Here is a 144179-nt window from a genome sequence, read left to right as displayed (position 1 = left end):
TAAGTCCTCCAAAGCTCTCTTAAATTCTGATTCTAACTAGATCCCCTATCTCTTCTAAATCGACTCCCATGGTTTCTTCGCAGTTACCTCCTTTGTACCTATGTTTCTCTTTCCATCTTCTGTGATTGCTCTTTTTAGAGATGTCTATTTCTCTTCAACTGTACTACCTACTGTGCTATTCCTCAAGGCAGAATCTAATAGCCTTAGAGAACTTCAAGCATATCTCGCCATTCCTTAGTACTACCGTATTCCATTTCTTTGCGTATTGAGTCTTCCTGACTAATCTCATAAACTTCAACCTACATCTCGTTACTACTACATTGTGATCTGAGTCTATATCTGCTACTGGGTACGCCTTACAATCCAGTATCTGATTTCGGATTCTCTGTCTGACCATGATGTAATCAAACTGAATTCTTCCTGTAACACCCGGCCTTTTCCAAGTATACCTTCTCCTCTTGTGATTCTTGAACAGAGTATTCGCTATTACTAGCTGACATTTATTACAGAAATCAATTAGTCTCTTTCCTCTCTCATTCCTTGTCCCAAGCCCCTATTGTCCTGTAACCGTATCTTCTACTCCTTCCCCAACAACTGCATTCCAGTCCCCCATGACTATTAAATTTTTTATCTCCCTTTACATACTATATTACCCTTTCAGTATCCTTATATACTTTCTCTATCTACTCATCTTCAGTTTGCGACGTCGGCATGTATACCTGAACTATCGTTGTCGGTGTTGGTTTGCTGTTGACTCTGACAAGAGCACTGAACTGCTCACAGTAACACCCCCCTCCCCCCCCCCCTCTGCCGTACCTCCCTATTTATAACGAATCCTAATCCCGTTTGCTGACATTACTCTATACTGATCTGGCCAGAAATCCTTCTGTTCTTTCCATTTCATTTCACTGCCCGCTTTATATCTAGATTGAGTCTTTGCATTTCCCTTTTCAGATTTTCTAGCTTCCCTGCCACATTGAAGCTTCTAACATTCCACGCCCAGACTCGTAGCACGTTATCCTTTCTCTGGTTAATCAGTCTTTTTCTCATGGTCACCTCCCACTTGGCAGTCCCCTCCCGGAGATCCGAATGGGGGACTATTCCGGAATCTTTGCCAATGAAGAGATCATCATGGCACTTTTTCAATAAGAGGGCACATCTCCTGCGAATAGACGTTACGTGTCTTTAATGCTGTGGTTTCCATTGCCTTGTGAACCCTCATGCCTTTGTTCATTGCTGATTTTCCCCCATTTAGGAGCAGTTTCCCACTACAGCGACAACACAGTGTCCTGAACCTCTGCCAATACCTCCGCCCTCTTTGACAAGGCCGTTGGCAGGATGAGGTTGACTTCTTATACCGGAGTCTTCGCCACCAATGCTAATTATAAATCGACACTCAGGAGGTGGCGGGTTTCGTTCCCGGGAGCGAGGACGTTTTCATTAGTAATCACAGACGCTATACGTAGACCACGAGAAGTACCCTTCGGAATATCGTGCCAAATTCTGCACCCCTTGCGCCTTAGATCACCAAAATCCAGATCTGGTCTGAGGGCCCTTTGCATAATGCACCAAACGTTCCCATTTGAAAACTTTGCAGGCCAAGGTGGGATTTGGCAAGCACGAAGACAGGCATTAGAACCTCTTGCCGTTTGGGAGTGGGCATTATCTTGCTGAATTGTAAGCCCAGGATGGTTTGTCGTGAAGGGCAAGAAAACGGCGGGGAATATCGTTTATGTATCACTGTACTGTAAGGGTCCTGCTACGAAAAGAAATGACATCCCAGATCATGACTCTCGACTGTCGGGCCACACGGACGGAGAGAGTAAGGCTGGTATCCCACCTCTGTGCGGAGTGACTCCAGAAACGAATTCGCTGGTCATCGAGGCTCAGTTAGAAGTGGGACTCATAACTGACGACAATTGTAGTCCATTTACTGGGATTCCAGGCCAAATACATGTCCAGAGACGCCCTGGACAGCGGTGGTATACCACTGGACTGTCGGCCGGCACACGGCACGGCCTTCAGGAGTGATGGTCTGAGGTGCCATTCCTTTTCGTAGCAGGTTGTTATCGGCGGTACCCTTGCTGCACAGCGGTACGTCGAGGCCTGTTTTGTTGCCCTTCATGGCAAGCCATTCTGAGCTTACATTTCAGCAATACTGTATAATGCCCTCCTGCACACGACGACAGTTTCTACTGTTTATATTCGTGCTTGACAAACCCAACCTTGGCCAGCAAGGTCGCTGGATCTCACCCCAACTGAGAACGTTCGGAGTAGTATGGGTAGGCAGAAAGATGTGTGAGTGGGATATGAGGGATTCCTCTCAATGCAATTAGTTAATGCAGAAACTATATTTTTCAGTTTACTAATACAGTTTCATGTTTTCATGCTCGTGGTCAAGTGATTTTTGGTTCAACAGTGCTTAACAGGAGCATGTTGATACTTTCAAAAACTAATCATTTAATCGTTCATGCTCTCTCAGTTGTACACGAAATGAACTGAAATAGGCTTTTGATTTATTTAACCATAGACATTCACATTTGTGTTTGATGATTAAAAATCTACTGAGTACCGGCATTGTCTCACGTCTTGCACAGTTACTTGATCTGAAGTATTTATTGCGTGATTTATTTAATATGGATTACTTAATAGCGTTTTTAGCAAATGCTACATGATTTATTTGAGAACAACGTGCAGCATTAGAAGTATGGTGCCAGAGCAAAGCTGAGATTTGTTATCTTTATTGAGCAGATAGTAATTAATATCACAGTCATGACAAAACATTACCCCGAGTAGTACATTTTAACATTCGACCAGGTAACAGCGTAACGAATTCTGGAACACTGTACTTACTGATCTTTCTGCACACACTTTTACAAGCGCTGTAATTACTTTGTATTTGGTGTACTGCCCTTATTTTCTACTCTGTGGGTCATCTGGTTCACTCGCTATTGGAATTCAGCTTATCAGTTTCAGGCCGCTCCTCAAAAATACAAAATGAAAATTTTTTATATGATTATGGGAAATGGCGTTCGCTTTAATCCATCACGTGCTGCCTTTGTACACGACAGGTATTTGCGTTTTGTTGCTCTTTTTAAATCCAGGGCACGTACTAAAACGATATTAACACGATAACCAGAATGCAGGGTGTTTCGAAAAGATCCATAAGACTATATCTTCTATATCAGTGCTTCCCAACTGGGGATAATTACCTTGTGAGGGGCCAAAATAAAGTCGATTCGATGAAGACTTATTAACCCCTTCAAATTATAAATTTTTTAACATAACCACTATTACGACTATTAAATTAGACATTAATATACAATAGATCGTCATCTGCCATTTGACATCTGCTGATGAGGAAAGGTTTGCTCTAGGTATTTCCAAGCACTGTGATCTTCAATGATACGAATGTCAGCTAGCTACCTTAGACAAGTCTGTCTTCTCAATGTTTTCATATTTATTCGAACCCAGAAAAAACTTGCCTTGGCCATCTACCATCCACATTCCTGGCTAGTCCCCAGTCTAACAATACTTTTTTCCAGCACTATCATAGTTATGTCTTCCATTCTAGTCTGTCCTCTAACCAATTTATTAACATTACTGTATATCCCAGTAATCTGTGACATGTATCTCTCCACTGGTCACTGAACCACCCCAAATTTTGGATGGTATTTGTGCTAAAAGACCATGTCTTACAGTCAAGAGTAAAAAGTAGTCATAAGATCTGTTTGTAAATGTTCAGTTTTACACAAATTCAAGACTCCACTATTTTTACTCTCCTATTTTTTTTTCTTTATTTTTTTTTTTTGGTTTTCGTGTGTTGGTGGAACTTATCCGTCATTGGTAAAAAGCTGTAAAAGTAGTTCTTTTTCTGATTTGGAAAATGGCTCGGGAGTATGTGGGTTCAAAGAATTGTTCCGTGAATGAAGGAATGTTTTGAAGTAGACAAATTCGAGCAGAAGTACAGTTCCTTTCTCCACGACAATTCAACAAACTATAAATAGATTTGCATGAAATAGAATTGGCATTAATTTAGTGAAGCGTCTGTGGTCAGTAGGTTTTACTATTGGAAGAACTGTTAAGAACACGGATTTCATTCGCCACAACTCAGGGGTGTGAAAAGAGATCATCGAGTAGGATAGCAATGAAAACAAGAGGGCAAAACTGAAGGATCTTGGAGCACGACTTATGATGAGGCTTTGCGGGCATCATACCTAGTACAAAAAAGGTTTGTCAGAAATAAACAGAACCTGAAACCGAGCAGTATCTTTATTTTCTGATTCATTAAAAAAAGTGTACAATACGTGTAAGTTTCACTCGTTTGAAGGTTAAATAAGCATTATAAATGATTTGCCACTGTAAAACTAGAAGTGTTAATTATTTAAAATCTAGTATTTAACTAGGTCCCAAACATTGTTCAGGATATTGGATGACATATGATCCTGTTCAGGGGCAGTGATCCCCAGAAGGTTGGGAAACAGTGAACTACATGAATGAAGACAGAAACCTGGACTGAATTTTGGCTCACGTACTGAAGCAAAAAATTTGGCTCGCACCACTTGTATGTTCGTGGTTCATATAGTTGTCGGTAGGGCCTCTCCTCGCTCGCTTGGTCACTAGCAAGAGGGCGTTAAGACACGAGGGCGAAAACAAAGCAACAGAAGTCTCTGTATGCCCATCTTTATACATATGATTGGGTACCTCTGCTATTCATTATAGAAAGTCGAATCTAAACACCTTTCAGCTGTCTAAATTCCAAATTGTTATTTTATTGAGCAAGCAGTTACAACGATATATTACGCCATCTTCAGGCCCCCTGACCGACGTGTAGGAAGATTCCAATCTATGGTCCAGTCAAGATAGGGGCCAGCATTCAGTGACTGGTATCCGTAGATTTTCGACACAGCGATTTCTCTGTTAATGATCTGATAACAGCAGTTCGCATAGAACATCACAACCATGGTGTTCCTCATGGACGTCTATACAAACTAAACCAGATTTTAGATAAAAATAAAAAGTATTTACAGTTAGAATGAAAATATATGTCTAAGTAATTGGAACTTGTGCGAAACTCTTTTCTTTACAGTCATATATATAAAAGCACACACTAAGCGCATTTTACGTCGTACCGTCCGATGCAGACGATACTCTTTGCGTCTTTCTCTGAAGCGGTGGACTTCTATTTTTTTTTGTCTTAGGCGCTGTTGCTAAGAAAGATTAATAATTGGTTTACATCATCTTGTTTTTATTTTGCCGCGCAGGATTAGCCGAGCGGTCTACGGCGCTGCAGTCATGGACTGTGCGACTGGTCCCGGCGGAGGTTCGATTCCTCCCTCGGGCATGGTTGTGTGTGCTTGTCCTTAGGATGATTTAGGTTAAGTAGTGTGTAAGCTTAGGGACTGATGGCCTTAGCCGCTAAGTCCCATACGGCTTCACACACATTTGCACATTGCCATTTGTTTTTATGTTCTTTCAGAAGCATCATTATAAAACCATTCAGGGGAAAGAAGTTTATGGCATAGCTTTGTAGTGTTTCCCCTTGAAAACTTTCCTTTTCCAATCGAGGATTGAGACGTTCCTTGTTAAATCATTGGCGGGAAAACTGTTGTCAGTACCCATGATTTTGTGTAAAGAACTTACTAACTTTGTACCATGAGAAAAAGGACGATAGAATTACTCCCTACGAAATTTTCGAGCGTGCTTTTATGAAACGTTTATCAATAACTTCTGGAACATTTCCTATCCGATAGCAATATTATTGCTTAGCGTCAATTTATAATTTGATGTCTTGATCTCGGAAAATATATTAGTACAGTCTGAAATTTTTTAAATAACATTATCTGTTGAACGCATTATCACTTCGTGTCACATATTTCTTCATGTTACTAAACACCGAACAAAACTTCATCATTATGATTATTTAGAAACAACTGTACTGAAAATACTGCATTTAATAAAAAATTAACGTTTATTCTAAGCAGTATTCATCTGTCAGCTGACCAAAATTGCAATTTCAAAATAATAGCCTAATGCGATGTCTCTCTCATATATGGTCTACGTTGTGATCAGACTACAGCCAGGATATTAATGTAGATTGAAGGGGATATTAACGCTACAAAACAAAACGATAATAATTGTCCTCAAGTAAAGCACTTTGCTGATGACTATTGTGGTACCGTACGTATGTGGATAAACAAGGTGATGTATTCGCATAACATTTCCTATAAATTTCTAAATCTATTCACGACTGGCATTAATAATGAGCTCCCACTATTGGCGTGCTAAAGAAATATTTAGCGGTTTTATATCTCACCGAGTTCTGTACGTCTCCATGTGCACCGCTGCTTCCTAAACTGTCTGTGACATTTATCTTTTATGGACTTCTTAAGTGACTGCATTGTTAGACACTAAGTGCGTTATATTCTGCACATGGAGAAACAGAAGGTGAGCGTGGTGCGTACAGTTGCAATTACGGGAAATTGTGTCGACGATCTGCGATCTAGATCCGGAGAAAAGTGCTACACTGAGCACGTGACCACGGTCGGCAGAACGTGATCGTTGTGACTGTGATAACGGGTAAAGAGGCGAATGTGTAGCGTTTACCTCAAAGCTGCATGGGTAGATGGCGAAATATTATCATCTGTTCCAGTCAGGTCGTATTCTTGCTATGTAATACGAAAGCCACTCTCGTACATGAAACTCTGCGAAATGTACAACCAAGACGTAGACCTTGTCACAGGTACAGGAGCAGAATCAATGAACACTCCAGTAACAAGAGGAAGTCTTATGAGCTGTTGACACTCAACAGTGATAGGGTACGTGAGCGTCGAAAAGTAAATAAGCGATGGACTACTTTCGCAAGCAGGGAAAAGAAACATGAGATGAAATAGAATCTGTTTTACATCTGCCATTGTCCGCAACACGCGAGAATGCGTACGTTCCAAGAAGATTCGGGTGATTGCTTCCCACATACGATTCGTGAAATGACCATGACGAAAAAATCTCAGACAATAGAGCTCAGATGGGGGTTTATCGACAGCTGTTCTTCCTACAGACTACTCGTGTATGAAACAGGGGAGGGGGAATCAGAAAGAGGTACCAGAGGTACTCTGTTCACCTTAATGTGGCCTATAGAGTGTAGATGTAGATGTAAGTCAGTTGCTCGTATATCTGTTTGTTGCCTCCTGCATCTGTTGCAGAGCTTAGTAGTCGGCAAGAGAGTTGGGTGTTGAATCGCTCTCTAAAACTACAGAAGTCGATATACATTGACGTTTAAAAATTCAAGCAGCAAGAAGTAATTTATATAAAGTAATGAAATTTCAGGAATACATCAGTGCAGGTAACGTATTTAAGCGAATAAAGTTCCAGGATCAGAGGTTAATGTAAGCGCGAAAAAAGGTATAGCAAATGTGAAACGCCGGTATGTTAATAACCGGTGTAGCAGCCAGAATGTTGAATGCAGACACGGATTATGTCGTACAGTTACCGGATGTCAGTTTGTGGGTGGAGTTCCCTGCCAGTTGCACTCGATCGGTCTATACAGGGACGATTAATGCTGGTTATGGATGAAGCTGAAGCTGTCGTCTGTTGATGCCCCACATGTGCTCGACTGGAGACAGATCTGGTGATCGAGTAGGACAAGGCACCACGTCCGCAATCAAATGTAAAATTTTAAAAACTTTCTATTAAACATTTTAAATCTGTCGAAATTTGTAAAGGCTTTTTTAAGTTACCGCTACCAGTCACATACTTTGTCAACTGTTGTATTACTCGTTTATTTAGCGACATGTTTCGAGGTAAACCCCATCTTCAGGCTAAATGGCATTACGAAAAAAACTTTAAAATAAGGCCATACTGATGGTACATATTCTTTTCGTAAATGCTGTAGTCATCCTTTGGAAGAAGAGAAAGTAAGGGGTAATGTCACTTTGGAAGCTGCACAGATGTTTGCAGGAAAATGTTTTGTAACGGTCACTCACTTTCTTCTTCTGGCGTGGCAGCCTCGTAGTGATGCGCTGGGGTGCCTCCATTTCCGTGCCTCACCTGGTCACTGTTCATAAATTGTCACTAAAATGGCAGTAACTTGGAAACATGATCACAAACAGTTCTGTAGTGCAGTGGACAAGATGGCGGTCGAAATACAGCTGGTTTCGATGTGACTATCGATTTGACGATCTATGTGGTGTCAGATGTTTACATGTCTTCTTCACGTCTTGTTATCGTATTGCAGATGCAGGTTGACGAAATACATTACAAACTGAGCACCTGTTACAATATTATGTATGTAGAAAATCGTCACCAGTTAAGAATAAGAAAGATGAAATTTGATATTGTTAAACGCGATTGAGACAATATATAGAAAAATATGACTGTTTTAGAAAGTTTAAAGAATTTTTTTATCGGCTTATAAACGCTTTCTCCAATTCTGACAATGTCAGACACATTCAACAAGTCGTCACTTTCTAGAGAATGTTGGGTTACAACGGCAGTATGTGGGCGAGCGTTATCCTGTTAGCAAATACGCACTGGAACACTGTTCATGCGTGACAGCACAACAAATCGAATCACTTGACTGATGTACTAATTTGCAGTCAGAGTGTGTGGAATAATCACGAGAGTGCTTCTGCTTTCATACGAAATCGCTCCCCAGACCGTAATTCCAGATGTAGGTCAGTGTGTCTAGGGCGCAGGCAGATAGATTGCAGGCGCTCACTTGGCCTCCTTCTAAACAACACATGGTCATACGACAGTCTTCCCTCTAGGTAGAGCCACGTGGCCGCCCGAAGCCCGGTCCTCTTGCGACTTTACCGTTTCGTGACCGCCGCTCACCGCTCCCAGCAATCACTTACATTCCTGCCAACCCTTCTGCTATTCCGCGGAAGGAACATCCAGCTTTTCGTACACAGTTCAAACTCAGTAAGCCGTTGATAATGGCGTCTTTGTCGGCTTGATGGCATTCTTGACGTCCAATCTCAAAGGTAACTAATGCTCACGACCGTTACAGCGTACATTTAAAGGAAACCTGATTTGCATCCTCATAGTGGCGCTACTAGCGCCAGTCTTATGCGAATAGGGTGAAATTTTAATAGACGCAGTGTTTCCGATGTAGAAACACGCCTACCAACTTTCGTTTATATCACACTAGTCCTTGGTGCTGGGATTTTTTTTCGTCAGTATATGGTACTCTGCAGAGCAGTGTTTGTGTTATGAAACTTGTGCCAAATCAAGTACCATACCATGATTTTTAACTTTCTGTAAACAACCCACAAATTCTGACTGAACCATTCTCCGCTACATCCCGCTTTCGAGATTTGGATTGTTTCTTTGAAAAGGGGGTAGCTGAACTATCAGCTAACCTAGTCCAAACCGATCTTGTATTCCGTCTGTAATGACATCATCAATGGGATGTTAAACCTTAATCGTCCTTTTTTCTTAAACCTTTAACTGCTCTGGACGTCTTAATGCGCGCACCTTTGTACCTGTCCCTGTGTGCTCTGAGCGTGTTTACGCGTGCCACCAGTCCTACCTGATACTCTGAACGTGTCTACGCGTAGAACGTTCAGTGGCTCCACAACACACCTAATGTTGGAGCTCCCGATAACTGGTAAATCTCTGCCCCCCTGTGCCTACTCGGATCCTGCTGAAGATATGGCAACATATCCACTCACAGGTAGAAAAGGGGAGGCCAGACGACCAGATCGTCCCTCCACTGCCAGAATCTTGACGATTATCTACAAAGAAACACTAGTATACGATGAATTAATAGCGGTGGTGTCCAGAGCATAATCAAGAAACAGTGAGTTACAGTGGAGGTGCGAACAGTATAGTAGACAGTGACTGTTAAGTGATATTTGAGTTATTGAAAGCAGACTTGGAACAATGCAGCGTGTGTTAAAATCATCTATTGTGAGGGCCACAGCATACGTTGATGTAAAAGAGGAAGTTTAAAGTAAATTGAGGACATGACATTCCAATAAATGTTTGCGCCAGCTTCTATTGTAGAAACCAGAAAACTCTGTGTTCATAATATAATCCAGAGGATTCCTAACTCTACATCTCACTTGAAATTATTTACTATCTTTGTGTCATAAAATTGTCTTTGAGGCAAATATTGGAAGGGAACCTGTATTTTCATACAAAATTTTCAAATTTTGAATGAAAGGTTCATCGCAACTTTGCAGCTTCTGTGGACGCCGGAACAGCTGCAGCTTCGCTACCAGCAACACCACTGCATTCACAGGTGAGCGAGGAAAACAAATTACACTTCTTTGGAGGCAACCATTATCGTAACAGGCCAACAAGTGGTTATAGAGTAATTGTAAAATACGGTATGGATAGTACTTCGGCGTAGACAAAAGCAAAGAACATTAAAATAATATCAGTTGTTCAGAAAATAGTAATAAAACTAAATACATTCTGTTCTCCAGTGAAATACAGACTGTTTCTCGCAGTCGGATTTTGCTTTCTCTTTTGTTACAGGCCAACTAAGGACCGCGTCAGGGTAACTGCCTATTTATTTTTTCCTTTATTCTCGCTGAAACGCTCAATTTCTCAGAATGAGCTCTTTTATACTGATCTGGCCATCTGACACCCGCTGTTTCTGGTTGTTATAGTTGCTTGAAAACATTTGAATTGATTGACATCTAATCTGGATGTGTCTCTCCTCAGTAAGTTCACCTATCCAGTTTGTAATCCTTCTAAAACCTTTCTTTGTGTTGGCTCTCCACACATTCTATTTGTTTACCTGTTTTGGAATAATGAGTGGATATTCTTTCTTAGCTGTCTACCTTTATTCTCTCTATGTGTCCATACACCGTAACACGTCTTTTCCTGATGTACAACCGTTATTTTATGGCAGAATGGTTGTATTTCCTCATTTCATGTCAAAACCAGAGTGATAATATTTCCTTATTTTGTTTTAAAGCCGAACTGCCTCCTTGCTATTTATAGGATCTAATACTTTTCGCAGGATACTTCTTTCTATCTCTTAAAAATTTTCTAATACCGTTTTGCATGCAGGTAATAGTAGTGTCTAAGACAATAGAGGACTTCCTGTTTTTGAACCGTACTATATTGTCTTAGTTCCATATCTAGGAAATATTTTTGTTGTGCAGATTTCTCACTTTCATATATACTCTTTTCATTTTTTCAATTATAATTTTAAATTCTTCTTTTCACTTTTTCGTGTTTATATTTTCACTCAGATACTTAAAGTTTACGTTTTCTTCATGTTTTCCTACTTGATTCGTGGAGCTTTCTTTCATTGGTCATGTATTCTGTGTTTTCAAACAATATTTGTAGATCTGCCTTCTGAGTTATTTCATTCCGAAGTTCTAGTCTTTTCTTTGTATTCTCTGAGGTTGCGCCTATTATTTACGACGTCGTCTGCAGAGACCAAGCAATTTATTGCTTATTTCGGTCTATCCTAGTTACTGCAGTTATTAACTTTTCGTTTTCCTTCCTCTATGTAATTAAAAGTTCTTTTTTCTTTTTTTAAGCTTGTGTAAATCGTGATATTGTGTCAATATAGTAATCAAAGACTTCCCCGAACATATATGATTGTGTACACACCATTAACGACGTTTTAAAGGCATTTTACAGAACGGTTTCAATTCAGTTTACAACATTTTACGCGCAAATTTTCCGGTTAACTCTAATAAATTCCCAGAAAGTGAAGCAGCCAAACTTTTATGTAGGGATATTTACAGTAGCAACATCAACACACAGTAACTCTATCTGCACCAAGATGTAGCTCATTTTGGTTAATAACACACTAAACCTTACTGTTATATTAGTATCTGAGTGGTTAAGAGTGGTTAGGGGTGATTAAGAGTGAGTGCGAACTCTGGTCTGCAGTTGTGTTGCATTAGTACAATACTCGTAGTCTTTCGTGCAGTTCCGATTTCTTTTGACAAAACAGTAGCGAGTGTGTAGATAGTGATTCAAATGATATAGTAACAGCAGTTCCATCATACATACAAAGTGACATCAGTATTTTGGCATTAGATAGGAAAATCGCTCGTTTTATTGCCCTCTGTTATCCCCTTCATGTCATATCATGAAAGAAAATGTACTAATATGTGCAGGGGGTAAAATAAAAATGAAAATTACGGGCTTTTAACATAATGCGTTGTTCAGAATAAGTAAAATCTAGCAAACCAGCAAATCTCACCCTTGATTCCTTGAAGAATCGAACTGCCATGTATAAAACGTGATATTTCTCAAACTATGTTCATTGAATAGTATAATTTTGTAGGTACATTGAGTGTTATGTGTGGATATTGCCTGCAAAATGTGTTGCGGGCAGAGATAGTTTAAAGAAGTAATAAATGCAGTTTTACTGCAAGGGCAACGAAAATATAGTAAGCGATAAATATTCTTCCATTAATTATTTTAGCCAGCCGCTGTGGCCGAGCGGTTCCAGGCGCTTAAGTCCGGAACTGCGCTGCTGCTACGGTCGCACATTCGAATCATGCCTCGGGCATGGATGTGTGATAGTTAGGTTTAAATAGTTCTAAGTCTAGGGGACTGATGACCTCAGATGTTAAGTCACATAGTGCTTAGAGCCATTTGAACCATTTGAATTAATTATTTTTTGAATGATGCCAGCGAGATAAATTTTTTAAGGTTTGAAATTATGTGTAACGTTCGTTACAAGTCGCTATGAGCTCTCATTATGCAATACTGGATGAATATATTCTGGGTATTTGTGCGCAGTGAGTTACACTGCCTAAAGATACGAGGGCTGATCAACGAAGACTGAGTTTTCCTGTAGCTTCCGTAATAGTTTCCTATCTATACCATGAGTAGATGGAAAGAGTGGGTTTTAATATATAATATCTATAAGCAATAGCAATCTTGTATCTATAGGTTGGTAATAGTGCTCTATTTTGTAAACGCTCTTTGCCTCTCGCATACAAAACAATTGAGGTGATGGAGGTGACGCGAGAGGAGCAGAACAGCGCAATAAAATTCTTTATTTGTTTAAAACATGCAGCCACTGAAACGTACGAAAAGACGCAGCAAGGGTACGATGAAGGTGCACTACCGAGTGGAACAATGTTTAGGCGGTTCAAGGACTTCAAAGGAGGCCGAATTGTCTGTGTTAAGCAACGTGGACCTGGTGTTTCAGTTTCTGCTGTGATCGAAGTAAAAATTGACACTGTTGCTGTGATTGTCCGTAGGATCGTTGGAAAACATGATGTAACCCCAGTGAAGTTGACAATTTCATGTGGCAGTGTCTTTACGATTATGCGTGATCATCTCCATATGACCCGTGTTTCTGCCCGTTGGGTGCCAAGTCCGTTGCCTTCTGAACATAAGGCTGTACAAATGGAGACAAATTGTTAGGTGCTGCGTCTCTTTACTGATGGAAGGGATGCGATTGTGGAATCGATTATATCCGGTGGTGAGTCATGGCTCCATCATTTTTTAGTGAACCTGAAGGAAAATAAATCAGCACAGTGCGCAAATAGTCAGGTTCTCCAACACTAGAAAAGGCGAAAGTTGTTTCATCCGCAGGGCAAAACTCTCTGGGACTGTGTGGCGACTTCATCATGACAATGTGCGGCCTCACGTCACAAATCGTCCAGTTTGTAGCTCAATTCAACATTACCTGTGTACCGCATCGTCCGTGTAGCCCCAATACTGAACCCTGCGATTTTTTTACTCCCACCACTAAAGGTAAAGCTTTGAGGAATTCGATTAGACAACTCTGAAACAGTGCTCAAGAAAAGTGAGGGGATTCTCGAGGACTGACAAAGAATGGCCTGCACCACGTGTTCAAGGACTGACAGAGTCGCTATAACAAGTGCATTCATGTTAGAGGGGAGTACTTTGAAAAAGATCATAAAACACTGAAATGAAGCAAGAAAATCTACGAAAAATGTCAGTCTCAGTATTTGTTGATAAGCCTTTGTATATAAACAGTTTCTAACTGTAATAGTTGTTTTATTGTGTTAAACATTTAACATGAGAATATAACTCTTGCTTACTAGATTATGACAGGAATTTAAATTTTTAATTCGGTTAATAACTGTTTGAAATATTGAAAATAAAATTTTTATTGCTCCTGAAAGCCATTGCATAGGCAACCTGCACTTGAACGTATGACCTGGGGTAGCCGTTTAGTAATACAGATTATTTACGTTTCTTTTTTATGTCTTCGTCTGTTACCGGCTGCCTCGTTGTCTGCATCTGACGATCCACTGAGTCGCACTTTTGATTGGTAGGAATTGGCCTCGTATTCGAGGGGCAGCGGTTCAATTCCCCGTCCATTCATCCAGATTCAGGTTTTCCGAAATTTCCTTAAGTCATGGAAGATGAATGCCGGGATGGTTCCTTTGAAAGAGCACGGCCGATTTTCTTACCCCTTATTACCCATTGCCAGGCTGAGCTTCATTTCTATTGGCCACATCATCGACTGCACGTTGACCTTAATCTTCCTTCCTTCTTTCCTTCCTTCCTTCTCAATTGTTCAGTTTCACATCAAGTTAACCCTTCGTAGCGCAACAGCCTGCACGCAATCCTCTAGAGTTCCTTTGTAGTGCTGTATTGGCTCTACTTTGAATGCTAATCATTGTTCGCGTAGTACTTGGATGCTGATTCACCATGTCAAGCTGCATCACGGTTCAGATTCCCAGTTATACTGTGTTCGCCTATAACTGGCTGGATGGGCCAATTCGAAGGGGAAGAAAACTGGATATTGCCTCTAAGAGAACTACGCGTAGTAAAGCACTGAAGTGTCCAAACAGTTTTTGGGTTTAAGACTGGTTTATATTTTATACCGGTTATGACTGGTGCTTAGTAGTGTAAAAACACTTCCCCCAGCTACTTGGTGTTAAATGAATGTCGTTGAAATGAAAAAAATACTTAAGTTGTATGTGACATGTGACTTCACGTAATTAATCTTTACAAGGAATCTTGACTACTGCATTTTTTTTCTTTTAAAATATCAGCTTTCTCGATTCTACTGAATTGATCTTCTCGATCACCCACACGAAAAAAAGAAAAAAAAGTGATATATAAATATACTTTTTTTGAAAAGATTGTTGGAGGACATTGAAATTAATTATAAAATAAGACAAATTTATTAAAAGGTGAGCGGTTGCGATCATGACATGTTCATCTTCACACCTTCAGTCATATTGATGGGCAGTGGCTCTACATGGAGCGGGAACCGCTGAATAGAAAAGTTGACTATCGTCATTCAGCGGTTCCTGCTCCATGCACGGCCACTGTTAATCAATATGACTGAAGGTCTGAAGATGATCATGTGATGTTTGAAAGCGGTCTCATTTTAGTAAACATGCCTTGCAATCTAGACTACTTCATAATTAATTTCAAATACGGGTACTGTGTTTGTAAACATGATTAGCAGACTAACTTCGCCAATTTATTTTCTAAAATAACGCATGTATAAGATTTCTCCCATACGCATTCAGTTCGAACACCCTCTTGCACCTGTTTATCTGTTTATCTTAGAATGCATTTAACGTCGCACATAGTTTTACGTAGAATTTATGACGTCATACCATCAGTTCACAAGCAAAATGTTTCACAGCGAACTTTGACCTGTTGCACTTCTCAGGCCTCATATTACGCAGACTGTCTCTTCAAAAATTCTATAGCTTTTTCAATCTTTTCTACTTTCCTTCGTTAGTAAGACGTATATAAGCAATATTCTTCTAATTTTAATCGTGTTTATTCATTTCTTCTTACCGTTTTTTCATAACTGAGACGACGTTAGTTCTTGATTACAACTTATTCATTCTCCAAAGATGTTGGATTGCAGCTTTCTATTTGGGAATATCTTGTCCAGTGTTTAATACAGAAATTCGTTAGCTGGCCGGAGTGGCCGAGCGGTTCTAGGCGCTACAGTCAGGAGCCGCGCGACCGCTACGGTCGCAGGTTCGAATCCTGCCTCGGCCATGGATGTGTGTGATGTCCTTAGGTTAGTTAGGTTTAAGTAGTTCTAAGTTCTAGGGCACTGATGACCTTGGATGTTAAGTCCTATAGTGCTCAGAGGCATTTGAAGAAATTCGTTACATTTACATACAGTTCAAGCACTCTTCACTGGAATAGTACAGTCTCAGCAAATATACAGTACTGGCCATTAAAATTGCTACACCACGAAGATGACGTGCTGCAGACGCGAAATTTAACTGACAGGAAGAAGATGCTGTGATATGCAAATGATTAGCTTTTCAGAGCATTCTCAGAGGGTGGCGCCGGTGGCGACACCTACAACGTGCTGACATGAGGAAAGTTTCCAACCGATTTCTCATACACAAACAACAGTTGACTGGCGTTGCCTGGTGAAACGTTGTTGCGATGCCTCGTGTAAGGAGGAGAAATGCGTACCATCAAGTTTCCGACTTTGATAAAGGTCGGATTGCAGTTTATCGTATCGCGACATCGCAGCTCGCGTTGGTCGAGATCCAATGACTGTTAGCAGAATATGGAATCGGTGGGTTCAGGAGGGTAATACGGAACGTCGTGCTGGATCCCAACGGCTTCGTATCACTAGCAGTCGAGATGACAGGCATCTTATCCGCATGGCTGTAACGGATCGTGCAGCCACTGAGTCAACAGATGGGGACGTTTGCAAGAAAACAACCATCTGCACGAACAGTTCGACGACGTTTGCAGCTGCATGGACTCTCAGCTCGGAGACCATGGCTGCAGTTACCCTTGACGCTGCATCACAGACAGGAGAGCCTGCGATGGTGTACTCAACGACGAACCTGGGTGCACGAATGGCAAAACGTCATTTTTTCGGATGAATCCAGGTTCTGTTTACAACATCATGATGGCCGCATCCGCGTTTGGCGACATCGCGGTGAACGCACATTGGAAGCGTGTAATCGTCATCGCCATACTGGCGTATCACCCGGCTTGATGGTATGGGGTTCCAATGGTTATAAGTCTCGGTCACCTCTTGTTCGCACTGACGGCACTTTGAACAGTGGACGTTACATTTAAGAAGTGTTACGACCCGTGGCTCTACTCTTCATTCGATCCCTGCGAAACCCTACATTTCAGAAGGATAATGCACGACCGCATGTTGCAGGTGCTGTACGGGCCTTTCTGGATGCAGAAAATGTTCGACTGCTGCCCTGTCCAGCACATTCTCCAGATCTCTCACCAATTGAAAACGTCTGGTCAATGGTGGCCGAGCAACTGGCTCGTCACAATACGCCAGTCACTACTCTTGATGAACTGTGGTATCGTGTTGAAGCTGCATGGGCAGCTGTACACGCCATCCAAGCTCTGTTTGACTCAATGCCCAGGCGTGTGAAGGTCGTTATTACGGCCAGAGGTGGTTGTTCTGGATACTGATTTCTCAGGATCTATGTACCCAAATTGCGTGAAAATGTAAACACATGTCAGTTCTAGTATATTATATTTGTCCAATGAATACCCGTTTATCATCTGCATTTCTTCTTTGAGTAGCAATTTTAATGGCCAGTAGTGTAAGTTAACAGATCGTCATAATTCAATTCCTGCCAAGGTTTTCCAGACATTTTCGTTGGACTGAAGGAAATTCCGGAATTGAACTCCCACATTGTCCAGGAATCGTTTTCCCTTTTTTCGAGTTTCAACAAATTTATTATCTAGCCGAAATGAACCAAAATTTGTACGATGGGCCTATCTGGTCACTTGGAATTCGGAATGAAACGTATAAAAAATAAATTTGTGGAAGAAACATCACATTTAGTTTGAATCACATCGCATGTCACTCCGTAACACAGACAGACGCGCGTAAGCGTAATAGGATTTCTCATTTATTTACGGATGACATTACACCAGTTATAAAAAGTAATTCTGATTTACACTTTCAGTAAAATAATTAAAATCTTCATATTTTGGTTGGAAGGATACAGACTGTGTGAAAAGCACGTGCAGTGCGAGTACTGCTACTTTACACTGGATAAGGTCACTCACATTCCTTAAGCGGGCGGACTTTTGTGATTTCGCAGAGCTACTGAGCTGTGCGTCTCATCCAGGTCTAACCGGAATACGAAGAAGTGAAGGCACAGGAACAAGAAATATTTACTCACAGCGAAGATTTTGATTCTCAACTTAAAAACATGTATTCGCAGTAACGCAGCTGTTAACCAACCATTCGTCATCGGAATCTGTAAATTCTGTAGTGCGTAATGCCTTCACTCATTGACAAACAAGTGAGCGAAGGGGGCAGCTTTAAAACTTTTAGAGGCATATTAATTATGTGCGGATGCCGTAAGGTAATGTCATAAATTATAAACGAAGGAGAACGCTGTTGCCATAGGTCCGGGGTTATCAGGAAAACTGTCGGAAAACGATAATAGCCGTCATTGGAGGCTATTAGAGAATAGATATTGATGAAGAAACAGTTAAATAAAAAACTGAAATTAAAATTCACAGGAAAGGGCTGCATCAAGTATATGCATCCGAAGACGCTGACCGCTGTTGAAGAGTTGCAGCCTTAGCAAATTTTTCGGGCACATTCTCGAAGTGTAAGAAACGTGGTAAGCTCTTTCCATTTTTCATCGTATGTCGTTGACACAAGTAGTTCATACATTGCTTTATGCCAGGCAAGATATAAGAATTTGGGTGAGAAATTAGCTGCTTAAAACTGAAGAATGATTTTGAAAAACATACTTACATCTTAATGCTCTTAAGCATTCCCACCTGTCGAGAGGAGTTACTTTGTTTCCATTGTCTTTTGTGTGGATCATTAGTTCGATGTACCATCATGGTATAGAACAAAGAAAAATATAAGCTATTTTACAAAATACGTCTTGAACAACGAGGAAATGTTGAATTATTCACGGATTAATATATAAATGGTAGTAAAATGTTTGGTTTTATTACAGAAAAAAGTACCTTCAGCTACAAATCTTGGTCTGAAAATCCGGTCATCTCGAATCTATTTTCACTATGTTCAACAACATGCGATCTCCTCATAAACGTATATCGTAATAAAAATCTGGATTATTAGTGAAGCCAAATACTCAGGTTAACGTAATAGATTTAGTTACAGAACCGGTTTCGGCTCCAGAGCGCATGAAGTGTTTATATCGAAGACTGCCCGATTTTATAATGTCAGTATACAAAAATGTCCCGACTGACTGATCAATCATCGCACAGCCCAAATCGCTAAGGCTAGACACCTGATATTTGGAAAGATGTCGATCCGGTACTGTAGCCATCGCTTAAGAAGGGATTTTTTGAAATTCCACCCCTAAGGGAATGAAACGGGGATGAAAAGTTTTTTGAAAATAGGTCGTCATAAAGGCAATTTTGAACCTAGAACTACGAAAATTGGTATTTTGTTTCTCGGTCAGAAATAAAAAATACGTGTTTCAGCATTTCTGGAAATTCAACCCCTAAGAATGTAAAGTAATGGGTGAAATTTCTTTTAAAAAATAAATCGGTAATAAATAACTGCTATAGAAATTTTAAAGGCACAGCTGTAAAAATTGATATTGGACTTTTCGGTTGGAAAGAAAAAGTATACGTGTCTGAGTGTTTTTCGTAATTCACCCTCTTTGGACGTTAAATACGGGATGAAAAGTTTTATGAAAATATTTCCTATGAAAGCATATTTAAAGCTGGGTAGCTCAGATGGCAGAGCACTTGCCAGCGAAAGGCAAAGGTCCCGAGTTCGAGTCTCGGTCCGGCACACAGTTTTAATCTGCCAGGAAGTTTAATATCAGCGCACACTCCGCTGCAGAGTGAAAATCTCATTCTCGAAACATCCCCCACACCTTGGCTAAGCCACGTCTCCGCAATATTCTTTCTTCCAGGAGTGCTAGTTCTGCAAGGTTCGCAGGAGAGCTTCTGTGAAGTTTGGAAAATAGGAGGTACTGGTGGAAGTAAAGGTGTGGGGACGGGGCTTGAGTCGTGCTTGGGTAGCTCAGATGGTAGAGCACTTGCCAGCGAAAGGCAAAGGTCCGGCATACAGTTTTAATCTGACAGGAAGTTTTAAATCTATGAAAGTCTGTATTTTGCAATTTGGTTAGAAAACAAATACGTGTTTCAGTGTTTTAGGAAATTCAACCCCTACAGGGGTGAAATAGGGGATGAAAGTTTTAATGACAATATTTCGTTACGTTAAAAATTTTGTAAAGCTAAATCTATTTAAAAAATGGCATTTCACTTTTCGTTAGGAATAGTGGATGAATGTGTCTCAGGAAATAACACCAGAAGAAGTAGGATTACCAAAGACCTCCGACTCCAGTTACGAGACCGGTTTTTGGTCAGTAGCATATTCAGAAAAGACCGTACTTCTGTGGCCTTAATGAGAGTGAAAAGTCTAGAAAGTGTTGCAATTTGTGAACTAAGTCTAAGACAGCAATTTAACTATGACAATTCGGCTTTGTCACAGTTCTATAGAAAAAGAAACGGATCTTTAATGTATTAATTTTTCAGTAGGCCTAATGTATACTTATAAAATATTTTTGTTGTAATTATTAAGCAAGCCAATCATTACTGATGACATCTTACATACCATGTTTAAATGCGATTGCATTCATAGGTAAATTAGTTTGAGATGGCCATGTACACTGTTTCTAGATCGTTGATTTGTACATGAGCAATGTATGTAAGAATATACAAATTCAATTAAAATTTTCAAAAAAGGTTCAAATCTTATACGAAGAATTCCTTTATTAAATTTTAATACTCTGTCTGCAGCTTAGTTTGCCTAGACTAGATACACTGTTTGCACAATATGTGCACTTACACATGAGCAATGGGCGTAACAACATACAAATTCGATAAAAAAAATGTGCAGACCTTACAGTCTAGGCGAGCGAAGCAGCTAGCCCTAAGCTAGTAAAACATGTAAGTTACCATTGGCAGTCGTTATCATTTGCTGCTAAATTGTCTAACTTTTAGTCCAGCTATCAACGAATTATGTAGCAAAATAGTTCTTCGCCTGCATGCAGCTTAAGGGATTGCTTCTGCAGTATGATGATCAGCCAGTCATCTTTGTTTTGAGGAGAACTGTGAATTACGCCATACATCTCCTTCACCTTAATTCAAATGGTTCAAATGGCTCTGAGCACTATGGGACTTAACATCTTAGGTCATGAGTCCCCTAGAACTTAGAACTACTTAAACCTAACTAACCTAAGGACATCACACACATCCATGCCCGAGGCAGGATTCGAACCTGCGACCGTAGCAGTCCCGCGGTTCCGGACTGCAGCGCCTAGAACCGCACGGCCACCGCGGCCGGCTCCTTCACCTTAACTTGTGAGATTTTTCCACTGTTTTTCAGAGACATCGATAACTCTCCATCTTATTTTACAAAGATATATGTATGTTTGAGTGATCTTAACAAAGATTTTCCAGTAACCGGGATATGTGCTACATGTGAGGCCAGAATAATGCTGCACAACCTCTATTTACGGGCAAACATCGAAAAACAAGTAGACTTCGAAATCATAGCTAGTATATTGCAAGAACGTTCCCTTTCATATATGTTCGCTATAAATGCTGCTTGTGCACACTATACAAATAATGACGACGAGGCCCCATACTCCGAGGAGCTTAGGGGACGATGCGGGAGACCCACACCGCTGTACGAGGCAATTTCCTAGTGGCGGTGGTTTGCTATTTCCGAGCATAATGGAAATGAATGATGATGATGATGACGACACAACAACACCCAGTCATCTCGAGGCATGAAAAATTCCTGACCCCGCCGGGAATCGAACCCGGGACCCCGCGCGCGGGAACAGAGAACGCAAACTTCAACAGCACAAGCTACGGACTGCAAAAATAGAGTACATGGTTAATGCTTTTGCGAAAGGAAAGTAAGAAGACGAATTCATTAGATATGTGGTACAAGCCCGGATTTGATAGGTATGCGGAAAGAAATCAGCTTTGTGGTTTCCAAAGTTACCGCCCTGGCATTTAACTTACACAGGGAATACACGGAGAATTTAAATATGAGTGGAACTGTGGTCACCTCGCTACCATTCGGCGGCGCGTCAAATGCCACTACTGAAAAACATTTTCAGTATTTTTGCTGTACGGGTTATTTAACTTTAATTAACGCTTTAAAGGAACGTGGCTAACTTCACAATGTGCTACTGACTGTTGACTTTCGCAGCTTGAAGAAGAGCTAACCTACATTAGCACATTTACAGATTTAAAGAAACCTTTTTGCATTGTTAACTGGAGAACACTCTATGAAATTCTGAGATAGCAGGGAATACAATGGATCGAAAGATTATCTACAATTTGTACATTAGGAATCAGATTGCAGCTATAACATTCGACGGACTTGAAACGGTTGCAGTAGTTGAGAAGAGACTAAGACAGGGTTATAGCCTATTGCCGGGGTTATTGAATCTATACATTCAGGGTTGTATCCTATTGCTGGTGTTATTGAATCTATACATTGAGGGACCTGTGGAGGTAATCAAAGAATCACTTGAGAAGAGAAAGTTCAGGGAGAAGAAATAAAGACTGAAGGAAGGAAGGAAGATTGGGTTTAACGCCACGTCGGAATCGAGGTAATTAGATACAGAGCACAAGCTCGGATGGTTTCAAGGATGAGGAAGGAAATTGGCAGTGTGCTTTTAAAGGAACCATTCCGGCATTTGACTGGAGCGATTTAGGGAGATCACGGAAAACGTAAATCTGAATGGCCGGACGGGGGTAAGAAATAGACTGTGAATTTTCCTGATGATATTGTAATTCTGTCAGAGACGGTAAAGAACTTTGGAGAATAGTTAAACAGGATTGATAGCATCTTCAAAAGAGATTATAAGATGAACGTCAACAACATTAAAAAACAAGGGTAATAGAATGAAAAAAATGTAAGGTCTGTAGCGCAAACCCCATTACTGGACAACACCGTGATTGCAGGTAGGGTGCAGCCCTTCTATTGACAGCAGGCTGAGTGGACCTGGGCCTGTCCTAAAATCCCCCCCCCCCTCCCCATCCCTCACCACCCAATCCACGTCAGAACTCTGGACGTCCACTGCCTGAAACTAGTACTTCCCCTGCCACCGTAATACGCTCTAAAAAAAAAACGCACGGCGAAGGAATTACCCGAATGGGACAGAAATCTACAGATGTAATGCAGAAGTACACATTTTCAGAAAAAACTGTATGATTTATTCAAGACAAACAGCTTCACAACTTGAGCAAATCACTCACGCGTTGGTCCACCTCTGGCCCTTATTTAAGCAGTTATTCAGCTTGTCACTGGTTGATTTATTTGATGGATGTCCAATTGACGCGTTAGCTTGTCAAAACCCAGAGCTGGTTGGAGGACCCTGACCATAATGCTCTAAATCATCCCAAATGGGACCTTGCTGGTCAGATTAGGGTTTGATAAGTATGGAGATAAACAGTAGAAAAAATCTCGCCGATTGCGACGAGGAATTATCCCCTGAAATATAAGCCTAGGATGGCTTGCCATTAAGGACAACAAAAATGATGCGTAGAATATCGTTGACGTAGAGCTGTGCTGTAAGGGTGCTGCAGATGACAACCAACGGCGTCCTGCTTTGAAATGAAATGGCACCCCAGACCATCACTCCCATCCGTCGGGCAACAACATGGTGGGTGACAGGCTGGAACCCCACTCCCGCCTGGGGTGTCTCCAGACAAGTCTCTGCTGGCCATTGGGGCTCATTTCGGAGCAGGGCTTATCACTGAAGACAATTCCACGCCAGTCAATGAGAGTTCAGGCCCCGAGTCCAGTGTGCCAACCACTGCACCACCTTGCTCGGTTTTAAACTCTCTAGTGAGCTTGCTGAAGAAAGGTGAGCGCAGTTTAACGTTCGGCATCTTGTTTACTGATACAAACATATCATCATCATCATCATCATCATCCATCATCATCATCAACCACTTGATAACCATTGGTGAATGAAGGCCTCCTATACACTTTACATGCTATATGGACTTCAGTTATAGCCCATCCATGTTGCTCGTGCGTGTTTACTTCGTATTAAGTCGTCGTCGTCTTTATTATATCTTGGAATGTAGCAAAGAACTTCGTTGTTCCATCTGCTCACCATTTGCCTGGCTACATGTCCCATCTACGCACATCAAAAAAAGTTTTGCAACACCCCAGTTCCCAGAACTCCTGAAGATAGACGTTGACTGTGGATATTGTATCACAGACACATCTCTAGGACTGTTCAGAGAAGTCACTAAATCCGCCCAAAGATGTAAACAACCATGCATGAGCAGCGCCTATTAGACGGAGGGGGTCCGACAGCCGATCAGTTCCAGTCATTCCACCAGGAAGGAGGTACACGGTTCGTGTTGGCGGTAGTTCAACTATGCCTAGACGGTCAGCACCGAGATTCGATCGCGTCCGCTTTGTTACTTTGTGCCAGGAAGGGCTCTCAACAAGTGTACAGGCGTCTCGGAGTGAACCAAAGCGATGTTGTTCGGACATAGAGGAGATACAGAGAGACAGGAACTGTCGATGACATGCCTCGCTCAGGCCGCCCGAGGGCTACTAGTACAATGGGTGACCACTGCCTATGAATTACGGCTCGGAGGAACCCTGATGGCAACGCCACCATGTTGAGTGATGCTTTTCGAGCAGCCACAGGACGTCGTGTTACGACTCAAACTGTGTGCAATAGGCTGCATGATGCGCAACTTCACACCCGACATCCATGGCGAGATCCACCTTTGCAATCACGACACTATGCAGCACGGTGCAGATGGGCCCAACAACATACCGAATGGACCGCTCAGGATTGGTATCACGTTCTCTTCACCGGTGAGCGTCGCATGTGGCTTCAACGAGACAATCGTCGGAGACATGTTTGGAGGCAACCCGGTGAGGCTGAACGCCTTAGACACACTGTCCAGCGAGTGCAGCAAGGTGGAGGTTCCCTGCTGTTTTGGGGTGGCATTATGTGGGGCGGGATTGCGCCGCTGGTGGTAATGAAAGGCTCCGTGACGGCTGTACGGTACGTGAATGCCATCCTCCGATCGACGATAGTGAAACCATATCGGCAGCATATTGGCGAGGCATTCGTCATGGACGACAATTCGCGCCCTTATCGTGCACATCTTGTGAATGACTTGCTTTAGGATGGCGACATGGACCGACTAGAGTGGCCAGCATGTTCTACGGACGTCAACCCTATCGAAGATGCCTGGGACAGATTGAAAAGGGCTGTTTAAGGATGATGTGACCCACCAACCATTCTGAGGGATACACGCCGAATAGCCGTTGAAGAGTGGGAAAATCTGGACCAACAGTGCCTTGATGAACTTGTGGATAGTGTGGCACGACGAATACAGGCGTGCTTCATTGCAAGAGGATGTGTTACTGGGTATTAGAGGTATCGGTGTGTACAGCAATCTGGACCACCACATCTGGAGGTCTTGCTGTTTTGTGGTATAACATGCAAAGTGTGGTTTTCGTGAGCAATTAAAATGGCGGAAATGACGTTTATGTTCATGTTTTCTGTACAGGTTCCGGTACTCTCGGAACCGAGGTGATGCAAAACTTTTTTTAATGTGAGTGCTTTAACAACAATATTATTATAACTTACCAGTAAAGTACTTGGGCTCGAGCAAACAGATCTGTATGAACGTTTGGTTACAGGACCATCATGTACCTCTGAATGTGCTGGTGGGTGTGGTTTTTCTGCAAAACTCTGCAGTCATGCTCTAGATATCACTGTAGATGTAATTGTAGGCGCCATACAGAATGCAGCAATCTTAACCATAAATGTAAACGCGGAATGTCAATAAAATGCTCCGAGCAATACGAATGACTGCAAAACGCACAGTGAAGAAATGCAGCCAGCCGGAGTGGCCGAGCGGTTCTAGGCGCTACAGTCTGGAACCGCGCGACCGCTATGGTCGCAGGTTCGAATCCTGCCTTTGGCATCGATGTGTGTGATGTCCTTAGATTAGTTAGGTTGAAGTAGTTCTAAGTACTAGGGGACTTATGATCTCAGCAGTTGAGTCCCATAGTGCTCAGAGCCATTTTTGAAGAAATGCAAGTTGATCGCATGGCGTATTTTCACATTCTATAATATCAGTGTTGAACGCCACGTCAATGACACTTTTCAAGTTGTTCACCAATATCGTAGCCAGCGTTCTGCCACGCGTAACGAAGCATTGGTCTGTACTCCCGCAGATAACTGATTGTAAATGACAGAATGCATATTCATGAAAAAGAATCTGTCGTGCAGTTTCGGCTGCATATTACTGGGACGTAGTTTAATGAAGTCTGTTACTCTCTTGGCATATATTTTATACTGCCTGAAGAAATACACATCCAGAGGTTGTGCATATTTTGTGGTTTTAGGCGGAATGATTTTTAAATCTACATGTTTTCCTTCCAGTAGTACTCGTTCATCCTTATGTCCAGACCAGAAGACACAAAGTACTAATGACTTTCTCGACAAATGTGGATTCAAAACTGACAGAAAAACCGTCTTCAGATGTTGTTTCGTCATCTTCCCACTCACACTTGCATCGACGACGACATTTGGAGGGCAGCGCGTTTCTATTTCCCTTGACACGCGGGGTCCAAACTTTCCACTGTATTCTTGGAAGCAAATGTAGAGTTTGTCTGCCAATCGTCCGTCCATTGATATAGCAACATCGATCGTGTAACTATGTGTTGCACAGTTAACTAATTGCAATACAGTGTTTCTCTCCCCTTTCATGGATAGTGTTCTGTCACAAGAAAGTTCATAGTTGAACTGACTCTGATCACAGTTCCATACAGAACTAATATCGATGTTTTCTCTCGTGATTTGCTCATTGACGTCAGCAACAAACGTTTGAGCTCTTTCAATCAGCTCTTCTTCGTCATCCTTATCTTTTCGTGCTTGGGGCATAGTGGTACGGCGTGATGTTATCCTAAACTCCTTTTTCAAATTAGTAATAAATCCTAGTGAAGCTGTAACATTTTCCCCCCTAGATTTCTGGCTACGTCCAATGCCCAATGTTGCAAATACCAATAATGAACGGCGGAACCGCACTCTCGCGCTTCATCGAATTTCGCCATTACACGCTCCTTGATGGTCTTGAACAGCAGTTCAAATGGCTCTGAGCCCTATGGGACTTATCATCTAAGGTCATCAGTCCCCTAGAACTTAGAACTACTTAAACCTAACTAACCTAAGGACATCACACACATCCATGCCCGAGGCAGGATTCGAACCTGCGACCGTAGCAGTCCCACGGTGAACAGCAGTGTAAGATTTCCTTTGAAAACTGTATTTCCTTCGCTTTTCTTTGCCACGTAATCCAGTATGTTTTTAATATTGCTTTTAGACTTCAGTTTAGGGTATCTTTTCAGAAGCTTGTCGTATGTGTCGAAACCTCTTACATAATAATAATCGTACATATTCTCCAGTGTGTTGTCATCAAACGCCGTGATGATACTTGCAACTTTAACCTTCTTCTTGGGAGACGGTTGGCATTTACTGTCACTGCTTCGATCGCCTCTTCCCACACTTGCCGTAGCACTACCGTTTGCAGTGAGTTGTCCGTCATTATCATCCCTATCATCATCATTATGTGTTAGTGTTACAACAGTATCTGTTTCTAACTTATGCTCACATTTCTGCACAATAATAGATACCAGATAGTATGCGAATGATTCGTGTTCTACACCAATACCATCTTCACGAAGAAGGGTTCTTCGTAGCTTCATCTCAGCCAATCGCAATACATTAGCAGGATTGATTACCAATCGCCGAGCCATCTGACGCTTCAATACACAAATAATGTCACAAAACGCAACTTCAGAGGCACACTGCACCGTCCCTACTGGTCCCGACTGTCGTACCGGCAGTTCAGTGTGCAATGCGGTATACTATACGCAGAGGCCTCGAACGGACGACAGCAGAGATTTGCAGATGCGGGAGTATCACTAATGCAATAAGAGACCTTTACATTATTTCTCACACGATTTTTGTGTATTTGTGTTTGTGCGAGCCCAAGTACTTTCCTGGTTTAGAATGCCTTGTTCTAAAGTTTGCTCGCCTCTGCTTTGGTGCATTGTTTCGTAAGTATTTAGTCAGTGTCGACATGCTGGGTGCCGCATCTGATGAGGTGGCTGCTGCCACGCCAGGATGGAGGCGACCGCCGGCCTTGCAGAGGCGGGCAGCAGCAGCAGCAGCAGCGAGCTGGAGCTGCTCCAGTGGCTGCTGCACTGGTCCGGCACGATGCGGTACCCGCGGGCCGGTCCCTGGGCGGGTCGCGCCTTCTACCTGCTGAACGCGGCCGCGTCGGCGGCCATCGTGCTCTTCCTCTGCTCGCAGGGAGTCGCCATCTGGAGGGAGGGCACGCGCGACCTGGACCGCTTCACACTCATGCTCTCCACCTTCAACACCATCGCCACGTGGCTCTTCCGTCTCGGCCACATAGCCGTCCACGAGCACCAATTCCACTACCTCTCTCTCCAAGTATGTATCCAGTTTCACTGGGAATACAATGCACATATGTGAAGAGTGTCCGCATCCTCACGTGCGTTATCTGCAAGTTGACAGTGAAGAGATTTTTAAACACTGCCTTTTCGCCAGAGCTCGATTTTTACTGCAGAGTTGTTTGACCTTTATCAGGCCGCCCTGTATATCCAGCGACACGGAATTTCTGATTCCATCACATGTTATGTTATGTGTGGTGTGCGTACTGTAAGACCTTCGGTACACACACCATCAGATTATTTGACTTGTCGCTCTAACGAAGTAGGCGAGTGTCAGCAATATGTCTCGTAGTCTTATCGTGGCGTGTTTATCTTCTGCCGTTAGGGCAGACGATAGAAATGCCACTCGAACACTTAGAGTAGCAGATTGAGAGTGATCAACTTTAAACAGAACTTGATTAATTTTCACACACATTTATTAAAATAATAAAAAGTATAGACATTATGTAACTTGATTCTGGATGCTGTTTACAATTGACAATCTGAAGTTCCTTTGGTCTTGGTAAGTTAATCTTATTCTCACATATCTCTGATACTCGACAAAGTGTCTATACATTTATCATGGTGGCTATGCACAGGAATATGGTAATCTTATTAGGCGCAGACTGAAACTTGACTATAGACTGGTACAGACAAATGTAGAACTAGTACAGACTGGTACAGACTAATGCAGACTGGTACAGACTGGTGCAGACAAATGCAGACTGACTAATCAGAGGTCTGTACACTCATTATAATACCTCACGCGTCCATGTATCACTGCGCGAGTGTGATCCGTGAGTAGAAAAGGTTCTATGTAAGCAGCAATCTCATTGGCTGCGCTACATTTTAATACGCGGATCGGCGGAATCAGAATTTGGTCCGTCTCTAAGGCAGCGCCATCTTGTAGTGCGGAGACAGATGAGCGCTGCGCCTGCGCTGTTGCGCTTAGCGGGGTGCGCTCTAGTGGGAAAGTTGTGTGCACTCTGACTACGCGGAACTATGTACACAACATTATGTTAACCGGGGACCTAGAAACGACAGATGGGCTCCGTCCCAGCCACAGTGGTCCACAACCCCACGACGACTACCACAGTCCACCCCTACGCCGCCCCACACTGAACCCAGGGTTATTGTGCGGTTCGGACCCCGGTGGATCCCCCACGGAACGTCTCACACCAGACGAGTATAACCCCTATGTTTGCGTGGTAGAGTAATGGTGGTGCACGCGTACGTGGAGAATTTGTTTGCGCAGCAATCGCCGACATAGTGTAGCTGAGGCGGAATAAGGGGAACCAGCCCGCATTTGCTGAGGCAGATGGAAAACCGCCTAAAAACCATCCACAGACTAGCCGGCTCACCGTACCTCGACATAAATCCGCCAGGCGGATTCGTGCCGGGGACCGGCGCTCCTTCCCACCCGGAAAGCCGAGCGTTACACCGCACGGCCAACCGGGCGGGCAATCAATCACATGCTATTACTCCCTCAGTATTCTCCAGAGCCTCTGTGCTACGTAGGATGGTGGTTTGACAAGTCTGCTAAAATAACAAGAAAAAGTGTTTGTTTCATCAACAACTTACTTCTGAACTTAGTTTCCTTTTGAGGGTTATACACTTGGTCCAGTGATCCTCCAGCTTTTTCATCTCGTCAGAAAAATAGAGCCTGCCAAACTCTGAAAAACACTCATTGACTGGAACTGTAAGTTCGTCATCTGATGAAAATTTCTTCCCAGCAAGCCAAAGTTTCAAGTTGGCGAACAGGAAGAAGTCACTGGTCGTTAAGTGTGCTGAATAGTGAGGATGAGGAACCAATTCAAATCCCGTTTCATGCACTTTCTCTATGGTTACCACTGCTGTGTTGGATGGTCCATTATCTTGGTGAAAGAGTAGTTTTATATGTGCCAACCTTCGTCTTTTTTCAGCCAACACGAGCTTGAGATAATTCCTTGGGAATAATAATAAAAAAAAAAAAGACAGTGGCCATTCCATCTCCTTATAAGCTGACAAAAGTGTTCTTTTGGATGCACTTTCTCCAGCCTTTGTTCATAGTTTTGACTGTCGTTTTGGCTCTGTTGGGTAGTGATGGATGGTTTGATTAACAGTCACAAAACGGTGCAAAAAGTCTTACAGGCTGTGATTAACCATCGACAGCGCTCAGTTGAGATGCCCACTGTCTCAACCGACGAATTTTTATTCAGCGGTCTTGCATTACCATATGACGCATTTTGTCAACCGTTTCCTTTGTGGTGACCTCAACTGGATGGCCGTAGCGCTCTTGGTGTTCGGTGCCCGTCCGATCATGTTTAAATTCATTAATCCAAAAGTAAATGGCGTTCAATGATAGTTTACAGATCGAGTGAATTTCATTCAATTCTTTTTTGATCTGAGCGGCATTCCAGTCCTTCAAATGAAAATATTTTCAACACTGCAGGAGTCGCAGCTGTGTGCGGCCAGCCAGAACGTGGGAGATCGGACAGCGTTACGGGACCTCGGTGCAGTGATGATAGACGCCTCTCTCACCGACTCAACGTACTTTTATTAACTGCCAAGTCTTCGCAAGCATTCTGCAATCGCCTGGTTTTCCGCCAGAGGAAGGAACGCAACTCCATTACGTACACCATTTTCAAGGCCACGTATTGCACCATCACCTACTGGAACTTCATGAAACGATAGGGGCTGAGCCGGGAATATTCCACGATGTTCTACAAAAAAATCAGTATTTTTCAACCGAAACTGACCGAAAAAAAATGTGTTACATTAATTATTGAACGCCCCTCGTAATAGTGGATCTTAAATAACTGTAATTATTCTTGTTACTCGCTTGTAACGCAAGAAATCCAAAAGCGTAATACTCTGCCAATTACTTTTGACCACAAGTTATGATAGTGGATATCCACATACACACTAGTGATTAGTGCCATTAGGGCATTGGTTTGTCTGCAAAGCAGTTATTACTGATTTGATATAAATCCGTCAATACCCGCATGCACGCAGACCTCTATTCCTGACACAATTACACAATTCTGGATCAGGCCCCATCTTATTCTGCTACACTGTTTCTACGGGTTTTATACTTTCTTCCTCCGTACCCACATCCGATGGTGCATAAGGACTGAGGATGACACGGCGGTCGGATGGTTTCGTTGGGCCTTCAGAGTCTGTTCGGAAGGTTTTTTTCCCTTTTTTTTGTCGTACTGTCCACCGTCTCTTCCTATCTAGTACTGACCTTTTTATCACTGATTTAGTACTACACATAATGCGATACGATTTTGTGATGCCAGGTGGAGATACAGGGAAGCAAGCTCTTCGCCGGACAATGATTCCCCAAGTGAGACTCACCAAGTCATTGCCCATTGTGTCAGAGATTTCCCCGTATCCCTTGGTCAAAACAGTGCATTGTATATGAGAGTATTTGTACATGAAAATATGTATCCAGTGAATCTGCAAGTGCATCATCGTACCATACGCACATCTTGCGGAGCATATCAGGAGTTACGCTTCACAAATCTTTCTCAGCACTTTTCTGCAATTCATCACGAGTCTACATGTTGGTTGATTACTCCCCATAATGAGTTGATTACCGTGGTGGCCATTTCAGTGAGGCTGGAGCGGCCTCGCAATTATTCATCAAGGAACTGATGCACTTAAATAATGTGCTAGAGCTCCATCCTGCTGTAAACCACATGAGCCATGATTTTTTGTGTTGATGTACTAACCACATTTGCAACATGTCCAAATAAGAACTTCCAATCACATTCTCAAAAAAAGTGGTCCAATAGGTATCACGACATTAAAACGTAATGGGGATTTTCCTTTGAACAGGATGTAAATGTGTGTTATGTTGGTAAGTTTTTTCACATCGAATGCTACCGTCACCATTTTATAAAAGACAAATTCATTAGCACACATTGAATCCTATACAGTCATTGTCATTTATATCACAAGATCAGCTAACGTTGGCGATAATATTATTTTAAATACGCAACTGGCCATTAAAATTGCTACACCACGAAGACAACGTGCTACAGACGCAAAATTTAACCGACAGGAAGAAGATGCTGTGATATGCAAATGATTAGCTTTTCATTCACACAAGGTTGGCACCCTTGGCAACACCTACAAAGTGCTGACATAAGGAGAGTTTCCAACCGATTTCTCACACACAAACAACAGTTGACCGGTGTTGCCTGGTGAAACGTTGTTGTGATGCCTCGTGTAAGGAGGAGAAATGCGTACCATCACGTTTCCGACTTTGATAAAGGTCGGATTGTAGCCTATCGCGATTGCGGTTTATCGTATCGCGACATTGCTGCTCGCGTTGGTCGAGATCCAATGACTGTTCGCAGAATGTCGAGATGACAGGCATCTTATCCGCATCGCTGTAACGGATAGTGCAGCCACGTCTCGATCCCTGAGTCAACAGATGGGGACGTTTGCAGGACAACAACCATCTGCACGAACAGTTCGACGACGTTTGCAGCAGCATGGACTATCAGCTCGGAGACGATGGCTGCGGTTATCTTTGACGCTGCATCATAGACAGGAGCGTCTGTGATGGTGTACTCAACGACGAACCTGGGTTGAAGTGGACTGCTTCCCTGTCTAGCACATTCTCTAGATCTCTCGCCAATTGAAAACGTCTGGTCAATGGTGGCCGAGCAACTAGATCGTCACAATACGCCAGTCACTACTCTTGATGAACTGTGGTATCGTGTTGAAGCTGCATGGGCAGCTGTACACGCCATCCAAGCTCTGTTTGACTCAATGCCCAGGCGTGTGAAGGTCGTTATTACGGCCAGAGGTGGTTGTTCTGGGTACTGATTTGTCAGAATCTATGAACCCAAATTGCGTGAAAAAGTAATCACATGTCAGTTATAGTGTAATATATTTGTCCATTGAATACCCATTTATCATCTGCATTTCTTCTTGGTGTAGCAATTTTAATGGCCAGTAGTGCAGTTGACGAGTAAGGAACGTTGTTTTCATTCGAGTCCAGTAAGACTGACAAAACCAGTGAAGCACCCGGAAGGCGTGGTCGAAGATCAGTGTAACTTCGTACGCTTACACACCGTCGGCGGGCATGTAAATAAATTACAGCGGCAGTTCTTGTGACAATGAAACGACCAGCGAAGTGCATTAGTGTTTGTCATGTTTCGTGTTGCTGTCATGCCTGGTAGAGAGTATGAGTAAGTTTCGCGAACATTGATAGATGTTGAGTGATTACTGTGAAGGATCTGGAGATCCGCACACTCGTGTGACACATCGTTATCAGCACCTGATAGTGAGTGCAAGGGACTTCACTGTGGATCCGCATTTGGCCGACTGGCCGAATCGTGCCGTATACAGTTTTGTGGGGCATTCCGATGCGACAGTGGCCCAATGTTGAACTGCATGGGAATGTGACGGCAGTTATACTCGTTAAGGTTCCGCTCGACCACGCCTACTCACCACCACATAGTGCACGAAGCAAATTCTAACTCCTTCACTGTGCGCTTTGCCATTCAAGAACAAACAACGGTCTCCCTGCAATATTCTGAGACGTGCCGCACCACTGATTGGAGAGTAGCGGCTGATAGAAAATTATCATTCCCTGTGTAACCTCCCACTGACACCGCAAAATAAAACGTTGCGTTTGGAGTGATGCCATAGATTTCTGTCGAATGGCGTCCCACTGCGTTCAGCGATGAATCGTGCTTCTTTTTACCCCAGATGACCATCATTGGTGAACATGGTGCAACCCAGGGAGAGGTCCCGTTCTTTTAATGTTTAGGAGAGACAGCGATATTAATCCTGACGTTACATTGGGAGTGGGGTGGGGGGAGGGAGAGGAGGCATCAGGTATAGGATCAGGTCACAGCTGGTAGTGACTGACGGACGTCTGACAACACAACGGTACGTCACACACACAGCCTGCGTCCTCGAGTATTACCTCTCACGCTACAGAATCAAAGTGCCATTTTTCAACAGGACAATGCTCATCCATACCTGTGTAATGTGGGTGCTTTTTCTAGGATTGAGAACAAATGTGTAAGTTGATATGACATGTTTAATGTCGCAAATTTTAGCACAAAAAGTACAGCTTTTACACAGTTTTCAATTTGACGGCATAAAAACAGCGTAATGGATAACGCATCTCGCCGACATCAAAAAATGAAATAATCCTATATACACTCCGTCTTCAGGCCATGAGTGGCCTACCGGGACCATCCGACCGCCGTGTCATCCTCAGTGGAGGATGCAGATAGGAGGGCCGTGGGGTCAGCACACCGCTCTCCCGGTCGTAATGATGGTATTCTTGACCGAAGCCGCTACTATTCGGTCGAGTAGCTCCTCTATTGGCATCACGAGGCTGAGTGCACCCCGAAAAAAAAAAACAGCGCATGGCGGCCTGGATGGTCACCCATCCAAGAACTGACCACGCCCGACAGCGCTTAACTTCGGTGATCTCACGGGAACCGGTGTATTCACTGCGGCAAGGCCGTTGCCCAAGCCTATATACAACACTATTAAATATGAACTCCATGAAAGAACAATAATCATAAGCACAATAACATGAAAAATGGTTCAAATGGCTCTGAGCACTAAGGGACTTAACATCTGAGATCATCAGTCCCCTACAACTTCCAACTACTTAAACCTAGCTAACCTAAGGACACCACACACATCCATGTCCGAGGCAATATGTGTGATATATCTAACACAGCATGATTCGGGACGACGTGATCCCATTATGAAGTTCTTAAAATTATAAACGCCATTAGGCACAGACATCGTAATTCCCGCTGGACCTTAACTCTCTCTCGAACCATTATGTACTAGAGTAAATAGAGCTCTGTAGGAGTGTTAAGGACCACTGGTAATTACAAAATTGCACAACGATATGTATAATGGAGAGTCTTATATGTGACGCTCAGGCGCCTAGTCTCATCAAGGCCATCATCTATGATACTGCTCTTGCGTCTCCAGCTAAAACATACACTATAAAATCTCGCCAGCAATTGTCTCCTATCCTCGAAACCCACATTATGACGATCTCTCGCCTAGTGTTCTTCAGTTCTCCTCTCTTCCCACTCCCTCTCTCTCTCTCTCTCTCTCTCTCTCTCTCTCTCTCTGGGCATGGCCATGAATGAGTTTGGTCAGCTCATGTACTTCTTCTGCCCAATGAAATTATTTTTCAACATCTTCCTTAACTTTTGTGTGCCGCCAACAATCCCCATGGATGAAAGACCACTCACAACTGCCGAAACAGAGATAACTAAAAAGCATACCTGGCTTGGAGAGTTATGTGTCTTCAATCAAGTGTTGACATACCATTCTGAGTCGAATGGATGTGTCCGTTGATCGTCCCCGCCTTGAAAAGCTCCTATACGTCTGCGAAGGTTTGCTTTCACTCCAGCTTAGCTGTTGTGTTCACGAAATGCAAATTGTGTCAAGTATATAAATATAGCAGGAAGAGAACCGCTATATAAGTTTGTCAAACATGGTTAGCAATAGCTATGGCAAAAATTAGTGGTAATACAGATTAGTAACAATTCACAATGATTTATTAAGATAAACTTTACACTATGGAACCTTATTGAATGGAAATAATTATGAAAAATCCGCCTCGACTGCACAAACTACCTGGTGTTTACCTAGGTTTCAGCGTTGGTAACCACGCCTCCTTCAGAACAAATATAAAACAGCTTGCCTAAATAGGCATAGTCAAAGGCTAAAATCAACACCTACAGCGGCAAGACCCCATAAAATTTTTTTTACAAGTACACGGTACATTTGTACCAAGTCAATAATATTACCTATCTCAATCCTGTGTGTGCCGTCTCGCCTCAGCCAACATACGATGGTCACAGGGTCTCCACCGAACTGAAGCACCGCAGGCTGCTCACATGTGCGGCTATCGAAATCACTGCGCATGCGCGCGGCCAGGAAACCCTCTTCTTATGCATGGGAGCGGGATTACTAAGTTAACACGGATCGGTACCTAACTGATTGCCAAAAGTTGTCGCACAAATAGCAAATTGAGCAAATGATAAAAGGGATGATGCGTGAATTAAGACGTATTTAATGGCAGCGCACGGAAGGTATATCAGCCACAAGCTAATATGGAGGCCCTAGAGTTAGGTAGAAATTACAACTCAACTAAAAAGATAGCTATGTTAAGGACGTTATTGTTAACGTATAAAAAGGCACTAACAATATCTGCAGCAGAAACAACCACAGTCGCTACATCGCCATAATACGAAAATACCAAGCGGCCGACCAGGCCGTAATCAGAAGACGTTAAAGATTTATAACATACCTTGAATCCATGACCTTATAATTACACAGAAGCCAACGAAGATACATAAAATACCTCCTAAAAGCGCGCAGAAATAGGAAAACGCAAATGGTGTTCTTCTTGGCTAACCAAACCCTCAACACAGTAGGAGGGAAAACGTACCAAAATGGGGAAGGGGGGGGGGGAGGTTTCGTCACCATCATTGAACAATCAACATCGTGCCCGTGCATCAACCAGCTTCCACGTCATGTAACTTAACGTGAAGAATTAAGTAAGGGATCGAAACCTTCAAAGAAATTTCTGTTTTTTAATTGGATCTGACCGCTAAGGACATCGTCTTTGGCATACTGCAGGTGTTTAAAAATCTGCGTTTCCTCTAAGATGTCCAATTTTAACCCTTAACTTCAGCATGAAGCAACTCAATATTAGACGGAGGACTCGGCGCATGAGCCACTTGTATAAGGTGTTCTGCATAAGTGGAACCCCTCGTGGCATCACCGCTTCTACTGGGGAAGTGCTCTTTATATCTAGTCATGACAGCTCGGCCTGTCTGACCTATATAAAATTTCGGACAGTCACCGTAAGCTATTTTATACACTCCAGACTGAGACAGTTTATCATCTGTGATCTGCAACGAGTGGATTAAATTCTTCTGCAGATTATTGTTGGTGGAAAAGGCTACTCTAAAGTTACAGGATTTGTAACTAACATTACCTACAAAAGGGATAGATACTGTTACCATCGGTTTGTCATTTACTAGATCTCCTAATGTGGAAGCCGTACCATTATTTTTATTTATTTTCTTATTGTAAAAACGTCTTACCATTTGCGAACTATAGCCATTATTTCTAGCGATAGTTTCCAGTGTGACCAATTCGGTTTCTAGCGCCTCCGGTGACAGGGGGATGGATAGCTGTAGCTCGATATATACTCGAATGGAAAAAGGCCATCTTATGGGCATGCGGATGCGCCGAATCTACAGAAATGATATTATCAGAGTATGTGTCTTTCCGTTATATATTAAACTCAATACGGCTATCCACCACCGTCAACGAGAGATCCAAATAGTTCAAGGACCTTGTCAAGGATTCCTTCACAAGTGTAAAACTGATGTTATCATGAAACTCATTGAAGATAGAAAAAATGAGATCTACATCATTTTGAGTACCGTTAACGACAAACAAAATGTCGTCAATGTACCTAATATAAAATTCTATTTTACTCAAAATCTCTCTACCACTGGCAAAGAGATAAAATCCCAGCAAGGGAGCTTCCCTAAACCAATCCAAACGGTTGCGAATACATTCTATCATTAAAGGTAAAATAATTATATTTCAGGAAAATCCGTAGCAACATCATTAACTCATCAATTTCTTTATGCGATAGTCTCTTATAATGACGTAAATTACCCTCTAGTATCTGGAGGGTCTAGTCAACCGGTACGTTCGTATACAGACTTGTTGTATCGAAAGAGACAAGTTTAGATTCTTCAGAACAGGTTACATTCCCCAAAAGCGTGGCTAATTCAATAGAATTTTTGACTGTATAGCTTTTACTAAAAACAAAATTATCTTTAATTTTACTATGCAAGCATTTAGCCAATTTATGATAGGCGCTCCCTGTGCTGTCGACAATTGGGCGGATTGGGTGATTTAATTTATGGACCTTGAACAGCTTCTCAAAAATGCTGGCTTAGGGTTCATGTTGATAAGTCCCCTTTTTTCGAAATTCATGTATTAAATTTTTGGTATTTTGAAGTCCGTTTCGAATTTCTTTTTGAAGTGTAGCGGTGGGGTCGTTTTCGAGTATGATTATCCCGTTCTCATTGAAAAAGGCTTCCGTTTTTCCTATATACTCTTTCTTTGTAGCTATAACTATAGAGTTCCCCTTATCAGATTTAGTAATACGTAAGTATAGAGTTCCCCTTATCAGATTTAGTAATACGTAACTATAGAGTTCCCCTTATCAGATTTAGTAATAACAGCATCATTCTGTATTAGTTTTTGGTTTATATTTTTTAAAAACTTCCGAGTGTTATCTTTTTGACTGTGATGTGAAACTTTACTCATAATTTTACAAGCCTCCTAAGCCAAACGAGTTTGTTTATTTTTAGGCGTTTTAGCATATTATAAACCGAGTTTCAAATCCACTATTACATTTTCTAACGCAAACTTACGATTGCTGACGTGCTGCAATGCTGAAAGTTCTTATTGAATGGAATGAACATTCTAATGAGTATAGAATATGAATTGAGAGTAAATCGAAGAAAAACGACAGTAATGAGAAGTAGCAGAAATGAGAACAGCGAGAAACTTAATATCATAACTGGTGATCATGAGGTAGATGAAGTTAAGGAATTCTTCCTCCTAGACAGCAAAAGAACTCATGACGGACAGAGCAAAGAGGACATAAAAAGGAGACTAGCACTGGCAAAAAGGGCATCCCCGGCCAAGAGAAGTCTATTAGTATCAAACATAAGTCTTAACTCTAGGAAGAAATTTCTGAAAATGCACGTTTGCAGCACAGCATTTTATGAGAGTGAGACATGGACTGTGGGAAAAACGAAAGAGAATAGAAGCATTTGAGATATGATGTTACAGAAGAATGATGAAAATTAGGTGGACTGATGAGGGAAGAAATGAGGGGGTTCTGCGAAGAATCGTAAAGGGATATGTGGAAAACACTGAAGAGAAGAAGGGACAGGATGATATGACATCTGTTGTGAGATCAAGAAATAATTTCCATGGTACTAGAGGGAGCTGCAGAGGGTGAAAACTGTAGAGGAAGACAGTAATTTGGGAGCAACCAGTAGATAACTGACGACGTATGTTGTTAGTGCTACTGTGAGATGTCGAGGTTGGCACAGGAGAGGAGGTTGTGGCAGGCTGCATCAAACGAGTCACGAGAATGATGACTCAAAAAGAAAAGTCGTGAATGACGACTATCGTTATTTATACAAATTCCCGTTTAGCTCTTCTTGGCGGCGACTGTAGGTTAGACGTAAGCCACTCACGGAAACCTGGTCCTATGGAACTCTAGTATTCTTGAAGTACCGAATGACTAGAGGTTTGAGGGTAGGTGGAAGCGTAACATAGTTCCCACTGTGTGTGCCGTCTCTGGGTGGCGAATTTAACTATGTTACGCCTGAGTCGCAGACGCCTCAGCGCTTTTGTATGTAGGGTGCGTCCCATATGTTCTGGAGGACACAGCACTACCAGTATAGGTCTGGGTCGACTACCAGTCCGTTATCGCTGCGGACATACAATACATGGTGTGGGAAGGGAAGCGCCCTGTTGCTTTCCTCAGCTCCAAACTGCTCAGGTGTTCACCAGTTCCGGTGCTGGATTGGGCTATCGTGTCTAGGCAGCAGGCTAAACATCTTATCTGGCAGATCTGCTGCATCTTTTATCCACGGCTATTTCTTGTAGCAGATCTTTATTTTTGGCTTCATTTGCCCGATTAAGTTTTAATCCTGCTCATTAGAACACAGTTAAAATAACTACAGAATTTTTATTTTCTGGCTTTTCAGGGATAATTCCAGGGAGGATCGGAAAGTAGGCACAATAATTTTATTTCATCCCCTGTTATTGTAGCTGGAATGTTGAAATTTCACGACGATATAGTTTGTTGTGCTGCAGAGGGTATTTTGTTTTCTCTGCAGCTCTAGCGAGATAAGCGTGAATTACAGAACAAACATGACGCGCATGTTACTGTCGTCAGCTTGTGAAGAGCAGCGAAGTACGGTTCGATACTTGTGAGTAAAAGGGCGTAGAATGAGTGAAATTCAGAGGGACTTGTGGGAACAGCTGTGTGGAGGGTAGCTATGTCCCCAGTAGTGTGTATTCTTCCAAGAGTGTCGTGTAAACCTTAATGACACCCCACGCTCCACGCGGCTGGCACTAGATGCAAGCATGCAGAATGTCGGAGCCATTGAGGCAGCAATTTTGAACGACCGGCGTGTCCAGCTGCGAACTTTATCGTAACAGTTCAGCATTTTCTATGGTGCGGTGTCTGATACTGATCGTGACATGTTGAAACTCGTGAAGTTAGTGCTCACTGGGCGCCCAAGGTCCCGACAGACAATCACAAGGGCCAACGTATGATGAAAGCTTGGATCACTTACCATGTTACGCCGCAGAATGGTACGACTTTCTGAATGGAATCGTCACTGGTGATGGGTTGTGGGTGTATCACTATACTCCCGAAACCAAGCAGGGCCCTGTGAAGTGGAAACATGCTGGTTCCTCAGGAAGTGCTGGATATATGTTTTATTTGTATTTGTGTACAATCAGTCTGCTATGAAAGTGCTTTTCACAGTGTTCCGGGAAATGCATGGTTTGTTTTTGGTGGGCTTTGGTGAACATGGGACACTGTGCTTGCTGCAGCCTACATTAAACTTTGGTTAAGTTGCGTTATGTTCTTCGTGACATTTGCTCAAATGGTTCAAATGGCTCTAAGCAGTATGGGACTTAACATATGAGGACATCAGTCCCTTAGACTTAGAACTACTTAAACCTAACTAACCTAAGGACATTGCACATGCCCGAGGCAGGATTCGAACGTGCGACTGTAGCAGCCGCGTGGTTCCGGACTGAAGCGCCTAGAACCGCTCGGTGACGTTTGTCACAAATGTCACAACATTATTGCTCATGAAGTCAAACTTCTTCGTCACAATGCTCCTTTTCATGAGAAAATCACCGAATTCGGGTGAGAGGTGCTCCAGCGTCCACCATACAGTCCAGACCTCGCAAAGTTGGACTTTCACCTGTTTGGTCCCATGAAGAAATTCCTGGCTGGCCAATACTTTGCGACAGATGCGAAAGTGAAATCACCCAGTCTGCAGACGGCTCTACTCCAACCAAAAGGACTTTTACGAACAGGACGTATTAAACTGGTACCACAATGGGAGAAATGTGTTGAGAACGTTGGTAACTATGTAGAAAAGTAGGTAAAACATGTAAGTTTATCTGTGATTTTGTTACCTATTAACCTTTTTGGTAGTGAAATTATTGTGCGCTACTTCCTGATCTTCTCTTGTATTTCACTTCCCCCTAATACTATTCTTCATAAGTTAAATTTAAGCACCATTACTTGCAATAGCAAACGTTTTCAGATTTCAGCACCGCTGTCTCTTTGCAGAAGGCATTATGCAGCTCGGAAATAGGTATCGCATTTCATTTAACAGGCTTCCTCAATTTTGGCTACGGGCGCTAAATCATGCATCACACTTTTGTTTCTGGTTAAAACTTTGCTACACGCCATTAATTACTTCTGCGACTGTCAAGCTGAAAGGTAATGGTAATGAATGATAACGCTAATTGAAGGAATTATGGGTGATATACAAACGATGATTTTACTCTTTCTTGGCCTATCTGTGCGTCGAAGAACAGAAGCACTGGTTTGGAAGAGAACATAATATGTGAAGTGTTGAACTTAATAATAGGCGCAACAGAAGGAAAGAAGTCGTTTAACACGGAAGATGTGCTCAGATTGGACAAAAACATAGCAGGGATGCAGCTGTGATATTTTTGAAAGTCTCTGTCAGAGCTCTCTCTTGATTTTAGGAGATTCTGATTAGTCTAAATTAGGATGGCTAGACGGGTATTGAACCTCGCTCATTCCGCATGACAGTTCACTGTCTTCAACAGTGCAATATCCCTCTCAATAAAAATATTGCTCCATAGTCATCTTGTAGAATAATAGAGGATCGCCCGCATCTCGTGGTCGTGCGGTAGCGTTCTCGCTTCCCACGCCCGGGTTCCCGGGTTCGATTCCCGGCGGGGTCAGGGATTTTCTCTGCCTCGTGGTGGCTGGGTGTTGTGTGCTGTCCTTAGGTTAGTTAGGTTTAAGTAGTTCTAAGTTCTAGGGGACTTATGACCACAGCAGTTGAGTCCCATAGTGCTCAGAGCCATTTGAATAGAGGATCGTTGGCATCATTAATGGAGGGAGTGCTGGATATAAGTTTTATTTGTATTCGTGTACAATCAGTAGGTTACTTGCAGTTAGTGGACAGAATTTAAATTTTGCGACATTAGGTGTTGGAATATGCCAGACAATACGAAACAAATGTCATGAAGCAAGCCTCATGTTCAATATATATGGAGGGATATATGGTGGGCAGTCCATTACTGAGGAGAACCTGGGCGCCTGGCGTAATTGCCAAAACTGTGACCCATCCCTTATCAATTGGAGGACCATTCTTTATTTTTTTCTATACATATTTAACATATTTTAATTGTGTAAATAACTATAACATAAATGAAGCGCAACGAAACTGACTGAGATTTGATACAAGAATTGTATGGGTTAAACTGTGATCAGCAAAGAATGTTTAAGATTTTCATTGCTTTATAACATTTGTCAGATTTTCATTCGCACAAGAGGAAAACAAAATACCTAATGCATAAGTAAGCCCTACTCTCAGTGGTATTATGACATTAGATGCCCAAGCAGTGTGGCCTATGACCATTTGCAGAACATGTGTTTGTTACACACGGGTTCCCAGGTAGATGCCGTGTTTCTTGACTTCCGCAAGGCGTTCGACACAGTTCCCCACAGTCGTTTAATGAACAAAACAAGAGCATATGGACTATCAGACGAATTGTGTGATTGGATTGAAGAGTTCCTAGATAACAGAACGCAGCATGTCATTCTCAATGGAGAGAAGTCTTCCAAAGTAAGAGTGATTTCAGGTGTGTCGCAGGGAAGTGTCGTAGGACCGCTGCTATTCACAACATACATAAATGACCTTGTGGATAACATCGGAAGTTCACTGAGGCTTTTTGCGGATGATGCTGTGGTGTATCGAGAGGTTGTAACAATGGAAAATTGTACTGAAATGCAGGAGGATTTGCAACGAATTGACGCATGGTGCAGGGAATGGCAATTGAATCTCAATGTAGACAATTGTAAAGTGCTGCGAATACACAGAAAGGATTCTTTATCATTTAGCTACAATATAGCAGGTCAACAACTGGAAGCAGTTAATTCCATAAATTATCTGGGAGTACGCATTAGGAGTGATTTAAAATGGAATGATTATATAAAGTTGATCGTTGGTAAAGCAGATACCAGACTGAGATTCATTGGAAGAATCCTAAGGAAACGCAATCCGAAAACGGAGGAAGTAGGTTACAGTACTCTTGTCCGCCCACTGCTTGAATATTGCTCACCAGTGTGGGATCCGTACCAGATAGGGTTGATAGAAGAGATAGAGAAGATCCAGCGGAGAGCAGAGCGCTTCATTACGGGATGATTTAGTAATCGCGAAAGCGTTCCGGAGATGATAGAAAAACTCCAGTGGAAGACTCTGCAGGAGAGACGCTCAGTAGCTCGGTACGGGCTTTTGTTGAAGTTTCGAGAACATACCTTCACCGAGGAGTCAAGCAGTATATTACTCCCTCCTACGTATATCTCGCGAAGAGACCATGAGGATAAAATCAGAGAGATTAGAGCCCACACAGAGGAATACCGACAATCCTTCCTTCCACGAACAATACGAGACTGGAATAGAAGGGAGAACCGATAGAGGTACCCAAAGTACCTTCCGCCACAAACCGTCAGGTGGCTTGCGGAATATGGATGTAGATGTAGAAGTGTTCAACATAGATGAGCAGTACATGATTGTCTATAACCACAACGACTAACGACTCCCCCAATATTATTAATCACTCACAGAAGGATTACTCTTGAATCCTTTTTTCTGTACACATCAGATTTCCCCAACTGAAACGTGGGAGCTGACAGAGGACTGGCTTATGGGGCGAGTGAAATGCACATGCCTTCCACCTCTTTTTCGTATTTGCTCCAGAGTCGTGTCGCGTTCAGTCATCAGACAGCATAAATTGGCACAATCAGAAGCCTTCGGACAAGTTTCCTGTCTGCTTCAGTACCCGCTCGCCAACCTGTGACATTATATGGGTGCGCACAAAAGGGTTGCAGGTTTCCTCTGTAGTGGAAAACAGCGTGAGGCAGCTTGAACCAGCGTGGATAATATCCCTTTGTTGTCAAATGAGGCCGCACACAATGGCAGCTGGTTGGCAGCTCAGACTGGCGCAGGCCTCTTGCCTGCTGAGGAGCCAGAATGTACGAGACATTCTTTGCCACTTTCGGCGCGCCCGTTAACGACGTGCTGTGTTGACAGAAGCGGGTCGCATGCCCTGCAATTTTTCTCCAATGATTTTACAGGAACTATTCGGTAAAAATTTAAAATTTACGTTACTTTTAGTTCTATATGTCAGCTTCTTGGTGAAGTTCCCAACATCTCAATAAGGGTCATACTCATTGTGATATTTGCATTTCAGTAAGACATTGAGCAAAATTCGAGAAGTTTGCAATAAAAAAAGAAGTCGCTGTGATTATTCGTCTGGTACATATTACACTATATGTTTCTGCATAAGAAATGTAGCTATCATACTGGATTTTATTTGGACAATGGAGGAGATCTCCATTTACCTCCAATCTCTAGAAAATGGATTTTCTGTAGCGCCTTCACTTCCGATCGCAAACGCGAAAGAATGAAGTATTCATAACATTCCTCATATATCCTAAACTGGTCGAGATATCGAAACGAGATTCCAGCAAATGACAGCACAAAGGAGAGGGTATTTTGCCAAATGGTTAGCAAACAGAACTTTCTTATCTACCCTGATATTCCAAAAGCTATAGCTGTTCTTTATTTATTTGTTTTAATTATTTTTTCCAATACAGTACTGTGATTTATTAAGAGTCGTCGATAGCTAGCGAAAATTGAATTGGCTTATATTACTCCAAACCGACACAAAGAGCTTTACATAAGCCATTGACATCTCTGGTCGCCAACTGCTTGTTTAATACAACACTGTTTCAGGATTGTGTCGTAATAGCTACTGCTAGGTGAGTCGGTGAAAATTGTTCTGTTTCGGCAAAAGAAGCAAAATTAAAGCTGTAGACAACAGAAATGTGCCGTTATTGATAAATGAGAGATGTAAAGATAAATGAGAAAAAGTTAACAGTTCAGACAAAAGTAAATCGCCAATTCTGCTGCAGTTTTGGTGGAATCCCATAACCCATAACCCATCGTATTTTTAATATTGAACGACTCGAATGGAAACTTACCAAAGAAATTCGTCTTGTTATTCATCTAAGAAACACGAATACACTTTGCAGCAAATAGTGAACCATATTCTTGTTCCCATCACCATTCAGAAAGAAGTGGTGAACATCTTCACTTTAATTATCTTTTGAAGTGTTGTATCTATTTGTAATCTATTTTAACCTTAATGAGAAGTGTCAAGCGGTTCACTAAGTAATGTCGATCGTGTTTCCCTAACCTTATTATCCACAGATAAACAGGCATCAAATTTGTTATTTCAATAAAACACTGCTGCATTTTTGCTGCACCGAGGAACTGATTCATAAAATTCTTTTGTAACCCTGAAGCTGTGCACACACTGTCTTGCAGAACCGTTGTGAACTGTTCGTCAAAGTCAGTGTCACTGATGAATTTAAAGATATTTGTAGTACGAAGATACCCTCGCTCATTGTGTTCACAGATAGGAACGGAAAGATGTTATGCTGTTTGCTGTCTTTTTTCATATATCAAAGATTACTGAAGTTAGTCGCCCATGGCGCAGGGGTAGCGTCTTTGATTAGTAACGCAAAAAGTCCTCGGTCTTGGGTTTGACCCAGCCGCTGCTTACATTTTGAATAAAAATTACCAGCTATGACGGCCGAAGAATTCCGGCACATGGAATCACCCTTCTTCCGTCAACGGCCTCGTCAAAGAAAGCGGAGGACGATCAGAGTTTCAGGGCACTCTCTTCGGTGTGGGAAACTGGCCTTAAAAGGCGGAAGAATCAGCAATGATCAATGGTATGAAGATGCAGAAGGCAATAGAAACCACTGCGTTAAGGACACGTAACATGTAACCACAGGACAAGTGTCCTGTAATTGAAAACTATTGCGATGATTTCTATGTTACAAGGTTGTTGACTAGTCCCCCATTCGATTATTGTGCGTTCCTTTTCGGTCCTCTCTCGTATTATCCCTGGAAAGGCAGAAACGAAACATTGCTCTAATGGCTAGTATTGAAACTTAAATCGGCAGATGAGGCCAAAAATAAAGATCTGCTATAAGAAATAGCCGTGGACAAGAGTTGTAGTAAGTGGGCCAGGTGAGACGCTTAGCCTGCTGCGTAGACATGATAGGCCCACTTAAGACTGGAAACGGAAAACACCTGAGCAGTTTGGACCCGAGGAAATGAGCAGAGCACTTCCACCATCCTTATCTATTGTACACTCCTGGAAATGGAAAAAAGAACACATTGACACCGGTGTGTCAGACCCACCATACTTGCTCCGGACACTGCGAGAGGGCTGTACAAGCAATGATCACACGCACGGCACAGCGGACACACCAGGAACCGCGGTGTTGGCCGTCGAATGGCGCTAGCTGCGCAGCATTTGTGCACCGCCGCCGTCAGTGTCAGCCAGTTTGCCGTGGCATACGGAGCTCCATCGCAGTCTTTAACACTGGTAGCATGCCGCGACAGCGTGGACGTGAACCGTATGTGCAGTTGACGGACTTTGAGCGAGGGCGTATAGTGGGCATGCGGGAGGCCGGGTGGACGTACCGCCGAATTGCTCAACACGTGGGGCGTGAGGTCTCCACAGTACATCGATGTTGTCGCCAGTGGTCGGCGGAAGGTGCACGTGCCCGTCGACCTGGGACCGGACCGCAGCGACGCACGGATGCACGCCAAGACCGTAGGATCCTACGCAGTGCCGTAGGGGACCGCACCGCCACTTCCCAGCAAATTAGGGACACTGTTGCTCCTGGGGTATCGGCGAGGACCATTCGCAACCGTCTCCATGAAGCTGGGCTACGGTCCCGCACACCGTTAGGCCGTCTTCCGCCCACGCCCCAACATCGTGCAGCCCGCCTCCAGTGGTGTCGCGACAGGCGTGAATGGAGGGACGAATGGAGACGTGTCGTCTTCAGCGATGAGAGTCGCTTCTGCCTTGGTGCCAATGATGGTCGTATGCGTGTTTGGCGCCGTGCAGGTGAGCGCCACAATCAGGACTGCATACGACCGAGGCACACAGGGCCAACACCCGGCATCATGGTGTGGGGAGCGATCTCCTACACTGGCCGTACACCACTGGTGATCGTGTAGGGGACACTGAATAGTGCGCGGTACATCCAAACCGTCATCGAACCCATCGTTCTACCATTCCTAGACCGGCAAGGGAACTTGCTGTTCCAACAGGACAATGCACGTCCGCATGTATCCCGTGCCACCCAACGTGCTCCAGAAGGTGTAAGTCAACTACCCTGGCCAGCAAGATCTCCGGATCTGTCCCCCATTGAGCATGTTTGGGACTGGATGAAGCGTCGTCTCACGCGGTCTGCACGTCCAGCACGAACGCTGGTCCAACTGAGGCGCCAGGTGGAAATGGCATGGCAAGCCGTTCCACAGGACTACATCCAGCATCTCTACGATCGTCTCCATGGGAGAATAGCAGCCTGCATTGCTGCGAAAGGTGGATATACACTGTACTAGTGCCGCCATTGTGCATGCTCTGTTGCCTGTGTCTATGTGCCTGTGGTTCTGTCAGTGTGATCATGTGATGTATCTGACCCCAGGAATGTGTCAATAAAGTTTCCCCTTCCTGGGACAATGAATTCACGGTGTTCTTATTTCAATTTCCGGGAGTGTATTTATCTCACACAAACAGCTCCTAATTGGACATCCACCTGCCAAACGTGGATCTCTGGGAGTGGACTGTCAAGGGGGATGTGACCACGGGAAAAAGATGGAATAACCAACGAAAGGATGAAGTGCTGCGAACTTTCCTTGACAGGATTGTTCTCAGATTCGACAACTAACGAACGACATGAAAAATAGTTCAGGTATATGCGCCGATGTCAGAAGCAGAAGATGAACAGATAGAGGAAGTATTCGAGGAAAGGGTAATTCACCATATAATAAAAACCTCGCCCGAACAGGCCTTGAAGACCTAACGTTACCGACTGGCCGCCGTTTCATCCTCAGCCCACAGGTGTCACTGAAAGTGGATATGGAGGAGCATGTGGTCAGCACACCGCTCTCCCGGCCGTTTACCTTACGAGGCCGGAGCCGCTACTTCTCAGTCAAGTAGCTCCTCAGTTTGCCTCACAAGGGCAATTCAGCATATAATGGGAGATGAAAACCAATACTAATGGCGGATTAGAATGTGGTTGTAGGGGAGGGAATAGAAGAAAGGGTTATGAGAGAATATGGGCTTCTTAGGAGGACTGTAGTAGTATAAACGCTAATAGAGTTCTGCTGTAAATTTTTGAGATGGTAATACTTTGTTCAAGAATCACAAGAGGAGGTATACACGCAAAAGTCCCGGAGATACTGGAAGGTTCGAGTTGGGTTTCATCGTGGTCGGTCGGATAGAGATTGTGAAATCAGATATTACAGGAGCAGATATAGAGTTAGATCACAAGATGAAGAGTAGCCTGATGTTAAAGAGAATTATCTGGAAGAGCTAGTGTGGAGAGAAGAGGGCTACCGGAGTACTGAGGAATAACGAGAAGAGTCTGAAAGACGTTAAACATGTGGATACTGCTATAAGAAATGCTACAGTAGACAGTTCACTTGAAGTCCGCCCCCGGTAGATGAGTGGTCAGCGCGACAGAATGTCAATCCTAAGGGCCCAGGTTCGATTCCCGGCTGGGTCGGAGATTTTCTCCGCTCAGGGAATGGGTGTTGTGTTGTCCTAATCATTATCATTTCATCCCCATCGACGCGCAAGTCGCCGAATTGGCGTTCATATCGAAAGACTTGCACCCGGCGAGCGGTCTACCCGACGGGAGGCCTTAGTCACACGACATTTTATTTAGTTCAGTTGAAGAGGAATGGACATTATAAAAACGACAGTTACAGATTCTGAACATACGTATAAGGAAGGTAATTACGAAGAAACCTTTGGGTAATGGAAGAAATTCCGCAACTGATCGATCAAAGAAAGAAGTACCAAAATGCTCAGGGAAGTACAGGAATTCAGCAACATAAATCACTTAGGAATGAAATAAATAGGAAGTGCACGCAAGCCAGGGCTAAATGATTGCAGAAAAATGTGAACTCGAAAAAGAAATGACCGTCGGAAGGACTGATTCGACATACAGAAAAGTTAAACAAGTATTGGAGAAATGAAAATCAGGATAGTAATAGATTGCAATAGGAATTCCACTGTTAAATGAAGACAAGGGAGCGATAGGTGAAAAGAGCATACTGAAGGCCCCTATGAGGTAGACTACTTGTCTGACGACGGGATAGAAGAAGAAAGTGGAGTTGATTTGGCAGATATAGGGGATCCAGTATTGGAGTCATAATTCGAAAGAGATTTCGATGACTTGAGATCAAATAAGGCAGGAGGGACAGGTAACATTCCCGACTGATAAAATTACAATTAGTGTGTAGAATATATAACACAGACGAAGTACCATGAGACTTTCGGAAAAACTTCATTCACACAATTCCGAACGCTGCAAGGGCCGAAAAGTACGAGAATTGCAATATTGTGGTACAACCAGCTTAATAGCTAATGCATCCACGCAACTGACAGCAGAAGAATCAAAAGCAGATTGAAGATCTGTTAGATGAAGATCAGTTAGCCTTTACGAAAGGCAGAGGCACCTGAGAGACGGTTCTGACGTTGCGTTTGATAATGGAAGCAAGACTGAAGAGAAATCGACACGTTCAGATAATTCTACGACCTAGAAAAAGCGTTCGACAATGTAAAATGGAGCAAGATGTCCAAAATTCTGAGAGAATAGAAAAAGACCAGTGATATATATTATGTACAGTAACCAACAAGGAACAATAAGACTGGGTGACCAACAACGAAGTGGTCGGATTGAGAAGAGTGTAATACAGGGATGCTACGTTTCGTCTCTACTGTTCAGTCTACACATCGAAGAAGCTATGATGGAAATAAGAAAAAAGATTCAAATGGCTCTGAGCACTATGGGACTTGACATCTGAAGTCATCAGTGCCCTAGACTTAGAACTACTTAAACCTAACTAATCTAATGACATCACACACATCCATGCACGAGGCAGGATTCGAACCTGCAACCGTAGCAGCAGCGCGGTTCCAGACTGAAGCGCCTAGGCCTAGAACCGCTCGCCCACAACGGCCGGCAGAAAGAGTCAAGTGTGGGATTAAAATTCGGGGTGAAACGATATCAATGATAACATCTGTTGAACGGAATGAGCAATCTTATGAGTATGGAATATGGAAGAGTAAACAGGGAAAAGATCAAAATAATCAGAAGCAGCAGAAATGAGAGTAGCGACAAATTTAACATGAGAATTGGTGATCAAGAAGTAGACGAAGATTCAGCTACCTTGCAAGAGAAATGACACTTGATGGACGAAGCAAGGGAAAATAAAAACAGACTAGTATAGGAAAAATTTGCATTCTTGGTGAAAAGAAGTCTATCAGTATCAAACATAGATCTTAATTCGAGGAAGAAATTTCTGAGAATGTACATTGAATTGTATGGAAATGAATCATGGATATTGGGAAAATCGGAACAGAAGAGAATCGAAGTGTTTGAAATGTGGTGCTACAGAAGAATGTTGAATAAGGAGGTTCTCCCCAGAATCGCTGAATAAAAGAACATGTGGAAAACAGGGAAAAGAAGAAGGGTCAGTATGATAGCACATTTGTCAAGAGATCGGGGAGTAACCTCTATGCTACTACAGGGAGGTGTATATGGCAAGAACTGTAGCAGAGAATGCATTACATCCAGCAAATAATTGACATGGGGTGCAAGTGCTACCCTGAGGTGAAGGTATTGGCTCAGGAGGGGAACAGCAATTTGTGGCGGGCCGCATCAAACCAGTGAGACTACTGATGACCCAAACAAAAAAACAGTACGAGTCCCAGCCGTTCCTTATTGAAGATATACTGGGCTACACTATTTCCTTGGAACTGTAACAGAATTGGCAATTAATTTTCATCCAACTTTTGACACTTATTTTCTCCACAGAAGTGTCATCAGTGGTGAGTTCTGAGTAATACATACGGTACATTTATCTAGATCTCACGTTAAATTTTTATTATTTTGCCGAAGCACAATATAAATTGAACACAGAGATAACTATCAAAACAAAGGCGTGAACCCATTGTGGTCGCAGGTGAAGCGCGCAAACAGTGCCGGAAATCCACGATCGGACTAATGTGCGAAAGGCAGATGCGTGGGTAAGGACTACCGCTCAACCTTGTTCTTCCAATTTTAGAAAAACAGTTTGGTAAAAAATATTTGTATCCTCGCTGCGAACCGTGATAATAATCTATCTCCCCGTTTACGAAATGTGTGTGTGAATTCCTAAGGGACCAAACTACTTAGGTCATCGGTCCCTAGACTTACACCCTACTTAAACTAACTTATGCTAAAAACAACACACACACACACACACACATGCCCGAAGGAGGACTCGAACCTCCGGCGGAAGGGGCCGCGCAGTCCGTGACAGGACGCCTGAAACCGCGCGGCCACTCCGCTCGGCTTTCCGTTTACGCCTATAATCAATAACCTTCTTCAATTTCTGTTGTAGTTTACCAAAAGAAGCAACATTTAACATGGTAACTAGAAAAATGTATCGTATGCGATACGCAATGTTGGTGAAACTTCCCTGAAGAAAAGTCAAATAAAAATTAATCGTCAGTACTGTTACAATTCGATGGGAATCCTGTAACACAGTGTAACTTTAATAATGAACAGCTGTGCCTGGAAGTTACCAAAGGATTTTTTCTCTACACTTCAGTTACCTTTGACATGTGAAGGACAGCAAATAGCGTATCATGTTTCCATTTCTATGCTTGGACAGATTTTTAAATTCGTCAGTGATACTGACATTTCCGAACAGCTCGCAAACTTTTGCAAATCGTCAGTATGTTTATAGCTTGGGTGTTATGGAAGAGTTTTGTTAGGTCTAATCTGCAGTAAAAATTCGGCATTGTTCAGTCTGAAATAACAAATCTGATGCCTGTTTATCTGTGGATAACAAGGTTACGGAAACATGACTGACATTACTTTACGAGCCACTTGAGACTACTCATTAAGATTAAAATAGATTATAATTGTGTATAATCTATATTTACCATTTCACTACTTTATTATGAATGCGGATAGGAACAAAAATTTGGTACACTCGTTATTGCGAGTTGTATTCGTATTTCTTACATGAATAACAGGGAGAAATTCCTTTGGTAAGTTTCGATTCGAGTCATTCGGCATTAACAATATGATGGGTATTGGATTCCAGCATAATTGAAACAGAATTGGCGATTTATTTTTGTCTGAATTGTTAATCTTTCTTCATTTGAAATAGCATGATCATTTATAAGTGACTGCTACATTTCTCTTGTTGACAGCTTTAATATTGTTTCTTTTGCTAAAACGCACTATAATTTGCACAAACTCACGTTGCAGTTGCTATTACGAGAGAATCCTGACACACAATGTTTTATTAAACAAGCTGTTGGCGTCCAGAGAGGTGAAAGATTAAGGGCAATAGACGTCCAGCTGTAGCAATAATTAGTTCTCTGCTGATGAATAATTAAACCTATTTGTTAAATTTTAATGTTACTCTATAGTAGTATTGTTCTTCACAATAATCAGAAAACACAAAAAATTCTTTAATTGTCTAAAATGTTATTGGATGACAGATATAATTGCTTTGCAGATTTTCATGGACGTTATATTGCTTGCGTTTGCTGACATAACAGCACTAAGCGGCTCTCAAATGACCTTCCTGTCGCCAGCAATTGCAGTTGCTCGTGACCTTTTTTCAACTGAAATTTCCACTCTAATTACCACTTTTTCCTTCTCTATTTCGTCCTATGTCAGCATTAATAATTCTTCATAAGCTGCAAGAGATACGTATTTCAGGAAGAAATTTAACGTGGGGTAATTTTTCTCAGCCATTCAAGTATCCAATTAATTCCTCATGGCCAGTATTCAGTCACGTCGAATTTTTTAAAGGATATCATATTCACCCCTTGCGGGTTTGGGGGTAAGAATAGGCCCGTGGTATTCCTGCCTGTCGTAAGAGGCGACCAAAAGTAGTCTCAAACGTTTCAGCCCTTATGTAATGGTCCCCTCTTGGGTTTGACCTCCATATTTCAAAATTATTCCGAAGAGCGAGCCAATTTGGGAAGGGCGCCTAACTTGGTGCATTGTGTCCATCGTGCATTGAGACCTTTAGCCAGTTTATTCGTCGATGCATTGCAGTCCCGCTCAATCTCCATCTCTTGGGCGAGGATACACTCCTGGGTGCGATTTCCTCCATGCACTCTGCAGTGTCGCTTTCTGCTCTGACGACGACCATGGACGACTTGCCACCTAATATCCAGCACGGTAGCCAGTCTGTTGTGGTGGAACCGCCACGTACCCTGTTGGTTGTAGCCCCCTGACAGCACAGGGATCGCTCTACTGATGCCTGCGCCGTTAACTCCCCACGTATGCGAAGATGCCTATCCCCCTGAGGCAACGTGACTCCTAGAAATGGCCGTCCTGCCAGGTGGCCCTTCCTTTGGCTGGGTGGCGCCCATGGGGAGGGCCCTTGGTCGGAGTAGCTGGCGTCAGGGTGGACGACACACAATGAAGCGTGGCACATCTTCTCTTACTGGTGGCCAACCATCAGCAGTCTCTAAGCGTTCGAGGGCTCACTTTAATACGAACATGTATGACCCCAAATCGTTCCCCTCCTTGGCCACACCATGGGAGGAACGAAAGGCTATGAACGACAGCGAGGCGTATTCGCCCTGGTGTCATAGTCTGTACGAGAGCTGATGGGAAATCCTTCGTATCCATGAAGCCTCAGTTCTTTGTAAAGGATTTAGAGGACAAGTTCGGGGAGGTGGAGGGCTCGTCAAAAATGCGGTCTGGGTCAGTCTTGATAAAAACAGCATCCCGTAACACAGTCAAGGGGCATTACTCGCTGGTAAGAAGCTGGGGGATGTTTCTGTTACTATCAAGCCCCATAAAACCTTAAATATGGTCCACGGACCTTCTTTTACAGTCCGATGAAGAACTGCACGCCAACTTAGAGCGACGAGGTGTCCATTTCGTTCGGCGCGTCACCGGGGTCCGAAGGATAATCAGGTTGCCACCGGTGCCTTCATCTTGGCCTTCGAGGGTGACACATTACCTCAGAAGGTGAAGGTGATGTCAAGCCATATGTCAAACCATATATCCCTCCCCCGATGCGGTGCTTCAGGTGTAGGAAGTTCGGCCATATGTCTTCCGCTGTGCTTCCAGCCTCATATGTCGTGATTGTGGTTGTCCATCCCATCCTGATACTCCATGTTCCTTGTCTCCCATCTGTGTCAACTGCGGAGAGCACCATGCCCCTTGCTTGCTGGACTGTAAGATTGTACAGAAGGAACGGAAAATAATGGAATACAAGACTCTGGACCTAAATGGAAATTTGAACGGCTTCATCCTGTGTGCATGACGTCATCTTATGCCGCCACTGTCACTCCTGTTACAGCTCCATCCGTTGAACCACATACGGTCAGCACTCAGAGCCGAAGGACCACACCTGCCTCTTGATGGTGGGGGGGCACTTCTCTCCCTGTTGCTCCTGCACCACCTACCTCGGAGGCAGCACCAACAATCGGGAACACCAGTCCCCACTTCTAAGCTGGAGAAGCATTAATAGTCATCGGCTTCTCTCGCTAGGAAGGGATCCCTTGGGTCACTCCCTTCCCAGGTTCCTAACAGTGGCAAACCAGATACCTGCCAGGGGCCAAGGAAGCCCCAGGTAGCTGGTCATAGGGATTCGTGGTCCTCTTCAGTCCTGGAGACAGAATCAAAGAAGCCCTGCGAATTACCCACTGGCCTTCCACTCCCTGAAAGAGCGGTTGGAACATTGGAGCCTTTCATTTCAGATGCGCCACCCTGAATCGTACAATGCTCAGTTCAGTGAGTGGGAATTCCCAAGTGCCCTAGCTGCTTGCCCTGATACGGCTCCTGGGCCAGATTGCATCCACTGTCAGATGCTCAAACACCTCTAGGTGGACTGCCGGCAACGCTTCCTAGGCCTTTTCAACTATATTGGGTCGAGGGTGAGTTCCCGTCGCAATGGCGGGAATGCATGGTAATCCCCATGTTGAAACCTGCTGAGAGCCCACTGAAGGTGGACAGCTACCACCCCATTAGCCTCACCAACGTTCTTTGCAAGTTGCTCGAACGTATGGTGAGCTGGAGGTTTAGTTGTCTGCTTGAGTCTTGGGGCCTTCTGGCTCCGTCTCAGGGTGGGTTCCGTAAGGGCCGCTCTGCCACCGATAATCTGTTGTTCCTGGAGCCTGCCATCTGAAAGGGCCTTTGCCCGCCGTCAGCATCTGGTCGCCGTCTTTTTTGACATGTGGAAGGCATATTATATGACATGGCGACATCACATCCTCTCTATGCTTCATGGTTGGGATCTTCGGGGTCCGCTCCCGATTTTCAAATAAAATTTTCTGTCGCTTCGTTCCTTCTTCCTGCAAGTTGTGGCCTCCCATAGTTCCTCCCGAGTTCAGGAGAATGGGATACTGCAAGGATCTGCCTTAAGTGTCTGCCTCTTTTTAATTGCAATTAATGGGCTCGCTGCAGCGGTGGGAACGCCTGTCTCAGCTTCCTTGTATGCTGACGACTTCTGCCTATACTTTAGCTACACTGGTATTGCAGCTGCTGAACGGCAGCTGCAGGGCGCCATCCGCAAGGTGCAGTCTTCGGCTGTATCACGTGACTTCCAGTTTTCGGCTGCTAAGACCTGCATTATGCATTTCTGCCAGCAACGCACTGTTCACCCTGAGCCACGGCTTTTTCTTGACGGCAAACCTCTTGCTGTAGTGGAGACTCAACATTTTTGGGATTAACGCTTATCGTTGCTTGAGTCATACCAGCTGGGGTGCCGATCGGTCTACCCTTCTACGGCTGTACCAGACGTTAATTCAGTCCCACCTACATTATGGGAGCCTGGCTTATGGTTTGGCATCCCCTTCCACATTGTGGTTGCTGGACCCCATCCTACACAGCAGGATCCGACTCGCCACTGGAGCTTTCTGGACAAGCCCTGTCAATAGCATACCTGTGGAGGCAGGTGTCCCCCCATTACGGTTCCGGCGCCAACGATTGCTGGCCACTTATGCTACACATGTTTGTAGCTTACCCGGGCATCCCAATTATCGCCTCCCGTTCCCTCAGCCAGTCGTCCATATTCCGGAACGGGTGAACGATTGCGGTTCGCATCAGAGCTCTTCTCTCTGGGCTTGATGTTTTCCCTCTTCCACCTCTTTTCCGGGCCCCTCTGCATATATCCCCATGGCGTGTGCCCCGCCCATGCCTTTGGCTTGATTTGGCACAGGGCACTCAGTTCCTCCTGAGGCCCTCTGCCACTTCTTTCAATCCTTGTCACATTTCAAGACTCTGACGTTGTCTATACTGACGCTTCGATGGCTGCTGGTAGTGGCGGTTATGCTCTTACTTTAGGCGATCATTATGTACAACACTCATTGCCGGCTGGCTGCAGTGTTTTCACTGCCGAAGTGGTCGCCATCTCTCGCTCCCTAGAGTATTATCTGCTCCTGCTCAGCGGAGTCCTTCGTTATCTGAGCGGTTTATGAGTTAACAACCAGTGTTTCCCTCGCTCTCATCTGGTGATGGCTATCCAGGAGTCCCTCCATACTCTTGCCCATTGCAGCCACTCTGTGGTCCTTGTGTGACCCCAGGTCATGCTGGCATCCAGGGAAATGAGCGTGTTGACACGCTGGCCAAACATGCTGTCGGTGCACCAGCCTTGGAGATTGGTCCTTCGGACAGTGACCTCAGGTCAGTTTTGTGGCAGAAGGTACTTCGCACCTGGGGTGAAGAATGGCGCACCCTTCATTCACCCAACAAAATTCGGGCCATCAAGGAGGCTACCAGTGTGTGGCGCCCCTCCTTGTGGGTCTCTCGCAAGGAGTCTGTTTTCCTCTGCCAGTTCCCCGGTTCGATTCCCGGCGGGGTCAGGGATTTTCTCTGCCTCGTGATGACTGGGTGTTGTGTGATGTCCTTAGGTTAGTTAGGTTTAACTAGTTCTAAGTTCTAGGGGACTGATGACCATAGATGTTAAGTCCCATAGTGCTCAGAGCCATTTGAACCATTTTTCTTTCCTCTGACAGCTGCTCATTGGCCACATTTTTATGACACACAGCTATTTATTGCGCCGCGAGGACCCACCTTTATATCGCTGCAGGTTGTTCGGTGGTCCACATCTAGTTGGACTGCCCGCTTTTAACTCCGCTCAGGCAGACGTTTGTGCTGCCTGATACATTTCCTGTTCTTTTATCAGATGATGTTGCAATGGCAGATACGACCCTGGTCGGTCCCTCTAACGGAAGGGAGACGAAAATCAAGCAATCAGTTGTGTAGTAAAGGAAACATCTTTTTCAGATCGATAAAATAAAGAGCTACGATTAAAATTTTTTCGGATGTTGTACCTCATTATACACTCACGCTCATAAATTAAGGATAATTGCAGAATGTGGTTCCACGCAACGTGACACTACACAAAACTGGAGCTAATAGCATAGGCATGTAGGGAACACACATGACACAGATCTGCAAGTCCACGGTATTGGTGATAAGTTGAGAAAACCGTCCCGAAACACATGTGCTACAAAACGCCAATGTTTCCTGCGCATGTACCCCGTCATCACTATGGGATATGTTCACCATGCACATGTATGCAGGCCGCACAATGGGTTGCCATACTCTGGATCATGTGGTCGAGCAGCTACTGGGGTATAGCCTCCCATCCTTGCACCAGTGCCTATCGGAGCTCCTGAAGTGACCTTGGGTTGTGAAGACGTGCATCGATACGTCGACCGAGGGCAGGCCAGATGTGTTCGATGGGGTTTAGGTCCGGAGAACAGGCAGGCCACTCCATTCGCCTGACATCTTCTATTTCAAGGTACTCCTCCATGATGGCAGCTCGGTGGGGCCGTGTGTTATCATCCATCAGGAGGTAGGTGGGACCCACTGTACCCCTGGAAAGGCGGACATATAGGTGCAAAATAACGTCCCAATACACCTGACCTGTTACAGTTCCTCCGTCAAAAACATGCAGGGGTGTATGTGCACCAATCGTAATCCCACCCGACACCATCAAACCACGGTCTCCATACAGGTCCCTTTTAAGGACATTAAGGGGTTGGTATCTGGTTTCTCTATAACCCGTGGTCCAGGGGTAGCGTCTTTGATTCATAATCAAAACGTCTTCGGTCCCGGGTTCGATCCCCGCCACTGCCTAAATTTTGATAAATAATCAGCATTGGCGGCCGAAGACTTCCGGCATAAGGAGTCAGCCTCATTCTGCCAACGGCCTTGTCAAAAAGGGCGGAGGAGCGGATATAGGTTCAGGGCACTCTCTTGTCCTAGAGGTGGGAAATTGCCCCTAAAGGCGGAAGAATCAGCAATGATCAACGACATGAGGATGCAGAAGGCAATGGAAACCACTGTATTAAAGACACGTAACGTGTATCCACAGGACATGTGGCCTGTAATTGAAGAAGTGTCATGATGATCTCTCCATTGGCAAAAGATTCCGGAATAGTCCCCCATTCGGATCTCCGGGAGGGGACTGCCAAGTGGGAGGTTACCACGAGAAAAAGATTGAATAATCAACGAAAGGATAACGTTCTACGAGTCGGGGCGTGGAATGTCAGAAGCTTGAACGTGGTACGGAAACTAGAAAATCTGAAAAGGGAAATGCAAAGGCTCAATCTAGATATACACTCCTGGAAATTGAAATAAGAACACCGTGAATTCATTGTCCCAGGAAGGGGAAACTTTATTGACACATTCCTGGGGTCAGATACATCACATGATCACACTGACAGAACCACAGGCACATAGACACAGGCAACAGAGCATGCACAATGGCGGCACTAGTACAGTGTATATCCACCTTTCGCAGCAATGCAGGCTGCTATTCTCCCATGGAGACGATCGTAGAGATGCTGGATGTAGTCCTGTGGAACGGCTTGCCATGCCATTTCCACCTGGCGCCTCAGTTGGACCAGCGTTCGTGCTGGACGTGCAGACCGCGTGAGACGACGCTTCATCCAGTCCCAAACATGCTCAATGGGGGACAGATCCGGAGATCTTGCTGGCCAGGGTAGTTGACTTACACCTTCTAGAGCACGTTGGGTGGCACGGGATACATGCGGACGTGCATTGTCCTGTTGGAACAGCAAGTTCCCTTGCCGGTCTAGGAATGGTAGAACGATGGGTTCGATGACGGTTTGGATGTACCGTGCACTATTCAGTGTCCCCTCGACGATCACCAGTGATGTACGGTCAGTGTAGGAGATCGCTCCCCACACCATGATGCCGGGTGTTGGCCCTGTGTGCCTCGGTCGTATGCAGTCCTGATTGTGGCGCTCATCTGCACGGCGCCAAACACGCATACGACCATAATTGGCACCAAGGCAGAAGCGACTCTCATCGCTGAAGACGACACGTCTCCATTCGTCCCTCCATTCACGCCTGTCGCGACACCACTGGAGGCGGGCTGCACGATGTTGGGGCGTGAGCGGAAGACGGCCTAACGGTGTGCGGGACCGTAGCCCAGCTTCATGGAGACGGTTGCAAATGGTCCTCGCCGATACCCCAGGAGCAACAGTGTCCCTAATTTGCTGGGAAATGGCGGTGCGGTCCCCTACAGCACTGCGTAGGATCCTACGGTCTTGGCGTGCATCCGTGCGTCGCTGCGGTCCGGTCCCAGGTCGACGGGCACGTGCACCTTCCGCCGACCACTGGCGACAACATCGATGTACTGTGGAGACCTCACGCCCCACGTGTTGAGCAATTCGGCGGTACGTCCACCCGGCCTCCCGCATTCCCACTATACGCCCTCGCTCAAAGTCCGTCAACTGCACATACGGTTCACGTCCACGCTGTCGCGGCATGCTACCAGTGTTAAAGACTGCGATGGAGCTCCGTATGCCACGGCAAACTGGCTGACACTGACGGCGGCGGTGCACAAATGCTGCGCAGCTAGCGCCATTCGACGGCCAACACCGCGGTTCCTGGTGTGTCCGCTGTGCCGTGCGTGTGATCATTGCTTGTACAGCCCTCTCGCAGTGTCCGGAGCAAGTATGGTGGGTCTGACACACCGGTGTCAATGTGTTCTTTTTTCCATTTCCAGGAGTGTAGTAGGGGTCAGTGAAGTGAAGTGGAAGGAAGACAAGGATTTCTGGTCAGATGAGTATCGGGTAATATCAACAGCAGCAGAAAATGGTATAACAGGTGTAGGATTCGTTATGAATAGGAAGGTAGGGCAGAGGGTGAACAGTTCAGTGACCGGGTTGTTCTAATCAGAATCGACAGCAGACCAATACCGACAACGATAGTTCAGGTATACATGCCGACGTCGCAAGCTGAAGATGAATAGATAGAGAAAGTGTATAAGGATATTGAAAGGGTAATGCAGTATGTAAAGGGGGACGAAAATCTAATAGTCATGGGCGACTGGAATGCAGTTGTAGGGGAAGGAGTAGAAGAAAAGGTTACAGAAGAATATGGGCTTGGGACGAGGAATGAAAGAGGAGAAAGACTAATTGAGTTCTGTAACAAGTTTCAGCTAGTAATAGCGAATACCCTGTTCAAGAATCACAAGAGGAGGAGGTATACTTGGAAAAGGCCTCGAGATACGGGAAGATTTCAGCTAGGTTACATCATGGTCAGACAGAGATTCCGAAATCAGATACTGGATTGTAAGGCGTACCCAGGAGCAGATATAGACTCAGATCACAATATAGTAGTGATGAAGAGTAGGCTGAAGTTCAAGACATTAGTCAGGAAGAATCAATACGCAAAGAAGTGGGATACGGAAGTACTAAGGAATGACGAGATACGTTTTAAGCTCTCTAACGCTATAGATACAGCAATAAGGAATAGCGCAGTAGGCAGTACAGTTAAAGAGGAATGGGCATCTCTAAAAAGGGCCATCACAGAATTTGGGAAGGAAAACATAGGTACAGAGAAGGTAGCTGCGAAGAAACCTTGGGTAACAGAAGAAACACTTCAGTTGATTGATGAAAGGAGGAAGTACAAACACGTTCCGGGAAAATCAGGAATACAGAAATACAAGTCGCTGAGGAATGAAATAAATAGGAAGTGCAGGGAAGCTAAGACGAAATGGCTGCAGGAAAAATGTGAAGACATCGAAAAAGATATGATTGTCGGAAGGACAGACTCAGCATACAGGAAAGTCAAAACAACCTTTGGTGACATTAAAAGCAACGGTGGTAACATTAAGAGTGCAACCGGAATTCCACTGTTAAATGCAGAGGAGAGAGCAGATAGGTGGAAAGAATACATTGAAAGCCTCTATGAGGGTGAAGATTTGTCTGATGTGATAGAAGAAGAAACAGGAGTCGATTTAGAAGAGATAGGGGATCCAGTATTAGAATCGGAATTTAAAAGAGCTTTGGAGGACTTACGGTCAAATAAGGCAGAAGGGATAGATAACATTCCATCAGAATTTCTAAAATCATTGGGGGAAGTGGCAACAAAACGACTATTCACGTTGGTGTGTAGAATATATGAGTCTGGCGACATACCATCTGACTTTCGGAAAAGCATCATCCACACAATTCCGAAGACGGCAAGAGCTGACAAGTGCGAGAATTATCGCACAATCAGCTTAACAGCTCATGCATCGAAGCTGCTTACAAGAATAATATACAGAAGAATGGAAAAGAAAATTGAGAATGCGCTAGGTGACGATCAGTTTGGCTTTAGGAAAAGTAAAGGGACGAGAGAGGCAATTCTGACGTTACGGCTAATAATGGAAGCAAGGCTAAAGAAAAATCAAGACACTTTCATAGGATTTGTCGACCTGGAAAAAGCGTTCGACAATATAAAATGGTGCAAGCTTTCGAGATTCTGAAAAAAGTAGGGGTAAGCTATAGGGAGAGACGGGTCATATACAATATGTACAACAACCAAGAGGGAATAATAAGAGTGGACGATCAAGAACGAAGTGCTCGTATTGAGAAGGGTCTAAGACAAGGCTGTAGCCTTTCGCCCCTACTCTTCAATCCGTACATCGAGGAAGCAATGATGGAAATAAAAGAAAGGTTCAGGAGTGGAATTAAAATACAAGGTGAAAGGATATCAATGATACGATTCGCTGATGACGTTGCTACCCTGAGTGAAAGTGAAGAAGAATTAAATGATCTGCTGAACGGAATGAACAGTCTAATGAGTACACAGTATGGTTTGAGAGTAAATCGGAGAAAGACGAAGGTAATGAGAAGTATTAGAAATGAGAACAGCGAGAAACTTAACATCAGGATTGATGGTCACGAAGTCAATGAAGTTAAGGAATTCTGCTACCTAGGCAGTAAAATAACCAATGACGGACGGAGCAAGGCGGACATCAAAAGCAGACTCGCTATGGCAAAAAAAAGCATTCATGGCCAAGAGAAGTCAACTAATATCAAATACCGGCCTTAATTTGAGGAAGAAATTTCTGAGGATGTACGTCTGGAGTACAGCATTGTATGGTAGTGGAACATGGACTGTGGGAAAACCGGAACAGAAGAGAATCGAAGCATTTGAGATGTGGTGCTATAGACGAATGTTGAAAATTAGGTGGACTGATAAGGTAAGGAATGAGGAGGTTCTACGCAGAATCGGAGAGGAAAGGAATATGTGGAAAACACTGGTAAGGAGAAGGGACAGGATGATAGGACATCTGCTAAGACATGAGGGAATGACTTCCATGGTACTAGAGGGAGCTGTAGAGGGCAAAAACTGTAGAGGAAGACCGAGATTGGAATACGTCAAGCAAATAATTGAGGACGTAGGTTGCAAGTGCTACTCTGAGATGAAAAGGTTAGCACAGGAAAGGAATTCGTGGCGGTCCGCATCAAACCAGTCAGTAGACTGACGACCAAAAAAAAATCTGGTTTCTGGTTCACACCAAATGAAAACCCGGCGAGAATCGCTGTTCAAACTCTACCTGGACTCGTACATGAACATAACATGTTCCAGTGACCATGTACTGTGTTGTTGACACCAGGCTTTAAGGGCTCTCCTGTGACCAGGGGTCACTGGAATTCACCTTGCAGGTGTCCTGGCGAATAAACCATGTCTGTTCAGTCGTTTGTAGACTGTGTGTCTGGAGACAACTGATCAAGTGGCTGTGGTAAGGTCCCGAGCAAAGATACCTGCAGTACTCCATGGCCGTCTGCGGGCACTGATGGTGAGATATCGGTCTTCTTGTGGTGTTGTACACCGTGGACGTCCCGTACTGTAGCGCCTGGACACGTTTCCTGTCTGCTGAAATCATTGCCATAATCTTGAGATCACACTTTATGGCACACAGAGGGCCCATGCTACGATCTGCTGTGTTTGACCAGCCTCTAGTCCCCCTAGCATTCTACCCCTCATAACGGCATCAATATGTGTTCTATGAGTCATTTTCAACACACAGTCACCATTAGCACGTCTGAAAACGTCTGCACTCTTACTCGCTGCACCGTACTCTGACGTGCACCAACACACCTCTGCATATGTGGACTGCTGCCAGCGCCACCGTGCGACGACCGCAGATCAAATGCACCGCATGGTCATACCCCGAGGTGATTTAAACCCACAAACCGCCCACCAGGGCGTTGTTTCACCATGTATCAGCGTTATCCCTAATTTATGAGCATGAGTGTAGTATAATACACACTTATGTTAAAAAAAAACCAGAACACCTTGAACGACTAGGAGTAGGACGTTCATATTCACATGTACATTATTATGTTCTGCAGAAATGATTAGCGTTTCAGTCACCTCGGTTCAGCATGTGTCCTGCTGCGTACTAGGCGCAAGGTCAGCTATGGGCGCTGATAACTTGCTGCATACGTGGTAGCATTGACACATAGGGGAGTGAATGGCGCCCTGTAATATAGCCATTCATGCTGCATTCACCTGGTTCCAAAATTCATCTTTGGTGTTTGGTATTGGGTCACAGCGCTGCACCTGTAGTTCCACCATATCCCACAAATTTTCGATTGGCGACAAGTCTGGCGGTCTGGCGGGTCAGGGTAAAAGGCTGACATCCTGTGACACCTAGAACGCACGTGTTCGTGCAGCAACATGTGGTCGTGCGTTGCCTTGCTGAAAAATGGCGACTGGGTGTTGACAGAAAGGGTATGGCAACAGGTCGCAGGATGTCATTCACTCAAGTCACACTGGTCACAGTGCCCTGGATATGCACCAACTGTGATTTGTGGTCGTATCGAATAGCACCTCGCACCGTAAGGCCTTAAGGTAGCGCTGTATGTCTTGTACGAATGCAGTCACTGTGATGCCGCTCACCCTGTCTGCGGTGAACCAAAATGCGGACATCCGAAAACTTTGTCTGATGCCTCCAGTGAAGTCGTTCTGCACATTCATCAAAGGGAGGCGGAGAAGTGGACGACGTGCACGTAATCCACGCCGCAATAAAGGGACACAGACTACCACCGGTGATAGTGTACCATGCGTGCACTGTTCCACAGTTGCGCCAGGGCTGAAGAGGTCACAGATCTGTCCAGTAATGCCTTTCGGATGAGGTGTCGAACCTCGATAGGTGGACTTGGTGGCGCGACCTGATCCATCTCGTCGTGTTCTACGGCCTTCCGTGAACCAATCGGCATAAATCCGGCGCATGCGAACAGTGCGTCCTTTTTCAAGCTCACTGATCTGATACTACGGTTCGCGCATTCGTCTGCTAGGCCTTTGTTTATAGCAACAGCGAGAGAAGCAGGCACATTTTACTGGCCGATGGTGCTGCGCCGCCATATCGTTGTTGACTTTGAACCAGCGGGACAACGTGGTTCGAATGCCAATCATTTCTGCAGAACATAGTGATGTACGAGGGTTGTTTTTTAAGTAAGGGCCGTTCGCGCGTATAGTCCCGTAGTTCGCGAGGACGCCGCAACAAGCCACCGCGCCACTTGCCGGCATCCTTCCCGTTCACACTGATGCAAGTTGCAGCTCTGTAGCTGACGTGTACGCATCGCTGTGCTACTTTATAATGTTTACGATTATTGAATCGCCCGCCGCGTGTGAGATACGGTCAGTGATACGTTTTTTGACCGCGAGAGGCCTATCAGCTGCAGAAATTCATCGTCAGTTAACAGACGTTTATGGCTTGAATGCAGTGAGTGAAGGTAAAGTGCGTCGGTGGGTTAGAGAGTTTAAAAATGGCTGTCAAAACGTCCATGATGAAGAACGCTCAGGCCGGCCCTCTGTGATCACTGATGATTTGGTGGCTGCAGTCGAAACAAAGATTCGTGAGGACAGAAGGTTCACAATTTCCACTCTTTCTTTGGAATTTCCACAAGTTTCAAGATCGGTTTTGTACAAAATTGTGTCTGAAAACCTAAACTTTAAGAAACTGTGTTCTCGGTGGGTACCGAGACTCCTCATAGAGGACCACAAAGGGAAGAGATTTGCCACTTCATTGGACTTTTTGATTCGTTACGAGGAAGAAGGGGATGACATGTTGAGTTAAATTGTCACTGGAGATGAAACATGGGTATCCCATATCACTCCCGAAAGCAAGCGACAATCGACGGAATGGCGACACACAACCTCACCCGTCAAGGTCAAAGCCAAACAGACGCTGTCAAAGCGCAAGATTATGGCAATTGTGTTCTGGTACCGGCGCGGTGTTTTGCTAGTGGACTTTATGCCACGAGGAACGACAATCATCTCAGATGCTTACTGTGCAACTCTAAAGAAGCTCCGCAGAGCAATTCAAAACAAAAGGCGCGGCATGCTGACAAAAGGATTTTTGCTCCTGCACGATAACGCTAGGCCTCACACCTCTCAAAAGACTCGGCATTGGATTGATTCTTTTGGCTGGGAAGTTTTGGACCATGCACCATACAGCCCCGACCTCGCTCCTAGCGATTTTCACCTTTTCCGGTACCTGAAATACCATCTTGGCGGGCAGCGCTTCAATGACGACGATGAAGTGAAAGCGGCCGTGAACTCTCGGCTGTCGGAGCAGGCGGCCGAATTCTTTGAAGAGGGAATTAAAAACTTTGTTGTACAGTATGACAAGTGCTTAAATAAACAAGGCAACTATGTAGAAAAATAGGTAAAAGTGTGTAGAATCAGAAAATAGAAGTTTTTTTACAAAAGTATTTGCATCTTTTTTAAAAAATAAAAACGGCCCTTACTTAAAAAACAACCCTCGTATATGTGCGGTGAATATAAATGTCCTGTCGCTAGTCGTTATAGGTGTTGTGTTTTTTTCTGAACATGAGTGTACTTTCATTATAAACTTAAAAGCAACGTCTCGACGGTATTGCAGCGGCTTTCTTCAGGGCAAGTCTTGCTGCGCAAGCCTACGTAGTTAACAAGTATCTGATTTATCAGCGTCGGTGACTGCTATGGAGATAAAGTGTTGTTTGTTAACGATGAATTAGCAAGTCGAATCTTGCTTCTCGTCAAGAAAAGATAGTTCTTATTAACTCATTATCGATGTTGTTTCCATGCTTCTAGTGACATGCCAAACATATTATAGAGGACGCCGGATAAAGTGGTTGTGAAAAGAAGAGTTGCACGAAGGAGGACACTATGGGGGCCAACAATAGAGTTAAAATAATATAGAAAGCTGTTGCCTATGAGTTGGTGATCTGATCTCTAAGCAGTCCAAGCGTGTACTTACTCGAGATTTACGGCCAATATTTCATAGTAATAGTAATGACGAAGTAAGCTTTAGATTTAAAAGTTCTTGAAGTAGTCAACTAACGCTACCGACATTAAAATTAGAAACTAGCACAGTACTCGAGAGTAGAGTGCGCAAAGGAAGTATGTATAAAAATGGCAGTAGAGGTTCTCATTGCTTTGTGATATACATGGATCTGTAATCTACACCAGTTATTTATAAGAATCTTGCGTCACTTCATGTAACACTACCAGTTTTGTAAATGGAAGGAACCGCACAACAGTTGTTTAATCAATAATATTTCTAATGTTTACAAGGCCGGTTTCAGAACACTATAGTTCCATCATCTCGTGTAAACTGCAAGGATCTTAAGAATGTGTCAGAAAATCAGATCAAGTAGTTCTGAAAAAAAAAGTGAAATATGTAACGGATAAGCAACTATGCAAAGTCGAAAACTCATAACTGAATCAACAAAATACGAGACGGGACTTTACTCACATAAAAAAATTAGCCGACTTATGTCATATTGCACCCCAATGCTGTCGTGGAATACAAGTTCAGCATATGAAGTATAAAAGGCGGAACCTAGGCAATTAGCAAAATTACATTAGAACGAGGAGACAAGAGTCAACTAAACCACGGAAGATGAAAGGTGCGCTAAATTAAGGAAAAGGGACACATTATGCAGAATCACTTACATAAATTCCGTGAGCAGTTCTCGTCCTGTTTAACCGAGTTCGCAAATGCGAAAACCGTGAACGGTAACTGGTTGCCAGTTTTTTATATTTTTAAAGGTTTGCTTTCTGTAGTTTTAGAACATATTCTTTTAATCCTTGTAGTTTACACTAGATGATGGAATTTTAGTATTCTGAAACCGGTCGTGTAGGCAATAAAAATATTGTTGATTCAGTGCAGTTCCTTCAGTTTATGGAATGGACTTGTACAGCCCGACAAGGAGAACTATTTGTAACGTACTAAACAAGTTAAAAGGTCTTGCCCAGTTGATTCACTGCTAGATAGGCTGATAAATTACTGTATTTTTCTGTTGCTGTTGGTAACGCCTACCTTTTGTTAGTGCACACTGGCTGCGTGAACCGCATCCTTGTGTGGTCTTGAATTGTGACCATATGACGGTTGTTATTTAGACACTACTTATTCTTATGAAATCAAAAACCTGAAGTTACAACATGTTGCCAAATGTTCTTAAATTTTGTCAGTCTTTTACTGATTGTTCCCTTAAAGTCTTCCATATAACATACGGTAGAAAACCAGAAAAGTGGGATGTAAAGTGAGTTAGGAGTTTTTTTTATGGTTTAGGGATGCCGGTTCTTTGATTTATTCCATGCCAATGATGATTTCCTTCCATGTCACTATTTCAAAATTATCACTAGAGTAGGAAGATTGTGTGGCAACATTTCCTAATTTTTAATTTTTTTGTTTTTGTAACGTCATAGGGGGGAAGTTCTAACCACAGTAGCGTAAATCACTTCATTACTTGTGACAAGAGTTGGTCTTCCTAATTTGGCGCTGTTGGTTTCGTGTGTTATTAGTAATATTCAAGAAATTGTTATGTTCGGAACAGTCTTTCGTTGGTTTTTCGGGAAAACAACGTCACAAGAAGAATAACTTTGACGCCAGCGTATAGAGGACGTAGTTTGCTGGGAAGTCAACGATAAGCTGATAATTTCTGATACTCTGTTATCTGACTGGTCAAAAATTGGAGAGTTTGACGCAACAGAAAGATATATACTGAAAAGACGTTTCAGTATTATTATATTTCTCTCAGGACAGTAGTAATTAATATGTAAATTTGTCCATATAGTAGAATGACACAATACTAAAAACCACAACTGCTCAAATGTTTACAGATGGAACGGGACTTCAGAGAGTTCTTGAGCCTGCGTGACTTCCCTCTGGTACAGTCACGCTGCCGAGCCCACCGCCATTTTGTCCTCTCCTACCTGTGGTTTGGCGTTGTGTTGTGCATGGTTTGGACACTCTTTCCTGTGGTGGCCTTTGGAGTAGGGCCTGAGGGCCTGCCGTTCATCATGACGCTGCCTTACGACGTATCGTACATGCACACCTTCATCCCCACCTGGATATTTGGCGCTTTCATCACAGTGCATGTCACAATGATGACCATTATCTCGGACACCTTCAACGTCAGCCTAATAGCACAACTGCGTTTCCAACTCGTTATACTCAATGGAAATCTCAAATCACTCACTACAGATATTGAGAGCACAAGGTCTCCATACACCAAAGAGGATTACATGACAACTATGAGTTCATATGAGCATCTCAAACACACAAACATTCACCATCGCCTGAGACAAAACGTTCTTCACCATCAGGTTATTATTAGGTAAGAATTAGGTCAAACTTTACATCACAGTACAAAGATCTACTTACTGTGTTATTAACTGTTCAAACTTCACTTACATAACTGAAAAATAGTGTTGTTATGATCAGTGTTGAATGAACAACTGAAATAAAATAACTGTTTTTAAATATAACTATGAGAAAAAACAACACAAATTTAAGTTATTTCCTCAAATCTATGAGTTATTTATCTGTTTCAGGGTTTTGATTACGGATTATTCCGAGAACAGTGTATATTTCTTACAAAAAATATTTAATGTGTCTTATGAATCATGATTATTCAAAAATATATCATAACATGCTTCAACATATATAAAACTTATTCAGATTTACGGCGATTATATTAAGCTAAAGGTAGATTTTTATAAAATAATATGATATGTAAACCATGTTCACTAAACAGATCTGCTGAGCAATAAAGTCTGAATACATTGGCAAGTGTTCATTAGACTTAAGTTATTGTGAGAACACAAGTAATTCCACCGAGCGAGGTGGCGCAGTGGTTAGCACACTTGACTCGCATTCGGGAGGACGACGGTTCAATCCCACGTCCGGCCATCCTGATTTAGGTTTTCGGTGATTTCCCTAAATCGCTCCAGGGAAATGCCGGGATGGATCCTCTGAAAGGGCACGGCCGATTTCCTTCCCCGTCCTTCCCTGATCCGACGAGACCGATGACCTCGCAGTTTGGTCTCTTCCCACAAACAACCCAACCCAACCCAACACAAGTAATTCCATGTTATCAAGTCAAATAGGGTTACTAAACTGCAGTGTTTGAAGTCATTAAGATGTTTTAGGGGTTATTTGTGTCACCACATAAAAGAACATGGTAAAATGGAATGGATGTAAACAACAAACTTCATCAACAAAACTTACATCTCTTCAATTCTGTCCTTAATCTCTTCTGAAAGGTACAATATAGCCTGTACTTCATGTTGTCGCAGAAGGCACATTTTTGCTGTTTGGGCACATCATAAATTTCCAAACAATATGGTTATTTCTTGATATACATACCTTTAATTTCATATGATATTACTTGCATAAGAAATGTGTTGGCAACAGCAAAATATATAAGGTTGTTATGAAACTGTGGATGATCAGAGAGTTTTTTCCTCTCATAACAATGTGATTGCTTTTAAGAGATTACATTAAAATTCTATAGTGCATGTAAAATCCCAGTCTCTTGAATGCTCCATAGTAGTGTGACTGAGCTAGTGAGAACACATTATAACATGTCATGTAAGTACATCAGTTACACTATCTGTAATGACATAATTGATGACATCATAGCGAAGAGGAGTGGGAGGTGGGTATACCAGATGTCCTATCATTAAATTGGTAGAAAATTCAAAATAATGGAAGGAAATCTAAAAATAACCCAGTTGTGCTAAGTGTAAAATCCAAGATGGCAAGCCTGGGCCTATAGTTACAGTCCAAACGCCATGTTACTCCACGAAACCAAGATGGCAGACAGGAGAATATCAGCACGGTTTTGAGATTGTCTAACCAGCATCACGTAAATGCACGCTGGCCGACATGGGAGGTTGGCACAGCCTAAAGTGTTGTATAAGCCTGAGAAGTGAAGGTGGCTGACCTGGAGATACAAACATAGCCTTTACGATGTCAGAATCCCAGATGGTGATTCAGTATGGTGGTTCTAAGGATACGAGCGCAATTCTGAGATCATCAACGACAATGTTGCTTAAATCCTAGATGGTGGACCTCATCACAGACTTTATGTATATTGTATCATGTTCTCTATTTAGAAAATGGCTACTGAATGTTCCTAACATCACATGCTACTTGTGTTAAGTTTAAGTCCAGCTGTCTTAAGGTTAAACAATTTCTCTAACCCCTCTGACGTCAGAGGTTAAAAATATTCTCCATCTCCCTTACCCTAAGTTTACATTCATTTGTGCTGTGCTCATATTTGATATTTAAACAATTTCTGCTGCATATGTCGTAGGAAATGGATGTTTATGTATTTATTTTAAAAAATTAAGGAGGGTGCCTCCATTGATCCACATGTCAAGTCTTCCTCAAGATGTATTCATAAGTGCAAGCTCCCTGCTATTGGCGCCACACTGGGCTAGGCTTCTGCACCAACCGGGAAGGGCAAGAACACCATTACATCAGCTGCCAAGTAACCATGCCATATGTCATGAAACATATGTGAAGGAAGCAACACTTTGCACTAGAATGGGCCAATAGTCACTGCAGGCTGTCATCACTCATGCTAAAGAGACCCCCCCCCCCCCCTCCCGATGCCTCACTACAATGGTGACTGGACACTCCAAAGGCTGGGTTTCCAACTGCACGCTAAAGATGCCTGTCATGAAGCTTGGTCCTGTCTCTGTTCGTGGATTGACACTTTCACCCCTGCCCGTTATAGCCCTCAGAATACCTATGATGAACCACATGTTGGCCGGTCTTGTCATCCAGCATGAAATGTATCATGATCCTGGCCACAGTGCTAATTGCACCCAACTGACAGTCGGCACACTGGACCTCTTGAGTTGGCGCATTCCTTTACCATGACATGTTGTAGCTGCTACTGTACTCTGTGCTCCACATGACTTGATATGGCGTCCACATACCTCCCATCCTCCTTCCATCCGTGTCCATCGGAGCCAGCAATATATTTTGCTATAATACCTCATCAGCTAGAAATGTGGACAGTTGTCAGTCGGTTATTACCCAATAAGGACACTGCCAGATACACGATTTCATGTTTAACCCTGCTCTAGTTTTAGAATGGGGTGTGACCCATTGTGCTAGAGGGGTGTAATTTCCCAGCGAAGTCTCTGCAACATTTGTGAGAGCTATTTTAAGTCGTCATCTGGAATGCATCGCTGTACACATTACAATATAGGTACTTTATTTGCAGCGTCTGATACAGTATCACCTCAGAAGGTTTTTCTATATAGTGCTCAATGCACTTTGGTCACAAACTATAAAGGGCTAAGACTCCAGCATGCTAATCGCAAAGCGATTGCAGTGACTATTGACTTCAGGATATATGGTCGCCATGTCCACCAACTTTTTGTTGCATGTAGTGTTTTGGTGCGAAATAAATTTCTCAGTGCTCGCATTTGAGGAAGGTGCTAAAGTGCGCGTCATTTATGTTGGCGGCCGAGTTTAGGTTCGTTCGGCGCATCTGACGTCACAAAATACAGTCAGCCAATGAACAGAGAACGACGTTGCCAGATCTCGACTGCAGAGCAGAGCACGGACGAGTGTCTTCAGTTTTAGAAACGTTCAGTCATAAATAAAGTAATAGAACAAAAGCAATGTCTTGATAGCAGACTTTGTTTTATAGAAAGTTTGGAAAAACCGTTCTTTATACCAATTGCTTCATATTGTATTAATTAATTAAACCAAACAAGCAATAAGACTCCTAATTCAGGCGATAGCAAGGAAAAGTGTTTGTATCAATTTCACGAATCGCTTTTTCGCAGTAAAGAACAGCGGTTATTGTTTATTTCCTATTGTACTTCGTCGAAGTGCGAGTAATTCATAGGCATACCAACAGTGTTTGTCAGAATTCTACGTGACCTGTTAGACTCCTTATGGAGGTACATTGCAGGACGAGCTGCACTAGCATAGCGGTAAAGGCGTTGGAATAGTGAGCGAAAGGTAATGAGTACAAACCTAGTGCGATGCTAAATATTTTCTTTATTTAAAAACAATATCGAAGTGTCATACTTCACGAATTTTATTCTTTTGAATGCAATTTTTTGAAATTTCTAGTGCTTTGTCTGTTCATTAACCCTTTCGCTTCTGCAGTCACGTGCTCCCCGCATTCCGCGCTGTGCGCGATTTTGTCATCACTGCACTGCTCGCCTGTGCAGACACATGTTGTTCCGACTGCTTTGACAAACTTATTCGATTTCACATAAACTATTTGGCCCAAAAATTTAATTTTTACACATCGTCTTGACTGATACCTTCCCCCCATAAATGACTTAATTTTGTTTCGATGTTCAACCCAGTTATTGAGCAGCATTAAATGTAGTAAACCATTGCACGAAATTTTGAAGAGTTTGCAGAGGTAAAAGTCCATAGTGTATACTTTTCGTATGGTCGATTTTAGTTGCCACAATGTTGAGAATGAAATGACAAGATAACTAAATTTCATATAAAATTTACTGTATAACAATATCTCATTTAATTTAAGTACCACATAGGTGTCGTATGTAATATTGAGAAATATTCCGCCTTTCGCGACTGTAATAAAAGTTTTATTTACCCCGGGGGCGTTTGGCTATATTTTAAAGCACTTCAATCAATGAAAGGTGTGGCACATACACAATGGTACTCATGTTCTCTTTCTTGTTTTTGTTCCACAGTCGCAGTTTTACCAATGGTATTGAAATATATTCCTCTTCTGCAACTGTAATAAGCGACTTATTTAGACCAGACGTGTTTCTCTCTTTTGAAGCATCTTCAGTGGACAGTATTTTGTCTCCTCCATTGCCAAGTCACTTTTCGTAGTTTTGTGCTGCGGTAACACAATATTCAACGTTTGTGTCGGCTGATCAGTGTTTTAGCAAATAAATGCTGTTTGTGTGTGCCACACACAAAAATTACATTTGACATAGCTCAGAGCACTTCCCTGATAGACGGTATATTCAAGTCCTAATGTTTTTGTAAGTCCACAGTTTTGTTTAATGTATTTTGTCTACTTCCTTTTGATTGATTGAAGTGCTTTAAAATAAAGCCAAACGTGCCCGGTGTAAATAAAACTTTTGTTACAGTCGCGAAAGACGGAATATTTCTCAATATTACATACGACACCTATGTGGTATTTAAATTAAATGAGATATTGTTATACAGTAAATTTTATATGAAATTTAGGTATCTTGTCCACATTTCATTCTCAACATTGTGGCAACTAAAATCGACCATACGGAAAGTATACTCTATGGACTTCTACCTCTGCAAACTCTTCAAAATTTCGTGCAATGGTTTACTATATTTAATGCTGCATAATAACTGTGTTGAACATCGAAACAAAATTAAGTCATTTATGGGGGGAAGGTATCAGTCAAGAAGATGTGTAAAAATCTAATTTTTGGGCCATGTAGTTTTTGTGGAATCGAATGATAAGAGTGTCAAAGCATTCGGAACACCATGTGCCAGCACAGGCGAGCAGTGCAGTGACAAAATCGCGCACAGCGCGGAATGCGGGGAGCACGTCTGTGTAGCAGCGAAAGGGTTAATGCGGCCGTGGTGGCTTTACTTCATGAACTGCGCGCTCCCCCCTAAAGGTAAGCTTGCGAACTATGCTATACTATGGCGCTGCTTCTCTTGGCGCGTGCGTCGTGTGCAACTGGCAACGCAGCAATCTCCCGCGTCTGGGCGGGCATGCGCGAGCCGCCAAGATAAAAGAATTGAACTATAGTTGGATAGTATGGGTAGTACAAGCAAAGACCCACCTAACTGCGTGTTGGCACACTTTTCACATCCGATTCGGTGTGACACAAGTGCTGTGGTCTGTGGCTTCACATGTTTTTCGTCATACTACAGCTTAGCAGATGCGATTCTCTATCAGTTGGATAGAATGCATGATGTCAAAAATTTGCAGAACAGCTCATCTGTAGAATGTGTTTCCTCGTTGTTGATAGCCACACTGGACACATGTCAGAACTCACAGTGTGACCGGCCGCGGTGGTCTCGCGGTTCTAGGCGCGCAGTCCGGAACCGTGCGACTGCTACGGTCGCAGGTTCGAATCCTGCCTCGGGCATGGATGTGTGTGATGTCCTTAGGTTAGTTAGGTTTAAGTAGTTCTAAGTTCTAGGGGACTAATGACCACAGCAGTTGAGTCCCATAGTGCTCAGAGCCAACCATCACAGTGTGAACTTCACAGTGACGTAAGACCATTCTACAGTCTATAGGTACACATTTTAAAATAAAAATCAACCAAGAAATACTGCATAAGTCTGGCAGACACACACCTATAAGCAGTGTATAGACATCTGACGTGTTCCTCAAAATGTAGACGGAGATGATTGACAGTGAGCACGTAACATAATTCGAATAGACACTGCAGTATAAAAGTTCAGGGCCTTGTGGGTACCACAGTGCTTTGGCAGCAATGTTAAGCTTGCTTAGTACTACAAAGGCATAATTCATTCTAGATAATAACGTAAAGTGCCATCGTCGAAATATTATCAGTAAAATCGATTCATTCAAACTGAGATCTGAAAACATGTGAGATGCCACGCGATGTAAGTACATCTCATGTAATGGTCATGAAGGCAGGAGAAATCAGAGCAATCGTTCTCTCATGGCTCAACTTGCGAGTGGAGTAAGAAAGGGGGACAGTATAGTGCATACACAGAGCAAAACAGTCAATTCTGCGTTGAAATCAGCGAATTTAATGTAAGAATCAGCTCTTATAAAAATCTATGAAAGACAAAAAAAAAAAATGGTTCAAATAGCTCTGAGCACTATGGAACTTAACTTCTAAGGTCATCAGTCCCCTAGAACTTGGAACTACTTAAACCTAACTAACCTAAGGACATCACACACATCCATGCCCGAGACAGGATTCGAACCTGCGACCGTAGCGGTCGCGCTGTTCCAGACTGTAGCGCCTTTAACCGCTTGGCCACCCCAACCGACTATGAGAGACAAGTGCTCGGTTTGCAAAGGACAGTTGCACTGGTCTGCAACTTATCTTCAAGCATGATATACACACTGAATCTTCCCACAGGATTTGATAATCATGTCTGAGGAATGCAGGTGTGCGTTTTACAACAAGAGCGTTTGTGCGATCAGTTTTTTCTGATCAAGGTTTCAGATGATCTTGATAGCAGTAGTCTGCTGTTACAACTGACACTGAACTCCACGTAACGCCTTAAGATTGCTGGCAGATCAAACATGGTACAGTGGATTCATCTAGATTTCCAGAGGTATCTGACATTACATGTTTACACAACACCTATAAAATGTGGGTTCAGAGTTGGCACCCAATAGCACCCCAAATACATGCAGATCAGACGGATTTCATGGCTAAGATATCAATGTGAGTTCTCCTCAAACTACAATAGTACACTTCGAACCTTATACCACGTTCAAGAACCTTATGTTACATTCTGTTACAAAGATTTCTTGTGCAGGAAAATGTACTATAATAGTTCATAAAGATTTGTGTAGTGCAGTTGGTAGAGTACTACTGGTTGTTGTAATAGTACAAACATTCCACAGATTCAAACAATGGGTCCCATGGCGAATTTGGTAAGTTTATAGAGGTAGATTCATACTATAGATTCAAATATGTTCCCAACTAGCTGTGGCATCAGTAGTAATAGTTACAGTAAATCCATATCATAGATTTGAACTAATTGTAACTCAATAACCACACACTGACAGACGACAATGTTATTCTTTAACAATTTTCATTGCAGCTAGCGTTGGTATGGTGGCAATTTGATATCGATGCAGATGATACTTTAAACTTCAAACATCCGTCCTACAAACAGAAAGTGATGTAATGTTGAGGGAAAATTTTAATTTGTAAGTGGTTTTTAAGCGATTTCTCTCATAAACTGTACGTATTTTACATTCTAAATAAAACATCAAACATTTTCAATATATTTCTATATGCTGACAATTGCAGAACCTGAAGGTGTGAGCAATAGGGGGAACATTTTCATGATTGTAATCGATTAGTTGGATAGTGGTACTTCCGTTTACTAGTTTACACGTTTCTGCAGGATTTCTAAATGATTTTTTTTAATCAAATGCTGGTGTGGGTCCCTGTGTGAGAAATTTTCTACCTGTCAAGGATGCAAGTGTCAGGAGAGGAGTGGTGAAATGAGTGGATGTGCAGACTTGGGGAAACTCTGCTAGTTTATGGGAAACTCAAATATGTTTGATTATAGCGAAATACCTTCAACAGTCACCGAACTTAGAGCTATTTTCATGTCTGGGAGAGATTTAATTGTATAAAGGGACCTCTGACATATTTTGGATGAAGTTCATACTTCAAATATTTTACATGAAGTAGAAATATTGCTGGAAATTGAGCAGTGTGTGTGTTCATCAGTCGAAACTACGTAACACTTCACCTCATTCATCCACATGTTCAGTGAAATTGTAACGTAACTCTATTACAGCAAAAACTGGAACAAGCTACAACGAAATTGTATAACTGCAGCATTTTACAGCGAAACTCCAACAAAATGTACCATGTTACAATAAAATTGTAAGAAAATGGCCCATATTAATGTGAAACTGTAACAATTGCCCCATGTTATACCAAAAATTATACGAATTTGTTCCATGTTACAGTAAAATTGTAACAAATTTCCTTCTATTACATCAAAATTTTAACAAAATACCGCTGTATAGTGAAATTGTAACAAAACATCCCATGATACAGCGAAAACTGTAACATATTACCCAGTATAGTCTATTGTTGCAGCAAAATTCACTGAATACTTGCAAGCAGTACAGTTTCATGAGATCTTCAGGGTGGGCCCCAGACTCAGCACGACATGGCAGTAGAAGCTCTGCATCACTTGCGTACCAGTCGTGCTAATATGAACGCTGTTAATAGCGTTTGCAATTTGCAGCACAGTTCGCAGAGTCGATCAGGGACGTTCGGTTTGGAGCCGAGTGGAGAGTCTCAATCAAAGGCTTAATCGACTCTGTGATAGTCTTGGGGGGAGATTTCTGGACCTGCGTTTTCTGGTGGAGAATTGTAGTACTCTCCCTGATAAGTCAGGGATGCACTCCGGAAGGGAAACAGCTACTCTGGTTGCAGAATGCTTGTGGAGTGCACTTGGGGGTTTTTAAGCAAGGCGGTAGTGTGAGTTACTCTGATGCAGAGAGCAAAATCAGACCACATTCTGAATAAAGACAGCTCAACTATCAAAATTTCATAAGTAAATTGTCGAAGTATTCGTAACAAAGTTCCTGAATTTGCTACCCTCCAGGAACGTTCTCATGGTCAGATTATTCTTCGGACTGAGAGCAGGCTGAAGCCCGAAATAGAAAGCTCCGTGATATTTAGCGAGTCATGGAACGTGTATCAGAAAGACAGATTAGGCACCATAGGAGAGTGAGTGTTCACTGTAGTTGATGTGGAAATGGTGCTATAGTGAAGTTATCTCGTTGCTTATAACAGATCTGGGTGAAACCAAATTAATTGTTTGACTTTTTCTGGCCGCCCAATTCTGCTGTGACAGTTCTAGAGACATTCAAAGAAAGTCTACAGTCAAGTAGTGTGTAAATACCCCAATCATGCAACATTAGTTGGGGGCGACTTTAACCTGCCGAGAATATTCTGAGATATCAATGGATTCATTGCAGCAGGTACAGACAGTCTAGTGAAGTACTTTTTAATATGTTTTCTGACAATTGTCTTGAGCAGCTAGTTGGGCAGGCTACGCGCCGTGTAGCTACAAACAGGCCAGACCTTATCAATGACGTCAGTAGATAGAGGTAAATTAGTGCTAATGGTGTCATCATAGTGACAATGGTTACATAAGTTAATAAATAAGTGAAAAGAGCTAGGAGAGTGTTTCTGCTGGAAAGAGCAGATAAGTAGTTGTTAGAATCTCACATAGATAATGATTTGACGTCATTTGTTCCTGTGGCAGCAGAAGCCAAAGCTTTAAATTTCGCTTTTAAGAAGTCGTTCACGCAGGGGAATTATACAAACATACCGTCGTTTGATCATCGCACAGAGTCCCGTATAAGCCCTCGTAGTGATAGCAGAAACAAAGAATGTTCAGACCAGTACAAAGTTCTATAATATGTCGTGGAATCAACTGTGCAGTAAGATGAAATACGTCGAGGATTGCATGACCATCTGTTGCAATCCATTTCCTCGAAACATCTATATCCTTAGCTGTAAGAGTGCATGCATCGTCGACAGGTTTGGAGGTGATATGATGAAATTAACATATCGATACACAACACTGCACATATATTTAAAGTGTCTATGTATTGTGAACCTGTGCAGCTTGTACGCTGCAACATGGATCACCGTGGAACTATTAAATATATGGTTACCGCTTCAGTGATGTTGGCAAGTACTTGATAGAACAAAAAGTTCCCAACGAGGGGAAGGACTGAGACAAATGTATAAGTATTACTCCCATAAACTGAAATTCTGTACAAGAGGAGTTGATAGATGGGGTACTTAAGTGTGTAAGCACACCAATTGGTTTGTGTGCAATCCGCGCTGAATTTAAATCATATAAAACTGTATTTTGCAAGATATTGTAGGGTGAAGAAAAGGGTTGATGTACAAAAGAGTGACAGTTTCATTACGGTAGTGCAAGAAATGTATATTAACAACATATAAAAGTTGTTTGAAGATATAAGTAGAAAATAAATAAGATTTTATCAGTTGCAATATGTTTTATTCCACCACACATATGTTCCATGATATTTAACAGTTCATCTGTTTGTGAGAGTCTTAGTCGTTCATACATTTACTGAGACACAACATAGTCCTGTCATTGCGATTTTGGCACATATTTACATGAGATGAATCTTCAGTTCCGATACAGTAATGCCAGAGAGTGAGATACAGCGAGCATACATCTTCCAATTATCGTAGGACTTAGCAGTTCATTATCAGAATAGGCAAAATGATGAATGCAAATCGTGCAGTTAAGTATTTTGTACGTGCAAGCTGTAAATTGATAATGCATTTATTGTTACAAAATTCTCTAATTAAAGTAGGATTATACGAGTGGATGGTATCTGTTTTTTCAAACATGTACAAAATAACAGACACTATGCATTCGCATGATTGATTCGCCTCGACAGACGATGAATCCTGCACCTTCAGGGCGGATGCTACAATTGTTTGATCTCGTGCAGGAACCTCAAAGTAGCGAACATGGGGGACCTGGTTGGGGAAGTGAGTAGGTGGCGCTCAATCGGATTTTGGGTTGGCAATGACGCATGTCGAGATATTTTTCACAAAGATTGTGGCCAGATGGCGCAGTGGTTAACCAAACTACCCAGTAAGCAGGAGATCCTGTATTAGAGTCCTGGTCTGGCACACATTTTCACTCATTGCCGCTGATTCTGCATAAAGTTCCAATCCAGCTAACATCAATAATTCCTTTCCTTTTCTTTCTCTCTACTCCAACCTCAACGAACATAAAATAGGATTTTGACACACAGTACATGATGAAATGGAAGGTGCACTTTGAATGTAAATAGCAGTGTGTATGCATGGAAAAAATAGTAATCTCATCTTTAAAATTAGAGCAGAGTTGACTGTGAAATCCTATAGTGGCTGCAGTGAGGGTTCACTGCCTGTGGTGGACTATAGGTGGCTGACAATTGCCTACATTCCTAACTGATGACATAATACAGTGATACAAACATACTGCTACCTCTGACATGTGCTGGTAGAAGCAGATGTGAGGTACATGGACACCATGCGATACCATGAGGGGCCCAGATTGCTATCACACCTGTGAGAGTAGAGGCAAGAAACAACCGAGGAGGCTTGGCACAGTGCGTATTGATGGTGTGTTATTAACACTGCAGCCAGCAGCTAGCTACATTCCATACTAGATGACGTAGAATCCCAACCAGCGGTTCATCATAGGTGTTCTGTGAGCTCTGACAAGTGCAGGTGAAAGCATTCAGCCAAGGCTGGAAACAACACCGTGTTATAGTGCGCAGTTGGTCACTGGTCTGTAGAGCATCCAGCATCCAATCAGTGGTGCAGTGAGGGGGTCGGGGTAAGGGTGGGGAGTCCTCCTTGGCATGAGTGGCAGTGACTCGTGGTGGCTGTCAGTTTGGCCTTGTCCAAAGTGTAGCCTTTTCTGCAAATGTCTCATGACACCTACAGTACTGTCATCATTAAAATGATGGTATGATAACTTGGAGCAGCGATGCAGCTGACAGAATGGCGGTCCTGCCTGCTCAAATGGAGAAACCCAGGCTGGGGTGGTGCTGGTAGGGTGGCACTCGCCCTTACAATTCATCACCAAATAGGACTTGGTGGGGGATTGACAGTGTATATCAGAGTATCTTTTCTTAACTGGCGTGAACATGTTTACATTCCACACCTTTAGGGAGCAGCAGGCACAACACTGACATAAGAAGAGCGGCTGAGCTCGCTGAGTGAGTATGGTAGAGCGATTTGTGTCGTCATCACCACTAGAACGGAAAACCAATCCAAGTTGCAAATATTTTATTTTTCATTCGATGACTAGCTTCGGGGTGAGCCTAGTCATGAAATGAAAAATAAAATGTTTGCAACTTGGACTGGTTTCTCGTTCTATTGATTAAGACAAGTTACGCTCCCAAGCTACTCCAGCATTCTCTAAGTTCGTAAAAATTCTCACCACTGATGGGATATACGTTACACATTTCCGTAATACTCTACGGTATGTTGTTGCCGAGAAATTTCTTCCTGATGCCTTTCTACTTCCAGTGCGTTTCCTGCAGTCCAGGTCTGACCGATAGCTTGGTGAAGCCTCTCAATAAGGGAACTGGCCCAAGTAGGTTAAGTGCGGCACACGACATCAGAGGCTATTAATCCTTTACTCCAGGATGATTACAGAGGAAAATTATTTGATGAGAACTTTATGTTGGAATTGTTGTTGTCGTTGCTTGGGATCTGATCCGAAAACAGCCGCTGAAAGTCTACTTTTCTGTTTGCCACAGCGTGTTTAGCGTTTTTAATTGATTACCTTTTCTGGGGGCCTTTAATAACCATTGTTTTCTGCCCTTAATGTGATCATTCACAGAGTGCCAAAGCGGAATGCAGTTGTGGCAGCGTATAACCACAGCTACCACATATTCATATTCTACTGTAAGTTTTAAAGCGTTCTCAGAGTATATCTGACATATTACGCCTTCCGTTGTTTAACCAAATATAACTGGCATATCCCATGCTATTTTTTTTGTAGCCGAATCTTAGTAGTTCTCTAAACTAGTCTCTTAACAATTTAAATGCTTTTTTTAAAATTCTGATCCTTTCTCTGTTACGGTTCTGCATTATTTGTTATACTGACTAATGTGAAGCCTTCCAACTAGGCTCCAGTTGGGTTGTTAAGAGGCAATGCAATATCATGTAGCCTGGTTTAATGGTTATGTCAATCAATACCTTGGGATCTAATTATTTCAGAGAGCCATCTGATTTACTCAAGTATTCACGGGATCATATTTCTTTCACTGTGCTAAAATAAGATTTAACTAATTGAATGGGTGATTACAAGGCCTTCATTGCTTATTAATTTCACAAATGTTGTCTAATGAATGAAGTAGTAAATGTCGTTCTAGTCATTTAGTAAATTTTGATATCTGTTTTTAAGGAACATATTGTTTTATCAAATTTCATGTTGAAAAATTTTGTTATTTTGGAGAATGCCAACCTAATTTGGGTTTTAAATTTATAATAAATGAAAAGCACCAGTGCTTTTCATTTATTATAATACCGTTCTACATATAACCGACGGAAGATTCTGTTAATATGTTAATAAATTTGTTTGTGCGTTATCGTGGTTAACAACTGTTGTTATTCGTGATCTGAGACTTTACCACTCCAAGCTATTTATGTGCTCCCTGTGACATATCAATGCCATTTCTATTACATATGCAACTGTAATTGTTTAAACGTTAAATATGAGCATAGGTCAAGTAGGTTTAAATTTGGGGTAAGGGGGATTGGGAAAATTGTTTAAACTGTGATGTCAGAGAAGTGGTGGAATTGTATAAATTTAACAACTGGACTTAAACTTGGAAAAAGTTGCATGTGACGTCAAGGGAAAATCCAGTAGCCATCTTGGGTTGTAACGTTAGACCAGAAGTAATCTGGCAAATATGCAGCCTTTCATACGGTGCACCACCATGAATTTAAGTGGCATTGACGTAGTCGCTTCCATACTGCGCTTGTATTCTCTGATACACCTTCTTGGATCACCATGTTAGATTGTGACATCACGATGGCTATGCACCCGTCTCCAGGTCGTGAATTTGTGAACTTACACGACATTTTTGGCTGTATCTATATTCCCAAGCTGTTATTTTAAATTTCCTACTGGTTTATACATAAGAAAATTAGCCTACCTCCTCCACCTCACTCTATGAGATTATTGAGGACGTTATTATAAGCAGGACAGCTGGTGGACTTATATGATATTTTAGGCTGCGTTCGACTAGCTCAACCACACTACTTTGCATTTTTAATGACGTAGATGTTACAAAAGGTCGATTCATGTCAGTCGACACCACTGGACGGGATGGAAGGTAATCTCAATTTCAAATGATGGTTTGCTCATACTTCAACACGTCAGTCCACTTATCTCAGTACTAAATGTGGAAAAAAAAAAGATCTTGAAATTCAGACCATGTTAATAAAAAAAGAAGTAGCAGTGATAGTGGTAGAGATTATTGATGGACAAAGCAAACTTTCTTAATAGATGTTGTTTATAAATGGTGTATGGTAAATTTTTCACAATGTTGAGAATGGCAAGAACACGTAAAGCTCTGTCCTAAGATTTCAAAACATCATTATTCATTTGACTGAGTAATACGAGGTGTTTGAAAAAGAATAATCTGATTTCTAAACTCAATATTTATTGATAAAATAATTCTACAAACATGGGATGGATAGAAAAATACTCACAAAATCTCAAAATTTTAGCTGAGGTATTACAAATGCTTTATATGTCCATCAGCAACAGCACGAACAACATCTAGACGATACTTAAATTCTTCATTAACTTTGCAGAACGTGTCTGTTTTTACAGAATTTATGGCGGCTATTTTTCTGTTCTTTACTTCTTCTATGTCACGAGGTAAAGGGGAGATGAAAACTCTTTTCTTCACATGTTCCCATAAGAAAAAGTCGCACTGGATCATGTATGGGGCTTTTGAAGGACAAGAATCTTTTGGAGGAGAACAATGTAGGGCAGTGTCTCGCGGTCCCGTGCACCCTATCCACCGTTGAGCTATCTTCAAATTCTGCAGAACTGGCTTTCTCCACAACTTCTGGAGGACTCCGATGACTTCATTTTCCAAGAAGATGGAACTCCACCAATCTGGCACAACAATGTACGCCAATTTCTCAACGACACTCTACCTCATCGCTGGATAGAGCGGACGGTAACCCGAGACACTGCCCCGCATTCTTGGCTTCCAAGATCGCCGGTCATGACTCCATGCGATTTTTTTCTTGTGGGTTATGTGAAGCAAAGTGTGTTCATGTCCCCTTTACCCCGTAACATAGAAGAAGTGAAGAACAGAGTAACATCCGGCATGACTTCAGTAAAAGCAGATGCATTGTGTAAAGTTTATGATGAAGTTAGCTAACGTTAAGGCGTTTTTCGTGCTGCCGCTGGTGGACACGTAGAGCATTTTTAATAGCATAACTAAAACTATAAGATTTAGTGGGTATTTTGAAAATTAATCCCATATTTGTAGTGTGTTTTTAATAATAAATATGGAATTTTGAAATCAGGTAATTCTTTTTGAAACAACCTTTACGTACAGACGAAGACGACACACAATGTCGAGAAGACAATACATTGTGTCTTTTGAATTTACATCTCGTCTTCTTTCAAAGGGCCAGGTAACTTAAAAAAAATTGTATTTTTTTTTCCTTCAGTGGAGCTGACTTTTTCATGTACTCAAATTTGGTCAGGTCGCCCGGATGTGCTGTTATTGTTAAGATAGCAAGGCGTGGCCTACAAACTTGAATAGGTTCCACTACATGGATTTTACTTGGTAAATGTGTTCAAATTGTGAATTATTTAAAGCATTAGTGATCTATGATTTCATATACTAATGGTACGGAATATCTTTTCTGTAACACTGAAACCAAAGTTTTGTCCTAGGAACACTGAACTGTTGGAAAACTGCACAGGAGGCATATTACTGGCACAGTGTTTGTCAATTGGCGCTGCAGTATCCTTTCAGCTTTTCCAGGTCGCAGTGGTAAGTGCCCATTATCCAGTGATAAATAATTTTAAGTGAGTTCTGATAACAATATGATTGTTAGTACAACAGGTAAACACCTTCCATTAAAATTTATGTTGTGATACATGTACTGTACACCATATATTTAATGGATTAGCTAAACCTTTACTGAAGCGTGTTTCTTGTATGAATAAGTAAAATCTGTTCGGGTGAATGACATTGTGGAAGCATATCGGCGACTGGGAATTCGTGTGTGCCAACAAGTGACGTAACTAGGCTGGGGAAACCTAGGCAATGACGTAGGGCCCCCGGAGTATCTGTAGCTCCTGGCATCCGAAAGAAAGAAATGTAAAAGAAAACAAGGAAACATGAAATTTAAAAAATTGTAAGACCAATCAATGAAAAAAAAAAAACGAAATAAGGTTATCGAAATCATCGTGATATAAAGAATATCAATCATTTAGACCACTTTAGCAAGATGACGTCTACATACTCATAGACGAAAGCAGAGGTAACACTCGGAGTTAAGCATCACAGCGATGTTACAGCTTACTGAATTAGAAACCGTTTAAATTTATTGATACATTCTGTGAAGATCCTCTTTGCACACAGTACTGAAAGCTAAGATTGGTAGCGACAGAAAACAAGCGAATATTAGTCCCAAGCCATACACAGTATTTCAGCTTTTATCGAAACAGCTGTTCCCGTCAGCCACTGCTCCGAGAGTCTTCTTAGAGTGAACGATCAATACTTGTGTCAGGTCAGGGGTTACGCAGCGGCGTAAGAGGTCTTGTACGAATGATACTCCTACAAATTACTTATCACCGAAATGAAAAAAAAAACATTAAACAATGACGACTATAGTATTAGGCCTATTCACACAATATCACCTGACCGCCCAAGTTGCCAGCTAGGAAAATCATCTAGCAGTTCGAATTCCAGTCACGTCTACCGACTCAGTTCTAGAAAGACGATAAGACATGAAAATGTGGATGCAATGTACAGCTACTATGGAAACAAATTGCACTGACACCAATGAAAGCGGGCCTATTTTATTTAATTATACGTAAGCAGAAATAACGGTCTCTAATCGCATTTCACGCGGTTTATAATTGATTTAAAAGACAAAAAATTTTCTGACCAAAATACAGCTTAATGTATCAAATTCCACTCTAATCGTTATAAAAGCGTTTTACTTCGATACGTGCAAGACACATATCTCAAGACTCCACGGTGACACACTCTAGTCTTTGAACAATGCCTATACAAGCGAATACACAGATGACTTGGCACAAAGCTTCATGGCAACATGTGTAATTTGTGGTATTACGAATTTCCTTTGATTACAATATTCATAAAATTCATACTTTTCCAACACAAAGGACGTCAGACAAACCTTCATGAACAGTTTGGAGGACTGGTTTACAAAATCAGTTTACTGTGAGTACAACTGCAGGTCGAAGATTTCCACGTTCATTAGATATATACTTCTGAGAACTCAAATTATGCATCCGCAAAAGATGGAATCGAGTTGACACCTATGTTTTGAGTGATAACGTTTTGTTGTAACCCGGATGTCTTAACTTCTGACTGTTATCCTTACGCCTTGTCTTTACTGCATTTCACGGATTCCTTAGAATTTTGCTGTCTGGAAACGGATCCTTCATGTTTCTCGCTGATCGTCTCGTCTCAAAATGATGCTAAGGAAGGGTGTGACTTGCTGCGGAAACCATTGTATTGTTGAGAACTGCGTCACGTCGCGGTATGTTGTTTAGGAGGTATGTTGTTTACTCTAACAAGCTTTTTACAGGTCGACAAATCTTGTGAAAATGTCCTGATTTTTCTTTAATCTTCCTTCCATTGTCAACCGCAACATCAGAATTTTCTCTTTGGTGCCTTTATCTTTCCTAAAGCGAAATTGATTGGTATTTTACACATCCTAAGTTTTCTTTTCCATTCCTCTGTATATTATTCTCGTCAGAAACTTAGATGCATGAACTATTAAGCTGATTATGCTTTAATTCTCACACTTGTCAGTTCTTATAATCTTCGGAACTGTGCAGATAATATTTTTCCGAAAGTCGTATGGTATATGACCAGACTGATGCATTCTACACACCAACGTGAATAATCATTTTGTTTCCACTTGCCGCAATGATTTTAGAAATTCTGTTGGAATGTAATGTATCCTTTCTGTCTTATTCGATCTTTAGTCTTCCAAAGCTGTGTTAAATTCTGATTCTAAAATGGCTCCTCAATCTCTTCTACATCGACTCCTTTATCTTCTTCTATCACGTTATCCGACAAGTCTTCCCCCTCACAGAGGCCTTCAATGTACTCGTACCACCTATGTCCTATCTCCTCTGCATTTAACAGTGGAGTTACCATTGCACGCTTAGTGTTACCATGCTTGATTTTAATTTAACGGAAGGTTATTTTGATTTTCCAATAATCATATCTTCTTCGATCCCTTCATAGTTTTCATGTGCCATTTCGTTTCAGCTTCCTTCATTTGACATTTATTTCATTCCTAAGTGACTCGCTTTTCTGTATTTCTGAGCTCCTTTGAATGTTTTCGTGCTTCCTTCTTTCATAGATCAGCTGAAGTATTTCTTCTGTTACACATGGTTTCTTCACATTTACCTTCTTTGTACCTGTGCTTTCTTTCCAACTTGTGTGATTGCTCTTTTTAGAGATATCAATTCCTCTTCAACTGAAGTGCTTATTGAGCTATTCCTTACAGCAGCATATACAGGGTCGTCCATTGATAGTGACCGGGCCAAATATCTCACGAAATAAGCGTCAAACGAAAAAACTACAAAGAACGAAACTTGTCTCGCTTGAAGAGGGAAAACAGATGGCACTATGATTGACCCGGTAGATGGCGCTGCCATATGTCAAACGGATATCAACTGCGATTTTTTAAAAATAGGAATCCCCATTTTTTATTACATATTCGTGTAGTACGTAAAGAAATATGAATGTTTTTGTTGGACTACTTTTTTTGCTTTGTGATAGATGGCACTGTAATAGTCACAAACGTATAAGTACGTGGTATCACGTAACATTCCGCCAGTGTGGACGGTATTTGCTTCGTGATACATTACCCGTGTTAAAATGGACCGTTTACCAATTGCGGAAAAGGTCGATATCGTGTTGATGTATGTCTATTGTGATCAAAATTCCCAACGGTCGTGTGCTATGTATGCTGCTCGGTATCCTTACGTTATTTAAGGAAACAGGAAGTGTTCATCCACATGTGAAACGTCAACCACGACCTGCAACAAATGATGATGCCCAAGTCGGTGTTTTAGCTGCTGTCGCGGCTAATCCGCACATCAGTAGCAGACAAATTGCGCGAGAATCGGGAATCTCAAAAACGTCGGTGTTGAGAACGCTACATCAGCATCTATTGCAGCCGTACCATATTTCTATGCACCAAGAATTGCATGGCGAAGACTTTTAACGTCGTGTACAGTTCTGCCACTGGGCACAAGAGAAATTACGGGACGATTACAGATTTTTTTCACGCGTTCTATTTAGCGACGAAGCGTCATTCACCAACAGTGCTAACGTAAACCGGCATAATATGCACTACTGGGCAACGGAAAAACCACGATAGCTGCGACAAGTGGAACATCAGCGACCTTGGCGGTTTAATGTATGGTGCGGCATTATGGGAGAAAGGACAACTGGCCCCCATTTTATCGATGGAAATCTAAATGGTGCAATGTATGCTGATTTCCTACATAGTGTTCTACCTATATTACTAAAAGATGTTTCACTGCATGACAGAATGGCGATGTACTTCCAACATGATGGATGTCCGGCACATAGCTCGCGTGTGGTTGAAGCGGTATTGAATAGCATATTTCATGACAGGTGGATTGGTCGTCGAAGCACCATACCATAGCCCGCACGTTTACCGGATCTGACGTCCCAGGATTTCTTTCTGTGGGGAAAGTTGAAGGATATTTGCTATCGTGATCCACCGACAACGCCAGGCAACATGCGTCAGCGCATTGTCAATGCATGTGCGAACATTACGGAAGGCCTACTCGCTGTTGAGAGGAATGTCGTTACACGGATTGTCAAATGCATTGAGGTTGACGGACATCATTTTGAGCATTTATAGCATTAATGTGGTATTTACAGGTAATCACGCTGTAACAGCATGCGTTTACAGAAATGATAAGTTCACAAAGGTACAGGTATCACATTGGAACAACCGAAACAAAATGTTCAAACGTACGTACGTTCTGTATTTTAATTTAAAAACCTACCTGTTACCAACTGTTCGTCTAAAATTGTGAGCCATATGTTGGTGACTATTACAGCGCCATCTATCACAAAGCGAAAAAAGTGGTCCAACTAAAACATTCATATTTCTTTACGTACTACACGAATATGTAATAAAACATGGGGGTTCCTATTTAAAAAATCGCAGTTGATATCCGTTTGACCTACGGCAGCGCCATCTAGCGGGCCAACCATAGCGCCATCTAGTTTCCCCCTTCAAACTACACAAGTGTCGTTCTTTGTAGTTTTTTCGTTTTATGCTTATTTCGTGAGGTATTTGGCCCCGTCACGATCAATGGACCACCCTGTATAGTCTCACAGAAATTCAAGCATATCTCTTCATTCCTTAGTACTTCTGTATCACACTTTTTGGTGCATTGATTCTTTCTGATTAATTTCTTAAACCTCAGCCTACTCTTCATCAGTATTAAATTATGACATGAGTCTATATCTGCGCCGGCCGAAGTGGCCGTGCGGTTAAAGGCGCTGCAGTCTGGAACCGCAAGACCGCTACGGTCGCAGGTTCGAATCCTGCCTTGGGCATGGATGTTTGTGATGTCCTTAGGTTAGTTAGGTTTAACTAGTTCTAAGTTCTAGGGGACTAATGACCTCAGCAGTTGAGTCCCATAGTGCTCAGAGCCATTTTCTATATCTGCTTCTGTGTATGCGTTACAGCCCCGTAACTAATTTCGAAATCTCTGTCTGACAGTGAGGTAATGTAACTGAAATCTTCTCGTATCTGCAGACCTATTCCATGTATACCAGCTCCTCTTGTGATTCTTACATAGAGTATTCGCTATTAATAGCTGAAATATATTGCAGCATTCAATTAGTCTTTTTCCAGTCTCATTCATAGTACCTTGCCGATATTCACTGTAACTCTCGGTTCTGCTCGTTTCACTACAGTCGCATTCCAGTACTCCATGACTATTAGATTTTCATCTCCCTTTACTTACGGGACTCCCCGTTCAATATCCTCATATACTTTTTCTTTTCATCTTCTGCTTGTGCTATTGGCTTATGTGTGTGAAATATTGCTGTCGGTATTGGTTGCTGTCGATTCTGATGAGAATAACCCTATCACTGAACTGTTCACAATAACTCACTCTCTTTCCTACCCCCTATACACAACGGACCCTACTCGTGTTATAGCATTTCCTGCTGCTGTTGATATTACCCTATACTCATCAGACCAGAAATAATTGTCTTCTTTCCATTTTGATTCACCAACCGCCACTACACCTAGGCTTAGAATTTCCCTTTTCAGATTTTACCACGTTCAGACCTCTAAGAGGCTATGCGGTAAAAGTAACTGCACATATTTTGAAAACTGTCCAAAGATAATAGCAGTGGCATAACTAGGCTAGGACGAACGCGAGTGGAAAAAAAGTAAAATCAATTAATTAAGAGAAGCCTTTTGCTATGTTAAAATAATGAAAGATTGTTTTGGAAATGATTATGACGTAAAGATACAAGAATTTTTACCATATTTTCGGTTAACTGGATATGTAGAACGAAAGTGACTAGATGTGAGCAAGTTTTGCAGCCAAGGTAACACCAGAATGTTACGGAAAGGGTAGGTGATTGGAGTTAAAGTATCATTTTTCTATCAAAAGTGATTGGCAACTAAATACCTGTTTTTAAGGAGTATGTATGTTATAGACTCACAAGTTTTCATTACTACTGTCTGTAACAAAAACCTTGAAAATGGAGCAGTTATGTTTTTAAACGAGATTTTTTTACGATATTTAGCTAATATTTCCATTTCATGTAATAGTAATATGAACGTTGTCGAAGGTACAAATGAAATAAAACAGATATGTACAGGACACTACTGAGCTAATGTCGAGTCACCTTGATGTACTCCCAGCTGCCCTGAGGTATCCAACAAAAGCTACGCCTGTTGCAAAAATTGAGTGTTTTTGTTCGAAGAAAAACTATTTTTTAAAAAATAATTACATTCTGCAATGAGTCAGGCACGATTATCCAGTTTGCAGTGCTGCCTACAGGAGAAGGGTGGCGCAAACGGTCACATGTATGTTTGGCTGGTGAGAGAGTGTAGTAGAATCGTTGAAAAATCTTAATTGGAGAGCTGAAACAAGATGCCATACACCTTTTAAGAGTGTGCTTATAAAACTTCAAGGTCCGTATTTATTTGGAGAATCCACAAAAATAACTTTGACCTATTGTATTTGAATTTCAGGTTCTGTAGTCCATTCAAAAGTTACACCTTTTTTCAACAACTTTCTTAATGGTTTAGTTACTGTTGTATAATCCTTGACAAAACAACACTAATCATACATGAGCCCCAAGAGGCTCTGTAATTCTTTCACATTACTATGTATACAGGAGAACTATCTACGTAGGTTCAGAAGCTGTGACTCTGCAAACGAGCATTTCTCCGACTTTAAACTCAAATGTGCCCATTGTAATTTTGTCAATACACTACATAGCTGCTCGTCATGTTTTAAACTGCTCTGGAGAATACAGTAATATAATCTAAATGGACCAGGACATAGTTAGTTTCAAACACCTAAACAACAAGTCTTTAAATAGCTGAATCTGTAGAGCGCTTTTCTTAAACCAAAAGATATTCTCAAAGACTCACCTCGCCCAGATCTTCGGATGCAATATTAATCTAAGGGTTGCATAATTTTATATCAAGCGTACCAAAATGCTTGCAGTTTCTTCGTGCTACAGATCTGGTATTCGTGGATGGACTTTTGCGGTACATTCCATCAAACAACCGCGCAGTGTCTTCTTATACAGCATATACACTGAAAGCCAAAGAAACTGGTACATGAAGGTAGGAGACGAGGTACTGGCAGAAGTAGAGCTGTGAGTACCGGGCGTGAGTCGTGATTCGGTAGCTCAGATGGTAGAGCACTTGCCCGCGAGAGGCAAAGGTCCCGAGCTCGAGTCTCGGTCGGGCACACAGTTTTAATCTGCCAGGAAGTTTCAAACTGGTACATAAATGTCTAATATCGTGTAGGGCCCCCGCGACCACGCAGAAGTGCCGCAACACGATGTGGTGTGGTCTCGGCTAACGTTTGAGGTAGTGCTGGAGGGAACTGACACCAAGAATCCTGCAGGGCTGTCCATAAATCCGAGGGCGTTGAGATCTCTTTTGAACAGCATATTGCAAGGCATCCTTGATATGCTCAATAATGTTCATCTCTGGGGAATTTGGTGGCCAGAGGAAGTGTTTAAGCTCAGAAGAGTGTTTTTGGAGCCACTCCATAGCAATTTTGGACGTGTGAGGTGTCGCAGTGTCCTGCTGGAATTGCCCAAGTACGTCGAAATGCACTATGGACATTAACGGATGCAGGTGATCGGACAAGATACTTACGTACGTATCACCTGTCACAGTCGTATCTAGACGTATCAAGGGTCCCATGCCATTTCAACTGCACACGCCTCACACCATTACAGAGACTCCACCAGCTCGAACAGTCTCCTGCTGACATGCAGGATCCACGAATTCATCAGGTTGTCTCCATACGCACACGTGCATTCGCTCGATACAATTTCAAACGAGACTCGTCCGGCCGGGCAACATGTTTCCAGTGATCAACAATCCAATGTCGGTGTTGACGGGCCGAGGTGAGGCGTAAAGCTTTTTGTCGAGCAGTCATCAAGGATACACGAGTGGGCCGTCGGCTCCGAAAGCCCATATCGATTGACGTTTCGTTGAATGATTCGAACGCTGACACTTGTTGATGGCCAAACATTGAAATCTGCAGCAATTTGCGGAAGGGTTGCACTTTTGTCACGTTGAATGATTCTCTTCAGTCATTGTTGGTCCCGTTCTTGAAGTATCTTTTTCCAACCGCAGCGATGTCGGAGATTTGATATTTTACCGGATTCCTGATATTCACGGAACACTCGTGAAATGGTCGTACTGGAAAATCCCCACTTCATCGCTACCTCGGAGACACTGTGTCCCATCGCAGGTCCGCCGACTATGACACCACGTCCAAACTCACTTAAATCTTGATACCCTGCCTTTGTAGCAGCAGTAACCGATCTAACCACTTGTCTTATACAGGCGTTGCCGACCGTAGCACTGTATTCTGCCTGTTTACCTATCTCTGTAGATGAATACGCATGCTTAACCTGTTTCTTTGGCGTTTGAGTGTAAAAGGCCTTGCCTTGCTCCTGACATTTGTGACCGCTTCTCCTCTAAGCGACTTATAATGTTTGGCGCGATATGTATAAACGTCTCTCACAGGCAATGGCTTGCATTTCCTATTCTCCTGGCAATGCTTTACTCCTATCACAGTTAATTTGTCATTAATTATTTTGTGTATGCTGGCAAGTACAGTCCCACGTCGAATCGTATCTCTTGTAGAAAAATTTTTCAACGAACTGTGTCATATTTTTCTACCTACCGCCTAAACCTTGCATAGATCTCATTTTTTGTGGACAACTGGTTGAGACTTTCACTCTGCGTGAGCAGGTCAACCAGAAATATGGTTCTATGAGGATCATGTGTTTTGGTTTCCACCCTGAGAATTTTTCCAGTATTGCCACTTACATTTCGAGGGGTATTGGCTTTTAATATCAGGATATGCGCTTGATTGGAATCACGGGGAATGGACAACTTCCCCAACATTCCTCGTGACCTTTAGATATAGCTGCCGCCAAAACGAGAAGCTGGTCAGTTTTGGGGACGATAGTCCGCTACACCGTGGAGCTGATATACAAAATCATTCGCCAGAATGACATCAAAACGCTGTCGATGCTTCGTCAACGTTTCCGTTCCAAAATTGTAAGTCCTTCCATCAACTATCAGTTCGACAGGACAGATTCTCATTGGATTAATCATTTCAGTTCCAAAACAACTCGTATGGCGGCAGGATGGCGGTAGTACTCACTTATCGCTTGGGGCTAGACACACATTGCTTCTGTGGCCGCCTATATCAGTTAAATTTCTTACATTCCCGCTTCGCATTTTGACAGAAACAGTCACGCTGGTCCTTTGTTTGAAGCCTACGAAATTAATAGGATGAACAGTTATTACTGGGAGTTGATGGGAAACTACACCTCTCTGGCGTCTCCCTTACTAGACCCCCTGTCCTCAGGAGCTGATGGTGTCTGACATATTTCCCTACAGTGCAAACAGCAGGGTGCCCAACATCTATTGGTGGCGTGTTCCTACCTTTGCAATCGTCTACGATTTAGCTTGGATCATTATCTGACGTTACCAAACGCTGGTTGGAGCTCGTAAAACATCTCTTTGTAGTGAATGGAATTCATCCACCCCATCTCTGTAGCTGACATCCATAATGTACGCTTGTGCAATGATGCTCGACTTGGAGGTAAGGCGGTTTGGAAGTCCACTAGCATATGTTGTCCGGTAAGGGGAAACGAGTGGTACGCTACACCAACATCCTCAAATAAATTAAAAACTTTTCCACGCCATCTCATAGCGTGTGGCTAGCATGATATTGTTGATGGTGATCGATCTGTTCAATCGAGACGATAAGCTATAGGGCTCCCTTGGTGTAATGAGAGAGAATTACGATAAGTTCCACCACTAGGCTTAACCCTCTTATCCTCGTTACTCATAACAACACAAACACAATACTACACTGCAGAAGCACTCATCACAATCATTCATGCTACACAGAGCTGTACCTAACAATTCAAAAAAACTTTGGAGGATGGCAAGCAAAATAAGTTGATGCCCACGAAGGTGATGCTAGTTTCCCTCATTTTGACTAACATTCATTTGCTGTACGTGCAACTGATACCAGAAATTGTGCGACCTGTGTGTGAACATTTGGTGTGTCTGCCTCTAAGTACACACTTAAATTTTCGGAACTATGGAACGATGAACAGCAGGTTTCCTGATCGAACACGCCATTAGATTTCAATTAACTGTCAACAATTGGTGTCAGATGGAGAGCTGCATTGTATGTGTTTTACTTTTTGCTCACAACAGTGTGGAGATGTTCCTCAATAATGACGAACTTGGTTCTTGACAACGTCATTACAGTATGTGGGTTAATGATATTATCGTACACCCTGTTCCAGAGCACGCAGAGTCTCGTGCAGGCGGGGAAGTTCAGCTGCTACCTTACCGTCGTCCTCGTGGAGCTGTTTATGTACTGCTGGTTTGGGGACGACCTCATCACAGAGGTGAGAGCCATAAAACATCCGGCAACTCACTGTTTTCAGAAACAGCATTGTAAGTGCCAAAAACCAATGTCATTTTGGGAAAGAGTTTTAGTCGTAGGATACCAATAAGAAGATTGTGTGACGTAATACTAGAAAAAATCACAGAATAAAAGATAAAAAGAGAAATGGAAAATACGCTGATGAGCCTCGACATGGAGCTGCCTCCTATCGCTGTGGGGACGTGAGGCGGTAACGTGAGCATGTAAGTCGATCAGACGCCAGTGGGAAACCATTCTTAGACGCCAGGGGCCGCAAGTGGCGACAGAAACATGAGCGACTTTGAATAAGATGCTTGCAGATAGGCGCCCAGGAACGAGCATCTTGGAAACGGCAAAGCTGATCGGCTTTCTGCATTATTTTGTCGTGAGCATCTATGGAAGGACAGTAAAACCAGGTGTAGGCGACAAGGTGTTGGAATTCCTTGCCTCACCACAGAACGTGGAAGTTGGAGACTTGCTCACGATGTAAATCAGCATAGGCGGCGATCTGTGGTAGACCTGACGACAGAGCACAGTGCTGGTGCAGGCACGAGTGTTTCGAAGCACATCGCTCAGCAAACATTGTCGAACATAGTGGTCAACAGCAGACGGTCAGTTCTCCCCACGGAATATTCGCTATGATGTAGCTACATATGGCGCTCGTGCGAAAAGCATCACACTTTACAACTTTGTGTAGACACCTACGATACAATTGACATATTCAGTGACAGAAAAAACTCGCTGTTGCAAAAGATTATTAATGTACAGTAATGAGATTACGAGATTACGTTTGTCTAGGCAACATATTTAAGTTATTAACATTCAAGAGGACAGATTAATGTAAGCGCGAGATAAGATATTGCAATGTGAAATGCTGGTACATTAATAAATACTGTAACCACTAGAATATCGAACGCAAGCATGCAAAAGGGCATGCCTTATGTTGTACAGGTGGCAGATGTCAGTTTGTGGGTTGGAGTCCCAGGCCTGTGTCATTTGGTCAGTCAATGCAGGGACGGTTAATGCTGGTTGTGCATGACACTGGAGCTGTCGACTGGAGACAGATCTGGTGATCGGCAAGCAGAGGCCACATGTCGATGCTCTGTAGAGCATGAAGGGTTACAACAGTGGTGTGTGGGCGATCGTTATCCTTCTGGAAAGCATCTACAGCATTGGTGTTCACGAATGGCAAAACAACAGACTGACATACAGTTTTGCAGTCGGAGTGCGTGGAATAAATACCAAAGTGTTCCTGTGTCATGTTGTTGTTGTGGTCTTCAGTCCTGAGACTGGTTTGATGCAGCTCTCCATGCTACTCTATCCTGCGCAAGCTTCTTCATCTCCCAGTACCTACTGCAGCCTACATCTTTCTGAATCTGCTTAGTGTATTCATATCTTGGTCTCCCTCTACGATTTTTACCCTCCACGCTGCCCTCCAGTACTAAAGTCGTGACCCCTTGATGCCTCAGAACATGTCCTACCAACCGATTCCTTCTTTTAGTCAAGTTGTGCCACAAACTCCTCTTCTCCCCTATTCAATTCAATACCTCATTAGTTATGTGATCTACCCATCTAATCTTCAGCATTCTTCCTTAGCACCACATTTCGAAAGCTTCTATTCTCTTCTTGTCTAAACTATTTATCGTCCACGTTTCACTTCCATACATGGCTACACTCCATACAAATACTTTCAACACAACTTCCTAACACTTAAATCAATGCTCTATGTTAACAAATTTCTCTTCTTCAGAAACGCTTTCCTTGCCATTGCCAGTCTACATTTTATATCCACTCTACTTCGAGCATCATCAGTTATTTTGCTCCCCAAATAGCAAAACTCCTTTACTACGTTAAGTGTCTCATTTCCTAATCTAATTCCCACAGCATCACCCGACTTAATTCGACTACATTCCATTATACTTGTTTTGCTTTTGTTGATGTTCATCTTACACCCTCCTTTCGAGACACTGTCCATTCCGTTCAACTGCTCTTCCAAGTCCTTTGCTGTTTCTGACAGAATTACAATGTAATCGGCGAACCTCAAAGTTTTTATTTCTTCTCCATGGATTTTAATACCTACTCCGAATTTTTCTTTTGTTTCCTTTACTGCTTGCTCAATATACAGATTGAACAGCATCGGGGAGAGGCTACAACCCTGTCTCACTCCCTTCCCAACCACTCCTGTGTCATAAGAAACCGAATCCCAGACCATAAATCTAGGTGTAGGTGCAATGCGTCTAGCACACACAGTTTGGTTGCACACCCTCAACTGGCTTCCTTCTAACCAACACACGACCATTATTGGTACCGAGGTAGAACCAGTTTCCATCACAAACCACAACAGATCACCATCGTGCTCTCCAATGAGCTCTCGCTTGACACCACTGAAGTCGCAAATGGCGACGGTTTGGGGTCTGTGGAGTACACAAGCTAGAGGGCGTCTGGCTCGGATCAGTCCTACAGCGAACAGTTTTATAACAGTTCTTTATGTCATTGGATCCCAACAGTTGCTCAAATTCTTGCGGCAGATGCAGTACGATGCGTCAGATCCATACTGTAAATACCTTGGTCTTCGGTCTCGATAGTGCCACTTAGCCGTCTGTAGCACGGACTTCTTGCGATCGAACATTCTCGTGACTGCCGCTACCAGCAATCATGTACAGTGGCTACATTCCTGCCGAATCATTGTGCAATATCGCAGAAGAAGCATCCAGTCTCTTGTAGCCCTATTACGCGTCCTCGTTCAAACTCAGGGAGGTTCTGATAACGGGGTGCTTGTCGCCTTAAAGGCATTCTTGACTGACACCTGTTCACCACATATACAATCTCAAAAGTAACTAAGCTCACGACCGTTACAGCCTGTATTTAAAGCAAATCAGATTTGCGTTTTTAGAGTGACGTTAATAGCGCCTCTCTTATGCTACTGCTACGAAATTTGAATAGGTATCATGTTTCAGATATGGAGACACGTCTAACAACTTTATTTTATGTCGCAAAACACCTTTCTGGTGTTGCGATTTTTTTTCTGTCAGTGTAGATAGAGAATCTACGTGGTAAGTATTCAGTGGTTTGTGGTACAAATATTTCGCTATTACTTATTAGCAACTCGAGTCACGTTAGTGATCGTTTCGCAATCCAGTAGCTGTTATATCTCACATAGTGTCTGCCATCAGCAGTGACATATACGAAGCACTTCAAGGATTTTGTTAAAATATATGTAAGGAATAAATTGTCAATGAAGTATGATTAATGAAATGTGAAATATGCATACAACCTGTTACATATTCTATTTGAAAAATCTGTTATATAGTTAGTTATGGTGCAGATAACCTGATACCAAGCAAATCATTTTCAGTTATCTTAAGAAATTATAGCATAACAGAGACACATCAGTCACGTAATTGCAGTTACCATGGGCATAAACAACGAGAGTGAACACATTTTTCGTGTATTTTTAATCATCTTAATAGACCCATATTCGCACCTGTTTACTTTACAAGCAATTTATCGTGCTATCCCTTTTTAATAAAAAGAAACACAACGATTGTGCTCTGTTTTTAGTTGATACACAGATCAAACGAAATATCGTCTTTACCGCATCCCCAGTTGGACATTTGAGTGCTTCGCGAATTTTCAAACAATTAGGCCATTTTCTTTTCGGTATCTAAGCTGTCTACATTCCTCTGTCGACAAAATTACGTTCTCCTCAGACTACTGTATAGCTGGAACTGCTTGCGTTAGCAACGAAGAAGATCGTTCCTATACGTCATTACAGGAAATATGCTCGGTATTTAGAGAGAAGTTAATTTTTGAGATGTTCTGTGTACTGTGTCCTCTGCGGCCTGCTCTGACAAAATGAAACCTGCTTGCGTCATCTCTGGTGCTTTCTGGGTTTCCGCTTTGTGATATATGGCGCTGTAATACTCACAAACATATGGCTCACAATTTTAAACGAACAGTTAGTAACAGGTACGTTTTTTAAATTAAGTTACAGAACGTAGATACGTTTGAACATTTTATTTCGGTTGTTCCAATGTGATACATGTACCTTTGTGAACTTATCATTTCCGAGAACGCATGCTGTTACAGCGTGATTACCTGTAAATACCACATTAATGCAATAAATGCTCAAAATGATGTCCGTCAACCTCAATGCACTTGGCAATATGTGTAACAACATTCCTCTCAACAGGGAGTAGTTCGCCTTCCGTAATGTTCGCACATGCATTGACAATGCGCTGACGCATGTTGTCAGGCGTTGTCGGTGGATCACAATAGCAAATATCCTTCAACTTTCCCCACAGAAAGAAATTCGGGGGCGTCAGATCCGGTGAACGTGCGGGTCACGGTATGGTGCTTCGACGACCAATCCACCTGTCATGAAATATGCTATTCAATACCGCTTCAACAGCACACGAGCTATGTGCCGGAGATCCATCATGTTGGAAGTATATCGCCATTCTGTTATGCAGTGAAACATCTTGTAGTAATATCGGTAGAACATTACGTAGGAAATGAGCATACATTTCACCATTTAGATTGCCATGGATAAAATGGGGACCAGTTGTCCTTTCTCCCATAATGCCGCACCATACATTAACCCGCCAAGGTCGCTGATGTTCCACTTACCGCAGCTATCGTGGATTTTCCGTTGCCAGTAGTGCATATTATGCCGGTTTACGTTAGCACTGCTGGTGAGTGACGCTTCGTCGCTAAATAGAACGCTTGAAAAAAATCTATCATCGTCCAGTAATTTCTCTTGTGCCCAGTGGCAGAACTGTACACGACGTTCAAAGTCGTCGCCATGCAATTCCTGGTTCATAGAAATATGGTACGGGTGCAATCGACGTTGCTGTAGCATTCTCAACACCGACATTTTTGAGATTCCCGATTATCGCGCAATTTGTGTTCTACTGATGTGCGGATTAGCCGCGAGAGCAGCTTAAACACCTATTTGGGCATCATAATTTGTTGCAGGTCGTGGTTGACGTTTCACATGTGGATGAACACTTCCTGTTTCCTTCAATAATTTAACTATCCGGCGAACGGTTCGGACACTAGGATGATGTCGCCCAGGATACCGAGCAGCAGACATAGCACACGCCGGTTGGGCATTTTGATCACAATAGCCATAAATCAACACAATATCGACCTTTTCCGCAATTGGTAAACGGTCCAATTTAACACGGGTAATATATCACGAAGCAAATACAGTCTGCACTGGCGGAATGTTACGTGATTCCACGTACTTATACGTTTGCGACTATTACAGCGCCATCTATAACAAAGCGAAAAAAGTGAACCAACTAAAAAATTCATATTTCTTTACGTACTACACGAATATGTAATAAAAAATGGTGGTTCCTGTTTAAAAAAGCAGTTGATATCCGTTTGGCCTATGGCAGCACCATCTAGCGGGCCAACTATAGCGCCATCTGGTTTCCCCCTTCAAGATAGACGAGTTTCGTTCTGTGTAGTTTTTACGTTTGATGCGTATTTCGTGAGATATTTGGCCTCCCGGTCACTATCAATGGACCATCTTATATATATAGTTTCTGACGCGGTCACAAGTTGTGACAGGCAGACCTTGTTGACGTCATGTGTGCGTGTAAGGCTTTGACTGCTGATAAGGGTGTGGCGCACTGAAGACCTTTCTCTTGCTGCTGCGAGGCAGCGTTCAGTCGGCACGTATTTCTTACAGCCTGGTAGTTTTTGATTACTGCGTAAAAAGTAGGTCAAAATAATGTGAAAAGCGGTGAAAGGAGTTCCTACATTGGTTTGTTTTGAAGCGCTATGGTATCACTCATTGGTAATGAACAGTAAGTCATTCATACCAATAGTTATAAATACTGCACTGTGCTGTTTGTTCAGCGTCGGTTTTTTGCCAGCGTCTTTGGGATAGTATGGATATACCAAATAGGTCAAAATAACGTAAATATGACGTGTTGTGGTGAACGTATTCGGATTTCCCATCGTTTGTTGTTTACGAGTATAGTAGAGCAGTCTTACAGTGACGTATTACTAACAGTGCGTGGATATGTAGGATTGGCGTGTATTTGTTGTTAAATAATTCATTGTGGAATTTGTTAAACATTCAAGCGTCTCTTTTTTGCGCGTGTGTTTTGGAATACTGGGCCGTGGTCACGCTTGGTAGTGCATAGGGACACGGCCTTTATCATTAAATTGTAGTAACTCTGTCTACAGGAAAATGCACACTCATTTCAACACACTATAGCGTCACTCACTCCCCACCCTTCCCCACATACACACACTCCTCTCTCTCTGTCTCCCTCTCTCAAACACACACACCCACAAGCAAACCCACTAATAGTGTAGGGGGAACATCGCAGTAGTCTCTCGTCAGCCATCCAAAATACCAGTAAACACTAAAGTTTGGATGTGATTCATCAGAGTTCTTGCAGAAAGTATAATCAGGGGCGTATTTGTTGTTAAATTTTTTGCGATTTACTTACTGCTGACGCAGTATACTTCATGAGCAGAGGAATATGGCAATTTCGTCTATAGATCCGCACTGTGCCATTTCTTCCTACGTTTGAAGGAAACTGCTGCCTGTACAACAGGCTCACTATAGCAGCGTGATAGAAGGATTGGTAGCGGCACTGTGTAACAACCGTGAAGAAGAATTCAGGGGCCTCAGCAATAGTTTATTTGTTGTACGGTTTCGCATTTAGAGCGGGTTTTTGTGGAATGCTGGCAGAAAAATGCCTAATACTTTGCTGCTAATTCTATTAATTAAGATATGGAAACTGCATGTGGCCCTTTTGCACCATTAATTATTGTAGCGTTAGCTACTATTTGAAGTAGGATAGCACCCAGCCACCACAATTCGCCTAGAGGAGTAGATGGATTAACATTATCCTCCATTTTGTAGAATCTGAAATGCAGAACATGTAACAACTCGAAAGAACAAAATTTATAAAAGATGCTACACTTTGTGATGGATGTGTTGGAATCATCCACATTAGTGGACAAATTTTTCAAACTTTTTTTAACCCCGCTCTGTAATGTCAAAATACCTTTCGTTAATATTTAGCGCCATACTGCATGCTGTTACTAATTTATGCACACTGTAATGTCAAAGTACCTTATATTTATATATACCGCCATTTTGCAGAATATAACGGCATTAATTTAAACACACGCTGACCCTGGCTGGCAATGTGCTAGCTCAGTTACATTTTCATGCTAGTTATTCACCAGTTTACATAAAGCATTCGATTGAATTAGTAGGCCGATCTCATATTAATGTCCGGATACTTTCAGGCATATAGAGGCTGTCCCAGGAGAAATACTCGATTTTCAAGGGTGTGCCAGGAACTGTAATTCGAAGCAAGGAAGCGTAGTGAACATGGGCTCTAAAATTCGTACCTAAAGAGCTGTTAGCACTTCATTTTCGATACTATGAAACAAATCTCTTTTACAGCAAGTTCTTTGATTTCTATATTTTGGGAGGAGGTAGCATGGTCCAAAACAACAAAAACTGTCTAGTAAACACGGGAACAAAAATATACACCTTAAGAATTATGAGCATTTGTCCAGTAGATAAGATGTGTTTCGGGTAGCGAGATGATGTGCAATCTACTTGTATGTGGTTTGCGTATCGTACTGTCTATTCTACCATCTTTCTGCCAATTTTATGGCCTGTCCTGCCAAATTTCCTATTTTACGCTATGCCCTACAATTTGCAGCAAATTTTACAGCTTATCCAACCTATTCTCGAATTTTACGCTATAACCTTCCAATTTACTGACAATTTCACTGACTATCCTCGCAATGTACCAGCATTATGGACTATCCTACAATTTCTAACCAATTTTACAGTGTCTCCTGCCAATAGTGAATTTTTAGACCTATGCTACCAATTTATATATTTGGTGCCACGAAACTGGCCAAGTTATTTACGGTCCTTTCACTGAATGGCATACTGGTCGAGGGCAGATTGTCCGAGAGCAGTGGGGTGTGGCAGTTATAGGCTGAGGGCAACAGTGCGTGATGCCTTTTGTTTGGCCGAGAGCAAAGTAGCGTGGTGGAGGTGAGAGGCTGACCGTGAAAAATAGCGCATGATCAGGTTGGCTGAGAGCGACAATACATGATGATATTGACATTTTTATGTAGTGAAATTGATCAAGAGCAAAATTTTGGGTGGGGTGTAGAGGGGAGGGGAGGGGATGGGGTGAACTTGACGATAACAAGCACAGTTGCCGTAGCTGTAACGATCATCTCCTATGTTCCTGCAGCCCTGCTACGACTTCCCTATAACGTGCTTTTACGAAAACCATCTGATCGGAACGGCGCGATAATGTTGTGGGCAGTGAATGATGTCATCTCGCAATTTTTACGTAGACAACAATGAGCTGTAAGTGAGCAGTGGTGCATGACTATGGTTTACTTAGAATATTGTGCATTGTGAGATATAAAAGCATAGTCAACAGAGTGAAAAAATGATCGATATTCTTACGTTTTTTCGTGTAGAATAAACGAATCAAAACCGAAAATGAAAGTGAGGGAATCGAAAAATATACTACATAAAATGAAATGACACAACAACAAGGTGAGTAAAACTCAATATCTATATGAAAAATTCCAATAATTGTACGAGACTGATGAGGAAATAATGTGCAGATAACAGTATCCTCAGAATTTCTAAATCACAGTATGGGGAAAGTGTTTTGCCCCTACAGACATGAAACAAGGGCGCCCCTGCGTCAGCGCAAAGTATGACTGGACACTGTGTGGTGTAATTTGAAGACTATCCTTTGTGTGTTCATAGATTATAACAGCATAATGAATCATGGGTTCTTGCCAGAAGGTTAAATACGAGGGTTGGAACTTAAATAGTGGCAACTATTTATTCACAACCGATACAAAAGAGTTACATTTTTTGCACCTGTTACTGTCCTTCAAAGTAGTCACCAGAGTTGTGTAGAACCCGTTCCCAGCGATGTGGAAGGCGTAGTATACCGTTAGCAGAGCCTGTTCTGTTGATGGTGTGGAGCGGTCCACTGCATGTCGAATCTCTGAAACAGTTCTAAAGCGAATGCCACGAAGTGGTTTCTTCATCTTTGGAATCAAATACAAATCACAAGGACTTAAGTCCGGGGAGTATGGTGGATGGTACAATACTTCCCAGTGCCATCGACCGAACAGAGCAGCCACAACTTACGCTGTATGCGCCGACGCATTGTCGTGCAAAATGATGGGTGGGTTGCGCAGAAAGTGTCGCCGCTTCTTTCGCAAAGCTGCTCGCAGGTGATGCTCCAAAAAGGAACAGTAATACTGTGCATTGACGGTCTTCCGTGGAGGAACGTAATGCGTTAGGATAACACCATCACAGTCGTACACAAGAATTACCATAACTTTAGACCGCTCCATTCGCACCATCAACAGAACAGGCTCTGCTAAAGGTATATTACGCCTTCCACATCGCTGGCAACGTGTTTTACACAAAGATGGTGACTATTTTGAAGGACAGTACAGGTGCAAACATGTAACTCTTTTGTATCGGTTGTGAATAAATAGTTGCCACTATTTAAGTTCCAAACCTCGTATATTTTTGCTTAGTTGATGTTATATGAAAGTTGCTTTTTGTAATTTAAACTGGGAAAAGTCATTATGTTTTGGATGTCTGGCCATGCTTTAAGTAGCAGGTGGCTACAATTAAACTGGCGGTGTTGCGAGGGGTGCAATGCGGGTTGTGTACGTCGCAGGATGCTGAAACTTCTTATGTACGTTCATTAACTGATGCGCTTGTGGAGTACGCTGAAAAGAAACAGTTCCACTCTCTGCGACCAGGTGAAATTGTGGTATTGTAAGCAGTCAGAATGTTAAATGTTTCCTGTTTTGACTTCAGTATGGCGATGCATGTTAATTTCATTTTTGCGGTGACTTGGTGGAAAGGGTTAAGAAGGTTGAAGGTTGAAGTTTTTCCATGCGAAACGCAATGGCTATTGAGAAGGAATACCGTGCACTGCAGGAAAAGTTGCTTTTACCACAACGGCAGCAATAGGGGCGCTGCATTGCAGAAATATCGGCGATAGAAATACCTGCGAAGAGGTCCCATGTCAATAAATGGGCTAAAGAATGTGGTTAAAAAATTCGAAGAATTGTGAACTAGGTGGTGCAGAAGGGAGATGGAGGTGGTCCATTTGCATAGCAGTTGTTGATGAAGTTGCTGTAGCTACAGCCGATCGTGCTGCACTTGAGTCCATTGCGTCAAAATCTGCAACCAGTGCTCGAGCTATGTCACAGGAATTGTCTCTCACGTGGCCAACAAAATGGCTCTGAGCACTATGGGACTTAACATCTGAGGTCATCAGTCCCCTAGAACTTAGAACTACTTAAACCTAATAACCTAAGGACATCACACACATCCATGCCCGAGGCAGGTTCAAATGGCTCTGAGCACTATGGGACTCAACTGCTGAGGTCATTAGTCCCCTAGAACTTAGAACTAGTTAAACCTAACTAACCTAAGGACAGCACAAACATCCATGCCCGAGGCAGGATTCGAACCTGCGACCGTAGCGGTCACGCGGCTCCAGACTGAAGCGCCTAGAACCGCTCGGCCACACCGGCCCGTGGCCAACAGTTAGAGAGATTTTGCAACACATTTTGAGCTGGTATCCCTATAAGATTCGGAATGTGCGCAAAATGAAGCCCCAAGATGGGCTACAACGACGCTTTTTTGCCCTTCGTTTTGTTAGCAAACATCATAATGGATCCAGAATGAGATTTTCACTCTGCAGCGGAGTGTGCGCTGATATGAAACTTCCTGGCAGATTAAAACTGTGTGCCCGACCGAGACTCGAACTCGGGACCTTTGCCTTTCGCGGGCAAGTGCTCTACCATCTGAGCTACCGAAGCACGACTCACGCCCGGTCCTCACAGCTTTACTTCTGCCAGTATCTCGCCTCCTACCTTCCAAACTTTACAGAAGCTCTCCTGCGAAACTTGCAGAACTAGCACTCCTGAAAGAAAGGATACTGCGGAGACATGGCTTAGCCACAGCCTGGGGGATGTTTCCATAATGAGATTTTCACTCTGCAGCGGAGTGTGCGCTGATATGAAACTTCCTGGCAGATTAAAACTGTGTGCCCGACCGAGACTCGAACTCGGGACCTTTGCCTGGTAGAGCACTTGCCCGCGAAAGGCAAAGGTCCCGAGTTCGAGTCTCGGTCGGGCACACAGTTTTAATCTGCCAGGAAGTTTCATCATAATGGATGACATGTGATCGGAGAATATTGTTTGGACGGACTAGGCACATTTTACTTTACGCGGTGCTGTGAGTGCGCAGAACTGTCGCATGTGGGGTTCTACATCGCCACGTGCTGTGCAGGAACACACACTGCACTCAGCTTATGTGATTGTGTAGTGTGCTTTCACAACCTCATTCATTCTTGATTCGTTTTTTTTCTTTTTTTTTCAGAGAGACGACACCCCCTGGGTCTGTTAGGTGTGTAGTGATATCTCCTCCTTGTACAACACTTGATTCCAGCTATGCAAGAACGAAATGTACCCACACCACTATTTTCAGGCAAGATGGGGCGGCACCACATGTCGCTTGCCAGGTGAAAGATTTACTTAGAGAAATCTTTGGTAAAGACTGCATCATCTCCAGGCAATTTCCAAATGTGCGGCCTTCCAGATCTCCCGATCTAAGTCCATGTGACTTCTAGTTGCGGGGATATCTGAAAGATCGTGTCTATTAGATATGTAACCAGACTCTTCGTGATCGGGATTGCATACGACGGCATATCGCTCTGATTACACCGGATATGCTTGACAATTCTGTGTAACAGTTTGTAATGGTCGCCTAGTCGTAGGTATTGCTAATTGCTATAATCGCACTATTTCACTCCAATTTACGGAGCTTGTTAGCACTTGATGTTAGGTTGGCGCCATTAAAATGCATTGTAGTAATCGCTGCTGCTTGCTGGATCGCTGCTGTGTCTCGAAGCTGATGCTGGCTCTAAGTCTGGTTGTCTAGGGTAAAAACATGAGGTCCCGTGTTTTTTATGTGCTTTTGATGATAAAGAACGACTGAAACCAACAAATATGCAAACTTCAAATATTTATTACTCTGGTGGCCATCTTAACTCCACTGTCCACCAAAGACCATGACACAACACAAAGTAGTACTTCCTTTACATGTTCTTTGCATTGTTTATCCACCTCAAACAATAACACACAAACACACTTTACCATAGTGACGTTCCGACTGCCTCCTCGACCCTTCTTGCTGCTTGTATTTATAACATTGTCAAAGAACTACTAAAAAGAGATATAGTTTATAAGTCACATGTGCATCTGTTATCATAATTTGTGCAGATAAGTTATTAATTTGCATCGAGTGACATAATTTAACATGTTATGAAAATGACAGACAGATTTGTTGACTTGACAGAATAATTCTCTGTTACAAAAAGTCTGTTTTTTAGAAGTTTGTCAATTGACTTCTCTAATTTGCATAAATAAGTAAGTAACATGAATTATTAAGAATTACATTGGGTTTCGTCTAAAATAGGATTGATTACGTGAATACTGAGTGAAAACGCTCCTAGTGAACAAATAAGTTTCACTGGGTGATTTTTATTTAAGGAGATCCGTAATACCTAAGTTGGCCACTATTTTTCGTACTTCATATTAATTATTTAAGATAAACTTAGTGTTTTTACATGATGACATTTGCTGTATCAGTGTTCAAGTGATATTAACTTTTGTGTGGGTCAGTTATTCAGTATAATTTAATGGGTTGACTGTTTACGGAGACATGTTGTGCAATCACTGTTAACATACACAATAACTTTTCTATAATCATAAATACTCGTTAAACTGGTTGAATTTGGAGGGTATCGCATACTTCATTAAAGTAAAGCCTTTAAGGGGCTCCGGAACGCCCTATACTTGCAATGTTAAAATAACGCTTATAAATTACATCTTTCCTCACAAAGTATTTGAGGTAGGAAGTTGAACTTTTTACAGATTATTTATTGGAATATGGGCTACAACTTAACACAGGGATTTTACAAAATTTTAGTTCAGTTATTAAAGATGATTTTTTTTCAATTGTAATGAAAATTCACAACATTTTTTTGTAATTTTTTATTTATATATTCAAAAATATACAGTTTTTTGGAAAAAGGCTGTGTTAAATTATGCAGAAGGTACTGTGTAACATTTACTGAAAGTTTGAAACAAATATGTTTGGAAGATCCTTAGAAAACATGTAATTAGTATGAGAAAATAAAAGTTTTGGGAATCGAGCGACAAAGATTGGATTAACTTTTTAGTGCATTCCAGGTCCATAGGATGGATTATCTTCATCCTCTGCAAACTCCTCCTCCAGCTTCCTCTTGTTCCTCCTCCTGTTTACTCTTGCTTGTATTTCTAGACTCTTTACAGCCCTGTCTGCAGCCCGAAGGCGTTCCTTGTCTAAAGCAAGCATCGCTCGTACCATGTTAGAACCTATCTTCATTCCCATATTTCTAAATACCTTGCACCTTACAATGTTGCCATCATTGAAAGTCGCAACAGCATCATGCACACCAAAGTGAAGCGTTTCTATTCCAACAAATACAGTCTTGGGGCTTCTCGACCATATAACACTATTTACACTTTCATTGGGGTTTTGAGTTTTTCCGTGAATACACTTTTTCAACAGTTCAGGTGCTGCTAAGTCTCTGAAAATAGGTTTTATCACCTCCATTATTGCATGAGGCAGACTACGCTTATGAGTGTACACTTCACCAGTTAGCAATCCTTTGTTATATTTACACCAACTGTCTTATTCTTTGGGACACAAGCTATGTTGGGGATTTTCATCGTCTTTATTGTTTACAGTAATAACACATACCTTTGGCTTTCCAACATTTCTCCTTTTCTTAAAAGCCTTCAGAGGATTTCTAATAACTTTACTTTTACTCATTATTATACTTCAACAAAACAGAGACTCAAGAAACAGAATTAATTACGAATATTTTGGAGATAACGACAGAGTAAATAAACATGAAACAATCGACAATCACACCAGCGATCTATATTGAACCATCACAGGTTATCCACAACACATACTTTATCTCACATCACTAAACTGTACCTGATGAACACGGACGTTAATAATAACACCATTTGACAGCAGTTTAACAGCGCCACAGTGGGTCATGCCCATGTAGAACACATTTCAAAAAAAATTTAAAAATAGTTGTAGTCTTCGGAATTGAATAAATTATATATCTATTAAAAGGTAATAGTCTGCAGATTCAGAAAACGCAAAAAAGTAAAAATTGAACTTTTCATGATTTTGAGCCTTTCCGGAGCCCCTTAATATGTTCCGTTACAAGTTGCAGCATGTTGCTGTGTTGGGAGACCTATTGAACTCGTGTTATAACTTGTGACCATATTCTAATAAAGTTCCAGAACCTCGTTATCATATGTTTGATCGTTCCTCCCCTTTTCCTGTGCGCACACCATATCCTGGCTTCTTACGACACCATATTTTCACCTACTGGCAGAAATTTGAACTACTATTTTTTCAGCATATTCTATAGCTCACCGATTAATGAACATGCCTATGAAGTTTCAGCATATTGAGATGTGTACAGCCCAAATTGTAGTACTTGGAACGCGTCAGTTTAATTATAAACACCCGGTACTTGCGACCGATTCATTGATAACCGATATCTTGTCTAATAGAATTTATACTCAGTCACTTTTTTCGCTTGTTGTTGGGTAGCCATAGCTCTTAGGTGATTGTGCCTTCTTGCAGAGCGAGAACGTCACTATGGCAGCCTACACAGCAGTGACGTCACTACAGGGGTTCCCCGCTGATGTCCGGAAGTCGCTGCTGATTGTCATGACCCGCGCTCAGCGCCCCCTGCGCATCACCGCCGGTGGGCTGTTTCCCTTCTGCAGGGAATCCTTCGTCTCGGTGAGGATTCTCCTTGACGTACACACGTCTGTTCGTGTATTCACAATCGTTTTCCTGCTCTGTCACAATTAAGTGTTCGTTTTATGTTGAAGGTTCAGTACAGGGACCAGCCATGCAAAAACTGCCCTCTCTAGGTGCACATATGGAACTTTAGCAGGGCTTGTTTTCATAACATTTTTAACAGTCTGCTTCTTGTTACAGGCAATGGACCACAAAATAAATCAAAATGGTTCAAATGGCTCTGAGCACTATGGGACTCAACTGCTGTGGTCATAAGTCCCCTAGAACTTAGAACTACTTAAACCTAACTAACCTAAGGACAGCACGCAACACCCAGCCATCACGAGGCAGAGAAAATCCCTGACCCCGCCGGGAATCGAACCCGGGAACCCGGGCGTCAAAATAAATCAGACCAACAGCATATATATCGGGAAAGAACTTAGCTATTGTTGGATTGTGCTATTGGCGATAAAAAGTGGAATGATCATATAGATATAGATGTAGAATGTTTCTGTCGAACAGTAACGCATGATACGTAGTACCTGCGTCAGACTATTTGTGACACGAAGGACAGGGGAAAAGGGAGGTGAACATTATACATTATTAGTGTTGTGAATTTTTCTTTTATTTAACGAACATACTAAGTTAGGTTTGTTAAACATGTATTGGAAAAACACCTTCAGTGGTACTGACTGCTAAGAAACGGAATAATTTACAATCATAAAACTGTACCAGATTGATTAATAGCAAAGAGATAACATAAAATAAAAAAGCCGTAGTAGTGCAATAAAAGAGAGAAAAATTCTTCCTCGGAAGAGACTTTAAAAGTTACAGTCCAGTATAGAAGTATACTTCAGAAATAAATAACATATAAGAAAATTACTATACCGGCAGGTAGCGTAGGTGCGTAAGGGACGCAAGAGAAATAACCAGAAAAATCTGATGTTAAATATTGCGTCGCAATGGGTACAAACAGTGAGAACCTTCATGAAATTAACAGATATTAAGTCTTCTAGTGTTTGGCCAGTTCAAAACCCAACAGTGAATGCAAGGAGTAAGATTAACAACCGTTCAGTTGGCCGAGCCATACCTGCACAAACAGTCTGAGTAAATACATCTAGTAATTACTCAATCGGCAAATTAGCCGGTTAAACCTTGAACAATGTACGTGAGCTACAAATTAAAAATAATTAAAAAGAGAGCTGCAGTAAGAATGCAATGATTAAGACACTCAAGTTCCACCAAAAGGAGCACAAATGGTAGCCTAATTAAAGAAATGCAGAATGTAGTATAGGATTTGAAGCAGACCTCTTCTCTAGACCGAACGCCGCCGCACGACGGTCAGACTAGTACTACGAGAAACAAGCAAATAATTTTTCAATGAGGTAACGGAGTGAAATCAATGAAACTGGTAAGGCAGCCAAAATCTAAACACTGCTCCTACTACACTTATCGAGCAGGAATTTCCACTGCCAACCACAAGTTGTTCCAAAGTGGCGCCACGTGGACGATGGTGGGTAAACAATAAGAGAGTAAGAGAATAATTAAGTTTAAGAGGCCCGCCCTTACAGACAATAAAATGAGCACAGTAAAATTCTCTAATTAAAAATGTAAATGTCAGGGAACTAGGACCTCCCGTCGGGTAGGCCATTCGCCGGGTGCGAGTCTTTCAATGTGACGCCACTTTGGCGACTTGAGCGTCGATCGGGATGAAATGACGATGATTAGGAAACACAACACCCAGTCCCTAAGCAGAGAAAAGCTCCGACCCAGCCGGGATTCGAACCCGGTCTCTTAGGATTGACAGTCCGTAGCACTGACCACTTTCTTTTTCATTTTTTTTTCGTTGTATTTGGTCGAATCTGTGTTCACATGATCTTTTTACTCAGTTTTTTTATTACAGAGACATGCCAGGTCTCTGACCGAACACGCTGAGCTACCGTGCCGGCTGGCCACTCAGCTACCGTAGCGGACAATTTTCTGTAGTATAAACACTCAATAAGAAAATAGGTGAAATTGTGTGCTCCGGTAATGGTACATGCAGGACGTGGCACATGAAATGTGCCCACTTAATACTGTATATAAATGCACAGCGCTACAAATCCGACCCCTTTCAGTAGCCAGCTAGGAAGTTGAGACCGAACTTGGCAAATAACACTCAAATCGGAGCTTTAAATAAAAAAAGTCTGCAGTTTTATAGGAGCGCATACAAAACTTTCCTGTCTACAGACAGAGGCGGGATCAATAACCAGCAGTCTGATATGGAAACGGACGTGAGCCTCGAACACACAACCAGAGAACCACCCGACTGAACGGTCAGAGTACAGGTGCAGGAAACGGCAGTTGTAGCTGTGGCTACTGCCGTTGCGTGGCTCACTCGCATACGATAAACCAAATCGAAAGATCACCAGACGTAACCGTACAACGGTCTAGGAAGCACAGCGTGGAGCTGCTACATTACTTTACGGCGGTCCGCCATCCGCCTCCAGGTCAGGTCGATCGCTGAAGCACACAACACGCTGCTTCCCTCTGTACACGCCCCACACGTCCAAAAGTTTGCAGACGGCGGCAGCCGAGGTTACACCCCAGGAACCCGCCTGAGTGTCGCTTTCTGACATCGCTAACGTCCAGGGCTGGTGACTTAGCTACTGAAATACTAGCCATCAACTGCCGGCACATTACTCGCCTCGCCGCAACGTTCCATCTCGGCCACCTCACCTCAAATGAAATGTTTCACCCTCATGGTCTCACTGTCCACACCTCCGATCTCCACGAGAACCACACCCTCCTAAGGCAAAGATATTCTGTTAGACTCCGTGGCGAGAAAATACACATTGATTCATTTAACCTGGCCAAGTTTTGAGTATTGTAATTGAAAACGGATGTTATGTGCAATATAATTTCTTGGTCTCTAACAGAATTTATAGTTTTATTCACGATCTCAACAACAAAAGATAACAAGGAATCTAAGAATTTTTAACATGTTGCAGCCCTGTCAGCAACTGTGATAAATTTATGTGTCAAAAATCCGCCTCAGTTGCGAAATGTTACTGGTCTTTACCAAGAGTTCCAACGTAGCGTACGCGGCTAACCGACCGCTTTCCACGAAGTGGGGCTGGGGCTGTTCCTCAGCTGAGTAACGTAGCTTGACATGGTACCACAGTACTTTAGCTTTTTGTGTTTGACCGTGCCTTATTGTGGCATCTATTAGTTTATTTTATGTTTCTGAAGAAGGCTAGATTACTCTAGTTGAAACCTGGGTAAAGACCAGTAACATTTCGCAACTGATGCGGATTTTTGACAAAATAACAAGGAATAGTTCTTTCATGAAACAGACAACTGCATCACAAGTCGTTTAATACGTCATACGAAACTACCCGTACATTAATTACAAACATTTATATGACCTTTTGCAAGAACAATAGGTCACTGAAATTAGTCGGGAATTGTGTCTAATAGTTCTATTACGAATGTCTCTAACTTCTAAGTGTTGATGGGAGCGAAAAGTATTATACTCACACGAAACAAACGGAAGTCCGAGGATAACCCTGAGTGGGTCTGCCCTAAAGCATCAGTGTCTGCGATGATCATAATGTATCTGTTCTCATAAATGTCAGATCTTGAGTTCAGAGTGCTCTACTCAAATGTAAAAGTACTGAGGAATTATCCAATAATACCGTTCCAGTGTTCATATCTTAGAGACGGCTAAGTCAGTAATGAAGCGACTGAAAAAACTGCAAGACATACAGCGTGACAATTACTGAACTATAGGAAGAAAACCACTAAGCAGATTCAGAAGGATGTAGGTTGCAGTAAGTACTGGGAGATGATGAAGCTTGCACAAGATAGAGTAGCATGGAGAGCTGCATCAAACCAGTCTCAGGACTGAAGACCACCACAACAACATGACACAGGAACACTTTGGTAAACTAGTTAGAAACTACGGCGTGAACACAATTTATTCAACATGTAAACGTCACTACAGATTTTCGGATTTAGGTTATAACACGTTCGATATGCCTGCCATCATTGGCGATGATATGGCACAGACGAAATTCTGCATGATCCGCTGAAGTGTCGGAACGTTGATGCTGTTGATGACCTCCTGGAAGGCTGTTTGCAGCTCAACAATGGTTTCGGGGTTATTACTGTACACCTTGTCTTTAATATAGCTCCACAAAAAGTAGTCGCTTGTGTCCAGATCTGGAGAGTATTGCGGCCAATCGAGGCCCATGCCAGTGCCGATTGGGAACCCCAGAGCCAGAATGCGGTCCCCAAAGTCCTCCTCCAGAACATCAAACACTCTCCTGCTTCGATGGGATCGAGCTCCGTCTTGATGAACCACATCTTGTCGAAATCACTGTCACTTTGGATAATGGGGAGGAAATCATCTTCCAAAACATTCACGCACCGTTCGGTAGTCACCTTCCCATCAATGAATATCGTAACGATTATTCCGTGACAGGACATTGCACACCACACAGTCATCCGTTGAGGGTGGAGAGACTCCTCGGTCGCGAAATGCCAATTCTCGATTCCCCAAATGCGCGAATTTTGTTTATTGACGAACCCACCCAAATGAGAGTGGGCTTCGTCACTAAACAAACCTATACAGAGCGTATTAATTCCCACCGTGCTCCGCGGCCAATCGTGCAGTTTGAACGTCTTAACGCAAACCGTTCATAAGTCATTACGGTTTTATTTCATATAGTTCAATAGTTGTCACCCTGCACCCCATCGAGAACGTTCAGGGGATTGTGAATTGTTTTCTCACAGTATTTTTTTCTCCTTCCATCAGTATTCGTTTTGTGAGCTTGGAAGCTCTGTTATAACCAACACAAATTCAGGAACAGCTTTTGTGAAACAGAGCACACAATCTTCATACATAGTATCATAATAGCCATGTTCAGAGGCAAGCAGAGGAATTGCATAAAATGAAACTTTCTGTTTTCCTCTCAGAACGACTCAGTGAAAGTCTGCCAACGCACTAGCTGAAAAGGTGCTGGGGATGAGCTCAAACATGCCAAGAACACTGTCTATTCACAGAGGGGCGTAGACAGACTTTAAACAAAACATAATCTTCATGCAGTTTGTACTCTTAAATTTAAGGTGATTGAGCTTTAGAGATTATTGAATCGTTTAAGAAAACGCAATTTTGAGTTCACTGACATTAATTACGAAACAGTCCTCACTAAGTGACGTATAGTCTCTTTCCGAACCTATATTAGTAACGGAGATAACGGTATCAACCTCGTTTCCTTTGAAAGGGCACTGCCGATTTTCTTTCCCCGACCTTGAAGCATTCTGAACTTGTGCTCCGTCCCTAATGACCTCGATTTCAACGGGACGTTAAGCCCTAATCCTCTTTCCTTCCTTCAACTTACCTTTTCAAATTATACTACAGTAATTTCTTCTGTTGGTACCGTTCTAAAAGAGACGAAATCAACGGCTTTTGATCTGAAATATTCAGTTGCTAGTTTCGGAGTACTTAAAATATTTAGAACATGGGATTTATCTGTTTTGAACAAAAAACTGATTGCTGGTTAATGCGAAAGATCGTGTTGTTATACGGAAGCAGTTAAGAGAGTTTACTTACAAAAGCAGAGTAGTAGAGAAAAACTTTATATAAAACTCGTACTAATCACACTTGGCTGGATACGTTTAGACCGACACACTAACTGGAAGGCAAAAGACGTTGCACCTAACGACGATTAACCAGTAACTACTTGTTTCTGAAAGAACATTCACAGAAAAGTGCTCGTCAAAAATTGGATGTATTTGTAAAAGAGGTAACTGAACTACAAAAATTGTTAAATAATAATTGCGTGTCATGAGTGTAGTATAAAAATAAACACTTACATTACAAATTACATCATCGAGAGCAAGTGTTCGAAATGCCCATCGGTTACCGCAATACACATCTGCAGCCGCTGGTGATCGACTTCTCGACAGGTTGAAGAAAGTCTTTCGATGTAATTGAGTATGCTGCAACGATGAGATGTTTTGAACTCTCTTGCTCCGTCGGAACTTGTAGTTAGAGTTTTACTTCAGAGAAAAAGTTCACTCACGCAAATGCACAGGCCAACTGATAACGCCTTCACTTTCTATCGATAGATCAGGAAAGAGCGGCGAAGGCAGGGAGTAGTGAGGCACACACCTGTGTTGCTGAGACCGTAGACATCCACGTATTTTCAGATAGCAGGAGAATAGATAACCCTTTGATAAGAAATTCTATCTTTTACCCGTTTAGGTTTCCTCAGTGAAGTAACAACTAGTCACGTACTCGTAAATAATTCCGCATCATACGTTCACACTCCACTACCTATGATGCTCAGCTCCCATCAACCAGTCCGCATTCTTAGTGGACAAATAATGTGTATTTTTTTACATTCATCTCTGATTATTAAAGGTAATTTCATCGGTAGAGAGAAGTCTTTGAAGAAAAAACTTATTGCCCCGATGTCACATCAGAACGGAGCAGCAGAACCCCATGCACCTTCGACAATCGCGGCTGGCTAACCTGGTGCAGAAGATTTAGCTTCCTGTCACATTTGCATACATATTTCTTAATGGTGACTAATTCCTGACGAGTCTGTACATTTCCAAACCATTGCGTCTTTCTCATGTGATTGTGCAATAATTCCAGCGTAATGTATAAAAGTTCTGGTCTGTTCTTAAAATATGCATGGGTTGCGTGTGTCCTTGGCAGAAATGACTTAGAGCATTAGGTCAGCTTAGCAAATGTGGTTGAGTGCATTTGACGGGCGCCTTCAGTGTTCGAACTGAAGGCGCCTGTTTGGCCTTCAACGGTATTTGTTGGGTTGAACGTCTTGTGACCCCTAGTAGCAACCCCTGCCACGTAGACTAACCTTTCAGTCACTTAATGTGACCGCGTCTGTCTATACGCCAGAAAAAACTAGTACGCCAGTATTCAGCAAAGGTCGCCGCCGACAAGGAAATATATATATATCGTCAGTCGTCTGGTGTAGCCAATAGGAAGGAGCTGCAGTATCATTTCACGCTATTACGGAAGTCCTGCGCTCTGGCTTTCCTAGTAGCATGTGTTTTTCACCAGGGTATTCGACGGAGTCATCCGGCGAGAGAGTCGTCGAGTTAGTCAAAAATGGTTCAAATGGCTCTGAGCACTATGGGACTCAACTGCTGTGGTCATAAGTCCCCTAGAACTTAGAACTACTTAAACCTAACTAACCTAAGGACATCACACACATCCATGCCCGAGGCAGGATTCGAACCTGCGACCGTAGAGGTCGTGCGGTTCCAGACTGTAGCGCCTTTAACCGCTCGGCCACTCCGGCCGGCCTCGAGTTTGTCCACAGCAGTAGCCGCTACACCTCGAATTGTCTTCCACAGTTTTAACAACAGGGCAGACACTGCATTTTGTAATTGGACTCAGTCGCCGACAGGACTATTACAGTTTCCATTATACATAGATCTTGAAGTCGAGTATTTGTGGTTTTTTTAATAAATGTGTACCTTTAGAATCTTGTACTGCAAGCATTTTACCAATTACTTTCTTACAATGACTGATGTGAAATTGGAAAGAGTGGCTCCTGTGAATTTGTTGATGATATCCGTCTTGGAAAGGCCTGAACCACAAGATAAGTTGGAATGAGGTTGTTCGAACCAGTGGACACACAGAAGAACTGGTGTATTAAGCCAACTGTGCCAAGGAGAGACGTTTAGAATGTATACTGTGAGGATATAACAAAATTTTTATATTGTACACTGGATTTACTTCACAGTCAAATTATAAAACTGGAGAAATACATGTTACACTCTGTGCTGTCTTACAATACATTTATTCACCGCCGGTTTGGAGCATGGACCATCATCAAACTGGAAAAATATCTACTACAAGAAATTCACATAGCATACATGATATTTAACCAGGAAAGTATACGCCATTACAAACTTGAAAACGTAGCAAAACTGATGCTTAACTCGTAATACAGGCCCGACCAGTTATTATCCTTGTACTGAGAATAGGTAAATATATTCTTTGTAATTAATATATCCGTGTATCCTTTGTGATGTGTTATTGAATATTTTTTGCTGGAAATTAAAGTCAGTCGTGACAGTATTGCAGTTGGGCATGTGATACTCATACAATGAATTGCTACTGCCACGTCATTTTACTGTAATTTGGTGTACCTGCATTCTATGTGTTTTAATTTGCTTTTAATTCCTCCCGTGTAGAATAAGCTGGTGTTTACACATGGTGTACATAAACTCCAGTTTCCTGTCGCAAATTCGGTATGCAGTTTCAGTACTATAACGCAACGTTTACACATCATTTACAATGCAATCTCGTGTGGAAGCTATCAGTATTATATATTTGATGTTAATTTGTCCTTTACGCACTCAAAAAACTGCCACAGAGGAATTCCCCGTATGGGACGGAAATCGGTAAGTGTGATATAAAAGCTGGATTAGTTATTCATAAGAAAGAGCTTCACAAATTGAGTAAGACAATAACGTGTTGGTCCACCTGTGGCCCTTATGCAAGCAGTCATTCGGTTTGGCTTTGATTGACAGAGTTGTTGGATATCCTCCTGAAGACTATCGTGTCAGATTATGTCCAACCTGGCTGGTTGGGGGCCCTGCTGATAATGCTCCAAACCTTCTGAATTGGAGAGAGATTCGGCGACCTTTCTGGCCAAGTTAAGGTTTGGAAAGCACGAAGAAAAGCAATAGAAGCTCTCGCACTGTGCAAGCGGGCATTATCTTTCTAAAATGTTAGTGCCAAATGACGTGCCATAAAGAGCAATAAAACAAAGCGTAGAATGTCGTCCACGTACCGCTGTGTTGTAAGGATGTCACAGATGATAACAGAGAGGTCCTGCCATGAAATGAAATGCCACTCCAGACATCACTGCTGGCTGTCGGGGCCTTACGGTGGCGACAATCAGGTTGGTATCCCACCACCGTTGGGGCGCCTCCAGACATGTCTTCGCTGCTCGTCGGAACTCAGTTCAATGAGATTCCCGGCCGAAGACCTGTCTGGGGACGCCGCGAGCAGCGGTGAGATAGCAAACTGACTCATACAGTCAGACAACCAGGGGTGATGGTCTGGGGCGCCATTTCTTTTCATAGCAGGACCCCTTTGATTGTCATCCACGGCACACTTCACTACAGCGGTACGTCTGCGATATTCTACTCCTTTTTGTTGCCCTTATCTGCAAGCCACCCTGGGCTTATATTTGAGCGACATAATGCCAGTTCGCACACGATGAGAGTTTCCACTGTTTTCTTTTTCTTTTTTTTTCATGCTTGCCAAACCCTATCTTATACAGCAAGGTCCTTGGATCTCTCTCCAGCAGAACAATTGCTTGCATACGGGTCAGATGCACACCAACGCGTTGTTCACTTGCTCAATTTGTGAAGGTGTTTCTCTTGAGTAAATCATCCAATTTTTCTGAACTTGAAATTATTTGTTTGTCTGCACATGTGCATCAAGTCCAATTCGGGTAATTCCTTCGTGCTGCGTTGTTTATTTATTTATTTTTTTGCCTTAGGATATATATTTTGAGTGCAGCACAGTTTCTGCTATGCATGGTGCACCAACAGACTCAGTGGGACAAACTTTATTTTCCATCAGTTTTATCTACTTTTTTTTATTTTTCTAAGTTTCGTCCTGTGTGCAGAGGGACTATGTTTCACTGCAGAGTCCGTTACCGGTTACCACTGGATATCGCCACCAACACATGCCTCGCTTGCGTGCTTACCATTCTCACAGCCTGTACCACTGACGGGGTGACGCTTAAGTGAAATGCCACTGACGGGGGTACTCTTCCAACATACCCTCTACCAGCCAATCAGAGTGCTGTGAGTGGTCACGTGGGAGGCGCAGATCGGACTGGCAAGAGAGGGCCGGACCGACCTGGCGCTCTCCTGTCAGCCAACTTTCGACCCGTTCAGACATGCCTTCCCATTCCACTCTCAGGAAATAGGCACCGCTTGTGTCATTTGTAGGTAGACCTCTGGACTAAACACCAGCCAGTTTTTGGAAAGTTGTTCCACTGTTCTGTTTCATCAATTTCCTTAAGGTTACGCACTCCCGGGTACCCAAACCCTGCAGTCGCTTTGCCCTTGTCTAGTCCTGAACCCATACACACACACACACACACACACACACACAAAGTACGCACTGTCCCAAAGAGCTTTCAACAAGTAATGCAACCATTTTCTTTTCTGAAAGCAGTTTGGTTTTTATTCAGGGTTTGAATAGACCACATTATTCCCTGCTCTTTTGATTACGAAACCCTATTTTTCAACATAATCTCCATTCAATGCGACTGCCTTACGCCACCTTACTGGGAAGGCCTTTATGCCCCCGCATGATACCACTTTACTGGTCTACGTCGGAGCCAATGTCTTGCTGCACCAATAACCTCGCCATCATCCACGTACTGCTCCCATAGAGTGCATACTTCATTGGGCCAAAGAGAAGGAAGTCGTAAGATGCGAGGTCTAGGCTTAGGGAGGATGAGGAAGAACAGCCCTGTGAGCCCCGCTTGGGTGCGCAGACTCGTGTGGGGCCTTGCGTTGTCATGAACAAGGCGTAGTTCGTTTACATTTTTGTGGCGACGAACACGTTTGTTTGTTCAATTTACTGAGGGTAGCACAATACACCTCAGAGCTGATCTTTGCCCCGTGAGGGAGAACACCAACGCTACCAACAGACACGTCCAGTTGAGCGGCGGGATGTTTGATTGTGATCCGTCAGAAATCAGATGGGTTTGCGTGACCTTGTTGCGATTATCACAGAGGCCTCGTCCATCGACTGACCGCGCTTTTGTTCACTGCCAGGTCTCCGTATACGTTCTGAAAGCGTCCATGGATATATGCGATGGTCTGGTTTTCTGCCAAAAAGAATTCAGTGACAGCTTTCAGCTCCCTGCTTGGACCGCACCGCCGTTACAGATGCCGTGTTGAAGGCTTCGTAGCGCCGCCACCTATCGGAACTTCACAAAACTGTAAGAGCTGAAGCGGGAATACAACAAATTCCACATTTTTTCAATCGAAACTGAACGAGGAAAAAAAAGTAGCCACTGACATATGGTATAGGATCAACGTCGTCTTATTTTGCAAAAGAGTCGAGATGTGAAAGGGTCGTTGAGTGTTCGTCAAGCCAGAAACATATTGCAGTCCTGTAAACATGGCTGTGGTCATCTTGGAAGAAGCGTAATTCCACAGCATACACACCACGAAAATACTGAAGGAAGGACAAAAACTGGTTACGGAGATGTTGAAATAAACATCCAGGTTCGTGCTAAAGGTAACCAAATCGCAATATGAAAAATACCCCCAATACTTCAAGGAACCACACACTACAGGTTAGAAGCCTCGTTGTACCGTCGATCCTCTCTACAGATTGCATCATTCTAAAACAGTTTAAATCGCCTCTCATCGGTCCTCACCACACCCGTCCGCTACTAGGCAGTTTCTATGTTCTTTAGTGTTGGGCCTGTTAAAGACGTGCAGCTTTACGTGCCTCTAAGAGAAATGGCTTTTGGCGACGTACCCTGTCCCAAATGCTCATTGGATGCCGCTTCCTTCTCAATATTTGCTTGCAGACTGGATGAGACGGATATGCATTTACTGTGTAAACTCCTGTCTGAAATCGATATCATAGACAACGCCTGACACTTGTTTCCGGTCGTTGCTGGTGGCACATCATTCATAGTGGAACGTCAGACAGTCTGTGCTGATAACGCAAACATCAGGCAACTTCACCTACGGTGTGGTCACGAGCATCTGCAGGCACGATAGCTCCATTCTGCCATACTGTCCTGCCTTAATGTCGGCGCATCTTACTGACCCGATTACATAAAACGGACTGGCAGATACAAACCACTTCACTGCCACGAGTGTCATGTGACAGACGAGTACCAGTGAAGACCAAAGAGTATGAGCAGGGGACCTTGGACCTGTTAGATCCGACGACGTAACGAAAACTAATAGCAGACCCGATCCACCGGATCACATGGAACGCGTGCCGGTTAATTAAGACGTCTTCTCTTTCGGCGGACGTACAGCAGCCCTTCCACCACGGCTGTATGTATTTCTAAAACTCCATAAGAATAATGCCCATTAAGACCAGTTGTCAGCGCACTTGGCTCAGCGACGTATGAACTGGTGAAACACTTAGCGCCTCTACCCCAGCAGTACATGGGAAAGACTGACACATACGTAAAGGATTCAGGATATTCCATGGAGAAGCTGAGGAAACTATAAGTTTGGTCAGGTTTGATGCTGTTTCTTTGTTTACCAAAGCGCCGGTCAGTCACTTTCTGGAGTACATCGGCTCCATTTCCCAGTGATGCAACACTAAGCTCTTTCACGCACGTCTCACCATGAGCTGTTTCAGCCGGTCGGAGTGGCCGTGCGGTTCTAGGCGCTTCAGTCTGGAGCCGAGCGACCGCTACGGTCGCAGGTTCGAATCCTGCCTCGGGCATGGCTGTGTGTGATGTCCTTAGGTTAGTTAGGTTTAATTAGTTCTAAGTTCTAGGCGACTGATGACCTCAGAAGTTAAGTCGCATAGTGCTCAGAGCCACGAGCTGTTTCATGTGGAATGGTAACGTCTATGGATAGCTGGAAGGCGTCGTTACGAGTAGTCAACTTAGACAAGTGGTGGACACCTTCTTCATGGAACACTTCGAAGCACAGACGTTGGTTTTGACACCTTGTAAACCTAAGGTGCGATGTAGATGCATCGACAACAGTTTCGTTGTGTGGAGCCATGGCGAGGAACAGTTCGGTGACTTCCCGAAACACCTGAACAGTCTCCATGCCTACATAAAATTTACCATGGGGTTAGAGAAGGACCAAGAACTACCCTTTCTGGATGTGCTGGTCACGTGGGATGGTGAGAACTTGGGACACACCGTGTACCGAAAACCGGCACACATGGACCGATACCTCCATAAACTGTCAAATCACTACCCGATGGAGAAAGAAGGCGTGATGCGACACCTGTAGAGCGTTCTGAGGAGCAATAGGTACTCCGCAAGTTACAGAAGAAGTATCACAGAATCAAGTATTCGGCGCACTGATACATCGGAGAAAAGAAATGTTGGGTACGTCCTTGCTGTCATGGGTTCCCAGAGTAACGGACAGAATAGGCAGTATACTGCGCAAACACGACTTAAATACTATTTACAAACCGACAAAGAAGATCAAAGAGCCTCTCTGATCGACAAAGGACAAAAGGAACCCACTTGCAATGTCAGCAATATGCCGCATATCATGTACATATGGAGACGTCTGTGCTGGAAAGACGATCAGTGAACACTAGGACCACCGAACATAAGCGGCATTATAGGTAGGGGCAGTTGGAGAAGTAGTCCGTGGCGGAGCACATAGTAAATTTCGCGGACACGGAAGTTCTTGACGTAGAGAATAGCTGTCATCCCCGCTTGTTCAGAAAAGCTATAAAAATACAGAGATCTTACAATAGCTTGAACAGAAAAGAAGAAAGCCTTAAGGTGAAGGGTTCCTGGATTCCTATGCTGCAGCGAATTACCGGTGCAGATACCAAGGGGCAATGACCACGGAAAAGCCCTTGGACGTTGGAGCTCCAGGTACATATCATCTGCGACGGCGGTCTATACTCCAGTCCACCACCAGCAATGGAGGGTGAAGCTTTGATAATTTCAGCCACTCGTGCTGGCGAAACGTAAGAAAAATCATCAAACAAACGTCGGTCGAAGAACTTGAGACAGAAGCCAACGCATCATTTGTCAACAAGTGGCCTCGAAAGCCTTAACAAGTCTGAATTTGTAAAATGGCTGATGTGGTAAATTAAAAATTCTTACAGCAAGTACATAACATATAAATGAGGAAAACTCAAAGGAAATCGCTTGCGCTAGACTCAATGAAAACCACGCATCGGTTCCTAGAATCACTTAGGGTGTAATGATAGGCATCTGTGGGGAAAAGCACTCGTCAACGGATAGACTGTGTGGGGAAGAAAGGAGACTGGTTGTCCAAGGCTATCCTCGGTGAAAGAGAGGCTCGCACGTTGATATTCAGAAGACAGACGGAGTAGTCACCCGTAGGTGCGCACCTGCACCTCGGCAGGCTGATCACGTGACCAATTACACGTGCTGTTTTAGCCGGCTGATGGTAATCCTGCACTCAGAAGTGTCTTAGCTGACCTCCAACCTGACATTCCTCTGCTGCCAGCGACAATCAGACCAGCGGAAGCTCCTTTCTGGCACTCTTCCGCTACTCCTAAGCAGCAGCGGAAATGCAGAACATACTTTCAGTCAGTGGCTAAACTATACTGCAGTTACGTAAAGGAATAAACAAAACTTATAACAACTAATGTAAAATCTTAGCCTGTAATTTGCAACCCAACGCCTGTCTGTCCAATACAGTTTGTTCACCAATGCGTCTTCTGGATTGTCTGATGCAGTCCGCCACGATTTCTTCCTCGATGCCTCTGTTCATCTCAGAGTAGCAATTACATCCAACACCCTCAGTTATTCGATCCATATATTTCAGCCCCTGTCTTCCCCTGTATCTTTTGCCCTCTGTGGACCCTTCTAGTAACGTTGAAGATTTTACTTGATGTCTTATGATATGTCCTACCATCCTGTTTTATAGAAGGAGAATTTACAGGGGTGTGGAATGATCAAACTATAAATTATAAAAAAGACAAGCGAATTGTATAAACATACTCACTAATCATAATTAAAAATAATCACTAGTATGTCTATGTTCGATAATCCTATGGAAGTGTAAAGTAATGAAGTATATTAAGTTGAAGGCAATCCAGTATTCGGTACCATAGGAGAAGAGTGAGAATAAAATATGCTCTACCGTTATAGGCGACCTACGTGATGTTATTTTCATTTATTGCAACATGTGAAGCCTAGAACAATTGAGGAATAGATATCTAATAACAATACTTGTTTCTTCTCTTTCTTTTCAGATTGTGAATATGTCTTACTCTTACTTCGCCATTCTTCGAAACTTTAAGGACGACTAGAAACGACAGACGACACTCTTCTTTAATCAGGACAACACCGGACTTTATAGCCTTCGATCATTTCCGTTTGAACGTATTGTGCTAAGAATAATTATGTGCCAGCTTCAATATTATGTACTATGCATGTGTGAGTCGTACACGTTACGGCTTCGCTTGTCCATAACAGAACGACACAATAAAAAGTGGAGAAAGATACAGGTTTTCGCTGCACGTGTACATTTTTGTACTAAAAATTATTAAGACTGGTCTGCAAGATGGACACCGGAGGTAGGTAATGAGTTAAAAATATAGGCTGCTTGCATAATAGAAACTGGAAGGCTACCGGGCTGGGAAGTACCCGAATCGTTCTGAACTAGTAAATAAAATACGTAAAAATGAAGGTTAGTTTGTGTGAATCAGTCTCACTCTATTTATACAACATGTTTCTGATAAACGCAAGGTTGCAAGTGATGCTTCCAGCAAGAAATGTATCTCCATGGAACACTGTAATGCATTTCTCGACGATGACAGTCGTTACGATTAACAGTTACGCTAAACCCATGTTTCTCAAACTTTTTTCCTTTACAGTACACCAAAGTACGTTTCAGACTTTCAGACATCCCTACAGGTGATTTTTTCCTAGACAAAAAAAGGTAAACACATGCAGCACAAAGATTTTTTTATTATTGTGCGTGTAATCACGCTTAATGATGAGCGATTTCTTGTAAACTGGGCTACTTCAAGAACGATATGACGAAAAAGGTTTTTACGCTCTACATATTTTATCTGAAGAAGATTAGAAGACATTAAAAAGTCTCGGTGCACCCCTAAGAATCGCGACACGGCTGTTGAGAAACACTATACTAAAAAGTACCTTACGAATTAAAGACAACCTACTTTTTTCAGAACACATTTATTTTTTATTTTTTAGATACTCAAAACATGTTTCACCAAAGTTTTGGCATCCTCTATAAGGTTTTCCTGTTATCGTTGCTGCAACACATACATAAAAATTTTATGTGGGTTAGGAATATACTACATCAAATCTTGTTGTTGTTTAAATTACGCATGTATTTTATCTTTTGTTGCATTATGTGTCGCCTGTGGATACCAACAAAAGTCAGCCACAAGTGTAAATTAAAACACCATGTCGTCTGCTACACAGGGATGTTAGGGCAACGTCTGTATTGAATTTTTATTTAGAACACAACCATTATACTGTTTTTTCGTAAAAATTACCTCTTTTTTTACACGTATCGTTGCTTTATTTCACTTGTCATGAGTTATATTTGATTTTTATATGCCTGCTTGCTGTGTTTTTGTTGTTGCGTTTGTACTCAAAATAACCTGCGGACATCGTTAAATATTTTGTGAGACTTTGGTACGGATAACTCTTTGGTGTAGTTGCTTATTTTAATAACGTTTACTTAAACTTTTCCTAATCATTGGTGAACATATATAATATACAGGTATATTGTCATGTTTCTTTGGCTTATGAACACCACGTTCCCCTTCACAATTTACATTTCCAGATGCGCTCTTAACTGTCTTTGTTTTCGATTACCTGTCGCGAAGTTCGAACCTATTCCGGTGTGTTTTCATTGTGTGTGTGTGTGTGTGTGTGTGTGTGTGTGTGCGTGAGAGAGAGAGAGAGAGAGAGAGAGAGAGAGAGAGAGAAGGGGGGACGGAGAGAGAGAAAGACTTTATTGTGTGTTGTTTGATAGTTGGCGTAGACTGTTGAATAATGCTTGTTGCAGAATAATGTTAGACTTTTTCGTCTTCTGTGATAGCTTTTTGTCCTGTTGTTAAAGTGTTGTGTAGATGATTATTGTGTTGCAGGACTAGGAGGGCTGAGGGTGTCTGCAAATTTTGAGTGTGTACTTTCACTTTTCAGTGCTCTTAATGTTTCGAGTATCTTATTCTGAAATTTCTACATGTCTGTCCAACATATATTGAATCACAATCTTTGCAGGTTACCTACTATATACCTGACTTACTGCATGTATCTGTGGTGAAGTAGGGTAATTTCAGTCTTTTCTGTAACATATTGCTTGTTCTGTATGCCACACGTAATCCTTGTCGTAATCCTTGTTTTCGCACACTATTTCTTATTCTGCATGTTACGTTACGGTAAATGTCTGTTTGTGCCATGTTTTCCTGTTGTTTATTGTTTCGTCATCTTATGTGCTTTTGTGTGTTCTCTATTTTACTGTGATTACTGATGTGTTGTACTGTAATAGTGGCGTGAGTGATTGGTGTTAGTGTTTGTATTTCTTGGTGGCACAGAAAAAGATTTCCAGACGTACCACATGTTAACAATAGATGAAAATAACCAAACGCAAAAACCTATCATAAGGGTCAAAACTCTCGTTACTGATGAAACAGTGCTCTGCCTCAAAACACTAAAGTGAACTGTCAAAGAACAGACTGTATAACTCTCTCTCTCTGTCTCCCTATCTCGAGCGCGCGCGCGCGCGCACACACACACACACACACACACACACACACACACACACACACATACATAAACAAAAGGAAAACGGACAGGAACAAATTCAAATTTCGCTGAAGCCAATCGAAATCAAAACAATGAAACAAACGACTGTCGAGAGTGTATATGGAACGTAATCTGGGCGGTGAAAGGTGGGTGTGGGCAACATTGAGCGGGAATCGCACGGGCACGTATCGAAGGCGCTCGTAAAGATTCGTGTGTAATCCTCCAAAATAGCACGTCATCGCAACTGGCGCAGGTAGAAATAAAAGATGAAGCTGGATCTACTTACCTGCGTACGTTGGCTTCCCAACACCACTTTTTCGTCGTCTTCGAGAGATGGCTGTTCTTGCCGAATGACATGTAGTCTGTTTCTGTCCGTTGGAGAGCTGATGTCGTGCAACTTTTATTTTGTTTCTGAGGTCTGAAATACAATGGCAGTGACAAAAAAGTGGCCGGTACAGTGTGCAATTTCTGAACCTCTATTAAGTGCATTCGTGTTTATGAGACATTAACCTTGGTACTTATAAAGACATAAATATGAAGGAAGACGCAATAAGAGACACTGTACACGGAATGAGGGAAAATGTGCCGCATATTGATGAAAATGCAATAAAAGCCAAAATCCGAAGTTTACGAAATGCGTAAGCAATAGAGAAGAACAAGGTTGAGAATAAATTACCTTAAGACTCGCTTTCCGTGCCTCACTTGTTGCATCCAGAACTTCGGGTATGAACTTGGAAATTTTAGACTTAGGAATGCGATAACTGTATTGCAGTGAGGAAAATGAAAAGTCTGTAAGAAGATACCTTAAGGTAACCTGCAACTGTAGACGAGCTGGAACAGCATCCAGCATTAGAGCTCTGAACGTAAGTGCCTACGACTCTCAATAAATGTTAAGAACTACATATGTTCATTCGAAAATGGTTTCCGAAGGAAGCTTCGTTCTCTTTTTCCAATTCCCTAATTGGCATTCTAGACGCTCCCAACACATTTCACCTTGCAATCCACTTTCGAACCAAACATCTGTCTTCTCTTTTCCCAATTCAAGTCCTCTGTAACTTTCTGAACTGCAATTAAAGCCACGATCGAAAGCTCGCATTCATTAATTCAGTTGGCGCCATGTTGAAAAGCTGAAGTGGACTTTCTTGGACCGAAAATTTTTCACGGCGCTGAGAACTATCACTGGCGCACGTTGAAGTCAATTGGTGTACGTAAACCTGCCCATGTAAAACCCCGCTTAAAAATAAATAAGATCCAGAATTCACCAACGAGTAGGAACAAAGAAACACAGTCTATAACAAACAACACCAAATAGTTATCCAGAGCCTTACAAAACTTTTGCCTGTGTTCACAGATCACTTTAACTATAAGAACTGTATACATATAGAAAGCAAATAAAAACCAAGTATAGCTCAGAAAAACTGAAGGACAGCAGTGTAAGCGTAAAAAAGGGGCATATGCCAGTATTTTGCTGGAATATATAGTTTAAGGGTTGTATCGTAACCAATAATCAAATTCAGACATTTCCCTAATATCCTTGTTTTGCAAACGACATAGTTTATAAAAAGATTTGTGGCACACATGATGTGAAAAAAGGTAAAGAACATATGTAAGTTAAGCACCAACGAAATCTAAAGTAACATATCCCTAACCCACATTAAATTTTTTGTATGTGTTTCATTAAGAATAAAAGGAAACGAAGCCACAAATGCAGTGAAAAATGTCTGGGTATTTTTAAAAAAATGTGTTTTAGTAACTAGGTGGACCTCGTTAATTCGTTATTATTGTCTGCAAGCACGGGAACAGAGCAGAAATTTCCGTTATGATAGTATACAGTACATTGTTTGACGATATGAACGCATGGCACAGTATGAATTGTGGATCTGGAGAGAGGCTGTGTTTCTGTTTTGGTAAAGCAACATAAAACAGAAACTTTAAGAGAGAATTACCATAGATGAGAATTTCCCTCTACCCACGCTTAACTGCCAGGTGCGAGGGAAAACTTCTTGTAGCGCCTACTTGAAGTTAAATCTGTCAGTAATAAAAGAAATTACTGTAAGCAAAATTTTAAGTCAGAAACATGCCTAACTAGGAAAATTTGATAGTAAATAAATATTAGAGAGGAGGAAATTATATTGATGTACACTCCTGGAAATGGAAAAAAGAACACATTGACACCGGTGTGTCAGACCCACCATACTTGCTCCGGACACTGCGAGAGGGTTGTACAAGCAATGATCACACGCACGGCACAGCGGACACACCAGGAACCGCGGTGTTGGCCGTCGAATGGCGCTAGCTGCGCAGCATTTGTGCACCGCCGCCGTCAGTGTCAGCCAGTTTGCCGTGGCATACGGAGCTCCATCGCAGTCTTTAACACTGGTAGCATGCCGCGACAGCGTGGGCGTGAACCGTATGTGCAGTTGACGGACTTTGAGCGAGGGCGTATAGTGGGCATGCGGAAGGCCGGGTGGACGTACCGCCGAATTGCTCAACACGTGGGGCGTGAGGTCTCCACAGTACATCGATGTTGTCGCCAGTGGTCGGCGGAAGGTGCACGTGCCCGTCGACCTGGGACCGGACCGCAGCGACGCACGGATGCACGCCAAGACCGTAGGATCCTACGCAGTGCCGTAGGGGACCGCACCGCCACTTCCCAGCAAATTAGGGACACTGTTGCTTCTGGGGTATCGGCGAGGACCATTCGCAACCGTCTCCATGAAGCTGGGCTACGGTCCCGCACACCGTTAGGCCGTCTTCTGCTCACGCCCCAACATCGTGCAGCCCGCCTCCAGTGGTGTCGCGACAGGCGTGAATGGAGGGACGAATGGAGACATGTCGTCTTCAGCGATGAGAGTCGCTTCTGCCTTGGTGCCAATGATGGTCATATGCGTGTTTGGCGCCGTGCAGGTGAGCGCCACAATCAGGACTGCATACGACCGAGGCACACAGGGCCAACACCCGGCATCATGGTGTGGGGAGCGATCTCCTACACTGGCCGTACACCACTGGTGATCGTCGAGGGGACACTGAATAGTGCACGGTACATCCAAACCGTCATCGAACCCATCGTTCTACCACTCCTAGACCGGCAAGGGAACTTGCTGTTGCAACAGGACAATGCACGTCCGCATATATCCCGTGCCACCCAACGTGCTCTAGAAGGTGTAAGTCAACTACCCTGGCCAGCAAGATCTCCGGATCTGTCCCCCATTGAGCATGTTTGGGACTGGATGAAGCGTCGTCTCACGCGGTCTGCACGTCCAGCACGAACGCTGGTCCAACTGAGGCGCCAGGTGGAAATGGCATGGCAAGCCGTTCCACAGGACTACATCCAGCATCTCTACGATCGTCTCCATGGGAGAATAGCAGCCTGCATTGCTGCGAAAGGTGGATATACACTGTACTAGTGCCGACATTGTGCATGCTCTGTTGCCTGTGTCTATGTGCCTGTGGTTCTGTCAGTGTGATCATGTGATGCATCTGACCCCAGGAATGTGTCAATAAAGTTTCCCCTTCCTGGGACAATGAATTCACGGTGTTCTTATTTCAATTTCCAGGAGTGTACATTTGCACCCTGAGAATAATTACTATGGTGGACAAATAAAGCAGATATATCTTTCGGAACTCTTAACTATTTTGGCAACATAACACAGCATACAGATACCTTACATGAGACATAGAGATGGGTAGAATTACTTGTTACATCATAAAAGAACAGATGTATAAAAAGACTGATCTGCTCTTTTGGAGCGAACAGTCTTTTGGAGTCTATACTACAGAAGCACAAATTCATCGAATGATAACAATAACAGCAACAGAGGTAAGCTGCAATAAAATTTAATTTTACTGGAATATATATATTCTAAAGTTGTTTTAGGGCCACTTACCGTTTTATTAATTTAACCGTTCTCACATTATTTACAGTAGCGTGAAAGAGATTACAAAATTACTGAGTTCTAAGAAGAGATCATTTTGACCTTACAGCAGTTCGAATAAATTTCATTTGTTGTATTCAGCAATATGATAACAATATTATTCTTTTTATTTTTAAATTTAAATAAAAAAATACAATATAATTTTCGTATTGTTAAAGATACAAGAGTTATATTCGACATCTTTCTTTCTTTATGGGCGTATTTTAACTTTTAATTTTTATCTGCTAAACTAATTTTGTAAGCGAGGTAATTATTTTGCTTACTTGCTTTATACATCCAACACTATAACAGCATATTCTCACAGAGGCTGCTGATCATATTGCTCTTGCTGTAACCGTTTTACGTCTTTCTTTATTATTCATTAGCTTGTGTCGTCTAGTTTTGTCTGGTCTATCTGTTATGCTGCTTTATATGATTAAATGGGAAACTAAATAATGAAAAATCTACCGGGAAATGACCATGAATACATGTAACTTTTCTTCAAATGGTCTTTATAGACGAGGCAAAATTGGACAAAATGGCAGCAATGTTGTCATAATGTCAAAGACACCAGATTCACTAGTAATGGAATAAATATAAAAATATCTACTGATTTGCTGAAACTAACCCAACTAATGGTGGACTCAAAATGCTATGTGTATTCTACTAATATTTCGTGCAAATATTACAGACAGTTGATAGGTGCAGTTAAATACATTGAAAAGTGAAGATACCAAGAAGTCGAATATTATACGAATTCTCCAAGAAATTTCTAGAAAGTAAATGACATAAAACAGAAAATACATCACTAAACTGAGTCAGTCATTGCATTTAAGAGTTATTATGAAAAGATATATACGCAAACTTAATTTCCATGACTTAAAATTTTTCTGAATTTAGTGAAATTGGTTTAGATTAGATTACATTAGATTCAGTTTTTGTCCCATAGACCCAAAAATGAGATCATTTGCATGAAAGTATAACATCAAAAACATAAAACATCTGAGTGTAATACTCACTGGCCTGATAATTTGTCAGTATATCGTTAAAGTAGGTGAACACTCTTGTGACCGAGTGCTGTCAAAACTGAAATCTAAGACATTTTTACTTAAGCTAGTCTAACAGTCCCTGTTAAGATATTCATCTATACAGTCGAAGGAGTTCCCTATCAAAATGTCTATCAGACTCTCCTTATCTGAAACCAAGTTTTTAATGATTGCTGGCAATTGATTGAAAACGTATGTTCCTGAATACTGGTCCCCTTTTTGTACCAAAGTAAGTGACTTTAGGTCTTTATGTACATTTTTCTTATTCCTAGTGTTGATAGTATATATTCAGATATCGATTAGAAATAGAGATGTATAGCTTGCAACAAATTTCATTAAAGAATAAATATACTGAGAAGCATTGGTTAGAACACTAAGTTCCTTGAACAGGTTTCTACATGATGTTCTTGAATTTACACCACAAATGATTCTTATTACACACTTTTGCATACTAAAAGGTTCTGCTCAGTTTGTTGAGTTACCCATGAATTTTATCCCATATGACATAACAGAATGAAAATCAGAAAATAATGCATATTTTTTTAAATATTTATATCTCTTACATCAGACACCATTCTCACTGCAAATACAGACTTTTTTTGGGGTTTCAGCAGTTATTGTGGCGTGTCCATCCCAACTGAATTTATTATTGAGTTGTAATCCCTAAAATTTAATACTGACAATCTTCAATCTGCATGTCTTCGTATGTTATATACATGCTGGAAGGAAATCTCTTACAGGGTCTGACTTGCATATAGTGGTTCTTTCAAAGTTTAATGACAGTGAATTAACTTTAAACCATTTACTGAAGTCAGTGAAATTTGATTATCAGTCATTTCTAAATCTATACATGACTTGCTATTTATTGGAATATTTGTATCAAACAAAACAAACTTAGCATCTGGCAATGTAACAGACGATAGGTCATCAATGTACACAAGAAAAAGCAACAGACCCATGATGGAACCTTCAGCAACACCACAAGTGATTACTTCCCAATCTGATGAAGACTGACTGCTTACTGCATAGGTATTACGCATCTACATCTAATACTCAAGCCGTTTCGCAGCATTGCCAGTGACACCATAATATTCTAATTTACTTGCTGTGATTAACACAGTCAAAGGCTTTTGACAGGTTAAAGAAAATGCGAGTAGTTTCTAGTTTTCTTCTTGTCTAATGAAAGAAGTACACTCTCACTGTTGGTGTAAATAGCTTCCTCTTTGTCAGAACCCTTAATAAACCCAAATAATAAACCCATCTTATGACTAAAATAATATATTAATTACAATCAGATGCTTAAGGAGATACTTGAACACAACCTTCTGAAATATTTTTGAAAAAGCTGGCAAAAGTGAATTTGGTCGATAGTTTGATGGTATTTCTTTATCCCCCTTCTTGTAAAGAGGCTTAACTTCAGCATATTTCAGCCAGTCTGGAAATGTTCCACTGATAAAAGATTGATTACACAAATAACTTAAGATAGAACTCAGCTTGCATGAACACTTTTTGATTAACTTCGTTGATATGTTGTCATACACAGTGGAATACTTAGATTTTTATGGATTTTTTGATGGATTCTACTCCTCTGGGGGACTTGTAAAGACTGTTCTCAGAAACTTCATTGCACTGTTCACCAAACAAGATAACACTAAGCTGTCAGTAACAGAAACAAAGTACTTGATTAAGGAGTTTGCAATACTACATGCACTAGTTACCAATGTCTTATTAATTTTCTTTTTGGCCCTACCTATGTTCACTATATCCCATTCAGTTTTTATTTTGTTGCCTGATGTAATTATCTTTTCCTTTTAATAATGCTGCTTTGATTTCTGGATTACTTGTTTCACTATTTTGTAGTATTCTTCGTAATGAATTGCATTGTTAACATCACAGCTGGTCCTAGATAGTAGATACAGTCTCCTTTTTGTCCCACATGATATCTTTATTCCTTGTGTAATCTAGGGTTTATTTTTTATTTCTTTTTGATTTGAGCTACCTTTAGGGGGAAACAATTTTCAAAAGAGGAAGTAACTTTATTAATGAATGATTTGTATTTTACGTTTGAGTCAGAAGTATTGTAAACATCTATCCAGCTCGTATATTAATCTCATTATTCTTTAAATCAAAACAGTTTCTACAAATGTGGCAACTCCTCCTTTCTCTGTATTTTTTCCACAGAGGTAGGAAGCCTACTTGAACCTTGTAACATTTAACATATCTATATCAGTGGTCACATGATGTTCAGAGAGGCAGATTATATCGACTAGTTTGCTCAACTCTAATTCTCCAACACGAGTAAGCAACTCATTAAGGTTACCTCACAGTCCTCAGATATTCTGATGCAATGAAGATAATTGATTTTGTGCACTGGCTGAATTACAACTGGACGAACCTAATTTTCCTGTCAGTTTTTGAATCTCTTTAGTTTCAACCAAAGACTGTCTACGTGAGTTGTGTACATTAAAATTTGCTTTCTCGCTGCATGTTCTAAATGATAGTGGAACAATCAATACTTGAAGTGGAATATAACGATGTGAATCATGAAACTGCAGCAAAACCATTGTTGTTCAGTTCTTGTCGAGAATTAATTCAAAATATTTTATCATACGTGGAAACTCATCAAAAACACTGAAAAACATTAAAAGTGTGGTTTTCAGCTGAATGGTGGGCATGAGTCGTCTTCGCTCTTTCACAATGTTCACAGCAGATTTTATTCCAGCAGCTGATGATGCTGAGGCGGAAAATTTTCACTCTATTCGGTATAAAATCCTCTCCAAATACATATTGCCGTCACTCATATGTATTACATGCCGCATCTGTCTAGGATTTTAGTAATAATAACAATAAACTATGTAAAATGTTGTAATATAATAATGATAATAACGTGTTGAGGTCGGTGCTAGAACATCACTTTAGTAAAACATGCAAAAAACTACGCTACAGAGAAATACGTAATGAGAAAAACATTTGTAAGTATAATAGAAATCGACATGTGTGGTAAAGTTTATTAAAGAATTATAATAAAAACAAACTATTACAACCTTGACAACGTCATAGTTTAGACGATAAAATCAAAGCGTCCACTTACCATTCCTCCCTACCCCTCTCTCATCTCTCTGTCTCTGTCTGTCTCCCTCCCTCCCCTCCACCTCTCACTCCTTCCTCTTACACACACACACACACACACACACACACACACACAGACGACTTTAAAAAAACTGAAGATGCCTTCTCAAATTGGCAACCCTCAAAACCTGCACGGTAAACAGATGAATCAATATAAACACTGTGCTGAACGCGGGACACTTTTAAATACAGATAAATTTCGTCGAGAAGTTCAACAAAGTGGGATTTAATGGAGATGAGGCCAGTGCAGAGTAAGAAAAAGTAGTTTCAACGATACAATTGAAAGAAAATGAGCCCTCAGTCACTATTTTTAACAAATTAACCTAGTTTCGACACTGTTAGGAGTGTCTTCCTCAGAATTTAAATCAATGAAAATATAGACCATTCTTTGATTTAAATTCTGAGGAAGACACTCCTAGCAGTGTCGAAACCAGGTTAATTTGTTTAAAATAGTGACCGAGGGCTGATTTTCTTTCAATTGTAAATATTCACGGTCTGTGAACGTGCAGCCGTGTACAAGATTTTGGGTTTCAACAATGACGAAAAACTGCCGGGAGTGAATGGATATCGAAGCTCCTTCCGACCTCAACTTTCGCGACAACCCTAGGAAAAACAGTGGTTTGTACGATATGTAAACAAGACGCAGGAACCACGTAGGTAAACCGCACACCAACTTTACGAAGAAATATTGCTTTTAACCTATCAAGAACAAAATGCACAGAATGTCTCTATATTTCCAGAATGATCACGAATGATATTTTGTAAATAAAAGCGATACGCATCTGGAGTAAAATACTATTTAATAACAGTGAGACTGAAAAATCACTAAGAATTAATTATAATAGCTGCCGTGGCGGTTGGGCATACAACCAAGCTTATTGAGAGGTTATATTCGCCTTAAATAATTACAACTTTTTTAAAAAGTTACCAAGCTGATTCATGGTTTTGTATCTGAATTTCATGCACGTGCTACAGCAACAGGAATCCTGGTCTTGAAGTAATAAGGCAAACCAGATGAAAGTTTTGAAATTTTTCTACAAAAAATGGAAGTGTAGGAACAGGGAGTAGCTCAATTAACACAATATTTGTACACTTCAGTACCTCCTATTAGTTGTTAGAACATACAACTGTAGTCTAGTCCAGCAATAAAATACAAGAAGTAACTATAGTTTAGGATTTTTAACAAAATGCATTATAATCGGGAAAGGCGAACCCACATCCAAAATTTAATGGCTTTCCTTATTTCACACACGTTTCTAAGGTGTCTGTGACATGAAAAGGAAAAAAAAAATATTAGAATTTTTTTATGTGTGAGATGCAATTAATAATGAGTTGTGGTATTATGAATTCTGTAATAACTTTATTTACAGCGATGAAACATGTGAGTTATTGGAACATGTGAGATGTTAGTGAAAATTCATTTGAAGATGCAGACCAAAGATAAATATTCAGAGACAGTCGTATGATGCTGTTCAGTAAATGTTCTGAACAAAATATGCAGCAAAAAGGCCCCTGTTTTCTTGCCTATAATGTAAATATTAATTTCTTTCTGCAAACAGTTTCATTGGATGTCGACGCCGTCAAGTTTCTCTTCAGTGTTACTTGTTTTAACACATACTATACTATACTATGAAATGAGCGTATGACATCGTTGGCAAGGAGGCCCCATTCGGGAGAGTTCGGCCACCAAGTGCAAGTCTTATTTCATTCGAAGCCACACTGGGCGACTTGCGCGCCGGTGATGAGGATGAAATGATGATCAGGACAACGCAACACTCAGTCGACGAGCGTAGAAAATCTCCAACCCGGCCGCAGATCGAACCCAGGCCCGTTTGCATGGGAGGCAAGCACGTTACCATCCAACTAAGCAGGCAGACACATACTGTATGTTAAGCAGCCATGCAGTTATTTATTTGCTACACCTTTTTCTCTTTTTCTCTCTATAGTTTCTTTTATTACGCTTGTTCACTAGCATACCAGCATAATTCTTCTCAGTTTCTGCAGTTACTGCTTCACCTAAAAATTAATTTATATTATGTTCTCGTTGGTGTGCAAGACAATTGTTCACATAATTTACCAATATACTCAATTCTTTAGTAGAAGACTGAAAATGCTATTTCTAGCACATGGAAAAGCTGTGGATCGGGCGGTGATTTTCCAACTCTTCAACCACATTGGTATCAACGCATTGTTATATTCCATGTACCTTACTTTCTATACATCGGAAATAATCTATTGTTGGGCTCAGTAGTGGGTGTAGTATATAATACGGTAGACTATAGTCAGGTACAAAGAGAAAATTTAAACCTGTGTACACCGCAACTTCGAAACTTTTAAACAGTTACAATATCAAGAAGGACTTAGCAAAATATAAATTAAATATTTAACTTATTTCTCGTACACAGCAGATTCGTCACTGTCTGGATCAGGGATGGCGAACCAATGGCACGCGTGCCATGAGTGGTACGCAGCCAATAATTTGGGGATGGAATTAAACTAGATAGACCTAACTAATCGAAATAATTCATTTGTTCGTCTGAATGTGATGTCATAGCATCAACGTTCATCATGGACAGACTAACGGTGCGTCATACAAGACTACGAAAGATCTCTCATGCTCAGTCAGTGCGAGTCACGTTATACTCAGATGCGTTTATACCGTCATCCACTGTTAGATCAGAGGTTAGATCGCATAGGTTGGTAGCTGTTCAAACAATTACGACTTCCGGTCTCTACCGACAATTTCCGTACTGCCAAACTGTATCTGCGAAGCAGCGATCACCTGTTTGTATTTGTTCCCCACTTAGCTGTGTACTGCAATTATACATCTCCAGTAGCACTGTTAAACTTGGGTGTATCATTCAACATGGTTCGTTTGACAAAGAAAAAAAAGTGCAAGTAACAGAAATTTTAAACGTGATGAACTGAGAAATACGGAATCCATATGTATTGTAAAAATGTGTTTTCCACAACTCTTCCTAAACCACTGGCCCGATTTCAACCAACCTTGGTGCACGTTTCTCTTACTATCAGTCAACAATCTCTGCCGGTGTAGGAACCCCTACCTATCGTTGTTCAGAAAGAAGGACGTCGTAAACAATGAGACCCGTGAAAAATCACCGCATCATGCATAAGTTTATTACATCTTTGCTACTACCTTTATTAGCAACACATTTTGCGGACGGTATCCACATATTCCGCATAATATACCTACAAAATTATATCATTCAGTGACAAAAGATCAGGAGATATGGCGTAGTAAACATTGCGGTGCATGAGAAAAACATCGCATCAAGCATTAAGGTTTAATACAATTATTCTTTTCTATTAAGACACTCCTACAGTCCAATCAGCTTAAGGAAATCTCTGACAGCTGGCAGCGCTTTTGACAGCTATAACTGCTAAGCGAAACGGCTGTAGGCGACAGCAGTAGCCGTCTATAGAGCTATGAGAAGGCATTCCCGTAGAGACATTTACAAAATCAGGTTGCAGACATGTCAAGCACAGTACTTACACATTTGTAGAATTTCATAATTTCAAAGGTGTTTTCATGAATACATGGAAATGAAATTTTTACAATGTTACATTACAAAGACAGTTCATTTTTGTTTCAGTTTCTAATAGAAAATTGGCGAAATGAGTACTCAGGGAATACTAGAGGTTAGTGAAGGCAATACAGCGGTGTGTGCTTTTTAAATTCGGGGACAGTGGTACGAAAAACATCGTCTGTAAAACGGCATTAGAAAACGAATCACAATAGTCCTTGTCAAAAAACAGAACCACAGCAAAAGGAATTCATTGCATATACTATTAAAGACAGGATCTGACAGTCGGCATCTGTGTTTAAGTAAATTAGCAAGGATTATCGTACCAGTTTTACAAGTTTCTCGGCAGCAAATGTCATTGCCCGGCCAGTTAAACCTTTTGGGGACGGGGAATTTTTGATGGAGCCTGGTTAACACGTGTCCCATCAGATTTTGGACGTTTTGAAAGTAAAGGTAAGACAGTTGAGAGCTTCAAAGATACTTCTTTATTTGGGAACACTGTAAAAGATAGAATCCTGAAACTAGCGGAATGTGTAAAAGGACATCAAAAAAGCGATATGACGTCCTCTCCTATTGTGATGTGTCATGACGAAAGTACAGATGTAACTATATCTGCCCGTTTATTTGTGTTTCTTCGATATTGTTTTGTAAATGACATCAAAGAAGAATTGATTGCGATACTGTTGCCATCAACTACCAAAAGCACAGGTATTTGTACGGCTGTCAAAAATCCGCTTGCTGAAAAGGAAATAAATTTAAGTAAAATTGTTTCGATAACGACCGATGGTGCCCCAATATGGCGGGCAAGAAAAAATGGTTTTATTAGTTTATTCCAAGCACATGTTGGAGATCCTATTTGTGAATTGTGAGTGTGCTCCCTGCCGCCGTTGGATAAGCAGCTGCCAGCAGCAAGTCGTATACTCTTAGCTTACTTATTTATTACATAGTTTAATTCTTAATTTCTTTGCGTGTTTTTGGGTACTTCAATCGTTTAATTCATAAATTTCGGGCGTATTATAGTATTTGAGAGTTGTAGCATCGCGCTTTAGTACCTGAATAGTGTAAATTCGCGTAGTCGTCTGTCTTCTGTTTTTGTTTTGAACGGCCAGTGTCGGTTGGTCACAGCCGGTGTGCTCCCTGCCGCCGTTGGATAAGCAGCTGCCAGTAGCAAGTCGTATACTCTTAGCTTACTTATTTGTTACATAGTTAATTCTTAATTTCTTTGCGTGTTTTTGAGTACTTGCGTTGTTTAATTCATAAATTTCGGACGTATTATAGTATTTGAGGGTTGTAGCATCGCACTTTTTTGTTTACTTCGTATATTCTTACTTAAATTGCGTGTGAGTTTCGTATAGGAGGTGTAATTTCTAGTTACTGTAATCGTAAATTCAGGCAGATTGTAGTGCAGTCGTTAGGCATTTGTACAGGTTAGTTCATACATTATTTGCGTGTTTCCCTTGCGTTATCTAGGCATGGACTCGTGTTTCAGTAACAGTTGTTCAACATCGATTAGAATGGACAGGGACTGTGATTGCTGTGTTCGGATGAGGGCTGAGTTGGCATCCCTTCGCTCACAGCTGCAAGCGGCGCTGACTTCGGTCGCGCAGCTTGAGGCTGTTGCCAATGGGCACCAATGTGGGGAGCCGGACTTGGGTATCACGGGGATGTCAACCTCGTCCCGTCTGTCCCCAGATCGGTTTGCCGCTGTGGTTGCCCCGGTTGCTGTCCGCAGTGGGGCTGAGCCCTCGCCTGTGGTTGATTGGGAGGTCGTTCCAAGGCGTGGCAGGCAGTGAAAGACGTCCCCGGAGGCTGATCAGGAAGCCTCCCTAGTGCGTCTGACAAACAGGTTTCGGGCACTGTCTTTGGCTGAGCCAGATGCAGCTGCCTGCCCTGTTTCAGAGGATGATTCTCAGCCTTCAACGTCTGGGCAATCGCAGAGGGTGGGCTTATTGGTAGTTGGGAGCTCCAATGTTAGGCGCGTAATGGGGTCCCTTAGGGTTATGGCGGCTAAGGAGAGGAAGAAATCCAGTGTGCACTCCGTGTGTTTATTCCGGGTGGAGTCATTCCTGATGTGGAAAGGGTCCTTCCGGATGCCATGAAGAGCACAGGGTGCAGCCAGCTGCAGGTGGTGGCACATGTCGGCACTAATGACGTGTGTCGCTTTGGATCTGAGGAAATTCTCTCTGGATTCCAGCGGCTATCTGATTTGGTGAAGACTGCCGGTCTTGCTTACGAGATGAAGGAAGAGCTCACCATCTGCAGCATCGTTGACAGAACCGACTGCGGACCTTTGGTGCAGAGCCGGGTGGAGGGTCTGAATCAGAGGCTCAGACGGTTTTGCGACCGTGTTGGCTGCAGATGCCTTGACTTGCGCCATAGGGTGGTGGGGTTTCGGGTTCCGCCGAATAGGTCAGGAGTTCACTACACTCAGCTGGCGGCTACACGGGTAGCGGAGGCTGTGTGGTGTGGACTGGGCGGTTTTTTTAGGTTAGAAGGCATCGGGAAAGTACGGGGTGGGCTGCAATCTCAGAGGGTGGATGGCAAATACAGGACGTGCTTGGATCAAGGAACAGTCGGAATTATAGTTGTAAATTGTTGTAGTTGTGCTGGGAAAGTCCCTGAGCTACAAGTGCTAATATAAAGCACAGAAGCTGAAATTGTTACAGGTACAGAAAGCTGGCTAAAGCCTGAAATAAGTTCTGCAGAAATTTTTACGAAGTCTGAGACGGCGTTCAGGAAATATAGATTAGGCAGAATTGGTGGTGGAGTGTTTGTGTCTGTCAGTAGTGGTTTATCTTGTAGTGAAGTCGAAGTAGATACTCCGTGAGAATTGGTACGGGTGGAGGTTATACTTAACAGCCGAATTAAGTTAATAATTGGCTCCTTCTACCGACCCCCAGACTCCGATGACATAGTTGCTGAACAGTTCAGAGGAAATTTGAGTCTCGTAACAAATAAATACCCCACTCATACGGTTATAGTTGGTGGGGACTTCAACCTTCCCTCGATATGTTGGCAAAAATACTTGTTCAAAACCGGTGGTAGGCAGAAAACATCTTCCGAGATTGTCCTAAATGCTTTCTCCGAAAATTATTTCGAGCAGTTAGACCACGAACCCACGCGAATTGTAAATGGTTGCGAAAACACACTTGACCTCTTAGCCACAAACAATCCTGAGCTAATAGAGAGCATCATGACTGATACAGGGATTAGTGTTCACAAGATCGTTGTAGCTAGGCTCAATACCGTTTCTTCCAAATCCACCAGAAACAAACACAAAATAATTTTATTTAAAAAAGCGGATAAAGTGTCACTAGAAGCCTTCCTAAGAGACAATCTCCATTCCTTCCGAACTGACTATGCAAATGTAGACGAGATGTGGCTCAAATTCAAATATATAGTAGCAACAGCAATTGAGAGATTCGTACCTCATTAACTGGTAAAAGATGGAACTGATCCCCCATGGTACAGAAAACAGGTCCGAACGCTGTTGCAGAGGCAACCGAAAAAGCATGCGAAGTTCAGAAGAACGCGAAATCCCGAAGATTGGCTAAAATTTACAGACGCGCGATGCCTTTAATAGGTTCCACAACGAAACATTGTCTCGAAATTTGGTAGAAAATCCGAAGAAATTCTGGTCGTATGCAAAGTACACAAGCGGCAAGACGCAGTCAATACCTTCTCTGCGCAGTGCCGATGGTACTGTTACCGACGACTGTGCCGCTAAAGCGGAGTTATTGAACGCAGTTTTCCGAAATTCCTTCACCAGGGAAGACGAATGGAATATTCCAGAATTTGAAACACGAACAGCTGCTAGCATGAGTTTCATAGAAGTAGATACCTTAGGGGTTGCGAAGCAACTCAAATCGCTTGATACGGGCAAGTCTTCAGGTCCAGATTGCATACCGATTAGGTTCCTTTCAGAT

The 144179-nt window shown here is 42.5% G+C and overlaps 1 protein-coding gene and 1 pseudogene across 1 annotated transcript; one reads left to right on the top strand and one right to left on the bottom strand.

Moving 5' to 3' along the window:
• Positions 1–28082: 28082 nt before the first annotated feature.
• Positions 28083–111261, top strand: LOC126195640 (uncharacterized). Its single transcript, XM_049934265.1, has 4 exons — positions 28083–28415; positions 96059–96163; positions 110966–111127; positions 111220–111261. The coding sequence occupies exons 1-4, from the start codon at positions 28083–28085 to the stop codon at positions 111259–111261; spliced, it is 642 nt and encodes a 213-aa protein (XP_049790222.1).
• LOC126196058 (5S ribosomal RNA) lies at positions 34783–34900 on the bottom strand (annotated as a pseudogene).
• Positions 111262–144179: the final 32918 nt, after the last annotated feature.

This window comes from Schistocerca nitens, chromosome 7 (assembly GCF_023898315.1).
Source record: "Schistocerca nitens isolate TAMUIC-IGC-003100 chromosome 7, iqSchNite1.1, whole genome shotgun sequence".
In the NCBI taxonomy this organism is placed as follows: Eukaryota; Metazoa; Arthropoda; class Insecta; order Orthoptera; family Acrididae; genus Schistocerca; species Schistocerca nitens.
Note: the sequence above shows the minus strand (reverse complement) of the source record. Positions and strands in the feature narration are given on the sequence as shown.

Excerpts from the sequence above, each read along its gene's own strand:
- LOC126195640 (XM_049934265.1), top strand. The coding sequence starts at position 28,083 with ATGGAGGCGACCGCCGGCCTTGCAGAGGCGGGCAGCAGCAGCAGCAGC. Across the intron at positions 96,164-110,965 it reads GGGACGACCTCATCACAGAG|AGCGAGAACGTCACTATGGC; the intron begins GTGAGAGCCATA and ends GCCTTCTTGCAG. Across the intron at positions 111,128-111,219 it reads GCAGGGAATCCTTCGTCTCG|GTTCAGTACAGGGACCAGCC; the intron begins GTGAGGATTCTC and ends TTTATGTTGAAG.